This window comes from Saccopteryx bilineata, chromosome 12 (genome assembly GCF_036850765.1).
Source record: "Saccopteryx bilineata isolate mSacBil1 chromosome 12, mSacBil1_pri_phased_curated, whole genome shotgun sequence".
NCBI classification, from domain to species: Eukaryota; Metazoa; Chordata; class Mammalia; order Chiroptera; family Emballonuridae; genus Saccopteryx; species Saccopteryx bilineata.
This window is the reverse complement of record NC_089501.1, coordinates 26,417,462-26,561,640: the sequence shown is the minus strand read 5'-3', so window position 1 is coordinate 26,561,640 and position 144,179 is coordinate 26,417,462. Positions and strand designations below refer to the sequence as shown.

Sequence of the window (144,179 nt, the reverse complement as noted above, 5' to 3'; positions counted from 1 at the left end):
GGTACCCTTTTCATTACTTAATGGTAACCACCCTTGAAAAAAACCACCACAGAAGAACATGACTTAAAAAAGATAGCAACAGAGGAAAGATGTATGGAATACAACCAAACAAAAACAAATGATAGAAAAACAAAAGAGAAGAATCAAACAATATACAAAACTAACAGAAAGCAGTTTATAAAATGGCAATAGGGAACCCATAAGTGTCAATAATTACACTAAATGTAAATGGATTAAACTCACCAATAAAAAGACACAGAGTAGCAGAATGGATTAAAAAAGAAAATTCAACTGTATGCTGCCTACAAGAAACACATCTAAGCAACAAGAAGAAAAACAAATTCAAAGTGAAAGGCTGGAAAACAATACTCCAAGCAAATAACATCCAACAAAATGCAGGTGTAGCAATACTCATATCTGATAATGCTGACTACAAGACAGCAAAAGTACTCAGAGACAAAAATGGTCATTTCATAATGATTAAGGGGACACTGAATCAAGAAGACATAACAATTCTTAATATATATGCACCAAACCAAGGAGCACCAAAATATATAAGACAGCTACTTATTGACCTTAAAACAAAAACTGACAAAAATACAATCATACTAGGAGACCTCAATACACTGCTGACTGCTCTAGATCATTCATCTAAACAGAAGATCAATAAAGATATATTGGCCTTAAAGAAAACACTAGAGCACCTGGATATGATAGACATCTACAGGACATTTTATCCCAAAACGACTGAGTATACATTTTTCCCTAGTGTACATGGAACATTCTCAAGAATTGGCCATATGTTGGGCCACAAAAATAACATCAGCAAATTCAGAAAAATCAAAATTGTATCAAGCATATTTTCTGATCATAAAGCCTTGAAACTAGAATTCAGCTACAAAAAAAGAGAAAAGAAAACCCATAAAAATGTGGAAACTAAACAATATACTTTTAAAAAATGAATGGGTCAAAGAAAAAATAAGCGCAGAGATCAAAAGATATATACAGACAAATGAAAATGACAACACGACATATCAGAATCTATGGAAGGCAACAAAAGCAGTAATAAGAGGGAAGTTTATATCACTTCAGGCCTATATGAACAAACAAGAGAGAGCCCAAGTAAACCACTTAACTTCACACCTTAAGGAACTGGAAAAAGAACAAAGACAACCCAAAGCCAGCTAAAGAAAGATAATAAAAATCAGAGCAGAAATAAATAAAATAGAGAACAAACTATAGAAAAAATTAATAAAACAAAAAGCTGGTTCTTTGAAAAGATCAACAAAATTGACAAACCCTTGGCAAGACTCACGAAGGAAAAAAGAGAAAGGGTTCATATAAACAAAATCCAAAATGAAAGAGGAGAAATCACCACAGATATCATAGATATACAAAGAATTATTGTAGAATACTACAAAAAAACTATATGCCACTAAATTCAACAATCTAGAAGAAATGGATAAATTCCTAGAACAATACAACCTTCCTAGACTGAATCAAGATGAAGCAGAAAGCCTAAACAGACCAATTAGCAGGGAAGAACTAGAAAAAAATATTAAAAACCTCTCCCCCCAAAAAAGTCCAGACCCAGACGGTTATACTAGTGAGTTCTATCAAACATTCAAAGAAGACTTGGTTCCTATTCTACTGAAAGTCTTCCAAAAAATTGAAGAAAAAGCAATATTTCCAAACACATTTTATGAGGCCAATATAACCCTCATACCAAAACCAGGCAAGGATGGCACAGAAAAAGAAAACTACAGACCAATATCTCTAATGAATACAGATGCTAAAATACTAAACAAAATACTAGCAAATCGAATACAGCAACATATTAAAACAATAATACATCATGATCAAGTGGGATTCATCCCAGAATCTCAAGGATGGTTCAACATATGTAAAACAGTTAACATAATACACTATATCAACAAAACAAAGAACAAAAATCACATGATCTTATCAATAGATGCAGAAAGGCATTTGATAAAATACAACACAAATTTATGTTTAAGACACTTAACAAAATGGGTGTAGAAGGAAAATATCTCAACATGATAAAGACCATTTATGATAAACCATCAGCTAACATCATATTAAATGGCATGAAACTGAAGGCTTTCCCCCTTAAATCAGGAACAAGACAGGGTTGTCCACTCTTATTTAATGTGGTGCTAGAAGTTCTAGCCAGAGCAATCAGACAAGATAAAGAAATAAAAGGCATCTATATTGGAAAAGAAGAAGTAACAGCATCACTTTTTGCAGATGACATGATCCTATACATCAAAAACCCCAAAAACTCCACAAAATGATTACTAGAAAAAAATAAGCCAATACAGTAAGGTCACAGGATACAAAATTAATATACAAAAATCCATAGTCTTTCTATATGCCAACAATGAAACATTAGAAAACGAACTCAAAAAATAATTCCCTTCATGATTGCAAGAAAAAATAAATAAAATACCTAGGAATAAACATAACAAAGAATGTAAAGGACCTATATAACAAAAACTACAAAGCATTGTTAAGGGAAATCAAAAAAGATACAATGAGATGGAAAAATATTCCTTGTTCTTGGATAGGAAGAATAAATATAATCAAAATGGCCATATTACCCAAACCAATATATAAATACAAATTTAATGCAATTCCCATCAAAATTCCAATGACATTTTTTGAAGAAATGGAACAAAAAATCGTCAGATTTATATGGAACTATAAAAAAACCCAAATAGCCAAAACAATCCTAAAGAAAACAAATGAACCCTGGCTGGTTGGCTCAGTGGTAGAGTTTCGGCCTGGCGTGCAGAAGTCCCGGGTTCGATTTCTGGCCAGGGCACACAGGAGAAGCGCCCATCTGCTTCTCCACCCCTCCCCCTCTCCTTCCTCTCTGTCTCTCTCTTCCCCTCCCGAAGCAAGACTCCATTGGAGCAAGAGATGGCCCGGGCACTGGGGATGGCTCCTTGGCCTCTGCCCCAGGCGCTGAAGTGGCTCTGGTCGCGACAGAGCGACGCCCCGGAGGGGCAGAGCATCGCCCCCTGGTGGGCACAGCGTTGCCCCCTGGTGGGCGTGCCGGGTGGATCCCGGTCGGGCGCATGCGGGAGTCTGCCTGACTGTCTCTCCCGGTTTCCAGCTTCAGAAAAATACAAAAAAAAAGAAAATGAATGAAGCTGGGGGCATTACAATACCTGACTTCAAACTATATTAAAGAGCCACGACAATCAAAACAGCATGGTATTGGCAGAAAAATAGACACTCAGACTAATGGAACAGAATAGAAAGTTCGGAAATAAAACCACATATATATGGTCAAATAATTTTTGATAAAGGGGCCAACAACACTCAATGGAGAAAAGAAAGCCTCTTCAACAAATGGTGCTGGGAAAACTGGAAAGCCACATACAAAAGAATGAAACTCGACTACAGTTTTTCCCCTTGTACTAAGATTAATTCAAAATGGATCAAAGATCTAAATATAAGACCTGAAACAATAAAGTACATAGAAGAAGACATAGGTTCTAAACTCATGGACCTGGGTTTTAAAGAGCATTTTATGAATTTGACTTCAAAGGCAAGGGAAGTGAAGGTAAAAATAAATGAATGGGACTACATCAAACTAAGAAGTTTTTGCTCAGCAAGAGAAACTGACAACAAAATAAACAGACAGCCAACTAAATGGGAGATGATATTTTCAAGCAACAGCTCAGATAAGGGCCTAATATCCAAAATTTACAAAGAACTCATAAAACTCAACATCAAACAAACAAACAATCCAATAAAAAAATGGGAAGAGGACATGAACAGACACTTCTCCCAGAAAGAAATACAAATGGCCAACAGATATATCTTCATTAGCTATTAGAGAAATGCAAATCAAAACTGCAATGAGATACCACCTCACACCTGTTAGATTAGCTATTATCAACAAGACAGGTAATAGCAAATGTTGCAGAGGCTGTGAAGAAAAAGGAACCCTCATTCACTGTTGGTGGGAATGTAAAGTAGTACAACCATTATGGAAGAAAGTATGGTGGTTCCTCAAAAACCTAAAAATAGAACTACCTTATGACCCAGCAATCCCTCTACTGGGTATATACCCCAAAACCTCAGAAACATTGATACGTAAAGATACATGTAGCCCCATGTTCACTGCAGCATTGTTCACAGTGGCCAAGACATGGAAACAACCAAAAAGCCCTTCAATAGAAGACTGGATAAAGAAGATGTAGCACATATACACTATGGAATACTGCTCAGCCATAAAATGATGACATCGGATCATTTACAACAAAATGGTTGGATCTTGATAACATTATATAGAGTGAAATAAGTAAATCAGAAAAAACTAAGAACTGCATGATTCCATACACAGGTGGGACATAAAAATGAGATTAAGAGACATGGACAAGAGTGTGGTAGTTACGGAGCAGGGGAGGAGCGGGGAAGGGGGTGGGATGGAGAGGGGAGCGGGTAGGGGAAGGGACACAAAGAAAACTATATAGAAGGTGAAGGAGGACAATCTGACTTTGGGTGATGGGCATGCAACATAATTGATTGACAAGATAACCTGGACATGTTCTCTTTGAACATAAGTACCCTGATTTATTGATGTCACCCCATTAAAATTAAAAAAAATTTGAAAAAGAAGAATAAATGAGCAGTCACATCTTGCTCACACTGTAAAAGAACATCTTGAGATGAGTGTTTATTTTTAAATAAAAAATTAAAGATGATAATATCTTCAGTGAACCACAAAATTAACACCATTTTATTTTTTTTTAATTTTTTTTATTTATTCATTTTTAGAGAGGAGAGAGAGAGGGCGAGAGAGAGACAGAGAGTGAGAGAGAGAGAGAGAGAGAGAGAGAGAGAGAAGGGGGGAGGAGCTGGAAGCACCAACTCCCATATGTGACCAGGCAAGCCCAGGGTTTCGAACTGGCGACCTCAGCATTTCCAGGTCGACACTTTATCCACTGCACCACCACAGGTCAGGCCAACACCATTTTACTGAGTAATGTTGGCATAGTAAGTTTGGATTCAGGTTCTCATATGCTTGGATTTTTTTTCTAATAACTTTTATTGTTGACTTTTTAAAAGAAAGTGAAATTTAACACCTGTATGACATACCATCCATCTAGCTTCCTGTCAGATATTAAACAAATAATCATGACAGTTATATATTTTCTAAAATAATGCTCCAAGCAGTGTCAAAGTACTAATGACTGCTTTGACACATTTTTTCTAAGCAAGCTGATTTGAAAGTTCGTAATTTAAAATACGGTTATAATCATTGTTTAAAAAAAATAGTGAAACTATAGAAGTCAGTAAGACAAGTCCTAGTTTTGTGTCTGCCAGTATGGCTATATGACCTCAGTGATGGTGTGACATCAGTTTCCTTGTCTATAAATGAGATTGGTGGACTAGATTACCTCACAGCCATGTGATGCTCAGAGTCAATGCTCCAAAGAGAATATCTGACTTGCATTGTTTCCTTGGTCCTGACCACTGTTCTCACTGAATCAATCCAGAAAGCCAAATCCCTAAGAGTTACGAGACAATTGATTGCTTTCAGGAATTTGACCTTGCACAAGTGTGGGGAAGGAGAGGGAGGGCACAGGACAATTGATGGTCTCCTAAGGCTGTCGGAGGGACACTGGAGTGGCTGGCCCCTCGATGTGAGAAGTCAAAGCCATGCAGCCACAAAAGAAGCAAGCAAAGGGGGAACTCATGGAGAAGTCTACAGGAGAAGCCTGTGGGTCCATGCCAAGTGTCTAGAGATAGACTGAGGGACACTATTGGACAACAGGCTCCAAAGTCAGGAGATAGAGTTGAAAGAAGCAGAGGAGAGTCAGTTGAAATGGGAACCTCCTGCCATCTCTGACCACAGCCTTCCCAGAGGGAGGCTGCTGCTTCACTCTGCTTCCCAAATCTTGTGTAAGGTTCTTTTTTGGCCAAGTCTAACCTGGAACATAAAGGCAACTTAATTAAGTTGATAATAAAGTAATTCAGTGCAAACCCAACCCAACAACATAGTGAGATAATTGTTTTGATTCCTTCTATATTTTGAATCCTTCTACATTCTATGAATCTTCATACTCTCAAATCCAGAAAATTAGGGAAGAAACACTTTTAAATGTGTATGAAAACATCTGAGGATTTAGGGACTATGCAGACAATCTTAAGGTGAAGCTTAACCTGACTGCCTGCTCGCACCAGCTCCTCCTCCTCACAGATGCCTGGGCCATGGGAGGAAGAGTAGGAGGTTTCGCAGAAATGAGCCAGAAGGGCAGGGCAGGAAGTGGGCAGAAGTGGCAGGTGGAGAGACAATATCAAGAAAGACAAAGAGAAAGGAGTTGGGAGAAGGGAATAAGAGTAACAAAGGAATGGGGTTTGGAAGCAAGAACAATGAAAGTGGAGAGAAAACCCTAAATGTACATCTGGCAGATCATAAGAATTATCTTGGAAACTTTTGTTTTTCATTACAATGATATATTTTCTATATCCTAAGGAATACAGGTAATACATATTTAAAAGTTGCTGTATTATAGTCATATCAAGTACCCACCATACTCGGCTTATGGAAAAGAGTGTTGCCCACTGTCGATGCTCCTTGGATCTAGTCTCCAACTGCCTCTCTTGTTCTAGGAAGATAACCTCTATCCTGAACTTAAAGCCCAGAAATGTGAGGTTCTTTTTTATAATAAATGCACAGGAGAGTAAGCGGTGTGGATGAACGAAGAAACATCAGGAGTTTCCTGTGTACTCTGACCATAACCAAGCTTCTCAGTGCTGCTGAGGCCACCTGGGTGGTCTCTGGGCATATAGATAAGGTCTTTGTGGGCGGGCAGGGGCAATTGTTCTTACTCAGACTCTAGAATGGTGCACTTTAATGTCTTTTGAATATTTCCCTCCAGGCAAATTCTAGTCCTATGATTATCATGCTTAAACTAGAACAGTAACCATATCTGCAAATAGGTGCTTACTACAAATAAGAGACATTAACTGAGATAGTTTTTGTATACAGAAATTCAATATCTAATAGGCCTACTGAAAGCTGTTACTTTGTAAATGATAAATTAGCAGAACCTTCCAATAAAGAAGCATATTGTTCTGTTGATTTTTCCAGGATTTCTAGATTGGTCTCTTTGGTCCTTTTAGCTTCGTAGGTTATAAGCAGCCAATAAAAAGAAGTAAATCATAAGGAAGATTTTTTTTTAAAGCAGGCAGGGAAGAAGTACACTGCAGAGAGAAGGGTGAAGGGGGCAGAGGCTGTGACTGAGGAAGAAATGGTCTTATTCGAGTTTGAAACCTTCCCTGTGTATTGTACTTTGCCTGACATGGAACCATTTGTTGACTTGTTGAGTTGAAAAGCGACCATTATCATTGTCAGCAAAGCCTCCACAGCTTCTCGTTTAATCATCGTTTCTATCATCGACTTGGACTCCAACAACAGTTTTTCAGAACTCCGAGCTGAATTGAAATCCACAGAGAAATCTCGCCAGCGTCAGTGCGTCTGCCAAATGTGGTGGTGACTCAGGAGTGGCTACCTACCGGCCAATCATCGTCCTTCAAGCCTGGGAGTGTAAATGCCCTCTAAGAGTCAGATTTAGGTGGGCATTTTCATTCCTTTATCTCTGCACTTAGGTTGTCAAAATGCTCTAGTAAACTTCTGAAACTGAGCCCATGAGGATTGGAGAGAGTGGTAAGCAGGCACCATGGACAGGCTTGAGTCAAGGGGAAACTATAAACTAAAGTCCATGTTCTGAGTTTTGGACTCAGGTCTGACTAGGTCTGTGGCAATGGGGCAGGTTAGCTCAACCTTCGCACCATGGTCCTTTTGAACCAAATCCGCCTTTGTCATTGAGGGCAGTCCATGCATTGTAGCACGTCTACCAACATCTTTGACTTCTACCCCTCCCAAACTGTGACAGTTCAAACACCTTCAGGCGTTGACAAATGCTTCCTGGAGGCAAATTTACTCCCCCTCCCAATGGAGAACCGCAGTAATAGAGAATGCATGCAAAGAAGTTTTTCTCAAAACATCATTCTTATATCAGAAATGCCCTATGTGCTCATTAAAATACAGTATCCTAGAGGCCACTCCAGAATCACTGGGATGTAGCATTTGTGTGTTTGATGAGCAGCCTAAGAAATTCTTACACATAAGAAGTTCGCAACCCGTGGCTTTTGCTGGGTGCTGTGTGCCTGGTTAATTCTTGGAAGGGGCTTGTTATCAGAGTCCTGGATGTGGTAGTTATAGGGAATGTAGTGCCCAGACATTCCTCTGGGCATTGGAAGATTGAACCTTTTCAATAAGATGTGTAAGAATAGAGACGAAAGGTTAACAGAACCTGCCTTAAAATTTTTCTTAAGGCTGATTCTACCAATAACAACAGATATTTGTAATGCACTTTCTGCATGTCTAATGGGCCTTACCTCATGTCATCTCCTCAACAGCGCTAGGAGGAAGGCACTCTATTGGAGAGGGGAAAACTCAAGTGTACAGGCAGAACTATGACTTGAACGCAGGACTCCCTTCCCTAACCCATGCTCTTACTGTTACACAATGAGCTGCCTAAATTCCAAAAAATTCAACTTGAAAATAGTCATTCAGGGGACAAAGATTCCCAGGCCTAGCAGCTAATCTATAGCAATTTGGGCTTCTATTGTATCAGCGTCATACCCTTCTGCCATTTTGGAAGGCTGTTTGATGAAGAAGCAGAGCAGTCCTAAGGCAGGGATCAGAGGGACATGGATGGAGGAGCTGGGCCATCCCCAGCAACCCCGCAGGAGAGGAAGAGCCCCCTTGCTCCAGGGAACCAGAATAGCAGTTCTCCCGGGTGGGGCAAATGTATACTGGGGCACTTTAAACAGTTCAGCGTCATTGATTTCTTTTTCAATACTCTGTCCTTCTGCTGCATACTCCCATTCATGCCTTTTTTTTCCTCCAAGATATTCTCTTTCATCTGAATTCATTCACTTAAAAATAAAAGGGAGGTGAGAAGGATGAGTCCAAGTGATTTTTCCAGCTCTGCATCCCTGTGGGGAAGATTGAGGTGCCAGAACTCTGCAGAGACCAGGAGGAGTCTGTCACCATGAGGGAGAGAGAGGGTCGGGTTGGAAGAAAGGTAGTTTCAGAGCTGAGAATCTGAGGAAAAGAGTCAGCAAGCTGGCTTTATTTAAATCAGAGAAGAGAGAGGTATAGCATTCTGATGTGATCTTAATGTCCAATCTTCTCGTCATTAAGACTAATATAATCTTAATGTCCAATCACGTGTGTTAGTATCAGAATTTCTTTGGATTAGCCTACTCTGTGTTTCCATGATTCTACCATCGTTGACATCTTTCCTTTTTTATTTCCTCCCTTCTCACTTGGTCTGGAAAGCACGGTGCCTCTGGAGGCAGAATCGAAGGCTGTGATGATGTGATTTTTAACAGCTGTTTGCACATTTTATTTGCTTATGTGTTTCCCCTAAATTCACGTTTCCAAGTCACACAGAAACTGCTGATTAAAACATAAAATTGAGCTATAGTTTGTCTTCAAACCCTATCATGCCCCTGCAGCAGGACATGCCCCCTGGGGGGAGCTAGCACTTGTCCTCAGGCCGGGCCTCAGACAAAGTGACCAGGGAATGGGGCCCCCGGTTCTCCTTCTTTCCCTTCTCTCTGCTCAAGGTCATCCTGGAAGCTGTCTGCAAATCTAAGATGCTGTGACTGAGGGCTGTTTTTGGCCTTACATCAAGCTGGTGCACTTAAATTCATCCTTGGGGATGAATAGGCTCTAAGTGAACCATTTAACACCTGTTTTGGCTGCACAGGGGCAGGTCAGTGGAGAGAGTGAAGCTTTCCATCCAAGATCATTGAGTTCTGTGTGTTGTAAGCTCTCTACTCCAACAACTGTTGTGTCTTTGTGCTCCTGTGTTTGGGACAGAGAAGTACTCATTGCACAACAAGAAAAATGCTCAAAGTTGAAGAAAAATAAAGGAAGCAGACGTCCTTTTGTTTCCACCCCCAAAAGACTCATTTTACAGACACACAGACCAAACTGGACCAGTGATGTCAAGAAAGCCAAATTTCCATTCACCAGTAGAGAGTGGCTACCACTAGCCACCCAGACTCTGTAGCTGGCTTTCATAAATTTGTATGGTTTTAAAGAGTCATGCCAATCATGTCTATTTTAAAGGCTTCCCCAGAGGAATGTCCACTCTCAGAATAGCCACCTCAAAGGTAAAGGGTTCTCTGTAAGAGAATTGAGGTAATTATATTCATGTCTAATTCAAGTGATTCCTTTCATCATGATGACAGTGGGCTTTGAAATCAGTCTGAGATACTTTGGGGATTTTCCTCAATATGAACCTAAAAACAGAACAGAGAAGGAGTCCTAATTACCATGTCTCAATGTTGGCAGGTTTTTTTGTTAATTCCCATCATACTCTCCCCCCCCAACCTTATATTAAAAACATTAAAAGAAGTAAATTAAACAACTTAACTATTCAGATTTTGGAAAAAGTAACAGGGACTCAAGTGGAATTCATTCTGTTTGGTCCCACTTTTATATCTGGAGATAGCCACTCTCTCTCTACATTTAAGGAATATAGTAGAAAACGTTCAGAAGATTGGATGTATGCAACCTAAGAAAGTACTGTTTGAAACTGTGCCTTTAGGCTGGCAATAAGGCTTTTCCTACCCGGGTTTTGCAGTGTATGCCCTGAGCAGACAGGGTATAAAGATGTCTCCTAGGTGCTCAGCTTCCTGAACCTGTCTCTTCTGCACCCACCAGGCAACAGGTAGGAATCCTTCTGAACTGAGCGGGCAGCTATCATCATAGGACAAGGTAAGATTTGGTGTCCACAGCTGTGTGACCCTACTGGGTGGCCAGTCAGAGATTAGGGACTTCAGTCTGTCCATGCACTTCCTCCTCTCTGTCCCCACCACACCTTTTCTTGCCTTCTTTCCCAGTGATGATAAGAACCAGTTTCTAGGAGGGCAATGTACCATTCTGCAGTACCATTCTACTTCCCGCAAAGGAGAAAGACCAGGCCAGTTTTGTGCACAGGCAGGATGAAAGATGCCTCTATGGTATGATTTTTTTTAAGCCTATGAGAGCTAACATGTTAAAGTTTATTAGTCTGCTGTGTTCATTGGATATTTTAAAAGACCCGCAGGATGAAAAGCACTTAAAGGAATGCAACAGGGGTACAAATGCTGTTAATTCAAGGCTGCCAAGAACCTATCATTTTCCCATAGGCTATCTTTCAAAAAGGCTTTCTTCCACCTTTGAATCCACCTAGCTGTAAGACAGTCTGCCCCCTTCCATTATTCCTGGGACTCTCTCTAGGAAAATCTTGGTTTCTGGTACAATATTTATTACTTCTGATGAAGACAGAAAAGATCAGAGATATTTCCTCATTTACTATTCACTCTAGGACTTTATTAATTTTAATGAAATTCAGGTGCTTTAACTTGATGTCAGTTCAACTTGATTAATATCTCTGTTTTGAAGACTATGTAAGGTTATACTTAATAATTATTTTCGTTTTCCTTGAGGGAGTTATACTTAGACTTCCTCAGTCTATTTCCAGGTAGATGTGACTGTGATGCATTATGTATACTTGACATTATTATAAATGTTTGATGTAACCAGGAGCTTTTTCAGTCGGCAAAAACTATTTGGATCTTAAAGCCTGGTGACCTGGAACCAAGAAACAGGTTGGGTAAGAACACCTTTGTGTTCAATTGTCTGGATGCAGATTAATAGTTGAAAGTGATGAGTTGGTATTCTAACATCAGCAATGAGAAATTTATGACTGAAGCTTATCATTTCTGGATTACCCTACCATGGGAGACCAGCCAGTGTCGTAGTGCAAAAATAAATATTACAGTTGCCATGGAAACTGAGATCACCTTGGAGATGATTAATACCAGTAGGGCTAACAGTGGAGGTTGAAATCACATCATCTGGACAAATTAATCCTGATCAAACAAAGAGCAGCAAACATTTTTATAATGACACATGAGCCAAAATCCTCTGCTTCAAACCATTTAAGAATTGTCCTCACATTTTTTTTTTTGTACAAGTAGTCTCTCTTTTTTCTTCTTCTTCTTCTTCTTTTTTTCCACAGAGACAGAGAGAGAGTCAGAGAGAGGGATAGATAGGCTCAGACAGACAGGAACGGAGAGAGATGAGAAGCATCAACCATCAGTTTTTCGTTGTGATACCTTAATTGTTCATTGATTGCTTTCTCACATACGCCTTGGCTGTAGGCCTTCAGCAGACCGAGCAACCCCTTGCTCGAGCCAGTGACCTTGGGTCCAATCTGGTGAGCTTTGCTCAAACCAGATGAGCCCGCGCTCAAGCTGACGACCTCGGGGTCTCGAACCTGGGTCCTCCGCATCCCAGTCCAACGCTCTATCCACTGCACCACTGCCTGGTCAGGCTAGTCTCTTATTAAATAGTTACATTTTCATTTACTGAACAACATTTTACTAGCTAAGTTGTAAGGGGCATTGAATGACTCTTTCAGAGAGAAGAAAGAAAGGTTGAATGATAAAATACCTCATAAAGAAAAACACAAGCAATTTTTAAATTATTTTTTATTTTTTAAATTTCTTTATCTTTTGAGAATGTGATGGCTCTACATTATTATAATCTTTGAGGTTTTAGATGATTGTGGCTTTTATAGGGATTACCTCACTTGAGAACTTTGCCAAACCATCAAATACATGATGTTATCAATAAAGACTATAATTGGACAGGAAGAAATTATTATTACTTAAACAAAAGAGTTCTTAATGGAATGTTGAGTCAATAAAAAAATCTTTGTTACCTGACATTGTTGGTTGGAGATTAAAGCTGTACTGGCTTTAAAAGACAATAAAAGGGCCCTGGCCGGTTGGCTCAGCGGTAGAGCGTCGGCCTAGCATGCGGAGGACCTGGGTTCGATTCCCGGCCAGGGCACACAGGGGAAGCACCCATTTGCTTCTCCACCCCTCTGCCGTGCTTTCCTCTCTGTCTCTCTCTTCCCCTCCCGCAGCCGGGGCTCCATTGGAGCAAAGATGGCCCGGGCGCTGGGGATGGCTCTGTGGCCTCTGCCTCAGGCGCTAGAGTGGCTCTGGTCGCAACATGGCGACGCCCAGGATGGGCAGAGCATCGCCCCCTGGTGGGCAGAGCGTCGCCCCTGGTGGGCGTGCCGGGTGGATCCCGGTCGGGCGCACGCGGGAGTCTGTCTGACTGTCTCTCCCTGTTTCCAGCTTCAGAAAAATGAAAGAAAAGAAAAAAAAAAGACAATAAAAGCATTATCTACAAGACATTTCCAGTCACATATTTCTCTCAGAAATTTTAGAATCAGACAGAGACATAGTAACAGAAATAGTTATGCTTTTTAAGTAAAGAGGGCTACATTATCAAAATATTAAAAGTTGATAATGTATGCCTGAACAGGCGGTGGTGCAGTTGATAGAGCATTGGACTGGGATGCAGGTTCAAAACCCTGAGGTCGCCAGCTTGAGCAAGGGGTCACTCGCTCTGCTGTAGCCCCCGGGTCAAGGCACATATGAGAAAACAATCAATGAACAACTAAGGTGCCGAAATGAAGAATTGATGCTTCTCATCTCCCTTCCTGTCTGTTTGTCCCTATCTGTCCCTCTCTCTGTCTCTCCTTCTGTCTTTGTCACAAAAAAAGAAAAAAAAAGTTGATAATGTCAAAGACAATTGTTTTGATGCCGATCACTTACTTTCTAATACTTCTGGACAAAGTGATGTTACCATAGATGCATTAATAAAGATGAGTAGCATGACTTCTATAACAGAAAATTCCAGAAATCCCAGAGGCTTAATTCTATAAGGATTATATCTCAATTCCAACTCAATCCCTTTTTAAAAATTTTATTTATTCATTTTTATTAGAGAAAGAGGAGAGAGAGAGAGAAAGAGAGAGAGAGAACAGAAGGAGGAGCTGGAAGCATCAACTCCCATATGTGCCGTGACTAGGCAAGCCTGGGGTTTCAAACCCGCAACCTCAGCATTCCAGGTTGATGCTTTATTCACTTTATTCACCACAGGTCAGGCTCCAACTCAATTCCATCTTATGGCCCACTAAACAATTTTCACATCACAAAAGGAAACCACAGATTTACAGTTTTTAATTTATTTTTTATGTGTACTTTATTGGTTTTAGAGAGAGGAGTGGAGAGAGAGGGAGAGACTGGAACATCAATCTGTTCTTGTATGTGCTCTGACTAGGGATCGAACCAGCAACCTCTGCACTTTGAAAGGAGCTGTCCAACCAGGGACAGACTCCAGGTTTCATGTGCCTCCTCAGATCCGGTGAGAAGCACACAATATGATCTACTAAATTCTCTGGCCAAAAAAATCTCACTGACCCGACAAACCAAACACAGGACATATGAGGAAGAGGAACATGTCAAATAACACCAGAGCAATGCTACCATTAAACTAGAATGTGGATAATGATAGCATTCTGGGTTTCTCAATAAAGTACTTTCAAGGAAAAAAAAAAGGAAGAGGAACATAAATACTAAAAGAGATGTAAGAGGCATGTTAACCAACTGTAATGTGTAAACCTTATTTATATTCTGATATGAATAAACCAACAGAAAAAATTATAAAACAATTGGAGAAATTTTAATATAAGTATTTAATAATATTAAAAAGTTAATATTACAAATGGTGACAGAAGGAGATCTGATTTAGGGTGGTGAACACACAGTACAATATACAAATGATATATTATGAAATTGTATACCTGAAACATATACTTTTATTAACCAATGTCACTCCAATAAATTCAATTAAAAATAATATATTTTTGGTATGATAATGGTGTTTTGATTAAATTAATATGAAGAAAGATTTTTTTAGGAATAATTGTTGAAACATTTATAGATGAAATGGTGTATCTAGTATCTATCTGCTCCAATAGAATTCAATGGGTGGTGGTAGTTAAGGTGAGACCTTTACTTTTTTGATTTTTTAAATCATTCAGCAACAAACAAGACTTGACCAATTAGTATAATGCTATGAGAAATGACTGCGTTGCTAAAATTTGTGGCTTTCTAACAACAAAACAGTTGTGAGAGATAGAGGCTTCCACTGTAAAATCTGTGGTATTCAAGCGACAATAAGATTGGCTAAAATGCTTTGGCGGTATCCCTACAGTTACATGAACAGATTTAAAAACTCTGGGATTGCTTTGAATTTATTATTTTTCATTTGTAGAATTGGTGCCTGAGGTTTTATCTCTAAATTGCTCTACATCCATATTGGTTCAGAGGATTCTACTTGCATCTGCTAATTTTTGAATAACTGAATCCTGATTCTAGATCAGTGAATCTGAAAGTAAGTTTCTGGGATCTCCAGGGGCCCCCAAAGACTTTACAGAGGTTCATGAGGTTAACATTGTTTTTCTAGTACGGAGGCTATGTTTGCTTTGCTCACTCTCATTCTCCCAGGAGTGCACAGTGAAGCTGTCCAGAGGCTACAGGCTGCCCAAAAAACATCATTGCACTGGCGGCTAGTGTATTTAGGGGTGCGTGTTTATTTTGTAAGTTTATTTTCCAATATAACAAATAGCCATGGATATAAAACATAACAAAACCTTTTTTGGAGTCTAATAAAATTTAAGAGCAAAAGATTCCTGAGCCCAAAAATGTTAGAGTACCACTACTTTTTAGATTGTTATGTTTACCTGAAATGAAATTGTCATTCAAGGAGTTGGTGGGGCTCAGAACATGCTACCTCCAAATATGGCAGCTTGGCATATTGAATATCTTAAGCTGAAAAAGTGTGAGAAAACAACAGAAGCAGGAAAATCACTCTGATTTTCCCCACACTCGCCCTTTTCTCCTGAGAGCAGGAGATAAATTTGCCATGTGAAAGGTACCATCTCTGTAAAAGGAGGAAGAGAGGCATCCTTATCACTAGAGGAAACTTTGGGTCAAGAAGGCTGTATAAACAAACCTTGTTACTTTCTCATCATTTACTGTTCTGAGCCCAAATCTTTTTGTCTTATCAATTCTTCACAAATTTATTGAGTTCTTTCTTTCTTTCTTTCTTTCTTTCTTTCTTTCTTTCTTTCTTTCTTTCTTTCTTTCTTTCTCTCTCTCTCTCTCTCTCTCTCTCTTTCTTTCTTTCTTTCTTTCTTTCTTTCTTTCTTTCTTTCTTTCTTTCTTTCTTTCTTTCTTTCTTTTTGTCTAAAAGGTATAAATCCTTCCTGTTCTGATCACTTCTTCGGGTCTTTACTCTCTGTGAAGACTTCCATGTACATAAAAAATTCAATAAAATGTGTATGCTTTTCTCCTGTTAATCTGTCTTCATCATTTTCATTTTTAGACACAGCCAGGGACTCCCAGAGGTTCAAGGAAAATTGTTTTCTCCTACAGTGTAATAGGAACTTACAAATTTTTGGAGAATTATGATTTTATCAAGCTTATAGAACAGTTCTTCTCCTACTTGCTAATAAATGTCTTTATTTCACAGAATTTGGTTGGAGACTTGTCTTCATTATAACCTAGTAACAAAGTGGCACTGATCTGTAATTACTTGTGAGTATTATAATTAATAAAAAAAAAAACAACCAAAAGCTTAATGGTTATTTGTGCCCACGTTGGCTTAGATCACTTTGTACCAGTAATTAAAACTATACAGGACCCTGGCCGGTTGGCTCAGTGGTAGAGCGTCGGCCTGGCGTGCAGAAGTCCCAGGTTCGATTCCCCGCCAGGGCACACAGGAGAGGCGCCCATCTGCTTCTCCACCCCTCCCCCTCTCCTTCCTCTCTGTCTCTCTCTTTCCCTCCCACAGCCGAGGCTCCATTGGAGCAAAAGATGGCCTGGGTGCTGGGGATGGCTCCTTGGCCTCTGCCCCAGGTGCTAGAGTGGCTCTGGTCGCGACAGAGCGACGCCCCGGATGAGCAGAGCATTGCCCCCTGGTGGGCGTGCCGGGTGGATCCCAGTCGGGCGCATGCGGGAATCTGTCTGACTGCCTCCCCGTTTCCAGCTTCAGAAAAATAAAAAATAAAAAAAATAAAACTATACAGAATATATGCCCAGGGGACTTGAAATAGAAAGTTAGAAAGTTGGAAGAGGAATAAATTCAGGCAGAGAAGAGAGCAGGCAGCATTAGGGGAAAGGCTGGTGTGGAGAGAATGGAAAAGACCCAGGTGGAGAGGTTCGAGGTCCTAGAAGAAGCCGGAGAGATGGGCTTAGACTCCTCCATTCCCCGCAGGTCCTGAGAGTCCTCTGGAGCTAAGCCAGACCTGGTTTTTCCTTCTTGAGAAGGGAGTTTTCAGAAGAGTAGAACTTACAGAAATATAAATTCCCCATGACCCACCTGCTTGCAAAGAGAACAAAGATATTTATGCCACAGTTAGAGATAAAAGGCTTTAAATTCAAAGTAATTAATTAACAAGCCCAAATGATTAGTTTAGATCCTTTCCTCGTGGGAGCTCAGAGGATGGAAGAAGTCGACCCCAAAGAGCCACGTGAAGATAGGAAAGGTTGAGTAGTGAAGGCTGAAATGTAAGCAGGCACATAGTCAACATTTCCTTAGGGTCTCCCCTGGCGGGGTCAAGTATTCCTTGCCTGGCTGCTTTCTCAAGTGTGGTTAAGAATATGTGCCACTCTGTTTCCCAAGTTTTGAAAGACTTTTTCTTTTTTTTTAAATAATGATTTTAGTTCTGAGAAGATCTATCACTGAAAAAGCAAGAAGCTTAGAATCTACTTAAATTCAATCAATTATAGGTGACATGACTTAATATGTTTTGAGTTTCTGGATCATCTCAGAAACAGTCTGTTCAAAAGTATTTGCCTTTGGCCTTCCTGGCCTCATCCAGCCTCTTCATTGTGAATCCATTGTTTCCACCTCTTCATCCCTCATACTGTCAGCAGGGAGTTCTGTGCATCCACAGAGCTAGAGAAGGCTGGAGAGCAGGAGGACCAGTCCAGAATTAATGGTCTGTGTCTAGAGCGAGGTGTGAGAGAAAGGTCATAGCACAGTGACTATGTCCATGCAGGAAAAGGAGATTCAGTTATTTGACTTTTATAAGCTGCTTAAAATACATGCTATGTCTCACTTGGCTTTGTTTTGTAGCACCCAACTCAGTGCCTAGTACACAGTGGCTCTCAAAAAGTTATTGTTTCAGTGGCTCAAAAAGTATACGTTACAGGGTGGAAATGTGAGAGACAATTCACTTTGTAAGTTATACAGGTCCATTTTGTTGGGATGTGTTTGTTTTTTATAGTGACCACAAATTTCTGTAACCAGTAATGTTATGCAAATAATTTTATACATATGAATAATAGCTGAAGAAAGTCCTGAAAGCAAAGGTGAAGTAATAGCTTAGAAGGTCAAATCGAAAGGGAAATCCTAGACCTGGCTAAGAGACTAAATAGACATGGTCTAATTAATGGCAGGAAGAGCAAAGGAGGGATTTGTGAAAGACATAGGTCTGGTAAGAAGCAGTGTCATGGTCCAAATGAGGCAGGACCTACATTCAGGGTTCAGGCTCTGCCTTGGGGAACTGGAAGAGGGAGAAGAAACTAGAAATGCTATCACAGTCTCAAAAATGAGGAAGGTATATCACTTGATCTAGGGCAGGGGAAGCTATCTGGAGGAATAATAATCTAGGTAAAAAAAAAAAGGCACACATGGTAGAAAGCTTTAAGGCAGGAGAATGTGTGTTTTGTTCAATGAACAGCATAAATATTGAATGGTTAGAGCTAAATAAAGGGGAAGTAATAGATGAATTTAGAGGCATAACAGGGGACAAATTATGGCAAGTCCTTCCAGGGATGAGAAGCCATTAGAAGGCTTGAGAAGATAAGAAGTACAGTTGATCGGGTTGCCATGTTGAGAACAGACTACACGGAAGCAAGGAAGGAAGGAAGGAGACTAGTTAGGTGGGTATTTCAGAATTCCAAGTGAGATAAGATGAAGGGCAGAATCAGTGGAAATGGTAAGAGATGTGAAGCTTGTGGATATATTTTGAAAGCAGAGCCAATGGAATTTGCTGAAAGACTGGATGGATATGGGATGTAAAAGAAAAGTCAGAGTCAATGATGATGCTACAGTTGTGGGCTGAGCAATTGGAATGTTGAAATTGCCATCAGCTGAGAAGGGGAACAAGCTCGTAGGGATAGAGAACAGATTGGTAATTGCCAGAGGTGGGTGTGATGGATGGGACAAATAAAATTATTTTTAAATCAAAGATTGCAATGAGTAATGAAAGACTGCCTAATCAAGTTGCTACTTCTGACTTGTCATGGAGAAATACAAAACCTTTTTCTCTTCTGTCCTTCTTCTATCTTCTTGTTTCTCTTAGGTCAAATTGGTGGAGGATGCATAGTAAGTAACTTAAATTTAAAAAGAAAAAAAAAAACCATAAGAGGCTGCTTATTCCAGTAAGTCACAGAGCAATATTTGGTTAAGTTATTAGATAGGTAGACATATAAACAGAGATAAATAAATAAATTTTTATATTAATATATGAGAGTTTCAGTTACTCCACATCTTCATCACCATGTTTTATTTTGTGTCTTTTTGATTACTGACATTCTAATGGGTGTGAAGTGTTATCTCCTGTGGTTTTGATATGCAGTTCCTTGATGACCAGTGCTGTTGAGCATTTTTTTCAGATGATTATTGGCTATTTCCATAGCTTCTTCTGTGAAGTGTTTATTCACATTTTTTCAAATCTTTATTAGGTTGCTTTTCTTCTTATTGAGTTGTAGGAGCACTTTATAAGTAAAATGTAAAATTAAATAAAAGCCATGAGATCTCCGAGTGAATGAGAGTAGATATGAAAGAAAGGAGAAGCAAGGACTGAGCCCTAGAACTCTCCAACATGAAGTCAGCCATGTTGGCTGAGAAGACAGGGCTAGTAAAGTAAAATAAAAAATATCCAGGAGAATGTGGTGTCTTGAAAACCAAGATAACAGGGAAAAAAACAGATAAGCTAAGTTGATAAATTAAGATGACAACTGGAGCCTGACTAGGCAATGGCACAGTGGATAGAGCATCAACCTGAGATGCTGAGGACCCAAGTTTGAAACTCCAAGGTTGCGAGCTTGAGCTCAGACTCACCAACTTGAGCACAAGGTTGCCAGCTTAAACATAGGATCATAGACATAACCCCATGGTTTCTAGCTTGAACCCAAAGGTCACTGGCTCAAAGCCCAGGGTCGCTGACTTGAGCCCAAGTGTGCTGACTTGAGCAAGGGGTCACTGGCTCAGCTGGAGGACCCTGGTAAAGGCACATATAAAAAAGTAATCAATGAACAACTAAGGTCCTACAAGTACGAGTTGATGTTTCTCATCTCTCTCCCTTCCTGTCTGTCAGTCCCTGTCTGTTCCTCTCTCTCTCTCTAAAAAAAAAAAAATAACTGGGAATCAAAGATCTTTCTATTTTCCTTGCTACTACCTTAATCCAGGTCCCAACTAATTTTTTTTCTCCTTTCTTCCAATATTCCCTAACCACTCTACAGATCACCATCAAGATTAGATTCCTAGAAAATCTCTCCCATTGTATCTCTCTTCTGCTTAAGAAGTCTTACCAAAAGTACCACTGTATTATTTCTTCCTTTGCCTTTTACAATTGGTTTATAAGCCAGTCCATGCCTTATAGTCCAGTAAAACTTAAAATTTTATAAGCAGGCACATACGTTCTTTCTATATTATCATAGAATAATTTGCAAACTAATGCATAAGTGTAAGACAATAAAATATAGACCGTATTTTTCTGGGTTTTTTTTTTTTCATTTTTCTGAAGCTGGAAACGGGGAGGCAGTCAGACAGACTCCCGCATGCGCCCGACCGGGATCCACCCGGCACGCCCACCAGGGGGCGATGTTCTGCCCCTCTGGGGTGTAGCTCTGTTGCATCCAGAGCCATTCTAGCACCTGAGGCAGAGGCCACAGAGCCATCCCCAGCGCCCAGGCCATCTTTTGCTCCAATGGAGCCTCGCTGCGGGAGGGGAAGAGAGAGACAGAGAGGAAGGAGAGGGGGAGGGGTGGAGAAGCAGATGGGCGCTTCTCCTGTGTGCCCTGGCTGGGAATCGAACCCGGGACCCTTGCACACCAGACTGACGCTCTACCGCTGAGCCAACCAGCCAGGGCCCGTATTTTTCATCATGAGATAAAAAGTAAACAATGTGTACCAGTACTGTGCAATACTCTAAGGCAGGGGTAGTCAACCTTTTTATACCTACCGCCCACTTTTGTATCTGTTAGTAGTAAAATTTTCTAACGGCCCACCGGTTCTACAGTAATGGTGAGTTATAAAGTAGGGAAGTAACTTTACTTTATAAAATTTATAAAGCAGAGTTATAGCAAGTTAAAGCATATAAGAATAATTACTTACCAAGTACTTTAGGTCAGATTTTCACTAAGTTTGGCAGAATAAATCTTTATAAAACTACTTACTATAGTTAAATCTATCTATTTATACTTTGGTTGCTCTGCTACAGCCCACCATGAAAGCTGGAACACCCACTAGTGGGCGGTAGGGACCAGGTTGACAACCACTGCTCTAAGGCATCTTGATGAATAAATTCTGAGGATTAGAACAATAGAGATATTGAGAAGGGAGTTTACAAAAAATATGCTAAAATCAATTCCAGAACTTCCCAGATTTTCCAATATACAAGTAATTCATTGACATTCTTGAATTACCAATAACCTTTATTAAGACCAAGGATCAACTCTTGGTTTACTATGGCAACAGGAATGAGAGAACAGAGCTAACATATGTAAAGTATACATAGAAGTATCCCACATCACACCTTCTTAGATATTCTTTTTTTCCATTATCAGCCCATGGCAATGTTACCATTATGTTGCAGAATGGTCAGTACTTAATTTTACCTCACCTTTAGCTTATTAATCAGAGAACATAACCATAAAACTGTGAGAACAAAAGTAAATAAGTATATATTCAATACTTGTCATCCTTTGGCTTTTTAATATCTAACTCCCTCTTCCTAAGAGCACCTCCAGGAGCATTTGGGCAAACTCCCAGGCACAGTGGCAGTTAATGCCCAGAAGCATGTGACATAGGCTTAGCAATTGGGTGCTATCTCCAGAAACTGATCTTTACAAAAGGGCCTAGAAATGGTCGGTTGACTGGTTGGTTGGTTGGTTACCGTCTTTCCCAGGAGCAGTGGTGGTGCTGTGTGAACCAGACAGCCTGTTGCCCAGTCTGTGCTGTGACCACAGTAACCCTGCCCCCAGGACCTTTGCTGCCCTTCCTGTTTCCCAGGCCTTGTCTTCCTGCCTCCCATCCAATCTGTGACACCATATATTTCAAACAATTTCTCTTTTTTTTTTTTGTTTAAGATGTCCAGAGTTAGTTTCTTTAACTTATTTATAAAAATTTTGGCTGAAAACAATTATAATACAGTGTGTCTGTAAAGTCACGGTGCACTTTTGGCCAGTCACAGGAAAGCAACAAAAGACAATAGAAATGTGAAATCTGCACCAAATAAAGGAAAACCCTCCCAGTTTCTGTAGGATGATGTGGCAGCATGTGCACATGCACAGATGATGATGTAACACCGTGTATACAGCGGAGCAGCCCACGGCCATGCCAGTCGAGATGTGGCCGGTACAGAGGAAAGTTCAGTGTGTTCTGTGGCTCGCTAAATTCGAATCCGTGACCAAAGTGCAATGTGAATATCGGCACATTTATAACGACACGCCACCACATAGGAATAACATTACTCGGTGGGATAAGCAGTTGAAGGAAACCGGCAGTTTGGTGGAGAAACCCCGTTCTGGTAGGGCATCATCAGTCAGTGATGAGTCTGCAGAGGTTATACGGGATAGCTACCTAAGGAGCCCTAAAAAATCTGTGTGTGAGCCCACATCGAACTGTACTGAATAGGTATGAAACTGGGAGAGTTTTCCTTTTATTTGGTGCAGATTTCACATTTCTATCGTCTTTTGCTGCTTTCCTATGACTGGTCAAAAGTGCACCATGACTTTACAGACACACTGTAGTAACAATAATCACTATCATTTTTGTAACCAAAAACTAACAATAATTGAGAACATTCAATATCTATGAAGTTGAAAGAGAAGAGCCTGAACGATCTACAGATCAAATACCAAATGTTTAAATATTTGAGAACAGATTATACTTTTAGGAATAAACTCTTTTGGTGTGATTTTATAAACAGAATAATTTTGTATCAGAATTTCTTTGTGCCTGTCATTGCTAGAACCCTAGAGTAAGAAAAGAGTGGCTTCTATTGAATTTACTTTGTAAGATCCTAAAATTCTGCTGACCAGTATTAAACACAATGTAGTGTTCACATGCCAAAGAGAATATATTTTATTTAGATCATTCATAAGAAAATGTTTGTCTTGTCTGCTAAATGGTAATAAGCATGGTGCACTATATGGAATAATTAATTATAGCCCGTATTGAACATGACAAAGTTTCTAAATGTTCTTTGTATTTTTTGCTCGTATGCATTTTATTTGACCCTTTTAAGGCTCTGAAACAGTAATAAAATATCATAACAAACTCATAAAACCCAAGAGCCTTTGAAACATATTTCCTGAATTCTTCAACTAACTAGCTGAAAAGTTTTTTAGACTTCTAAGGTTATGAACATTGTAAATAATAACACAAGGTAATACATTTAGAATTTGGAAATGCTTTAGGTAAAATATATATAAATGAACACAGAAAACATCTGAGTACAAAAAAAGTAACTTCATTTTTTAAAAAGCAACCTCTGAATAGCTTGGAGCTATCTATGACTCATTAGTTGACAACCTCAAATTAATGATTAATTCACTAACCCTTAGGGTGACTGACCCAGATAAGCTGGATAATAAACACTGTTAATGTATTTTAAAATCAACTAAAACTATTTCTTTCACTGCTTCAGGGATTAATAATTATGAGCTTGGTTTTATTCCAAAATAATATATAAATGGAATGCCTTTTGCTGTACATGGTTTTTCAATAAGTGAGAAAAACATATGTCATTCTTTTCTTTATTCCCCAAACACACACTTCTTCCTTCCCTCCTCCTCGTCTTCCTGCCTTCCTACTAGTACATGTGGTTTATTGAATATGGATGTAAGTGACTCATTTTAGCTCCATAGATCATGTTCAAATATAACATAATGGCTCAGAAGGGCATAATGGCATAATTTTCACAGCAGTTACATAGGTAATATATTAAAACACAGGAGACCAATGTATAAAATAAATACTAATAACTCCCATTTCAAATTTTGTGCCATCTCTAATGTCAGTCTATTGTATACCATGCCTTCCCCCCCAGTCATCCCCCGCACACCTCCAAGATGTGATAAAAATCTCAACACTATATTTTCCACCTGTAATTTTAGATTTTCTCTTTAACAGTCTCAATAGAGTCAAATTTATTCATCAGATTTTAAATATATATATATTTATTATTATTTTTTTTTTGTGTGTATTTTTCTGAAGCTGGAAACGGGAAGGCAGTCAGACAGACTCCCGCATGCGCCCGACCGGGATCCACCCGGCATGCCCACCAGGGGGCGTCGCTCTGTCACGACCAGAGCCACTCTAGCGCCTGTGGCAGACGCCAAGGAGCCATCCCCAGCGCCCGGGCCATCTTTTGCTCCAATGGAGCCTCGGCTGCAGGAGGGGAAGAGAGAGACAGAGAGGAAGGAGAGGGGGAGGGATGGAGAAGCAGATGGGCGCCTCTCCTGTGTGCCCTGGCTGGGAATCGAACCCGGGACTTCTGCACGCCAGGCCAACGCTCTATCACTGAGCCAACCGGCCAGGGCTTAAATATATTTTTTAAAACTCTTTTTTAAAAACCTGGTTTGGCTTTAATTGATATAAATACTGAGAATCAGCTGTCCCGGATTCAAATGCTAATTCTTCCACTAACTTGTATGTTCCACTGGGTGTCAATTCTAATGGCCTTATAGCTTCTAAATTCCGGATTTTTATGTTTCTTTTAGCAAGTATTCAATTTTTTGTACCACACATACTGTGGCCTTCTCTAGATTATAAACAATTGTACTGAAAAATAAGATTGCTAAATTTAATGTGTAGAGTACATTAAAGTTCCTGAGACACAATCTATACTATTTGGTGCTGAGAAAGAATTAGAGCATTATTAGCATTATTATCAATGTGTTAATAGAGGAGGTGAATTAATAGGGGAGGAGACAACAGTAAGTCATTTTCTTAATCATCTCTATAATAAAACAACTACTGAACCAACTAGTAGTAAAGAAAGCACTAAGAAAATAATACATGAAGTCTAAGATTACACAGTATAGTAAAAACCAACTTGATGTTGTGAGAATGACTAAATCCTATGTATAGAGATTTCCTGTATCCTCTTTACTACTTATTTCTCTCACACTGTCAGCAAGAGAAGACATACAAACATTAATAAGTCTACCAAGGGTGTGTTTCAACAACAGGAATTGACCTGCTGACATATAAAGGTTGAATGACTTCATTCATTCACTTTAATGAGCCCTGTTGTTGAGCAGGCTTGAATTTTAAATTACTATCTCAAGATAGTATCAATGAGTAAAGGGCACCTCAGGGAAGGTTTTTGCCTTGTGATTCCATCCTGAGAGAAACAGAATACAGAGAGAAACGAACTGGATTACTTCAGCTTGAATTCCAATCACCAAGGACTTTGATCAGTAAATAAGGATCTGATCCCAAGGTTATATATCCTGTTATTAATATCAATTCTAAAATTGAATTGCATATAGGGTGGGAAAAGGGTCAAGTCACTGAAAGTTAGAGACAGAATAATCCATGTATGGCTACTTCCTACTTAATGAACAAGTGATTAAGATCTTTGACCAATTTGAACCATAGCAACTGAATAATATCACCGGGAAGGCTACAGCTTTAGTATTTAGAACACTATAGTTAAAGTTTGGGTAAAACTGGTGCATTTTTAAATGTTTATTTTGCTTCATTTAGTCATTCATGGTATGTTTCTGTAAGGATTGAAATGGGTTAAATTTGAACTGCTAAAGCAAGTACTAAAATTTATCTTTATCTAGCAAATTGTTAAATGGTTGTATAATATCCATTTTCATACAAAGTTGTGCTAAAAGCGGTTTTTCTTTTTACTTATACTACCACTATGGATTCTAAAATTATATAAACAGAAATACTCATTTGAGCCTGAAAGCTTTTACAACTGATGGCTACTCTTAAACCAACTGTGGGCTTTTATAGTTTTTATTATCCATCAAAATCAGTATTTCCTGCTTCAAAGAAGCCTTACTTCCTTTGTTTAAATGGTCATATTTACTTTAAGATTATCAGTGCTAAAGTTAATGTAAAGCGAATCATACAACCTGCTCTGGGCCACATGCTGTCTGTCACCTGGTTTGGATGCCTTTCACCTTGCTTACAGTTGTGTTGACAACTGGCTCACTGCTCTAAAAAAGCTCCTTGGGTTTGGAAAAATGTATTAGTTCCTTATGGCTGCTATTATAAATTACAAAAACTTAGTGGGTTAAAATGGCACATATTTATTCTCCTGCAGTTCTGGAGGCCAGGAGTCCAAAATTAGTTTCACTGGGCTAAGGTCAAGGTGTCAGCAGGTCTGGTTCTTGTAGAGGCTCTGACCGGAGAATCCTCTTTCTTGCAATAAGAACGTTGTTGTTTACATTTCTTGGCTCATGGCTCCTCCCCCATCATCAGAGCCAGGATCATAGCATCATCCATTCTTTTGCTGCTTTGGTCGCATCATCTCTTCTGTAGTCAAGTCTTCCTCTGCTTCCTAATAGTAAGGACTCGTGTTTTAATTTTTATCTATTTATGTATTTATTTGAGAAACATTGATTTGCTGTTCCACTTATTTATGCATTCAATGTTTGATTCTTGTATGTGCCCTGACCGGGGATCAAACCTATACATAACCTTGGCATAATGGTATGACAATCTAACCAACTGAGCTATCCAGCCAGGGCTAATTAGGATGCTTATAATTTCATTGGGCCCACCTGAATAATTCAGGATAATCTCCCTCATCTCAAGATTCTTAATTTAGAGTTATAAGTCTATTTTCTGTATAAGGTAGCATTCACAGGTTCCAGAGATTATGGACATGGGTAGATATTTTTAGGGGTCTTTATTCATCCTCCCACAGGTACAATACTTGGGGTTGGGTAGGAGATAAGGTGAGGGTTGGAAAGCTCTTGGTGACACTTTCAGGTAGTAATAACATATATATGTAGAACGCTCACTATATACCAACCCAGGTACCCTCTTGGACCTTCTATGAACACCAACTCATTTGATCTATGTCAGCCAAAGAGTAGGGCTAGCACTCAGTTGTGACACACTAAGGGTCCTGTCTCCATAGTTCTCAGCACCTCTGATGGGTCAGTGCCCAAGGCCACATGACCAGAAAGTGGAAGAGCCAGGTTTAAATCTTTGTCCAATGGCTCCAACATCCATGAGTTTAACCAGTCTGCCCTACTGCAGCTCCTGTCCCTCATTTGAAAAGTAAACTGCTGCAGAGACAGTGACAGGCTACAGAGATCTTCATCCCAGGACATCAAGAACTGTGAACCTTTAGAGGTAGGACTTTACAGTTTATGTTCTTACTAATCTCATTTCACAGTTGAGGAAGCGAAAGGCCTGAAATTAAAATAGTAATTGAAATGGAATCAGTTTAAAATTGAGAGAGTAAGTGATTTGCTCAAGGCTACAGTGAGGGTGGTAAAACCACAGGGGCGTCTTGTGGTCTTCTCAACTGCTGTACGCTAAGAACACACCCAGCTCTCCCACTTCTCAATAGCACACCTCATGTTTGGGGCTTCACTGTATCTTTCCGAATGTCTGCGTTGAAGCCCTAACCCCCTGTACCACATAATGCAACTATATTTGGAAACAAGAAAGGCCTTTAAAAATGGTGATTAAGGTAAAAATAAGACTACAGATGGGGCACTAACCCAGTATGACTGGTGTCCTTATAAGAAGGAGATACCAGAAATATTCATGCACAAAAGGAAGGCCACATGAGGATACAGAGAAGAAAGCCACCCACAAGCCAAAGAGAGAGGCCTCAGGAGAAACCAACCACCTGGATTTTGGACTTGTAGCTCCCATATTTCTGAAAAAAAACCCAAATTTTAGGATTTAAGCCACTTACTGTGTGGCATTTTGTTATGACAGTCCCAGCAAACCAATATACCCCAAGAGAGGCCTTAGGAATCCAACATGGTAGCAGCCAGCCCATGATCTCAAATCTTGAAGTTTCCCACAAGAAGAAATAGACTTTGAATAATTTTCAAATATTTACAAAAGCCTAAGGGAAATGTACAAAATAGTCTAATTAAAATTCCAATACAGTAACATCAATTATCTTGTATTCATCTGAAGCTTTAATTACAGCATGTGTGTTTGATTAATTTAAAATGAGAAAATTGTTTATCATTTAATAAATTTGATTTGTTTAGTAAATGAAAAAACTCCATTTTTTTGATGGAGAGAGGTTGAACAAGAATCACAACTTTAAGCCCTAATTTCTTTGACTTAGACCCTCTAAGGCCCATGCAGTTTAATCCTCTTCAAATTGATAGAGCTCTTTCAGGAGTAAACGGAGCAAATTACATGGTTTTAGTGATTTGTCACATCAGGGGTATTGAGAGACATTGTTTTTAAATCTGTATCAATGACTTTTGCTAGATACTATATATCTGGTTATTTTTCTGAAAGTCCAAGAAGTTTTACATGAAAATGATCCAAAGTGTATTAAGGTTCTCCATAGGAACTGAGCCAATAGGGTACATCTAGATATATACAGGAGATTATTATAAGAGATTGGCTCATGTGATTGTAGAGGTCAAGAAGTACCATGATCTTCCATCTGCAAGCTAGAGATCCAGGAACGAAGATGGTATAATTCCATTTCAAACCTGAATATTGAGAATCCGGGAGCCAATGGTGCATTCTCTAGTCCAAGGGCAAGAGACAATGGATGCTCCAGCTTACATTTGCTCTTTCTCTGCCTTTTTATTCTATTTGGTCCCTTAATACCTTGGATGATGTTCATTCAAAATGGTGAAGACAATCTTCTTTACTCAGTCATGAATTAAAATGCTCATCTTTTCTGGAAACACCCTCACAAACACACTTAGAAATATAGGCATCCCTTAGCTCAGTCAAGATGACACGTGAAATTAACCATCACATCGAGGGAACAAAATATGGAAATAGCCTAATTAAATAGGTGAATGGACCTACCTCTCTAATCTAACAGAGGCAAAATAGAAAAGCCACAGCACCCAATACATGTAGTAGGGTATTAACCACCTTCTATAGAATGTCTGAAAATTTGAAAACAATATTTTAAACAGAAATCTATATGCATTTTGTTTTTAAAAAATTATAGCAAATGTTTGAAGAACACAAATTTCTATTAAGAACAGAAGTTTAATAAATGCTTTATAGTAAAATATTGAGCCCACTCTATTACAATACACAGGCTTGATGTTCTAACAAGTAACACTGTGCCTCAGGTTCATGATGCCAACACAAGATGAAATTGTGCAAACCTACAAATAGAAATACATCTTCCTCCTCTTCTTCCACAACTGCAATACTGATGATCAGAAATCTTTAGGCATTGGGCAAAACCTGTAAAGTTTCCTGAGTATTCCATTAAACAATTTTTATATATTACCTTAATGGAAAACATGAAAAAATCCCAATGGAAACTCCATTTTAATATTTATTATTTTCAATAACTGAGAACCACAATCCCCCAAAATGTATTATACCATAAGAAAGTCTTTGGAGTATAAGACTCTCCAGCACAAGGTAAATTTCAAGGCAATTTATCGAAGACTGAATTTTCTTAAATCACCAAACTAGGGATATGCAGAGATCAAAAGAAATGTCAAAGTAAACTGACAATTTTCCAAATGACAAAATCTAAAAATATATTGGGAAAAATAAGAATGTGAAAATGACTGGCTATTGAATGATAATAGAGATGGCTAGCAAAAGGTACTGAGACTAGTTAGCATTAACTAGCATATAATGTATTCCCATTCATTCGTCAACATTTTCCTCATTACATTATAATTTAAGGTAGCATTTCTAAAAACTTAATAGGTCTATTTATTTTTCAAGTCATTTGCAAGGAAATTTCGATTTTGGATTACCTAAAGTTATAGCTGATAGCGTTTTTATTATCTACCTCTAAGAATATCTCGCATTCTCAGCCATGGCTCTTGATGAAACATTGCTAAACTAGAAATGATGTTGAAAAATAATACCTAACTACCGGTTTAACAAGTTCATATCAATTAGCTCATATAGAAAGAACTAAACCAATTCCTATTATTTAGCTTGCACAGAAGTTAGATCTTTTTTTCCTTCTAAATAATCTAACCAATCCCATATAAAAAGTAATTATTCAGAACAGCACACCTAAGATTTTCACTCCTACTCATTTATAAATATATACTGAGGCTTGGGCCTGAATTTGGTACTTCTAGTCCATACTTTGGCTCCCCACCTTTTCCAAACTGGACACTTCATTTCATGAATACAAAATGAGAGAACTTAAAAATAAAGAAAATCAGCTTTAATTCAGATAGATGTATTTTGTATTCATATTAATAAAAGAGATCATGCTTTCAAAGGAATGGGGGAAAAAAACTATATGTGATAATACAGAGTACTGCAATCTTAGAAACCCAAACACACAACTATCTCCATTACAGAATTAAGCAGCCAGGTCTAACACACTACGAACCATTTGATTAAAATGCTTATAACCAATGCTTTAACAAGGAAACACTGCTGAAAATAGTTTTAAAATATATAGCCTTTAAAATATGTTTGTTTGTTTTTACATTAAAACCTTGTTTCAGAAGTTCCCCGCTTTAGGTTGTTACTCAAAAACTCATCATGTTCAAAACTCAAATTATTGTGAGATCTTGAAATCATAAGCAGCTTCTCCTTATTGGTAAAGTCTTTTCTGATGGCAGCCTGGGGCACAAGCAACCTCTCCATCGGGTCCTCCTTGTTCTCTAGTTTCACGTACCCTTTGCTGTTGCTTCGATCCAACCGAGGCCAGCTTGGATGTTTCCGTTGTTCCGCCTGAACAACAGTGAGGGTGGAGGGACGTCGGTCTAAGTCTAAAGATTTTGAATGGGATGAAAGCAAATGCAAGGATGTGTTGGACCCAAACTGTCTTCTAGCCGCCCCAGGAGACAAGAGCTGTCCAGCCCCAGGTCCCAGGGCCACGGAGGACTTGTACTGACTGGACAGCGCCTCCCCAATGGAATTATTCCTCGGGAGCGCCATGCTGACCATGCTGACTGGCTGGAAGGACGCACCGGCGCTGGGCAGAGGGACCGCCAGGGAATCCATGGACAAATTCCGCGACCTGCTTTTGAGGTTGTCCGCGTCCTCGGTGATGTTATCTATACTGGGCTCATCGATGACACAGTTATTAAGTTTGATCACAGGCAGCGTGAAAGCGCTGACGGATGACGATACGATGGACTTGGTTTCACATTTTTTAGAGCCGCCGGTCTTATTCTCATCGGTTGTCTTGGAAGGAGGTGGACAGAGGCCAAAGACGGAGACGGAGCTGTCGGAGAGCAAAGGGGGCCTAAGGGGGCCCAGGCTCTCGTTTTCATTCAGCCCAAGCTCATCCTCTTCCACAGAGCTGTCCATCCGGAAACTGCCCCTGAAGCCCGAGAAGGAGGTGACGGTGTTGGCCGCCAGCCGGGAGGCACAGGGGCTCCCGTTCTGCCTCGCGTCCGCGTCCCCCAGCACGCCGGTGTAGACGCCGGTGTAGACGCCGTTCACGAGCTTCTGCTCCTTGACTCGCAGCGTGTGGATGTCGATGACGGTGGAGTAGATGTCGCGCATGTGTATGATCTTGGTTTCTTTGTCACGGTTCTCGTGAAGAATGGCGTTCGCGCAGATGAAGATGAAAATGCCGATCCCCATGGTGAAGGGACCGAGCATTTTCATCTTGTCGGAGTGTAAATGCTGCTCGAAGAAGCGGACCACCACGCCGCTTTGGTTCTGGAGGGCCCGCGTCGCGTTGGTCGTCAGCGTCGTCTCGGCGTCAATGAAATGTTCTTTTTGGGGCCAATAACCAAGGACTGCCATGGCAATGCCTACAATGGAAATAAGCACTCCTAAAATGAGGAAAAAACCAGAGGGGGAATAAAGGCGGATTTTGCCTCGGACAACCACGACGTCAGCCCGCGGCCGGCGCCGGACCGGTTTCTGCTCCTGGGCAGCGGGCGAAGGGCTGAGGCTGACGTGCTGCTGCGATCGGGCGGAGTCTTGCCTTTTCAAGGCGGCCAGGCCGGTGATCACTCCCCCGGTCGCTATCATGGCTCGTCTTTTATTCTGAAAAGAAGGGGAAAAGATGATCATTTAAACATATTTTAAGGTGTGCTCATCAATTCAACAATTGTTTATATATTTTTGTTGCTATTTCATATAATAAAATGTAGCAGAAGAATAGCTTTTTAACTGAGATAGTTTAGGTAGAAGTCTTATTTATTGACTTCTATAAAATCCTGGAGGTTTCCTTTTTTGGCTCAGTTAGTGTTTCTATTATTAATAAAATGTAAGCTCAAGATATATTCTTCTTAAAAAATTATTATTTATTATATAAAATAGTTCCCTGGTCAAAATCATAAAAAAACCTCTCTCTTTCTCTCTCTCTCTCACACACACAATATCTTCATTATCTGTGTTATTTGAAAAAAATGGAAAAATCCAGAACACTTAATAGGCCCAATGCAAACAAGCACTAGACTTAAAAGGAGAATATATTCCAGCAGCTCATGGTCCTAAGATCACTTTTGTGAAAGTCACCTATGTACTTTTTTTTTTTTTTTTTTTTTGTATTTTTCTGAAGCTGGAAACGGGGAGAGACAGTCAGAGGACTCCCCGCATGCGCCCGACCGGGATCCACCCAGCACGCCCACCAGGGGCGATGCTCTGCCCACCAGGGGGCGATGCTCTGCCCCTCCGGGGCGTCGCTCTTCCGCGACCAGAGCCACTCTAGCGCCTGGGGCAGAGGCCAAGGAGCCATCCCCAGCACCTGGGCCATCTTTGCTCCAATGGAGCCTTGGCTGCGGGAGGGGAAGAGAGAGACAGAGAGGAAGGAGGGGAGGGGGGTGGAGAAGCAAATGGGCGCTTCTCTTATGTGCCCTGGCCGGAAATCGAAACCGGGACTTCCGCACGCCAGGCCGACGCTCTACCGCTAAGCCAACCGGCCAGGGCCACCTATGTACTCTTAAACTCCCACATTTAATTTTTTAATTCTCATCTTCCTTACTTCTCTGTTTCCATGGATATTACTGACTCCTCCTTTCTTGAACCTTTTGTCCAGGCCTTCAGGGTCCTGTCTTCTGGCCCTGCTCTGACCACACTAATTCCATTTTGACTCATCTTTCCTCATCTAAAAGTAGACCACCATCCCCTGAGGGCTTTGTCCTTGGCCATCTCCTCTATACACTCTCCCTTGGCATTCATATCCACTCCTACACCTTCCACCACCATACTAATGATTCCCAAGTCTGTATTTCAAATTATAGCCTGAGTTTCAATTTCACATTTCCAGCTCTCCGGTGGGGAACATTCATGTACCACTAGCAAAGCTGAACTCGCCTTCTACCAGCACTACTTATCTTTTTCAATGGTGTCAGTTATCAGGCTTGATTCTTCATTGTTATTTTAACTCCTTCCTTTCTTCTTCCTCCCATCTTCTAATCAAGTTCTAAATCTTGACATTTTTACTATATGATCTCTCTTAATTCTACCCTCCACCCCATTCCAACCTACTCTTCCCAGCCCAAAGCAGCTCTTACTAACTCTTACTAGATCATTGTAATAACCTCTCAACTGGTCTTCCAAACTCTAGCTTCTCTTCCTCCACAGTCAAGCTTGCACACTGAAGGCAGATTAATTACCCTAAAACACAGGTCTGAAGTTGTTTAAAGAGTAGGATAATGGATAAAATATTCTCTACCACCTACCAAAGTTTAATCTGGGATCTGGGATTTCAAACCCCTGGAATTTAGCTTTAACTGTAACTGCTCCTTTTCATTTACATAAAACTAAAATCCAACTATTTTTACTATTTTTATTATACTATTTCTTAATCCTTTTTTATTTAATTTATTCATTTTAAAGAGGAGACAGAGAGAGAGAGAGAAAGGGGGGAGGAGCAGGAAGCATCAACTCCCAAATGTGCCTTGACCAGACAAGTACAGGGTTTTGAACCAGCAAGCTCAGCATTCTAGGTCAATGCTTTATCCACTGCGCCACCACAGGTCAGGCCTTATACTATTTCCTGGACTTTGTTAATAATGTTTCATCCCCTTACCACTCCCCCACAATTTCCCATATTGACATCTAGCTAGTCATCAAAGCTCTTATTCCACTCCTTTTGTAAAACCTTTTCTGACTGACTCAGCAAACCTCACATGAGCTCTCATTCCTCAGAGCTTTTTAGCGAGTTTTCTACAGCACTAACTATATTAGAAAGTCTTAGTTCTTCCATGTTTTTTAGTCAAACATCAAGTTTCATTCACAATTTTATCACCAGAAAAAAATTACTACAGTACCTTGCACATAGCCACTGTTCAAGACATAGTTGCTAACATGCTCAATAAGGAAGTAATTCTTCTGAGATCTGCTGAATGATCATCATATTAGGATACTAAATTCCCTAGTTAAAAACATCAACAAAATTAATACCAAAACAAAAAGTAGCATTTTTTGAGCTCTTAAAATATTTGTCATTATTTGTCTTGAAGAATTCTCAAACTGCCAAATCTGGCTGGTAGGAAACAGAGGATATTTTAAGACCCACAAGGTCTCTGGCAAATTTCTGAGAGGGTTTCTTCATGGCATCAAATGTTGTCTTGCAAAATCAAGCTCTCCTTCTGAATTTCTATTTATGATTTCTGACTTGTGTTTAAATGACAGCATTGTGGATGGTATCTATAAAGTTTTAGCTAGCTGACCAAGCTGGTGACTAAATCCAGCCTTCATTAGAGCTGTCTGTAACCAGGATAAAAACAGTTTAATATTCAAAGAACAAATTGTATTGCAACCCACAGCTCTAGTCTATAAAATTTATCAAAGTATATGTATTCCAGTTTAAAACTTTTCTTAGACCTTGGCTGAAACAAAACGTACTGTCAGCTCATGATTTCTTAAATCAAAACCGTTTTAAATGTTTGAATGAAATGCTTAGATTAAATAGCGGCCATCTCACTCAGCTATTCCCATATGGCAGGATAAGGATTTACTCCAAAATCCTTCTGAATAGAATGAAAACAAGGGCAACAGGCTTTCATCTGGTTTAATAACAACAACCCCCATAAATTATCATTCCACACCCATCCTTAGTCCTCTCCCACTTGTTAAAGCATTTTCTTTAGGCTGTGCCATTTTCCATTCCTGAGGCTGATAGAGGAAAGGGCTGAAAATGATATATATATATATATTTTTTTTTTTTTTTTTTTTAATTTTTGAAAGATAATGGAACTGGGAGGTAGAAAAGAGTGACGAGAGACTGAGCTCCTTTGTGAACAAGCAAAGCAGGTTAGACCAGGCATAAAGAAAAAGCAAGGGTGGTTTAAGAGTATGAAAACTTATAAAAAATAAAATGAGAAAAGACTCCTGGAGGAGTTTAGAAATAAAAAAAAATCAAATTGAGAGAAATCAAAGCATCTCACAGCTTCTTCAACCAGTATACCCTGGCTAGTCTTGGCAGGGGCGCCCAGACACGCAAGATTAGCGAAATTGCGTGGGGAGCTCTTGTCCTCTTTTGATTCCATCGGGAGGCAATTCAACACTGTGAACCTCTATTGTGACTCAAGGACCCAGCTAGGAGGGGAAAGCCGAGGGGTGCAAACTCAAGTCACTGCTTCAAAGAGCTTAGAACCAAGGGAAGGAGCTATTATATCTACTTAAAACACAATGAGAGAACTCCTAATATGAAATTTTCAATTAGGGAGGACCTTTGCAACAGGCTTCAAGGCAGGCAATAGCATTCTAACTCTTAAAAATGAAGTGAATAGGGTTTCAGGTAAGAAAGGCAGGATAAGAGAGCTCTGGCCTGCCTTGAGCACATAGCTCAGCATTGGGGGAGGCAACCAGATAAGGCTAGAAAGGAAAAGAGGGACAGGTTTGGAAGTTGAGAAGTGTCACATGGCAAGACTTGAAATGTACACTCATATGCGATGGAGTTGGAGTAAGACACAAATTAATCTCAATTTGTAGATGAAAGCAGTCATGCAGGACTGATCCTAGGAACCAGCACAAGGACACTAAGGGCAGTTAGTTATGAAATATGAAACCTAGTGAAATCTTATAGCCTAGAGGAAGTGAATGCACAGGCCTCTGCATCTTCAAACTGTAACTAACGTCCACTTGGTCCAAACTGTTCACAATAAGCAAAAACAGCCTAAACCTACTTTTTAGTTTATACTGCAAGGCATATCCTATACATTTACCACCTTTTTTTTAGGAGAAGGGGAGGAACATAGGGACCCAGTTAACTACAGTCTCCTATTGTAATATGTGGTCAAATTTTTAGTTCAGAACTCAGACGAAATGCTAAGAAAACTTAGCATTCTTCTAAGTTTTAATAATAACTAACAGTAATGACACTGACACAGAGACACACATTGCTTATGGTCAGGCACGGCTCTAAGTGCTTTAGGTATCAGAACATACATATTCTCACAATGCTGGCGGTTGCTATAATCATTGTGATCTCCACTTTGCAGATGAGAGAGCTGAAGCTGAATGAGGTTAGATCACACCCCTCAGGTCACACAGCTCAGGGTTGACCTCCATGTTGGCTTTCACCGATGCTTTCCTTTCCCAGTCAGTTCTATTTATTTTGATTCCTGTTTCCATCAGAACACTGGATATTTATTTATTTATTTTACAGAGACAGAGAGAGAGTCAGAGAGAGGGATAGATAGGGACAAACAGACAGGAACAGAGAGAGATGAGAAGCATCAATCATCAGTTTTTCTTTGCAACACCTTAGTTGTTCATTGATTGATTTCTCATATGTGCCTTGATCATGGGGCTCAGCAGACCAAGTAACCCCTTGCTCAAGCCAGCGACCTTGGGTCCAAGCTGGTGAGCTTTGCTCAAACCAGATGAGCCCACACTGAAGCTGGCGACCTCGAGGTCTTGAACCTGGATCCTCCGCATCCCAGTTCGACGCTCTATCCACTGTGCCACCGCCTGGTCAGGCAGAACACTGGATCTTAAGGAATGTTCTTCACCTTTAAAACTTTGACTATGGACCAATGAACTGCTATTTCTCAAATCACACCAAACACGTGGGAAAAACCACTGGAGGAAGATTAGGTTAAAGGCTGTCCCTGGGAGAGCAGCGGGCCCCTCCCACATGCTGTAGGCTCATAGCAGATGCCCCACCCCCACATTCCCCCTCTTCACTCTCCACCATTCCTGACAGGGCCTGGCCAAGACTTATTTCGTCCCAGTTCTGAATGAAAAATTTGACCACACCGACTTTCATTTTGTTAACTCAAGCAGAATTTTTGCTGCTCAATCTCTGGATTCAAAGCTTCACCCAAACTTTTGGGACTTAAGGAAAGCTCTGTGGCATTCCACTTAAAGATATTCTCCCAGGTGGACATTATCAATTTGTGTAGATATTCATTCATATAAAGGTAAAAACTGATGTCTGCTGGTGCAATAGATAGAGGGCTCCAAATGTGTTTCCTGGCCCAAAGAATATAATGATCAGCAACTATCTTTCTGAGGAGGTAATTTGACTAGTTATAAATAAACCTAACTAAGTGGTCAGCCACACTCTGTTTCCACATTCTCATGATTCTTATGATTTTATCAAAAGCCAAATGAGAAGACAGATATGCATATATTCTTATGTCAACAACCAAAAAATAAAATAATTTAGGTTAAGTCTTGGCTACTTATTAATCATCCTATTTCCCATTCCTAGCGTCCATAAAACAGCCACAGTTTTGCTAGCAACAGCCATCAAGACTGGCAGCTTAAACTTTGCACGACACTCCTTTTTCACTGTGCAAAGCAGGGTCCTTCAGGACTATCCCGGGGCCTTTGCCATCGAACCCGTTTATCACAGGGCTCAGAAATCATCACTAGGAATTCACCCTCATTTGTTGCCTTTCTCGGGGCAGTGGTGAACCCTTGCAGTCATTCAAGTGCTCTATAACAATCTACTCTCCTACCTCGGGCTCACCTTTCCTCTGGACCATGTTTCTCTTACTCCTTTCAGCCAAAAGCTCTTTCTTTGAGAAACCTTCTGCCTGTGTGTCAGGTGTTAACTACACCATCCCACCTAATTGTCAGGCTTAGTCTCTCCTATTCCTGCTCTAATAACAAGTTTTAAAGCCTTATTGTTGTTGTCCTTTACCCTTTTTACAAGCGTACGCACAGTCTGGAATTTGCTTTTCATGGCATTAATCCATACCAGTTGTTAGAATTCACGCTCATGGAACTTTATTCCTGTACACTTAGGTCCTCTGCTGACCACACTGTAAGTCTACTATACATCAGGCATGGTTCCAGATTCATTCACACACTTATATCTGAGTTGATGCGAAGTCAATGTGTTCATAGAGTTAAGAGACTTTAAGGAGGTTTTGAATTGGACACTTCTGTTATCCAAGTTAAGGACCAGGAATGTTGTCTAAGTTTCAAGTTTTCAGGGTTCTGGCACAATTTTCATTTTTGGTTAAATTGTCCTCTTTCTATTCTTTTTATGCAATCCCAATGCCTTGCGGAGTGCCTAAATGTAATAAATGCTAGGGCCCTGGCCGGTTGGCTCAGTGGTAGAACGTCAGCCTGGCGTGCAGGAGTCCCAGGTTCGATTCCCGGCCAGGGCACACAGGAGAGGCGCCCATCTGCTTCTTCACCCCTCCCCCTCTCCTTCCTCTCTGTCTCTCTCTTCCTCTCCTGCAGCCAAGGCTCCATTGGAGCAAAGTTGGCCCGGGCACTGAGGATAGCTCTGTGGCCTCTGCCTCAGGCACTAGAATGGCTCTGGTTGCAACACAGCGACGCCCCAGATGGGCAGAGCATCGCCCCCTGGTGGGCATGCCGGGTGGATCCCGGCCGGGCGCATGCGGGAGTCTGTCTGACTGCCTCCTCGTTTCCAACTTCAGAAAAATACAAAAAACAAAACAAAACAAAACAAAACAAAACAAAAAAACTAACCTCTGAAAAAAAATATAAATGCTCAGTAAGTTTATCTGTTGACTGTGAATTGACTTAAATATCACTGATTTGTGCTAGAAATGAGGGACACTGATTTCATGGGGTCTAGAGTCCAATGGGAAAGCAAAGTGCACATGTAAAGAAACTGTTTTCTATGATGGAGTTATGGAAACACTGAAGAGTGTTCTTCCACACAGTCGGGAGGTATCAAGGGAGGCTTCCAAGAAGCAGCAATAATTCTTGAAGGCTGGGTGCCATCAGTGAGGGTCTGCTATGCAGACAGATTTTAATTAATCCTTATCCCTGAGTCTTTCTTCAGAGTCCTTGCCCTATGCTTTATGTTTTCAGTTAAAATGTGCCAATTATTTTTAATATATATGACATTGTATTACTTATGTTTAAATTTTTATTCTTATCTCAAAGTTTTAAAAATTGCCAGAATGTAAGGCTTTCTGCCAAATGGAAGAGGAAATTAATCTATGCCTTCAGGACCAAACAAAAACATTATATAAAAATTTCCATGTAGTACTCACAAATGTTACACATGGAACGATTTTCTGTTCAAGCTAGAACAGTTTTAAGAATTTCTCCCCGATAGACATATTTTCAACTTTCAGAATAGGACTTCTAGTCTATGTCCTTTTTAAAAATTTTTTATTGCTTGATTTTAAAGAGAGAGAGGAAGGAAGAGGGAGATAGAGACAAAGAAAGAAACACTGCTTTGTTGTTCCACTCATTTACACATTCACTGGTTAATTCTTTATGTCCCCTGACTTCCCCCTGCCCCCCGATCAGATCCATAAACGTGGGGTATCAGGACAACACTCTAACCAACTGACCTACCTAGCCATAGCTTCTAGTCTAGATCTTTGCCAGGGTTCAAAGAGAAAATGCCTATGGTGACCACCAGTTGAATCATATTGAAGTTGAAAAGATAAGTTAGAATAGAAATTATTTTTCCATATGTAGTATATGGTTTTACACATGGCCATTGAAATCAGAGAAACAGGGTCACATCTTTGCCTCATCATTTGATAGCCACGCAACCTTGGCCAAGTTGTTTGAAACTCTTCTTGTCTCAGTTCTTCCACCTGTAAGATGTCAAAACTCTCTTTAATATGCAGGATATAGTACGCCCCACTTAATAACCACACTTGAACAAATGACTCCACCTCTTAGAGCCTCCATTTCCTCATCTATAAAATGAGGACAGTAACATAAGATTGTTGTAAAGCAAAGGAAATAATGAATGCAAATCACAGCTCAGTTTCTGGGAACTAAGGTCTACATTAGTGACATCAGCTATTTTTGATTTTAGGTCTGTTTAAGGACAAAACATTATATATATATATATATATATATATATATATATATATATATATATATATATAATGTTTATAGTGTTGATTACAGTAAGGTCTCAATAACCAAGCTGCTATTATTAACTCTTTATTGCTCAGTATTAACTCTTTCATTGCTCAGCTAGACAAACCAAAAATATGTTAAGTAAAAAAATTAATGATGGCTCACTGTATTTGGAAAGGAAGTTATGACTGCAAGTTTGTACTGGGATTTAGAGTCAAAAACTATTTGCGTGGAATGTTTATTTTAGTGGCAGAGCATGAATAATTTGGCAGTTGCAAAAAGGACTTGAGTTTACACAAGAGAGGAGACAGGTGGGGAATATATTATAGAAAGAATAAAGCGTGCCTTTCTTTTTAATTCATTTAACCTGATCAATTCTGCAAAGACCATCCTGTTTCCATTGGGACACCTGAGCATAAAACGGGCTGAAAACAAAGAGGATTACGGGGACTGGGGATATGGGGAGAACAGAAGGTGCCATAAGTGTGATATAAAGTAAAAATATACAAAATAGTAAAATTTTGTGAAAGAAAGTTTAAGCTATGATTTTATGTACATTCTGAAGGCCTTTGCTGGTCTGTTTTGGAGAGAATGGTTTCTTGATATTCAGTAGTTCTACATTTACATGAATGCTAGAATTCAATGGAGGTATAGAATTTTTTGATAATTAGCACAATGGTAGTTAAGTCATTAAATATAAAATACTGTATCATTTATGGTCAAGTGCCTCCTAAGCATACAGAAAATGCTAGGAGTAGAGCATTCACCTGGAAATCTACACTGTACCTGTTCTTTGTTACTCATGCCTTTCAAACCTGCCACCTTGACAAACTATAAAACAGGGGCCCAAACCAGTAATGAGCCAGGTAACAATGACGTGGAGCAATTGCTTTTCAAGGACTAAAACCCCTAACGTCCACAGAACAAAGAAGTCTTCAGGAGGGAAAAGAACAGATCCATACTGAGCTATCAGACAGAACCCTGCTGAGACCCAGTGAGAGACATTTTCCACAGGAGTAGATAGAAGAAGTTAGAAGGCTATTACCCCCAAAGTGGAAATATACTTCCCGCCTCATGTCCTAATTCTTCAAATCTGGACAAGCTCTTAAAATGACTGTCACTCTCTCTTTTCACTGCATTTCCAGGAATATATCAACTTGAAATTGGTATCGAGAAGCTACTCCTAAAAAAGTTACATATTTACTAAATGCAGGAAAATAACTGAAATATCCCTGAATAAAGAGCTGAAGCATTTAAAATCACAAATTAAAATTTTTATACAGATCCTTCCTCTGCAGAACACATATAGGAAATTCACTTAGAAGTATGATGACCATGTTTGTGGAGACAATATTGGAAAGAGAGACATTAGAAATAGTGATATTCATTCTAGTAATTTCAAATGCCTGGAATATTGAAACACACAGTTGACATTCTTAAAGGACAAAGGAAAAAGATGGTGGGCAGTAGTTAGTAATTTTCAATTCCAGTTCCTCCATTTTTCTATCAAACACCTTGGATAAGTCTTATCAGTTTTGCAATCACCCAGCTGTGCCAATACTGTTAAAGATGCAACAGATCTTTCTTCTTTATCACAAATAAGGAATCATCTTTAAACAGAGCAGAAACACCATCAAAATGATCAACGAGCTATGTCATTTTTAATCCATAGTAACATACATCAAATTTATTTTTAACTTTTCCACCCAATAGCAGCTCAAGGCTACCACCAGCATGTTTAGAACCCTAGAAAAATATTAGGAAATAGTTCAAGCTACATCATTTCCACTGGAGAATTTTACTTTATTTTTCCATATGTAAAATCTGAGCAAGATTGACCTTAAAGCAAGGTAGAAAGAAAGTGTAAGGGAGAGGCTCATGAGGAATGGCAAGACCAAATTCCTCATCCCTCATAAAATAGAATGAGTCTATTAAGCCTAAAAATACAAAAGTCTACTAGCATTTAAGGGACGTATTCTACAGGTTCTTTAGAGAAAGCCTAACAAGGAGGCTGTGGGATGCATGTGACTATTTCTAGTTTCATCTTCTTTCTTCTCTTCTCCTACTTGTATATGTCAGTAGCAGCAAGGAAAACTCAGGAAAACAAATTGTTAGACTTCCAATTTTAAAACATGTATTTGTTGGTCAGTTTGTCTGCCTCTCTTCTCTCTCTTTTTATATGAAAAACTCCTCGTGCTCATGGTAAAATCCCATGTCTCTTCACCCATGGCTTTCCTAGTGCCCTTCCCAGAGGTAAACACAGCTTAGAGTTTCCTATATCTATTTCCAGAGAAGATGGAAATGCTTTCTCAGTTGGTTTTAAAATTGATTTATAAAAGCACTTTACATATTGAATAAATATGCTCTCTAGGGGTAATATGTCTGCCAAACATACATATATATATATATATATATATATATATATATATTTTTTTTTTTTTTTTTTTTTTTTTTTTTTTTTTTCTGAAGCTAGAAACGGGGAGAGACAGTCAAACAGACTCCCGCATGCGCCCGAGGGATCCACCCGGCACGCCCACCAGGGGTGACGCTCTGCCCACCAGGGGCGAAGCTCTGCCCCTCCGGGGGGTCGCTCTGCCACGACCAGAGCCACTCTAGCACCTGGGGCAGAGGCCAAGGAGCCATCCCCAGCGCCCGGGCCATCTTTGCTCCAATGGAGCCTTGGCTGCGGGAGGGGAAGAGAGAGACAGAGAGGAAGGAGGGGGTGGGGGTGGAGAAGCAAATGGGCGCTTCTCCTATGTGCCCTGGCCGGGAATCAAACCCGGGTCCCCTGCACGCCAGGCCGACACTCTACCGCTGAGCCAACCGGCCAGGGCTGCTAAACATATTTAATTTATATTTTTACCTTTTTTGATTGTATTTTTTTATGAAACAGAAAAATTCAATTGTATGTGTTTAACCTTATCAGTATATTGGTTAATAACTTCATATAACCATTAAAAAAATCTTTTACAATCTTGTATTTTTAAAAATTCCATGTGTTCTTCCAATAAATTTTATGGTCTAACTGCTTACATTCTAATTTTTTTGATGTCTCTGGAATTTCTTTTTGCATAAGAATCAAGGCTGGTATCTAACAAGTTTATGGGTAGTCAATCTCTCCTCCCTTGGTATGGATGCTACTTTCACTACGTATCAATTTCATATATTTGTACTATATACCAAATCTCATATACATTTGGATAAATATTAAGACCATTTTTTATTTTTTTAATTATTATTTTTTAAATGTATTGGGGCAACATCGGTTAAAAATAGAAACAAACTCATAGATTCAGAGAAAAGACTGACAGCTGTCAGAGAGGAGGGGGGGTTGTGATGCTGAGTGAAAAAGGTGAAGGGATTTAAGCCAAAAAAACCCAACACCTCATCTCATAGACACAGACAACAGTATGCTGATTACCAGAGGAAAGGGGGGGGTAGAAGAGGGTGAAGGGGAGATAAATGGTGATGGAAGAACACTGAACTCTGGGGGGTGAACACACAACACAGCATACAGATGATGTACTATAGAAGTCTCACCACTTTGTTCTATTAATCTACTAATTTTCCAGAACCAAACTGATTCATAATATGACTATTCATATTGTAGTACATATCTGAATATCTAATAAGATTAGACTATTCTTATTTTCCTTTGTCATAAGTTTCTTATTTATTCTTACACATTTTATGTTGCTTATAAACTTCAGAATTGATTTTCTAAGTCTTGCTAGTATTTTTATTGGGATCATGCCAACTCTCTACATAAACATAAGGAGAACTGACATTGTTATACCAGTGCAGCATTCTTTTATGTCAGTTTTTTAAAACAAGGTCTTTCACATTTTTTGTTTCTTTTTGTTTCCTGGTTTTTTTTTCTCACTGGGTTTCCACTGTCTGTTGGTATGTTTTCTTTCACTATCATTTCTGTCTTCAAGTGGTTGTTGTTTGGATGTAGGAAGGCTACTGATTTTTGTGCATTAATTTTGTACTAAGCGACTTTCTTAAACTTGACCGATGTTTTTGTAAAAAAACAAGTTTTCAGTTCTTTCTCTTATATGTTCTAGAAATAAAATTATGTCATCCAAGTATAATAATATTCCATTCCCTAATTTTAAATCTACTATTGGTTTTTGTCCAGCTGTTCTCACATATTACCCAGAGAGCAAAGGTAAACAAGTAAACAGGAATGACGAGGACGTCCTTGCCTCTCTCCTAAATATAATGGGAGCGCCAACTGATTCACCACTGAAGAAGTAGCAATCAATGTCTACTTCACTGTGTTTCGCCATGTATAAGATGCACCTGTTTTGAAAAATTTGGGGTCTAAAAACTGAATGCATCTTATACAGTGATTGTAGATTTTTTTTTTTACCTGCATTTCCTGCTTCTTTGCTCGAATAAGGAGTTATATGAACTTTTTGATGGATAAAACTTGAGTTCAATAACTTTATGTAATACTTTTTTTTTTTCAAATTTCGGGCTCCAAGATTAAAGTGCGTCTTATACAGGGAAGCGTCTTATACATGGAGAAATATGGTATTTAGAGGTTTTACCTAGAATTCCAGGAGATGAAATTGATTGATTCAGAGTTGCTCCTGGAGAGGAGGACAAAGGAAGTGAAGGGAAGAGCAGAAGGGCAAGAGCAGAAAGGGAGAAAGAGGGAAAAGCGAGGGACAAAGCAGAGGGAGAGAAGAAGGACCATGCATTGGGGGGGAGAAATTATAGATTATCATCGCAAACATTAACTATATGAAATGGTGAATAACTTCTATACATTTTCTATAAAGTCTTTATTTCATTGCTTCCTCTTCTTCTTCTTTTCTTTTACAGGGACAGAGAGAGAGAGTCAGAGAGAGGGATAGATAGGGACACACAGACAGGAATGAAGAGAGATGAGAAGCATCAATCATCAGTTTTTTTCATTGTGACACCTTAGTTGTTCATTGACTGCTTTCTCATATGTGCCTTGACCGCGGGCCTTCAGCAGATGGAGCAACCCCTTGCTCGAGCCAGCAACCTTGGGTCCAAGCTGGTGAGCTTTTTGCTTAAACCAGATGAGCCCGCACTCAAGCTGGCGACCTTGGGGTCTCGAACCTGGTCCCCTCCGCATCCTAGTCCAATGCTCTATTCACTGCGCCACCACCTGATTAGGCCCTCTCTTCTTTTCAAAAACATTTATATAAGGACAGAAATAGTCTCCTGGGATGACAAACTCATCTACCAAATCCTGACTCTAACTATGTTAGCTGAAATAGAATCATTGAGAAGAGGGATAAACTGCATGAGATAGCAGGAAAATAATACAGACAGGAAAGAATGCTCAGCAGTAAAAACAGTTTCAAGGGAGGCCCAACCTAACAATGCAGAGGATAAAACCATGTCTCCAGAAGACCTTATGCAGGACACCACTTTCTTCTAGGGGTCAGTATTTTGGGGTCATGCCTGAGATATTTTTAGTTTCAAATACCTCTTAGACTTTATAATGGTTTGCTTCACTGGTCATGTCCTATGAGAGAGAGCTATCCAGAGAAAAACAGAGCAAGACGTTAATAGCCAATTCAGAGAAGGAAAATATACAACTGTCCAGCTAATAAATGAAAAACTAACTCAATACTAAGCAAAGAAATGCAAAGGAAAGTAATTTCAAAAGTGAAAATACAGCTTCAAGCCCTGGCCGGTTGGCTCAGCAGTAGAGCGTCGGCATGTGAAAGTCCCGGGTTCAATTCCCGGCCAGGGCACACAGGAGAAGCACCCATCTGCTTCTCCACCCTTCCACCTCCCTTTCTCTGTGTCTCTCTCTTCCCCTCCTGCAGCAAAGGCTCCATTGGAGCAAGGTTGGCCTGGGCACTGAAAATGGCTCCATGGCCTCTGCCTCAGGCGCTAGAATGGCTTCATTGCAATGGAGCAATGCCCAGAGGGGCCGAGCATTGTCCTCTGGTGGGCATGCCGGGTGGATCCCGGTCGGGCGCATGTGGGAGTCTGTCTGTCTGCCTCCCACCACTCCTGTTCTCATTTTGGAAAAATACAAAAAAAAAAAAAAAAAAAAAAAAAAAAAAATATATATATATATATATATATATATATATATATATATATATAGCTTCACCTACTAATTGACAAATATGAATAAAAGAGGGATTAATTATGCTTATTACTGGTGAGGTGTAAGGAAATAAACTCTAATAAGCTGTCAATAAGAGGACAAATTGGTACTTTTTTAAAGTTAATTTGGGAATGACTTGTAAAAGTTGAAATGCTCACTCCCTCTCCCCCATTTCACGTCTATGAATGCAGCCTGTAAAGAGACTGATAGACATGTACATAAAATTATGCACTTCACGCTGTAGTATGGCAACAACTTGGAAACAACCTAAATGCACATCAATGGAAGGCTGGCTAAATCAGTTATGCTGCATCTATATAATGGAAGATGATATAGATATTTAAAGGAATTAGGCCTGGCCTGTGGTGGTGCTGTGGATCGCTGAGGTCGCCAGTTCAAAACCCTGGCCTTGCCTGGTCAAGGCACATATGGGAGTTGATGCTTCCTGCTCCTCCCTTCTTCTCTCTTTCTCTTTTTCTCTCCTCTCTCTAAAAATGAATAAAAATATTTAAAAAATGTTTTATATATGATAAGAAAAAATTTTCACATCATATTTCATAGCCTTTAGAACAGAATAAAAAGAAAAGTTGTGTTTATGTCAAGCATGCAGAACACGTGTTTGGATATGTACTGAAGTGATGTGGAAGGCAATATCACTCTCTTAACAGTGCTTATGCTTAAAGAGTGACATTGTGGGCGATTGGTAACGCAACACTCACTTTATATATAACTGCACTATTCACCTTTTTGAAGGAGAATGCCCTGCTTTATTCATTTCCACTTTGAAACTCTAATTAAATACAGAGCAAAAAGGAGGCTGAAGTTGGGAAAATCAGAACAAAAGGCAGACCAACCTGACGCACATTTGGGTAATTAGGTGGGCTGGTTCATTTAAAAACGTGAGAAAAGAGCAAATGGCTAAAATCATTAGACTAAATCAGAAATTCAGGAAGGAGAGACTTACTACCTAAGATACATCATAATCTTAAACACAGAGAACAATTCTGCCTACCTGGGCAACAGCTGCATTTACTGGACACGGGGTAACACAGGATGAATAAAGAATTGGTATCTGCCTTTAAGTAATTTGTATCTAGAATGTGCTCAAGGATAATGCTGTGCATTGCGAAGCAAACCCTTTGTCAGGATTGATAAACTTAATCTGTCCGGGTTGCCTGACTTACACAGAGCCCTCCTGGCCTTCAGAGGGGCGTGGCTTTCTTTCCTTAGAGCTCAGTCCTCACTGATGACCTTCAGTTACTCTCGTGTTACAACTTAGGTTCACTTATGGACAAGCTCTTCCTGTAGAGAATATCCCGCAACTTTAAAATTATTATTCTCACAAAGCATGCAGCCACAGAGGCTGCACGGAGACCTTCAGCTTCACTGTGAGAGAGAAACTGGGCTGGGGCTCAGGAAAGGGAGCTTCCTTGTAACCTGACGCACATCGATGACCTCATCAGGATGACAAAGCAAGACTACATTTTATTTGATTTTCGTGTCCTGAAATTTAAGGTGACCAATCGTCCTCCTTTACGGAGGACAGTCCTTCTTTTGTAAGTTTTGTCCTCCCTCGAAAAGTGTCCTCCTTTTTAATATTGGAAGACTGATCTGTAAATGTCCGTATTCGATTGAAGCTGAGTCAATCCATTGCGTGTGATGTGACATATTTGTATCTAAATAAGTACTTTTTTCTTACAATTATTAAAAATTAATAGGCATGTAATCATAATTATAATATAAAATATTACAAATGTTTTTATTATGCATTTATATTATAGTATATTATGGTTGTAATGAATAAAATGTTTCTTTTATTTACAATATTGTTTTCTTCAATTTAGTTTTGTCCTCCTTTTCATTGTAAAAAGTTGGTCACCTTATGAAATTAAATCTCCCCCCTCCATTGACCTTGTTTCATCCGCTGTGTGCAGCACCACTGGCTGGTGTCCACGGGGACCCAAGAGCCACCCCAGTGGTGAGGGTCTGTTGGGCAGGGCCTATGGCAGGAGCAGATGGAGCCATGGGAGGGAGAGGTCCCTGCACTCAAGGGTTACCCATGCATGCCATTTCCAGGCTTAATCTGAACCTAAAGAAGGTATACTTACAATGCACTTTTGTTCAAGGCATTAACATCCCTGGGGCCTATTTAAGAGTTTAAGTTAAGATTGAGCTGTCTTCTAAATTCACTTGACTTCAACCTGATTTTTGAATGCCTTCAATCTTGATTTTTTTTTCCCATCAAAATCAAAACCTATTAGGCTTATAATGAGTTTTGATATATGTATGCTTTATAAAAAAACTACTTAGCATTCTTTTATATTCTTGTGTCTCAGTGGTATCAGATCCACAGACAAACATTACTAAAATTTTCTAAGCATTTTTTAGGTTTGCTATAGTTACATGCTAAACCATAGATTTAATTTGTAGGCTTTTGGAGGTTAAGCAGACATTTGTTGGCTTGTTCACATATTGGCTCATTAAATCCTCAGAACTCTGAGAATTACTTATCAACATCCCCCACATACTGTTGAACTAAGAGTCCAAGAAGATATGTAATTTGTATGCAAGTAACTGTTTTACAGGCCTTCTGACTCAAGTTCTGATTATGCAACTTCTGTAGCCATTATGCTATTCTGAACTGGCAGTATTTTCAAAATGGAAGTGATGTGAAGAATTGAAACTGCTCAGCTTGTTCAGGCTTCAGTACCTTTTGCTTTAAACCATGTATTTTTAGGGTGTCTGGATTTTTGTATTACTTTTTAAATGATGACAAGCGCTCTTCTTTTTCCTCAAATCTCCATTAGATCATAAAATCAAGTAATTAAATAAACCAAACCACATTCTTAATTCTTCCAGAAGGATGTTGATAATTGATTCAAATTTCTAGTTTACTTCGAAAAGCAGAGAATTTCTCTCATCTCCTTTTAGCTCCACTTGGGCTGTTTTTAATCTGGATCATCATTTATAATCATTTTAACCTTCTACGCTCCGTTGTCTGAGCAATCCCTGCCTGTGATGTTTAACATCTACTTCTGCATTCAACAGATATTTGTTGAACACCGAGTAGGTGCCAGAGCTCCAAAAGTAAAGCCAAACCCCTGTCATCTTAGCAGGCTGAGAGCCTGGAAGCAAGGAGACAGGCCAGTACCAACAATGATGGAAGTATTCACGGGACGAGAAGGTCAAAAGGCGACAGTGATGTTAGGGGCTGGGGGTAGGGGGAGGAATAAGCAGGAGAGATTTCATAAAGAAGGTGATCCTAGAGCTGTCTTCAAAGAAGGGAAGAAGAAAAGAGAGAGGCAGAGGGGAATTTCCAGCAAACAGAGGTTACATGAACCACCAGTGTAGCATAAACAGACTCACATGAATTCAGACTGGTTGGGGGTTTAGAGCTAAGAAGCGGAACTTTCTATCCACAATCCCCAAGAAGAGACTGAATTCAGTAGTGAAATCTCTAAGTCTTAATTGCTGGCCATACCCGTCACTATCCTAGCTTCCCGCACCCAGCGCTGCCTGCTCAATCCATAATCTTGGGTAGTAATTCCTCCCATAAAATAATTGAAGACTATGTTCCTCTCAAAAGGTCATTTTAGGATCTGTTTAAATTTCAGTGGAATCAGTTGGCTAAACTAAAGTGTACAGCTTTACTGAGATCAAAGTAAATATTAGTTAAATAGTGACTTTTTAATAATGACGAATTCCAGAAAGAAAGAAAAAAGTTTTTTCTTGAATCTTTTCTAAGAGAACTGCCAAGGGGTTCAAATTATTTATCTAGAAACTTTAGAGAAAAGAATGAAAATTGAGAAGAAAGAATAAAAAGATCAAAAAGGAGAAAGGAACTAGTGTTTACTGAATTCTCATATTTTTTTGTGTGTGACAGAGACAGAGAGGGACAGACAGACAGGAAGGGAGAGAGATGAGAAGCATAAATTCTTTGTTGCAGCACCTTAGTTGTTCATTGATTGCTTTCTAATATGTGCCTTGACGGGGGGGGGGGGCTACAGCAGAGCGAGTGACCCCTTGCTCAAGCTAGCGACCATGGGGTCACGTCTATGATCCCACGCTCAAGCCAGTGACCCCGTGCTCAAACTGATGAGCCAGTGCTCAAGCAGATGAGCCCGGGCTCAAGCTGGCAACCTTGGGGTTTCAAACCTGAATCCTCTGCATCCCAGTCTGATGCTCTATCCACTGCACCACCACCTGGTCAGGCTGAATTTTTATATTTTTAAGGAACATATATAATCATGTTTAATCTCCAGTAAAATTCTGTAAAGGAGAAAAAACATTGCCATTTCATTAAGTTTCAGAAAGGGTAAGTAATTTACTCAATGCCACACAGCTAAGAAAAAGAAGAATGTTTCAAATTAAAGAATATGTGATTTCTCCTTTAGTCACACTGCACATGAACAGAAATAGGAATAAAGGCAGAAGGCATAATTGGAAATGTTGAGAGAAAACAAACAGATGAGGGTGAGAAAAAAAAGAGTTTATGATTATGAATTTAGAATGCAGTGAGAAAAAATGTTATTTAAATAAGGACAAAGTATGTCATCTCTGAACTGCATAGCATAGTGCCACACCCTCAGTAACTTGCAGTTGTTGGTTATGACAAAATGAGTTAAAGAAGGTGACAAAAAGAAGGAAAATGCCAAAACCAATCAATGTAAGAGTAACCACAATGGATGCTGAGCTAGAATTTGCCATCCAGCCCAATACAACGGGCAAACAACTTTTTGACCAGGTGGTGAAAACAGTAGGTTTGCGTGAGGTCTGGTTTTTTGGGCTGCAGTACATGGACAGCAAAGGTTATTCTACATGGCTTAAACTAAATAAAAAGGTGACACAGCAAGATGTTAAAAAAGAGAATCCTTTACAGTTCAAATTTAGAGCTAAGTTCTTTCCTGAAAATGTTCCTGAGGAATTAATTCAAGAAATAACCCAGAGACTTTTCTTCTTGCAAGTTAAAGAAGCTATCTTAAATGATGAGATATATTGCCCACCAGAAACTGCAGTCCTTTTGGCTTCCTATGCTGTCCAAGCCAAGTATGGAGATTATAACAAAGAGATTCACAAACCGGGCTACCTGGCTAATGATAGACTCCTACCCCAGCGTGTTTTGGAACAACACAAATTGACAAAAGAGCAGTGGGAAGAAAGAATACAGAGCTGGCATGAAGAGCATAGCGGAATGCTAAGGGAAGATTCAATGATGGAATACCTGAAGATTGCACAAGATCTAGAAATGTATGGAGTCAACTTTTTTTTTTTTTTTTTTTTTTTTTTGCATTTTTCTGAAGCTGGAAACAGGGAGAGACAGTCAGACAGACTCCCGCATGCGCCCGACCGGGATCCACCCGCATGCCCACCATGGGGCCATGCTCTGCCCATCCTGGGCGTCGCCATGTTGCGACCAGAGCCACTCTAGCGCCTGAGGCAGAGGCCACAGAGCCATCCCCAGCGCCCAGGCCATCTTTGCTCCAAAGGAGCCTTGACTGCGGGAGGGGAAGAGAGAGACAGAGAGGAAGGTGCGGCGGAGGGGTGGAGAAGCAAATGGGCGCTTCTCATGTGTGCCCTGGCCGGGAATCGAACCCGGGTCCTCCGCACGCTAGGCCGACGCTCTACCGCTGAGCCAACCGACCAGGGCTGGAGTCAACTATTTTGAAATAAAAAATAAAAAAGTAACTAAATCGTGGCTAGGTGTTGATGCTTTGGGCCTTAATATTTATGAACATGATGACAAGTTAACACCTAAAATTGGTTTTCCCTGGAGTGAAATCAGAAATATTTCATTTAATGATAAAAAATTTGTTATAAAGCCGATTGACAAAAAGGCACCTGATTTTGTATTTTATGCACCTCGCCTGAGAATCAGTAAGCACTGATTTTGGCTTTGCGTATGGGAAACCATGAACTGTACATGCGAAGAAAGAAGCCTGATACTACTGAAGTACAGCAGATGAAGGCTCAGGCCAGAGAGCAGAAGCATCAGAAGCGGTTGGAAAGGGCACAGTTAGAGAATGAAAAGAAGAAAAGAGAAATAGCAGAAAAGGAAAGGAAAGAATAGAACGCGAAAAGGAAGAGCTAATGGAACTAATATAGGACATACTTCTTTAAAAATTATCAAATCTGTATGTGAGAAATAATTAAGTTCCTAAAAAAAAAGTACACCAAACCATCACCCAATGCATAGCTAAAATAAAGATCAAATACTCCCAAAAGCAGGTAACACTGGCAATACTTGAAATCTATTTTGTTTCCTAAGTACCTTATTATTAGGCGGCATCATTTTTGGTATTTTATTTTTTATTGATACAGATTTGACCATCTGTCTCCCAAATTAAGAGAAGGCTATTTTTTTAAAAGGCTATTAAAAATGATTTTAAAACCCAATCAGGGAACTTTCCAGAACGCTCAGTGAGGGGAGGGGCGGCTTTCGGAGCTGGGCGCAGTAACGCGCTCTTTCCCGCTTCTCGACACCTGCCTCAGCCTGCTAGCCGCCTGTCAAAAATGGTCGAAGAAACCACTTACTATGATGTTTTGGGGGTCAAACCCAATGCCACCCAGGAAGAATTGAAAAAAAGCTTACAGGAAGCTCGCCTTGAAGTACCACCCTGATAAGAATATAAAAGAAGGAGAGAAGTTTAAGCAGATTTCTCAAGCTTACGAAGTGCTCTGTGATGCAAAGAAAAGGGAATTATATGACAAAGGAGGAGAACAAGCAATAAAAGAAGGTGGGTACGTGGCGGTTTTGGCTCCCCCATGCACATCTTTGATACGTTTTTCGGAGGAGGAGGAAGGATGCAGAGAGAAAGGAGAGGTAAAAATGTTATGCTTCAGCTCTCAGTAACCTTAGGAGATTTACATAATGGTGCAACAAGAAAACTAGCTCTACAAAAGAATGTGATTTGTGAAAAAGGTGAAGGCCGAGGTGGTAAGAAAGGAGCAGTAGAGTGCTGTCCCAATTGCGGAATGTAAGGCCAGTAGCCACAGCCACCATCACAGCCGCCTGGCCTGTGCAGGCTTGCATTTGATTTGGACAGATGGTAATGAAACAATGGAGCCAAGAACTGGTGGGCCATCAGCTTTAATCCTAGCTTGCAACCGGCGGGCAAGAAATATACACAGTGGGAAAACACTTCCCTTTCTATTCAGGGCTCCCAAAGCCACTGACTTATCTGAGTTTCTTAGAATCAAAGGTTTTTACCTTACCAGCCTTATTCACCTCTATTCCCCATCTCCTTCTCTCTGTACAAACTCTGCACAAACTGGCTTCTCCTTCAGCACTCCACCATCTTGGCTGCTTCTCCTCTCCTCCATGTGGCCTTTCTCTGCTCTCCTCCAGCATGGGCTCCTCTGCCCCATTTTATAGTGTAGAAATCAAAACCTTTAATCCAATATACAAACAAGGTAGTCTCTGATACAAGGTCACTTATCTGAGGCATGATGGGATTCCTCATGAGAGTGCACCACCCCCTATCATGCAATCAGTCAAGGTGTGGGGAAAAGCTTAGTCTTAAAACTGAGCCCTAGGCTATAACAACCCTGCCTGCTTACAGCCTGTCCCCCACACCCAATACAAACTATAAGCAAGCAAACATATATATCATATTCAATATTTACAAACTTATTTGACCAACACCGAGGTACTGGGATGCAAATAAGAATTCATCAGATAGGCCTGGAATTGTTCAGCAAATTCAGTCTGTGTGCATGGAGCGCCAGGGCCGTGGGGAATGGATCAGTCCTAAAGAGAGATGTAAAAGCTGCAATGGAAGAAAGATAGTTCGAGAGAAGAAGATTCTAGAAGTTCATATTGACAAAGGCATGAAAGATGGCCAGAGGCTAACATTCCATGGTGAAGGAGACCAAGAACCAGGACTGGAACCAGGAAATACTATCATTGTTGCTGTTTTCACTCGACGAGGGGAAGACCTCTTCATGTGTATGGATATACAGCGGTTGAAGCACTGTGTGGCTTCCAAAAGCCAGTATCAGCTCTTGACAACCGAACCATAGTCATTACCATTCACCCAGGTCAGATTGTCAAGCAAGGAGATATCAAGTGTGTGCTAAATGAAGGCATGCCAGTTTATCGTAGACCATATGAAAGGGTCGCTTAATCATCGAATTTAAGGTAAACTTTCCTGAGAATGGCTCTCTCTCTCCTGATAAACTTTCTTTGCTAGAAAAACTCCTACCTCCAAGGAAGGAAGGTAGAAGAGACTGATGATGAAATGGACCAGGTAGAACTGGTGGACTTGGATCCAAATCAGGAAAGACAGTGCCATTACAAGAGAGAAGCATACGAAGATGATGAGCGTCATCCTAGGGGTGGTGTTCAGTGTCAGACATCTTAATGGGGCCAGTGAATAACACTCACTGCTGGCCTAGTGAATGAGTGGAGCACTATAATCATAATATGCTCACTACTTGCTATTGTTTTTGTTTTAATATTCAACTATAGTAGCGTTTTAAAAGTAAAATGAAGAATAAACTCAAAAAAACCCAATCAGTTGAGGATTACATTTTCATCTATAAGCATCCTATGAGAAGTATAACTAAGAAAACAACAGCAAAGCTTTTTTTGTTTGTTAACAATGTTTATATAAAAGTTTCCTCGGTATTTCCAAAGAGCAATTTGGAAACATGTATATTTTTCTTTAAGTTTTCACACAATGATTTGACTAGTTAAGATATATTCAAATATAGAAACACTACGTAGTCATTTTAAATGTAGGAAATCATTTATTGACAGGAAGAAATGGTCAATAAATAAGTTAATTGAATATAAAAACATACAATAGAGTAAGCAATTTCATTTGGAGACTATTTTTCCACACAAACACAGAACTGGAGAACACACACCAAAATGTATACAGCTTTCTATAGTCTACTACTCACTGACCTACATAAATAGTCTTGTTGTAACTAAAGGCCCACAGAAAAATATACATAAAGAAAATAATCCTGTTAAGCCACTTGGAAAAAAGCTCTGTCTATAGTTCAGCTAAATATAATTTTTCTTTGTTCATCAGCTAAAAAAAATTCAAATAGATTACTTAAAATGTGGACTTTTATTTCTTTCAGCTAATGTGTGCCTTTATTTTCAAAAGTTAAATTACTTTGTTGTTACATCAAGAGCAATTTAAGAGCTACACCAATGACTCTATATCTCAAATAAGTCAGCTAAGTGATAAAATTCCTTGTGAAAAATTGCAGGCACCCTAACTGGCTTTATCTCCCACCAATATAGCTGAAGTAACTCTTTTTTAATGATTTCAAAAAGGCCAACTGGCTAGCTAGCTAGATACTAGGATACCGAGTACAATAAAAACACTAATAGATTTCTCGAATAGTTGGTTAAAAGGTCCAAATGTCTCTGCTACAGAGAAGCGACCCCTTTACCCTTGTAAGGTACCCAGCATTGTGCTTAGTGGGCACAAGACCAATACACTAAGACCAAATTCAGCCTTCATAAGTTCTGGGCAGGCAATGCCTTTGGCTTTCTCTCTCTAGAAGGTCTTCTGGGACAAGATAGTTCCAATGTGCAGGAATTCATAATCCGTAACAATCAAAACATTCGGGAGATATATAAAAGGGAGCACGCGTATTATGATGTCATAAAGGGAGAGAAATAAGATCATGCCAACAGTTCAAAGGCAGCATGAGGAACTAAGCAAAACCAGTACCTGAAAATAGCATCAGAAGTCTTCGAGCAAGGGGAGCAAGGGGCACGGAAGAGTTCATTCTGACAGTACGCTGCTCAAAATGTGGCAACGCAGGTGTGACCTGTGGCCTTGTTAAAGAAAAATATCACATGACCTCACTCATTTGAGGAAGCCAATGAACAATGTAAACTGAGGAATGGAATAGAGACAGAGGAGGGATCAAAGGGCCCAGAGGAAAAGAGGGCAGAGGGAAAGGGGATGATGGGATGGGATAAACCTGAAGGGAAGGGGGAGGGCGCTGTGGGGAGGAGGGCTAGGGAGATGTTGAGGGGAATACGGGGGAGGGGGGATGCATTCGGGCAACACTAGAATCTATGTAAACACAGTAAACTAAAATCAATAAAAAATGCAAATACATGGGCCCACTGCCACCTGAGTCACAAATCAGGGGGATGGGCCCGCCCTTGTGTTTTAAGAGCCCTCCAGGTATTCTGATCTGATGCTGGCAGGGGTTTGTGGGCCACAGACCTGGAGCAATTTCCTCAACAGACCCAACAGTCTACTCAGATGACACAGGGGGAGGGAACTGTGACTGCCTTTCTTCTAAAACAGAACTCTTTTTCAGGAGTTGAGGGAGTTGGGGGAGGGAACGCTATTCTTAGAGAATATGGCTGGAGACACGTTTCCAGCAATGCAAGCAGGATTAGGGAGACTCTTTCTTGCTTCCGCAGGGGTCAGCATCTGACACTGAAGGATAGAAGAAAAGACTAGCAAGGAAGAGACAGTTAGCATAGGCTTTCAGAGGCTCCTGCACTGAGAAAATGTATGTATCCCTGCGCTGTCCCTCTTCCTGGAACTCCTTAAAACAGGACAATAACTTTGCTGCACATTCACTCTGTTCTTCATTCACAGTCAGTGAAGACTCATTAAGTTCCAGATGCTGCTGGGCACTGGGGACCCAGGAATAAAAGACCTTTTCTCTAGAGGGGCTCCCAGGCCAGAATAACACAGTAAAGATGAACGTACCCCATGACATAACACTGTGGTTACATGTATCCATCAAACATCAATCACAGTGGCTGAGAGTTCCTCCTTAGAAGGAAAGAATAAAGAAATAAGGCATAAGAATGGTCTCCTACCAAGGAAAGAAAGATACAAGAGGACTCTAAAAAAACAAACAAACAAAAAAACCAACAGACCTATTTTTGCCTAAAATGCTCTGACTACAATCTGACCTGGTTCCCATCATCCTGGAACAATCCGTAAATGATAAACAGTGCTGTGGGTTCTGCAGCTTAACATCGTACAAAGGCACATGCAGAAATAAGGTCAGACACTGAAAAATAATGAACCTGGCTCCATAAAATGAAAGGTAGAATTCTAATCCTCTTTGTTCTTTAGCAGTTTATAAATCACCAGTTCCCCATCTGGATAGAAAAGAATAGCTGATCACTGTTACCCATAAGTCATCTGAGTCATTATGCTATGTCTGCGTACTACCCTGAGATATTTCTGTCATGCAAGGGTATGGTTATGCAGCCCTACATTTTCTAGACAGACTTTGTTTTAGAGCAGTGGTCCCCAATCCCCGGGCTGCGGACCAGTAACGGTCCGTGGGCCATTTGGTACCGGTCCGCAGAGAAAGACAATAACTTACATTATTTCCGTTTTATTTAAATTTAAGTCTGAATGATGCTTTATTTTTAAAAAATGACCAGATTCCCTCTGTTATATTCATCTAAGACTCACTCTTGACACTTGTCTTGTAAGTTTGACAATTATATTTAAAAATACCAGTTTTTATGCCGGTCGCATAATTTTATTTTGTGCATTTATCCATCCCACCCTAAAGGCCGGTCCGTGAAAATATTTTCTGACATTAAACCGGTCCATGGCCCAGAAAAGGTTGGGGACCACTGTTTTAGAGGTTTCAAATGGACACTAGATGCAACAGGCTGAAATAAGTTTCTAACAACCATTATTAATAAAGTTGATAACCAATGGAGTCATAACTATTCCTACTATTTACTTAGTTCTTATAAGGTGCCAGATATGGTGCTTTGTGGTTCTTTTTTTGTTGCTGTTTTTGTATTTTGTGTGTGTGTGTGTGACAGAGATGGAAAGAGAGGGACAGACAGACAGGAAGGAGATGAGAAGCATCAATTCTTCATTGCAGCTCCTTAGTCATTCATTGATTGCTTTCTCATCTGTGCCTCGACCAGGGGATGGGGAGCTACAGCAAAGCGAGTGACCCCTTGCTCAAGCGAGCAACCTTGGTCTCAAGTCAGCAACCTTTAGGCTCAAGCCAGCAACCCTGTGCTCAAATTAGTTAGCCCGCATTCAAGCTGGATGAGCCTGCACTCAAGCTGGCAACCTCAGGGTTATGAATCTGTCCTCTGTGTCCCAGACTGATGTTCTATTCACTGTGCCATCATCTGGTTAGGTTTTAATTCACTAACTTAACTCTCCTGACAACCGTAATAGGACCAAGTGTTGGTCATTAGGGCTGTTTACCAATATTCCAGTTCTTCCAGGCCATAGGCCCATTGTTGGGTTGCAATTTCTTGACCCCATGAAGTTAGGCAAGAGAGGTGGATTGCTTTGGTCAGTGAGATGTGAGTGAAGAGATGTGTGTTTCTTTTCTGCAAAAATCTTTAAGAGGCTGTGTGTGATTTGCTATGATCCCTTCCCCTTGCCATGGTGACCAATATCCTTCCAGATAGTAAACTCAGTCATCCTAGGTTCTCATAGAAAGATGCAATAGAAGAGCCACTGGTCAACCCACGATGGACATACATGAATGAGAAATACATTTTGTTATTTTAATTCACTGAGATTTAAGGGTTGTTTGTTTTGGCACATAACCTATTTTGACTGATGTAGTTTGGTACTATTATTATTCCAATGTTATATATAAAGAAACTGAGAGTCAGAGAGGCTAAAAATAACTTAGTAAAACACAGAGAAGGAGTGTCACCAGGTAAATGCATTTTTGTTGAATGCCTGATCTTTTAGTTTCAGGAACCAAGGGGAATGAGTTAACTGATTTCTCAAAGATTCGTTTCTCATGATTTCAGCTTATACTTTGCCAAACTGATATGTGATAATATCACATGACCAAACATTTCTCAGAGACTGCCTTCATGTAAAGAGATTGAGCACGTTGCCCACTGTGAATCAGCTGGTACGCAGACAAAGGAAGGGTCCAAACCTAGATCTTTCTGACCCTAGAGCTTGGGATTTTATTACAAAGCTACATTGCTTTTATAGCTAAATCTATCCAAAAAGACTAAAACTTCTGGTCTTTATTGGCTGTAATCTTGAGGTTATAAGAGAAGTTATGGCTTCAGGTTTTATTTCTAGAGTGAGAATACTTATCCTCTTTTCCTTGTAGGTTGCTATGAGCTAAATTCAGTTTAAAGGGTTCGCAACCTACACAGCAACAGAATTAGAACTAGTAAATAGTAAAACTTCAGTTCTAGGACATTCCTTGGTTTATGAGTGGCTCTAAAAATTAGGAGTAGTGCTTTGTAGTCACCTCTTTTAGAAGAAAAGCTTTCCCTGGTTGGCTGGCGTATGGACATCCTGGATTTGATTCCCGGTCAGGGCACAATAAGAAACAGCCATCTGTTTCTCTTCTTCTCCCTCTCCCTCTTCTCTCCCTCTTTCCCTCTCACAGCCAGTGGCTCAGTTGGTTTGAGCATGGGCCCCAGACACTGAGAGTAACTCAGCTGGTCCAAGTGTCGGCTTCAGGCACCGAGGACAGTTCAGTTGATTCGAGCACCTTCCCCAGACAGGGGTTGTCAGGTAAATCCCAGTTAGGGTGCATGCAGGAGTCTGTCTCTCTATCTCCCATCATTTCACTTAAAAAAAAAAGAAGAAGAAAAGCTTTTTACTTTCATTATTAGGGATGAATATATTTCATTACGGATTCCTCAAACAATATTAAACATAATTTAATTTTGTCTTGATGACTCAGAGTTGTTTTGATTTGAATATCAACTAGGAGTCATGGTTTTGTGCGATACTCTGAAAACCTTGTGAAAGCCAAGGTCTTTAGAAGCTTAAGATCAAGAATGGGAAATGACTTTTTCTTTTTTTTTTTTTTTTTTTTTTCTTTTTTCTGAAGCTGGAAACGGGGAGAGACAGTCAGACAGACTCCCGCATGCGCCCGACCGGGATCCACCCGGCACGCCCACCAGGGGCGACGCTCTGCCCATACTGGGCGTCGCCATGTTGCGACCAGAGCCACTCTAGCGCCTGAGGTAGAGGCCACAGAGCCATCCCCAGCGCCCGGGCCATCTTTGCTCCAATGGAGCTTTGGCTGCGGGAGGGGAAGAGAGAGACAGAGAGGAAAGCGCGGCGGAGGGGTGGAGAAGCAAATGGGCGCTTCTCCTGTGTGCCCTGGCCGGGAATCGAACCCGGGTCCTCCGCACGCTAGGCCGACGCTCTACCGCTGAGCCAACCAGCCAGGGCGGGAAATGACTTTTTCAAAGCATAATCATACCACTAGGCAAATGTGATCAGTGCTGTCATACAAGTAAAGGTCCACACAAGTCTGGGGGAGGGCAAGACAACTCTGCTGACAACTGATGCAGCCGTTGGGAACAGTGGGTCACTGCAACAACTTCCCCTGTCCAGCTTGTCCTGTCTGGGGGCCTTAGAAATGAGAGAAACAAGTGAATAGGTTTATCGATATTAGGTGACAATTAAGAGCAGGGAAAGTTGAAGTGAAGACTTTGGGTATGACATCTATTTAACTTTTTTTTTTCACTTTTTCAGTATGTGTGTATTTCTTGGTTTTGCTGCATTCTTAGTAGGTCTGCAAATTTCCAGTGAGTATAAAGTTATATATGTTTGATTAGCCTTTAGGTTAAAGAGTTGTTTAGATATGTTGTAGCATAAATACAAGAAAGTAATATCTTCTACATTTTACATTCTTTTACATTTTCATAAAGAATCTTTTTCACTAGTTCAGGACTTACCAATATATTTAAATTGCTTCACTTGAAAGACTCTATATGTAGCTATGCATTGCAAAATCCACTGAACCTAAGTAGACAAGACTGCTTAATGATGATATTTTCATACAAATTTTTAAAAATTACACTCATTTGTGCTCAAGTTTTCATTACCTGGGGTTTTTTTTTTAGCTCCATTGTCATAATAACTCAATGCCAAAAGCAAGTATCAGTTTATTTATTTATTATAATCCATCCAACAAATATTGACTGAGCATTTGCTATGTCTAAAGTGCCTTGCTGGGGACCAGGGATAAAATGATAAACAATTCAGACTTGATTTTTATGTCACTGAATCTTTTTTTTTCCTTATTTTTTCCATTGATTTGAGAGAGAGAGGAACAGAGAAACCGAGAGAAACATTAACTTATTCTACTTAGTTGTTCCATTTAGTTGTACACTCATTGATTGCTTCTTGCACATGCCTTGACCAGGGATTAAACCTACAACCTTGGTAAGCCAGGTGGATGCTTAATCTACTGAGGCACCCAGCCAGGGCACGTCCTTGAATCTTTACACATTAGATGGCAGTTAGTCTTTTTGTTTTGTTTTGTTTTGTTTTGTCTTTACTTAATAGCACAACTTCAGATACCCTTCAAGAATCATCTTGTGAGCAGCAGGAAAGGAGGCATCTACTGACAATTAAGTAGAGAAAAGGTGATATCATAGACAGAGGAAGGGTGGGCAGATTCATCATAATTTAAGCTATGAGTGTGGTCCTCAAAAAAGTCTCATTTTCTTCTCAAAATTTAAAGATCTGTGGTGTTATGGAAACTTCAATTATCTTTTTTCTAATTACTGACATGTAGTTCTCTTTAAATTTGTTTTTTTTTTTTTTTTTAATAAATTTTTATTAATGGTAATGGGATGACATTAATAAATCAGGGTACATATATTCAAAGAAAACATGTCTAGGTTATTTTGTCATCAAATTATGTTGCAAACCCCTCGCCCAAAGTCAGATTGTCCTCCGTCACCCTCTATCTAGTTCTCTGTGCCCCTCCCCCTCCCCCTAACTCTCTTCCTCCCTCCCTCCCATGTCCTCCCTCCCCCCCCATCCTTGGTAATCACCACACTCTTGTCCATGTCTCTTAGTCTCATTTTTATGTTCCACCAATGTATGGAATCATGTAGTTCTTGTTTTTTTCTGATTTGCTTATTTCACTCCTTATAATGTTATCAAGATCCCACCATTTTGCTGTAAATGATCTGATGTCATCATTTCTTAAGGCTGAGTAGTATTCCATGGTGTATATGTGCCACATCTTCTTTATCCAGTCTTCTATTGAAGGGCTTTTTGGTTGTTTCCATGTCTTGGCCACTGTGAACAGTGCTGCAATGAACATGGGGCTACATGTGTCTTCACGTATCAATGTTTCTGAGGTTTTGGGGTATATACCCAGTAGAGGGATTGCTGGGTCATAAGGTAGTTCTATTTGCAGTTTTTTGAGGAACCACCATACTTTCCTCCATAATGGTTGTACTACTTTACAGTCCCACCAACAGTGAATGAGGGTTCCTTTTTCTCCACAGCCTCTCCAACATTTGCTATTACCCGTCTTGTTGATAATAGCTAATCTAACAGGAGTGAGGTGGTATCTCATTGTAGTTTTGATTTGCATTTCTCTAATAACTAATGAAGCTGAGCATCTTTTCATATATCTGTTGGCCATTTGTATCTCTTCCTGGGAGAAGTGTCTGTTCATGTCCTCTTCCCATTTTTTTATTGGATTGTTTTTTTGTTTGTTGTTGAGTTTTGTGAGTTCTTTGTAAATTTTGGATATTAGGCCCTTATCTGAGCTGTCGTTTGAAAATATCAGTTCCCATATAGTTGGCTGTCTGTTTATTTTGATATCAGTTTCTCTTGCTGAGCAAAAACTTTTAATTCTGATGTAGTCCCATTCATTTATCTTTGCCTTCACTTCTCTTGCCATTGGAGTCAAGTTCATAAAATGTTCTTTAAAACCCAGGTCCATGATTTTAGTACCTATGTCTTCTTCTATGTACTTTATTGTTTCAGGTCTTATATTTAGGTCCTTGATCCATTTTGAATTAATTTTAGTACACGGGGACAGGCTGTAGTCGAGTTTCATTCTTTTGCATGTGGCTTTCCAGTTTTCCCAACACCATTTGTTGAAGAGGCTTTCTTTTCTCCATTGTGTGTTGTTGGCCCCTTTATCAAAGATTATTTGACCATATATATGTGGTTTTATTTCTGGGCTTTCTATTCTGTTCCATTGGTCTGAGTGTCTATTTTTTTGCCAATACCATGCTGTTTTGATTATCGTGGCCCTATAATATAGTTTAAAGTCAGGTATTGTAATGCCCCCAGCTTCATTCTTTTTCCTTAGGATTGTTTTGGCTATTCGGGGCTTTTTATAGTTCCATATAAATCTGATGATTTTTTGTTCCATTTCTTTAAAAAATCTCATAGGGATTTTGATGGGAATTGCATTAAATTTGTATATTGCTTTGGGTAATATGGCCATTTTGATTATATTTATTCTTCCTATCCAAGAACAAGGAATATTTTTCCATCTCATTGTATCTTTTTCAATTTCCCTTAACAATGCTTTGTAATTTTCATTATATAGGTCCTTTACGTTCTTTGTTATGTTTATTCCTAGGTATTTTATTTTTTTTTGTTGCAATCGTGAAGGGGATTATTTTTTTGAGTTCGTTTTCTAATATTTCATTGTTGGCATATAGAAAGGCTATGGACTTTTGTATGTTAATTTTGTATCCTGCGACCTTACTGTATTGGTTTATTGTTTCTAATAATCTTTTTGTGGAGTCCTTCGGGTTTTCGATGTATAGGATCATATCATCAGCAAAAAGTGATAGCTTTACTTCTTCTTTTCCGATATGGATGCCTTTTATTTCTTTGTCTTGTCTGATTGCTCTGGCCAGAACTTCTAGCACCACGTTGAATAAGAGTGGAGAGAGTGGACAACCCTGTCTTCTTCCTGATTTAAGGTAGAAAGTCCTCAGTTTTATGCCGTTTAATAGGATGTTGGCTGATGGTTTATCATATATGGCCTTTATCATGTTGAGATATTTTCCTTCTATACCCATTTTTTTGAGAGTCTTAAACATAAAATTGTGTTGTATTTTATCAAAAGCCTTTTCTGCATCTATTGATAAGATCATGTGGTTTTTGTTCTTTGTTTTGTTGATATGGTGTATTACGTTAACCGTTTTGCGTATGTTGAACCATCCTTGAGATTCTGGGATGAATCCCACTTGATCATGATGTATTATTTTTTTAATATGTTGTTGTATTCGGTTTGCCAGTATTTTGTTTAGTATTTTAGCATCTGTATTCATTAGAGATATTGGTCTGTAGTTTTCTTTCTTTGTGCCATCCTTGCCAGGTTTTGGTATGAGGGTTATGTTGGCCTCATTGAATGTGTTTGGAAGTATTGCTTCTTCTTCAATTTTTTGGAAGACTTTGAGTAGAATAGGAACCAAGTCTTCTTTGAATGTTTGATAGAATTCACTAGTATAACCGTCTGGGCCTGGACTTTTATTTTTGGGGAGATTTTTAATAGTTTTTTCTATTTCCTCCCTGCTGATTGGTCTGTTTAGGCTTTCTACTTCTTCATGACTCAGTCTAGGAAGGTTGTATTGTTCTAGGAATTTATCCATTTCTTCTAGATTGTTGTATTTGGTGGCATATAATTTTTCATAGTATTCTACAATAATTCTTTGTATTTCTATGATGTCTGTGGTGATCTCTCCTCTTTCATTTTGGATTTTATTTATTTGAGTCCTGTGTCTTTTTTCCTTGGTGAGTCTTGCCAAGGGTTTGTCAATTTTGTTGATCTTTTCAAAGAACCAGCTCCTTGTTTTATTGATTTTTTTCTATAGTTTTTCTGTTCTCTATTTCATTTATTTCTGCTCTGATTTTTATTATCTCCTTTCTTCGGCTGGTTTTGGGTTGTCTTTGTTCTTCTTTTTCTAGTTCCTTAAGGTGTGAAGTTAAGTGGTTTACTTCGGCTCTCTCTTGTTTGTTCATATAGGCCTGAAGTGATATGAACTTTCCTCTTATTACTGCTTTTGCTGCATCCCAGAGATTCTGATATGTCGTATTGTCATTTTCATTTGTCTGTATATATCTTTTGATTTCTGCGCTTATTTCTTCTTTGACCCATTCATTTTTTAGAAGTATGTTGTTTAGTTTCCACATTTTTGTGGGTTTTTCCCCCTCTTTTTTGCAGTTGAATTCTAGTTTCAAGGCTTTATGATCAGAAAATATGCTTGGTACAATTTCAATTTTTCTAAATTTGCTGATATTGTCTTTGTGGCCCAACATATGGTCAATTCTTGAGAATGTTCCATGTACACTAGAGAAAAATGTATACTCTGTCGCTTTGGGATGAAGTGTCCTGTAGATGTCTATCATATCCAGGTGTTCTAGTATTTCGTTTAAGGCCACTATATCTTTATTGATTCTCTGTTTGGATGACCGATCTAGAGCCGTCAGCGGTGTATTGAGGTCTCCAAGTATGATTGTATTTTTGTTAGTTTTTGTTTTAAGGTCAATAAGTAGCTGTCTTATATATTTTGGTGCTCCTTGGTTTGGTGCATATATATTAAGGATTGTTATGTCTTCTTGATTCAACTTCCCCTTAATCATTATGAAATGACCATTTTTGTCTCTGAGTACTTTTTCTGTCTTGTAGTCAGCATTATTAGATATGAGTATTGCTACGCCTGCTTTTTTTTGGGTGTTGTTTGCTTGGAGTATTGTTTTCCAGCCTTTCACTTTGAATTTGTTTTTATCCTTGTTGCTTAGATGTGTTTCTTGTAGGCAGCATATAGTTGGATTTTCTTTTTTAATCCATTCTGCTACTCTGTGTCTTTTTATTGGTAAGTTTAATCCATTTACATTTAGTGTAATTATTGACACTTGTGGGTTCCCTACTGCCATTTTATAAATTGCTTTCTGTTAGTTTTGTATCTAGTTTGATTCTTCTCTTTTGTTTTTCTATCATTTGTTTATGTTTGTTTGTGTTCCATACTTCTTTCCTCTGTTGCTACCTTTTTTAAGTCAAGTGTTTTTGTGGTGGTTTTTTTAAGGGTGGTTACCATTAAGTAATGAAAAGGGTACCTACCATATTCATTGTAGTACCCTATCTTATAAGTATTTCTGCACTTCATCATCCTTTGCTACTGTTAATCTCCATCCTCTCCCCCCTTTTATTCCTTTGTTGTCACAGTTTAAGTTTGGTTTTATTGTGTTCTTGGTGGAGCTGTTACTTGTGGTGTTGTTTTCTTTTGTTCTTTGAATCTGGTTGGAAAACCCCCCTTAGTATTTCCTGGAGTGGGGGCTTTCTGTTGATAAATTCTCTCATCTTTTCTGTATTTGTGAATGTTTTTATATCTCCTTCATACTTGAAGGATAGCTTTGATGGGTATAGTATTCTTGGCTGAAAGTTCCTCTCTTTCAGGGCTTTAAATATTGGGGTCCACTCTCTTCTAGCTTGTAGAGTTTCTGCTGAGAAATCTGATGATAATCTAATAGGCCTTCCTTTATATGTTGTACTCTTCTTTTCCCTGGCTGCCTTGAGAATTTTTTCTTTGTCATTGGTTTGTGTCAACTTTATTATGATGTGCCTTGGAGTGGGTTTGTTGGGGTTAAGAAAACTTGGTGTTCTGTTTGCTTCTTGAATTTGAGGCTTTAGTTCCTTCCACAGGCTTGGGAAGTTCTCGTCTATTATTTGTTTGAGTATATTCTCCATTCCATTTTCTTTCTCTTCTCCCTCTGATATACCTATTATTCTTATGTTATTCTTTCTGATGGAGTCAGACAATTCCTGTAGGGCTTTCTCATTTTTTATTATTTTTGAGTCTCTTTCTTCTTCTCTCTGTTGTGCCTCAAGTTGTTTGTCTTCTATTTCACTAATCCTATCTTCAATCTGGGCTGTTCTGTTAGCTAAGCTTGTTACCTCGTTTTTTAGCTCGTGAATTGAGTTTTTCATTTCTGTTTGATTTGTTTTTATAGTTTCAATTTCCTTGGTAATATATTCTTTGTGTTCATTGAGTTGTTTTCTGATCTCCCTATATTGCCTTTCTGTGTTTTCTTGTATATCTCTGAGTATTTTTAAGATTTCTAGTTTAAATTCTCTGTCATTTAGCTCCAAGGCTTCCAATATGTTAAGTCTTTTCTCCATAGATTTTTCCACATCTATTTGTGTTACCTCTCTTTCTTTTGTATCCATAATATTCGATTTCCTCTTTCTTATCGGCATCTGAGGGTGGTCTTATTGATAGCACGCAGGCGCACTCCCTGGCGGCTTGAATGAGCGTCGCTGCGGTAGCTTCCTCCACACCCTCGTCTCTCAGATTCAAGTGATAACAGTCCTTTTGCTTTCAGTTTGTGTGGAACTCCGGAATGCTCCGAGGATAAATTTTTCTGTTTCTAGTTGATAAATTTGTTGTGATTTAGGGGAGAGCTGTCGGACGCACTTCTCACGGCGCCATTTCCGTGACGTCACTCCTCCTAGTTCTCTTTAAATTATAAAAAACTGATTTCTTCACCAAGAAATGATACACTGCATTAATAATAAAGCTAGCTGTTGGCAAGTCATGCCCATACTAAACAATTCATCTCTTCAGGTTCCAACTTGTTTTTACTGTTTATAGGGTGCATGGGGAATTGTGGTGAGGAGGGGTTCTCTTACTCTCTTCGGCTCATCCTTCCACCTTAGCACCTTATCATGAACTTAGTAGGAAGAAAATAGACCTTCCCCCTTAAACCAAACCTCAGTTCTTTCCATCCACCATGGTCCTTAACTCCCAGCTTGCTTCCCGACTTCCTCCTGCTTCCTGAAAGGCTAAATTTCCAAGTCCTTAATGCTAAGGAATTCTCTTCTAGATAGGGTGATTGATAGTGGACAGATGATCTACAAAACAATAAAATCTTTTATACTGCCCCAAATAATTTATATCTTATGAGTTAATATGCCAAGAGTCTCTGACTCTCCCTTTCCTTTGTATTTCATTTCCAAAGGTTGGTCAGGAAGTTTGGTATGTTCCTGGCTCCAGAAAAACTGTGTATGAGCAAGAAAACATATCCCTCCAACCCCATATTTGTATTTGCTGGCTTACTTGTTTGTTACATGTCTTTTCCATTAGATCAGGAACTCTAAGTGAACATTTTTGTTCCCAAAATTCCTAGCATAGTGCTTGATGCATAGTATATTCCCAACACTTATTAAATGAAGGTAGAATCTTAGTCAAGAGGTGCCACACAAGTCATTTCTCTGTGCCCATAAGGTTGGCAATTCAAGAGAGACAATGCATGCACACATTCTTGTACAATGAACCAATATGTACATAGGAGGAATTATTATAGTATTTACAAACACCATTAATAAAAATATATCATCTTTACTGAAGCAAATGTGAATATTAAACTAGTAATAATTTTATAAAAATAATACTTTGAATTTCATTTTCTTTCAGGTTTCAAAGTAATTCATATACTGAATATTATATAAATACCATGGCCTCTTTTCCTTTTTATATTTTAAATGTTATAATTACATTAATTTTTACTAAGGCATTTATTTTAGAAGCAGTCGGAAGCAAGCTCTTCCTTGTTGTTTTCTTAATAATAAATTAAGTTTAACAACTATTTCACACTAATTGCCATTGAAATTCTCCTTCAAGTACAAAATAAATAATATTGTAAGAGAACAGGAATTAGTCCCCAAATCATACTCTTCAGTAAGCATTAGGCTCTAGTGTGAAGATTAAAAGTTCTTTTTGGAATAGAAAAGTTTGTCATATTTTAGGTGGATGATCTTCAAAAGCTCTAAGATGGCAAAACGTTGATATGTTCCAGAAACAGAGAAAAATGGCCAAGTGCTTGAGGCATAGTGAGGGCTAAATAGCACAAGATGAGACTGCATGAACGGATAGGCTTTGCTCATGTGTCTATACATAAGAACCATGGAATTGATGAAAAGTGTTTAAGCAGGTTAGTGACATGATTCGACATGCAGACACCACTTTGGCAGCTGTGAAGATAATGAAGTTCAAGGTGACAAGAATAAAGGTGATTTCCAGGGGTAGGATGAAGGAGGGTATAGGGGAAATAATAATGGACAAAGACTTAATCTAGTGGAGGGTGAACACACAATAGGGTGTACAGAGATATGTTGTAGAATTGGCACCTGAAACTTGTATAAGTGTCACTCCAATAAATTCGAGGATGAGGAAGAGGAGGAGGAGGAGGAGGAAAAAGAAGAAGAAGAAGAAGAAGAAGAAGAAGAAGAAGAAGAAGAAGAAGAAGCAGAGAAAGAGGAAGAAGAGGAGGAGGAGGAAGAAAAAGAAGAAGGAGATCAGATAAAAGATGTTGGTGGGACAGGAGGTATTGAAAAGAATAGAACAAATCACAGAATGCACAGAGCTATTCTACATAAAGAACCACTGATATATGTAGATCTCTCACTAAGAGAATATTTGTGCCATTCATTGGGATAGAGGAGACTGGGAAGATTATGTGTGTTTAAGAGGGTAATGTTGAAAATCAAGAGTTTGGGTGTGAGTATGCTTAGTTTGAGAAGCCTATGAGACATCAAAACAAAAATATCATAGAGGAACTGGCTATAGGAGCAGTGGGACCCAGGTATTGGCTACTTGGCATGTCTATTTGGATATTTCGCAAACATCTCAATGAGAAGGTTGTGGCACAATTGAGATAAAGAGGCAGTCCAAAGTAGAGGACTTTGAAGGCAATTCCAAAATTAAATTCTAGGCTGGAACTATAAATTCAGAGTCATCAGTATACATCCTCATATATAAAATGGGGAGTACCTTTGTTTAATTTAAAAGACCACAGATGTGATGGAATGTAAAAGAGGACCTTCTGGTACTTAATTCTGAAGTTTTCATCATGGATTTCTCTAGATACAACATGCTCTGCAGATAACTTACTTCTAAGTAATTAGATAGCACATGTCTATTTTGAAGAAGGCATGTTATTAATGTTTGTTTCTCAATGAATGCAGAATCAATTAAATGTCAAAGCTTTGCCTTATTAAAATATGTGCCTTCACATTAAAAAATAAATTGGCATGTGTAGACGTGAGCAATCATTTTTCTGCAATTATATGTTCCACAATCTTGGTGAAAAAATATGACTACAGAACTTTCAAGTTTAGAAAATTGTTAGGTAACTTCTAAAGCAACATTTAAAAATGGAATTGAGCCCCATTCTCCTTCATGAATAATTCATTCCTAAAGCCATTTGGTGGGGCTGAACAAGGAAGAAATCCATGCAAGAGTAAGGGAGCCATGGTGATGGGGAATGGGATGTTAGAACTTGGTTAGCATGAGGAAGATGTTCACTCAGAAGGGTGGCAACCCCAACCAGGGTGTCAAAATCTGAGGATCCCCACCAGGAGGAGGTGGGGAGGCCCAGTGAGAGTCTCAGAAGCCAAGCAAAACAAGAGGTATTTTCATGTGGGGCTGTAGTCTGGCACAAAGTATCAGAGCCTGACCCAGGTGAGATAGGACTCCCATGGGCGGGCACGGCAGCCTGACATGGTTCTGGACACCTCAGCAGCATGAAGAAGGAATGCTACGGTACAGTAGCCCAACACAGAGGATCAGGGCACTAACGCTGAGGATGGAAACCTCATGGGGTGGGATGGGAGCAGTTTGATGAAAGGCTGTTTATCTACCGAGCAGCAGCAATACCCTGAGAACAGGGAGCACATATACCTTCCAGGTCTTGGTTTCGAAATACCATTCTCCACTAAAAGGAATCAGGGCATCTGGGAGAAATGGGCATTTCAGAGCAAGGGCAGGAAAAGTATAAGATGATCTCAGAACATGTACCCTGCCCCACACACACACACACACAAAAAGGCAAGAAAATGCTCAAAGAGTAACAGGAGTATATAAAAAAAGACATAAAATCCAGCTTGAATTATCTGCCACTGGACAAATACGGGATAACAGATCATCAAAATAAATGATAGTAACAAATTATGACCTATTAAACCACAAGACCATAATAATGTAAATTAACAAATGAATAAAATGAAAGTTTAAGAAGGAACAAGATACTTGGATAAATTCAAAGTACCCCTTCACAGAATACTTAATTAAAAATGGAAAACAATGTGAAAATTTGCAGTAGCAGACCACCCTTAATTAAATGATCAAAGTGATCATCCTTATCATGGGATGAAGTGACATCATGCACTAACTGACACAGTGAGAATACAGCACTATGAAAGCATCCAGAATAAGCCACTGTAGCATAAAAAAGTGTTTTAAGCTAAAATCATTTGCATTCTTGAAACCCCTTATTTGCTTAAAAGCAGGACTTCCCAAAACAACTCAAAAAAATTTAATTTTCATAAGTCCCACCCTTGGGACCAACTCTTCTCTTTCAGAGAGAGAAATTGGTACGCATCCAAATAGATACTGTCACAAGACTATCATATTTCCCATCTATTCTCCTCAGGGCCCATTCATCTTTCCAAAAAATCATTTGTTCTCCCAGAAGTGCCCCTCTGGCCCTCCCCATTCCCTATTCAGGTGGTAATATAAACCCCAAATTTTAGGTGCCTCTTTGAATCACTTTTTTTGTGTGAACTCCTATGCATACACAATTAAATGTTTTTCTTTCCTCTTGCTAATCTGTCTTTCATCAGTTTAATTTGCAGGCCTTCAAACACTAAACCAAAGAAGAGAGAGAAAAAGTTATTTTATTTCCCAACAACCTCTTCTGGGAAACTCCTGCTAAACCAGAATCTAACAACAAGAAAGCATCAGAGAAAGCCACATTGAGAGACATCCTATAATAACTGACCTTTCAAGATCATGAAAATCTAAGAAGGACTAAGGAAACATTTTAGACTGAAAGAGACTGAAGAAATATGACCACTGGATCCAACATGTGATTCTGAACTAGATCCTTTTATTATAGAAACCATTATTGAGATAACTGAAAACACTTGCGTGGTGTCTGCATAGTAGATGGTAGCGATATACCAATATTGTTTTGAATTTTTTTTTTTTTTTTCTGAAGCTGGAAACAGGGAGAGACAGTCAGACAGACTCCCGCATGCGCCCGACCGGGATCCACCCGGCACGCCCACCATGGGGCGACGCTCTGCCCACCAGGGGGCGATGCTCTGCCCATCCTGGGCATCGCCATGTTGCGACCAGAGCCACTCTAGCGCCTGGGGCCGAGGCCAAGGAGCCAACCCCAGCGCCCGGGCCATCTTTGCTCCAATGGAGCCTTGGCTGCGGGAGGAGAAGAGAGAGACAGAGAGGAAGGGGGGGGGGTGGAGAAGCAAATGGGCGCTTCTCCTGTGTGCCCTGGCCGGGAATCGAACCTGGATCCTCCGCACGCTAGGCCGACGCTCTACCGCTGAGCCAACCGGCCAGGGTCTATTGTTTTGAATTTGATGGTTATATTGTAGAGAGTGTCTGTGCATGTAAGAAATACACACTGGAAGTTTAGAGTATTGTGCCAACAAGTTATTTTCAAATGGTTTAGAAAAAAAATTTTGTACTATCTTTGCAAAATTACTATAAGCATGAGTTTAAAAAAAGAAACACTTGACAAAAGGGCACTGATTTGCTTTAGCACCATATCCACTCACCCCAGCATACTCAATTAACTACTTGTTTGAAACAAATCTCCAATACAAACTGAGATGCCACACTGATTTTCTAAAACTTCTGTTTAACGTAGGTAGCCTCCCTGTTGTAGCCAAGCGTACATCCGCTGTGGTTTTCCCAGCACTGCGACAACACCAACAACGCGTTCGTAATGAAATAAGAAGGTTATGCCCCCAAAATTCAACCTTATAAGAATTAAGACATTAGTTCTTCAATATTTCACTTGGGCTTTTAAATTAATCATTTTTGTCATGTACACTGATTATCATTTAGCTTTATTCAAACAAGAGATATGCCACACTGAACAGGAGCAACATCTCATTTGTACCCGCCTTCTAAAAACTGTAAAATTATAAAATCATATGAATTTCATATGAAATAGACTTCTTAGCACTATTAGATAATTTCACAGAATTAAGAGGTTTTTCTTTACCTGGTTCTTTTCACATTTAAGCAACTACTATGTATTCTCTTTTAATGAAAACCTACTAGAAAATGCTCACAATCACAATTATGTCATTTGGATTTAAAAAAAAAATTTAATGGAAGAGTTAATATTACAGGCAGCTAACATTTTACCACTCCACCGATTTTGAATCCCCTTGAATTTTGGTCAGAGTTTTAATTGTCTGAGCAGATAATAATGTGCAAGATGAAAGCAAAGCAATGCAGCCAAACTGAGGTTGGTCCTCAGTTTCTCCTTAAATCCTGGAGCAAACAGAGGGAATTCCCACTCACAGAGAACTCAGGAAGGAGCTCTGATCACAGGGACACCGAGAATTCCACCCAGGAGAGTCGATAAGGCTCAATTCAATTCCGCAACTCAACTCAAACACATTCATTTTAGTTCCAAAAAACATGATGCTCAACCTAGCATTTTATTTTAAATAAATGTAGTATAAAATTTTGCTATTAGCCAGGTTCTATAAACTGCAATAAATATGACAGACCTTCTAAAAACTAAAAATTAACTCCCATAATTTTCTGATGTTTGAAGATTATAACCTACGTCAGAAACACAACTCACTGTTTTTACTTAAAAAGTGAATTTTTATTAAAAAGAGAGAGAACGAGTCTTACTGTATAAGGCACAATATTCCATAGAGAAAAACTGCCTTAAAAATTACAAGGTGACTGAATATAATTAATTCTGTCCTCTCAAATGCTAAACCACAGGCTTTTAAGACGTGGAATTATCTTTTTTTAAAAAAAAAAAATCTAACCACCTGCTAGTCATGAGATATCAAAATACTTTATAAGAGTGACAGGGGGAAAATCCTATCCATCTGAAGCATTTTCTGTCCATCAACTCTTTGAACTTGAGCCAGCTGTGCCACGAGGAGAAGTGAGAATTGCATTGCTTAAGTAGAGCTAAGCAAGGCTGGCAGCCCTGCACTCGGCCTCCAGAACCCTGCCGGATTCCAGGTAAACATGTGAGAAGAAGCTTGGAATCACTCAATCTGTCCTGTGTTAATTTACTTAAGATTACCACTGACTTCATAAAACAGTTTACTTCATATAAAGGCAAACATGTAAGTTCACAGGGTAAAGCATAACCACTTAAAAATATACACTAAAATTTAAAAATAAACTTTGAGGTACCAGGTGAGTTTATGTCCTGTGGGAAGCAGATGTCAAGACCACATTAGAAATATAAGAGATTATTGGTGGAAATGCCTGTGATAAATAAAGGGAGTAGGGTGCAGAAATAGGCAGAGAAAGCCTCAGCTCACCACAAACTCGTGGCAGCTGTGAACGGAAAGGGAGAAAGAGGGTCAAGTAGGAGGAGCGTCAGATGTGTGAGGGTCTAATGAAGTCTCTGCCAGCCCAAACTCAAGCAAAGACTTCCCACTAGCAGACTCCTGCATTGGTCAGAACTGGTGCCTTAATGGTACCCTGCCACACTCAGTCATTGCTGGGAGCAGCCCAGAGGAAGTGTGCGCCTGTGGTAATGCCGTGGTAGGTAAGAAGGCGTGGCACTTGCTGGCTGTTGGCCAACTACTGCATCTGGTTCCCTCACAAAGAGAGATGGGATGGCACACCTCATCAATGGCTTTAATGTAGAAATGATAAAACTAGCTAAACAGTGTGCATTTACTTCACAGTCTCTTCATGTCACTCTGCTACTTGAAAACTTTTCAGGATCACCCCCTCCCATTATCCACATAATATGCAAACTCAACAAAGCACGTGTCTGACTTTTCTGGTCAACCCATCTCCTACCTCTTCCCCATAAGCATCCCGCCTATGCTCAGCCACACACATTTACTCCTTCATCCACATGCCTCATGCCTTGTTGGCCTCCCTGGCTGTTCTCATGCTTCTTTCTTTGCCTGTGTCTGATTCCCCCACTCATTCTGAGCTACAACACCTGTCCAATTCATTCTGGGCTCTGGGTCCATGCAGAGCCTGGAGACAGAGATCACGGAAGGTAGAAGATGATGGAAGGCAAAGATTCATCATAGACTTTCTCCAGCTCCAAGTGTGGAAGAAAAATCCTCCAAAGGTGGCCACCTGGGCGGTAAAGCTAGAATGTTCTCCTGTGTCCTAAAGGCTGTGCAATCTGCTCTACCTGATCAGGGTTCATACCAATCTCTTTTGGGCCATTAGAGTCCTATGCACAATGGGGCAATAGTTGTACTATACTGAGCATACAGTTTCCACATCTCCCTTTTTACACTCTGCATTTCTCAAGTATGTCTTTCCACCTTTGTATGCCCACAATTTGCAGAGGAGCATAATAAGTACTCAATGCAGGTCTGATGAATGCACTGCATTTACTACAAATATCAGGATACTTGTGGTACGTAATTAACATCAATACAGTCATTTATAAAAATAAAAAAAGATAGAGGATAAAAAAAAATTCATGGATCGGGTTAAAAACATAGTCTCTTAAGCCTGTTTCAAAAGAGAATAAATTTCACATTTTTGAGAATTGCATTCCCTTTTCATATGGACCTTTTTATGCCTTTTCTGTCTCTTCAATGCCCTTTATCATCTGAGTTGCAAATATAAATATTTTTGTCTACTATGTTTTTTTCTCTGCTAGAGTGGAAATAATTTGAGGGCTGTATCTCCCATTCATCTCTTAGTTTCTTGTAGCACCAATCAGTGTTTCAAACATAGTAGACATTTATGATATGGACCAAGTCAAGTATCTTCATGTACATAAGTGTAAAGCAACAGGGGTAATCAGTGCTAGATTACTTGGATAATCCTTTAAATAGAGATAATTGAGGCAACAAAGTTCTGGTTTTGAATTACCTAGATAGCCAACTAAATGGGAAATGATATTTTCAAGCGACAGCTCAGATAAGGGCCTAATATCCAAAATTTACAAAGAACTCATAAAACTCAACAACAAATAAACAAACAATCCAATAAAAAAATGGGAAGAGGACATGAACAGACACTTCTCCCAGGAAGAAATACAAATGGCCAACAGATATATGAAAAGATGCTCATCTTCATTAGTTATTAGAGAAATGCAAATCAAAACTACAATGAGATACCACCTCACACCTGTTAGATTAGCTATTATCAACAAGACAGGTAATAGCAAATGCTGGAGAGGCTGTGGAGAAAAAGGAACCCTCATTCATTGTTGGTGGGACTGTAAAGTAGTACAACCATTATGGAAGAAAGTATGGTGGTTCTTCAGAAAACTGAAAATAGAACTACATTATGACCCAGCAATCCCTCTACTGGGTATATACCCCCAAAACTCAGAAATATTGATACGTAAAGACACATGTAGCCCCATGTTCATTGCAACATTGTTCACAGTGACCAAGACATGGAAACAACCAAAAAGCCCTTCAATAGAAGACTGGATAAAGATGTGGCACATATACACTATGAAATACTACTCAGCCATAAGAAATGATGACATCGGATCATTTACAACAAAATGGTGGGATCTTAATAACATTATAGAAAGTGAAATAAGTAAATCAGAAAAAACCAAGAACTACATGATTCCATACATTGGTGGGACATAAAAACGAGACTAAGAAACATGGACAAGAGTGTGGTGGTTACCGGGGGGAGAAGGGAGGGGGGGTGCAGGAGGGAAGGAGAGAGAGGGGGAGGAGGAGGGGGAGGGGCACAAAGAAAACTAGATAGAGGGTGATGGAGGACAATTTGACTTTGGGTGATGGGTATGTAACATAATTGAATGACAAAAAAACCTGGACGTGTTTTCTTTGAATATATGTACCCTGATTTATTGATGTCACCCCATTAACATTAATAAAAATTTATATTAAAAAAAAAGAATTACCTAGATCCTTATTTCAATTCTCTTTGCTAAACTTTGCAAATACAGACAAAATATATCTGCTGAACATCACCAATCCTACTACAGGAAAAGCCTTTCCCAGATGAGAAAAAGCTATTGATCCTGCTGCCAAGCAAGTGTGATTATTTCACAACCTTGACGCCTGAATCACATCTAAAGTGAACTGAATCCCTGAATAAAAGGAAACATTATGTTAGATGTTTTTCCAATTAATTTTGCTTCTATCACTGTTCTTCAGAAGGAACTTAAAATACATTCAAGCATTCTCAGATGCAAGATCAAGTCTCTCCGCCTTCTCCCACCCCCTAATCCACACAGGCTTGACGCAGCCTCGTGAGACTGACAGAACACAATTAGAATTCCAGGAGGCTTTCACAGTATGTAAGGAAGTCTTCACTCTATCCACATGAATATAAAAGGAATGTTACCTTGAAATCAGGTACAATGTGCTCAAAACCTAGAAAACCAGATTATAAACCTTTAGAGGCTTATGTTTAATAATGAGATAGGGAAAAGAGCCTGTCAGAAGCTTTGTCAAGAAAGTCAACAAAGAAAGTTTAAAAAAAATGGAGAAGTCGAGGCCCTGGCCAGTTGGCTCAGTGGTAGAGCGTCAGCCCAGCATGTGGAAGTCCCAGGTTCGATTCCCAGTCAGGGCACACAGGAGAAGCGCCCATCTGCTTCTCCCCCCTCCCCCCTCCTTCCTCTCTGTCTCTCTCTTCCCCTCCCGCAGCCAAGGCTTCATTGGAGCAAAGTTGGCCCGGGCGTTGAGGATGGCTCCTTGGCCTCTGCCTCGGGTGCTAGAATGGCTCTGGCTACAACAGAGCAACGCTTCAGATGAGCAGAGCATTGCCCCTTGGTGGGCATGCCGGGTGGATCCCGGTCAGCACATGTCTGCCTCTCTGCTTCTAACTTCAGAAAAATACAAAAACAAACAAACAGAAAATAAGAAACATGGAAAAGTCGAAGATCAAGAGGGTATATAAAGCATGGACTAGAGACTAAGGCATAGAGAGTCAGTATGAACTAGTCTCTCTAAGATTTCAGTCTTGAGAAAAGGAGGAAGACAGCATTAGTTACAGATGGATACACAAGGAGTGAAAACTCTTTCTGATTAAGACAGAAAAGTTTTGCTTCTGGCAACAAGGCTGCTAAAGTGAAACAAAATAAGCCCTTTTCAGGGACTAAAAATTGAGAAATTATTTGTTTGGAATTTAGGACACTATGCATCAGGTCACATATAGAGTCTACAACCATGCACCTGGAAAATAGGAATCAGATAAGGAGAAACTGGACCACATGTCACCAGAGATTAATCTTGTAAACATGACTGTGAGTGAAAAAGCTAGTTTCAGAAAACAGCATGTATTATGATGTTAAAGTGGCGACAGAAGGAGACTTGATGTTGGGTGGTGAAAACACAGTACAATATACAGATGATGTACTATAGAATTGTACACCTAAAACCTGTATTTTTTATTAACCAATGTCACCCCAATAAATTACACAAAGAAAAATAAAAGAAAAAAATGCATGAAAATATATGACACTAAAGAAAAGATTTTTAAAGGATACAAATCCATGTGATTAAACTATAACAAGGATGGAAATAATATTATATTCAGGATTTATTTGGGGGAAGGAGGGGAAAATCAGAGCACATAAGACCTGTAAAAATAAAGGGTCTAGTTTCAGCTAGATAGTTCTTATTATACTATTATTCTCTAACCTGCACAAATAATTTAATTTTTCCCTTATTCATGTGGTATGCTGTAGGTAGTTTTCAAAATCAAATATAAAGACAGAAATCACTTGGCTATATGTTAATAAAAAGGAGCCAAGGCAAAAAAGTTAGAAATGAAAGATTTGAAATGACAAGGATCACTGAGGGAGTCGGATCCGGGAAGGGGAAGGTTTATGGGCTCCTGAGGTGGAAGAATTAACTGTGGAGAAGAGGGTCATCTATTCTGAGAATTCAGGGAATAAAGAAGGAGGAAGATAAGCAGGTGTTCACCTGACCAGGCGGTATCACAGTGGATAGGATCGTCAGGCTGGGATGTGGAGGACCCAGGTTTGAAACCCCAAGGTCTCCAGTTTGAGCGTGGGCTGATCTGGTTTGAGCAAGGCTCACCAGCTTGAGCCCAAGGTCACTGGCTTGAGCAAGGGGTCACTCGGTCTGCTGTTACTCCCTACCCCAGCCGTCAAGGCACATATGAGAAAGCAATCAATGAAAAACTAAGGTGCCGCAACAAAGAATTGACACTTCTCATCTCTCTTCCTTCCTGTCTGTCTGTCCCTCTCTCTGTCTCTCTCTTTCTCTTTCTCTCTTTCACAAAAAGTAAAAATAAAAATAAAGTAAAAACAAAAAGGATAAGCATGCATTCTGTTGAAGCAGATGCAATTGCTGGTTTTGCGAGTTGGAACCAGCCAAACATGGGTCTGTCCCATCTGTGGAGAGGCAACAGTGCAGTGAGCTGTTAACCAGTGTGGGTCTGTCTTCTGGATCCAGACACAGTAGGTAAGGAGACCTGAGCAGCACAGGGAGGGGACAGCTGAGTAGCACTGAAAGAACACCGGAAACCACACTGCGTAATGGCCAGTCCACGAAGCTGCACTTTTCCTCAGAAGCACTGAGCCATTCACTTGTCAGAGGTGAGTGACCGTTCACCTGGATATAAGTGCACATCATTTCTCATTTTCAGTTAGAATGACGCATCTACCTGACACAAAGTCAACTAATGGAGAGGGAACCATAAGAAGGAATCAAAATCAACGGGGCCAGTAGATTTCTTTGGTAAGAGCAATTTTCTTAAAAGTTTCTCATATAAAGATTCACTCAAAAATGATAGAATGATCCATGCTTTTTCTCTTAGAAACCCAAGCTATACAGATTATACATTTCTCATTCAAAATTCTGGAATTTTAAACATGTAATTTGTTTCTTTTAATACTTCTCTAACTATATAAATGATCACCAATGTAAAGGAGCATGAAAACATTTTCTTGAAGTTAAAAAGAGAGCAAGAACTATTTCTGGAGATCATTAATGAAAATAATAACAGTAACAGAGAAGAATTTCATTGTTGCAGGATCTAGAATTTACTTTGGCAATGAAAATGATATCCTCTTTGGTCCGACATTCTTTGAACAACTGAAAAAGAAATAAAAAATGAATTATAAAACATTCTTGGGAATGTTTTGGTACATTTGTCAATGGAGTTCAAATTAGTAATCAGTGATCACTAATGCAGTCACAGGTCAGATACCTCTCAGTGGAGGGGACCGTTTGTATGAGGAATCAAAGACAGAACTTTCCATACATGTGTTTTTCCCAGCAGTTTTTACTTGGTGGGGCTGCACCTAATGATAGAGGGAGAGGAGCAGGTCTACCAGTGACAGAAATAATATAAAATTAAGCCACTGCATATTCAGAAGACAGAAGATGGTCGACAGGACCAAGAAGTAAAAATTATAATAAAAGTGGCATGGGAAGATAAAGAGGTAAGAACGTTTTTTGTATATAAGTAGAAAATTCACATGGGCAATGTTTTTACAATAACTTAAGAAGGTTCATATAAATAACATTTCTAATAGGTGGGGTATTTAACTTCATCTAATATGTACATTTAATAAACTTTGGCCTGACCTGTGGTGGCGCAGTGGATAAAGCATCGACCTGGAACACTAAGGTCGCCAGTTCAAAACCCTGGGTTTATCTGGTCAAGGCACATATGGGAGTTGAAGCTTTCTGCTCCCCCCCTCCCCACCATCTCACTAAAAATGAATGTAAAAAAATCTAAAAAAGTTTAATAGACTTTGTATCAAGTTTTTGTAAACTTAAATAAATTGTAAATCAAAGATTTATAGAAACTCCTTGAGTTCATCAACTGCACACAGGTACATTTCTCTTTTGTTAATGCAATATATTTCACAATAAATTATATATTTTTGAAAAATCTTAGCTATGTTATATATGTTGAAGGATGGGAGCCAAAGGGACAAGGAAATATCAAAGATACAGAAAGGTATGGATAATTGATGGAGTCAAATTCTGAAAAGAAAGGAAATTATAGAATCTTGAGGTAGATAAATGAACCTTACAGGGCCCCTCCCTTCTCGCAGCTGGAGGTGGAGGAGAAAGGAGGCCAGAGGAGAGAAGGATGGGGCTAAGATAGCATTAGGCGGGACCAGGTGAAACTGCTGACTTTGCAGGGGGAAAAAGGTCAAACGTCAGCAATTTCATATGGATCAACCTAATAAGCCACAGATTATTTTTCTGGAACATAGCAGGTAATCAATACGGGTTTACTAAATAATAAACACTAAAATTAAGTTTCTTTAAAATTGAATAGATGCCCAAATAACTCTCATAACAAAAAGTTCCACTGTATATCCGATTCAGTTAATAAAGTCCTAATAACATATAAAAAGAAAAGTCAACTGTGGGATTTATGCTCAGTTAATCAAATCTACTGAGTTTCTTAACTGTTTTACCATTTTTTAATCAGCCTATTCCTATTTTCCATGAAGAGTGGTATAGTGCACAGTGTCTTAATTTTTATGCCTTAAATTTTTTTTGGTATTTCATTGTCAAGTATTATTATTTTAATTATTTAAATATGTTTCTCCCCTGTTTATTTTGGGAAACATTATTTTACATAATATTCCATTTTTCTTATTATTCCAATTACTCTAATGGCAAGTTAAAAAACTTTTTTCTGAAAACAGTACTTCATAAATTCCTTATTTCGAGTATTTTAGTCATAGTAACAAAGCCAAAAGTCACCAAGTTAAAAAAAAGAAAGGAAGCAGAATACTATATAAAATTTAAAACTTGTAAGGCAAAGCCACTGTCAAATTTAGAAGAGAATCTGCAAACAAAAAATTGCAACACATATGACAGGCAAAGAAATACTGTCCTTTCTATAATATATAAAGAGTTCTTAAAAAATCAATGGCTTAGAAAATAAACAACACCCAAATGGGGAAATAAGACATAAATAGGCAATTTACAAAAAAATGAAAGAATATTAACACAAAAAAATGCTCAACCATATTAATGAAGAAATGCAGCCTGACCAGGCAGTGGCGCAGTGGATAGAGTGTCGGACTGGGATGTGGAGGACTCAGGTTTGAGACCCTGAGGTCGCCAGCTTGAGCACAGGCTCATCTGGTTTGAGCAAAGCTCACCAGCTTGGACCCAAGGTTGCTGGCTCGAGCAAGGGGTTACTTGGTCTGCTGTAGCCCCACAGTCAAGGCACATATGAGAAAGCAATCAATGAACAACTAAAGTGCCACAACGAAAAACTGATGATTGATGCTTCTCATCTCTCTTCATTCCCATCTGTCTGTCCCTATCTATCCCTCTCTCTGACTCTTTCTCTGTCTCTGTAAAAAAAAAAAAAAAAAGGAAATGCTAAGTATAAAATTTACACAAAGTAATTAAAAAGACCTAGTGAAGGCAAAGTGTGGAGTAATCATGCACTGGGAGTATAACTGGTATAACCTTTCAGGATAACAGGCTTGCAGTACCTATTTAATTCTTTAAAATGTGCATACCTTTAGGCCCTGGCTGGTTGGCTCAATGGTAGAGTGTCAGCTCAGCTTGTGGAAGTCCTGGATTCGATTCCCGAGTAGGGCACACAGGAGAAGTGCCCATCTGCTTCTCCACCCCTCCCCCTCTCCTTCCTCTCTGTCTCTCTCTTCCCTCCCGCAGCCAAGGCTCCACTGGAGCAAAGTTGGCCTGGGCATTGAAGATGGCTCCATGGCCTCTGCCTCAGGCACTAGTATGGCTCCGGTTGCAACAGAGCGATGCCCCAGATGAGCAGAGCATTGCCCCCTTAGTGGGCTTGCCAGGTGGACCCAGGTTGGGTGTATGCGGGACCTCCCTGCTTCTCACTTCAGAAAAATATAAAAACAAATAAATAAGTAAATGTGCATACTCTTAGACACAGTGATTCCTTTCCAGGAATTTATTCTACAAAATTGAGTATGTGGGATAGAAAAACATTTATGTAAATTTTAAAATACAGAAGACAATGCTCTAAATAATTAGAGATACAAACATATGTAGAAAAGTGAAAAAAAGAGAGGTTTTTATACATCTGCACAAAACTATGAGGCACTAGTTGCCGCTGAGTAGGGAGAGTGAAGCAAGGATGTGCACTAGGGGAGTTTCTAACAGGACTTGAAGCAGTTTACTTCCTAAAAGTATTTTTAAAGACAAATGTTAAAATAAATTTAGTCTGGGTGGTGAGTACATATGTGCCTCCTAGTCTCTGTATACATTTGTATATTTGAAGTTTCTCACAATTAAATAAAATGTCTGCACATTAAAAAATAGATATAAATTGATTCTATTTTTGTTAAAAGCATTAAGTATATAAATGTATGTGTATGTCTAATATATGTATATTTATATATCTTTTTAAAATCAGGGAGGCTATGAACAAAATATGGATCATCAGTTTCTCTGGAGTGAGAATTTACTGCTGACTTTTATTTACCTCTTTATACTCTGATAAATTATATGACTTGTTTTTTTTTTTAAAAAAGGTAAATATTTTTATAAAACCAACAACAATCACAAAAACCAACGCCTTCAGTTCCTGAGAAATTTGATTCTTTACAATTTTTACCTCACCAATTTGGAATATTCTTCACTTAACAAAGAAACATTTTGGGGGGGAGGTAGATATATTAGGAAATGTGTTATTCTTGCAGCTTTGATATTCAATGTGGAGTGTAAAATATAATTTTTTGTGAGATTTCAAAGATTAAGATAATTTTGATAACAATATTTACAGATTTAAAAGATATGGTTATCACAAGTCTTAAAGGGAAAATTACTACATAAAATAACTCACTTGAAATAAATATTTTGCATCAGTAAAAAATAAGAGTCAAAATCCGAAGTACATCTGAGGAGCCTGACCAGGCAGTGGCACAGTGGACAGGGCATCAGCCTGGAATGCTGAGGAACCAGGTTCAAAACCCCGAGGTCACCAACTTGAGCACAGGCTGCTCCAGCTTGAAGCCCAAAGTCGCTGGCTTGAGCAAGGGGTCACTCGCTCTGCTGTAGCCCCCTGATCCAGGCACATATAAGAAAGCAGTCAATGAACAACTAAGGAGCTGCAATGAAGAACTGATGCTGCTTCTCATCTCTCTCCCTTTCTATCTGTCAGTCCCTGTCTCTCACTCTCCCTTTCTCTAGAATGTGTGTCAGGGGGAGGGAACTCTGAGAAATTTCTCAAAATTCCAGTAAAAATTATGCAAACCTAAATAAAAAATGTCAGTTTTTAAATTTTTTCATCTCCTATATCATCACCTGCTAACAATTGCAGAGCATCCACTACGTGCAAGACACTGCTGGCCCTATGTCTAGAAATGTCCGAAACACCAACTCATTAATAAAAATCTGACAGGAGAAATTTTTTTTAATTTTAGTATTTTTAAGCCAAAAAAAAAAAATCAAACTACACTGATTTTGCACACCAGCTCACAACTAAAGTATTCCTGACAATTTTCTTTGAAAATGAATCCAACACCAAATATCCTTTCTCGCTATTTTCATATTTACTCCAGGAAGATAGAGATGTTAAGTGGTAGCCACTGAGGATACCATCACAACTTGATATCCCGCCAGGTTTAGAACAGCTGTCAAAAAACCATTATTATCTTAAATGACCACACTATTATGGTCTCCATATTTCAACAGCTATTATCTGTAGCTTTTGCTATAAATCCAATCAGACTTTGATCCAGCCTGAGTTAATTTCTTGGCTACATAACACAGTTCAGTCAAGGAAGTGTGTGGTGAGCCTGCTCTGTCATCATTACCAAAACCCCCATCTGACCAGTGAATTTAAAAGCAATTGTTACGACAAAACAGACACAAACTGCTAAATACAGAAAATGAACTGAGGGTTGCCAGATGAGAGGGGGGTTGGGAGCTGGGAGAAAAAGATGAAGAATTAAAAAGTACAAATTGACCGTTACAAAATAGTCATGAAGATGTAAAGTACAGCCTGGGGAATATAGTCAGTAATATTGTAATAACTACGTATGGCACTAGCTGGGTACTGGGCTTATCAGGAGAATCACTCCGTTAGTTCTACCAATGTCTAACCACTATGCTGTCCACCTGACATTGATATAATACTGAATGTCAACTGTAACTGAAAAATTTTAAAGTAAAAGCAATTTTTATAAACAGAAACTTAAATCATTAACCTTTTTTTTTTTTAAAAAAAAAAATGCCTTCCTGCCTGACCAGGGAGTGGTGCAGTGGATACAGTGTTGGCCTGGAACATTGAGGACCCAGGTTTAAAACCCCAATGTCACTGGCTTGAGCAAGGGGTCACTGGCTCATCTGAAGCCCCCTGTCAAGGTCTGTCACAAAAATAAAAATTAATTGCGTCTTCACCCATCACTATTTATTCCCCCTATAGCTTCCTCCTCTTCCCTCCACCACAACAATCACCACACTGTTGTTCATGTGCATGAGTTTTTCTTCTTTGTCCTTTTTTGCTCAATCCTTCTATTCCACTCATCCAGCCCCTTCCAGCTGTCAGCCTGCTCTCTAGGCTTCTGTCTCTACTTTGCTTATGGGGGGGGGGAGGTGAACACACAATATGATGTACAGAGACAGGTTGTAGAATTGGGCACCTAAAACCTGTATAACTGTGTTAACTGGTGTTACCCCAATACAGTCAACTGAAAAATTAATTGAGCACTTAAGGTAACCATAACCTGAAAGATTTTCTGAGCTACTTTCACGCCAACAGTTGTTTATACATCATCCCCTCTGAAGAAATAACTTGTGAAATCTGTTCTTCCTGAGTGTGTCTTCACAAATCAGCTATTAACATTTCAGATCGAATACTAGAACAGACAGTCCAAGGCAGGTGATTGGAACTGCTTTTCCACCGCCTCCAAAATTACAGATTGACTTTGACATGTTTCAGCTAGCTGGCATTTCAACTAAAGGTTCCAAACACTTGAGAGGGAAGACTATTGAAGTGGCCCCTTTTTTTCCAGGCAATTCAATCTAGCTGCAAGAATTAGAGTCAATCCATCCAGCATGGCTATGTAGCTATCAAGCTTTTTTTGAAGGGGAAAAAGGAGAGGTAGTTTCTTTTTTCCATACTGTGTTCAGAAAGAACTATGAAGACAGATATTCGATATACCTAATACAATTTACTGAATGCCTACTGCTTTCAAAACATTGTAATATAGAAAAAGTAATACAGGACAAAGAGAGGCCAGAATTCTGGCACAGGCTCTAGCATTGGCCAGCCGAGTAGCCTTGGACAAGTCACGTAAGTGTTCCGGGCCTCAATTTCCTCAGCTGGAAAATGAAGGCAATAGATCACCCGAACTTTCAAATCCCTACCCTCTTCCAAGTTGGAGATTCTGTGATTCACTGTTCACTAGACGGTCTTGAGACTTTTGCAAGAAGGCAAGTAAATCACACCCACTATGCTCTTGGTGCCCAGGACTGTAACCTCTGCTCCAAAGAAATGCTTCTAATATCTCAGGCCTACTAGAAGCCCCAGAATGTAAATTCAGCCTTCACTCCAATGCTTTGTACATACCATTGACATCTTAACAAATGCATATGGAATGCCAAAAAATAAATTAGCAAGGGTGCTGTCAGCCAGACATGAAGGGAAGAATGTAAACTGTGCCAAAAAATGTCCTCCCACATGTGAGGAAACTGGTAATTGGAAGTCAGAGGAATCCCCCACCTCCCCGAGCAGACGGTGCAGAGGCGGGGCGCCCCTGCCAATCCCCGAAACTTTGCCAGAAGCAGAAGCAGCAGGGGAAGAGAAGAAAGCTCCTGCACCCCTGCTACTCCGCATATCTGCAGGGAGTCATTCCAGTTCCCCGCAGGCACCTGCTGGCAGAATTCCCTTCCGTAGGAATGGAAGGGAATTTCAATATGACAGGTGTCAAACAGCAGCATCATACCAAGCCTTGATCAAAGCTCTTTCTTGCTCATCAGTTCAGCATTTTCCTTTTAGCAGCCTCAGGCTTACAGACTCCAGCCTGGGTTTAGCCGAAGGGTGCTGAATCCGTGGATATAGAACAGTCAAAAGCCACATCTTCTGGGGCTGGCATCAAGTTTTTGAGAAATGGACACATAACGATTTGAACCCTAACAACTGGCTCACAAGTACGGTTTATTGAATCACTAAGTACAATCCGGGATGTGATTCACTGCTATTTCGCCTCAACAGCAAAGCAGTGTACAAATAATGGGAACGGAAACTCATTTATTATTCCAGTTGAAGGGCAATGTGCATTACTCAATTTGTAAGATCAAGAAAGAAAGTCCTTTCTCAGAAGCAGAGATGAGATTCCAAAAGATAAAATGCAGTTAGAGATTTTTTCAAATGTAATTTATAAAAGCACATATTAAGATAATGTAGAAACATGTTCCTTTCAAAAAATAACAGATTAAAATGGTTAGGGTTGGCACTAAGCGACGTTTCGGTCATCTCCTCAGTGCTGAGAAAGTGGATGCTGTGTTTTCCTGCCTTATATGAAACTCCTGAAAAATAATCTTCCTGAAAAAAGGACACTGGAGACTATTGCTTTTAGCAGCAAACTAATCTAAAAACACTTAAACGGAAAATGACAAACGGTGGCACCTTTCATGGTTGAAGCCATGTGATCCCAAGACAGTCTGATCTGTTGAACGTGATATTTGATCAAGCCCTTTATGCGAAGCTATTATAGACACTGGAGGCTTGAAACTGATGTAAAACATATGCTCACTGCACATCTGCCTTTGATGTCTGAGCTGATCATTTCTGGCCCCCAGGCAAGGACGCGACTCCACTTGTTGAAAAATTACTTTGTCTCTAATGCCATGACACTAGGTTCCTACCTTTTTAAATAGTCCTCTATTGTAAGAATTGATTTATTTTCCCTTTGGTGTTTCTCTCTTGAATTCTTTGAAGTCAAATTCCTTAAAGTCAGGAGCAATAAAAGGAGGGAAAGTGCCTTAACACCCAGACCTTTCTGTATTCTGTCAACTTATTCTGACTCAGTTTTGTTCCTACAATTTGTTAGTTTATGCTGCCAAACTCAATCTTATGAAAGCTTAAGCTTAATTCAACAGTGAAGAGTTATTAAACATCTACTATGTACTAAGAAATTAGCTACTCACTACAGAAACTACAATGAATTCAATGTAAAGAAAATATCACAAGTTAGTGGGAGACACAATCAAGAAGCCAAAGTTATGCACAGTAAGTGCTCAAAGATACGTACAAACAGAATGTTGGCATGGTAAAGCACAGCCTGACCAGGTGGTGGTGCAGTAGATAGAGCATAGAACTGGGATGCGGAGGACCCTGGTTTGAAACCCCAAGGTCACCAGCTTGAGCGTGGGCTCATCTGGTTTGAGCAAGGCCCACCAGCTTGAGCCCAAGGTTGCTGGCTTAAGCAAGGGGTCACTCGGTCTGCTGTAGCCCCCTGGTCAAGGCACATATGAGAAAGTCATCAATGAACAACTAAGGTGCCACAATGAAGAACTGATGTTTCTCATTTCTCTACCTTCTTGTCTATCCCTATTTGTCCCTTTCTTTGTCTCTCTCTGTCTCTGTCACACACATACACAAAAAAGGACAAACACAGTAGAGTAATGGCCAAGAACTGCTTCTAAGATGAAGAGATAATGGAATGTTGTCTTAAAGATGGACAGATGTTCACCCAACAAAAAAAAGGGAAGGAAAACAAGGAAGAGGGACAGCAGGTGCAAAGGCATGGAAGTGTGGGATCTGACTGCTAAAGCATGTCGATGGTGAGACTGAAAGGTAGGCAGGAGGCAGGTCGCAAAGGGCCATCTATATCTCGTTTGAGAGGCTAACTGCCACTATAAAGGCAATGGCAGACCCTGAGGATATCTCTGTCCAGGCAGCAAGACAATGGACTGATAGGCGGAAGATGAAACTTCAGAACGCTTCTTGGTTAAAACTAGAGGATGGAGAAGGATAATAAGACCCTGTTTCTCCAGGATTCAAACAACAGAGATAAAATAAACAAAACTGTATGATTTATAATCATGTCTATCAGCCTGTAAGATTTTGTAATTGAAGAAAAATTGAATTATAGTTGAAAGTAGTTTGGGGGCTGTTGGAAATTCCATTTTTTCATAGTTTTTTGGAAATTGATAAAGCATTTATAGTAATTCTTAGTTAACCAGAACATCCAAGACAACAAAACATTCATTTCTGGCCATTCTTCACGAGTGCTTAATACACCTGGAAGCAGAATAACTTTTCCTAGTAACTATTAAGTGTCCATATGAACAGTTTTCACATGGCTAACCTTTCTTAAACAAAGCATATTAACAAAGAAGTGGGTGGAGGACTCCATAGCTTTACTATAACATTGAGAGACCACTTAATGAAATGAGACTATGAAACTTTGAATGTACATCCCTTTCTTAGTACAACTGACGTGGAAATTTTATTGAGAAATTTGGAAGTTCCTGAGAAAATCTGAAATTCAGTGAATCATCAGAATCAACTGATAGCGTTACAAACGCATGTGATCTTCTGTATCTAAAATGAATGGTTTTCAAAATTAAAAAAAAATGTATCATTGCTTTCCTCCTATCATATGAATTATTTTGAGGGGTGGAGGGCCCTGGGAGCCATATAAGTTACAAGTTTATAACATCTATAATTTAAAAAAATCAAGTATACACTTACAAATATACAAATTAATAGTCATCATTTCTGGTGTCAAGATGAAGAAAGCAGGATTACCTAATTATGTCACTCACTAAAAAAAACCAACCACCTTATCAGAAATTTAAAAAGCAGGGATATATAAATTTAAATTATGAAATATTATTCATGTACAGATGCTAAAATACTAAACAAAATACTGGCAAACCGAATACAACAACATATTAAAAAAATAATACATCATGATCAAGTGGGATTCATCCCAGAATCTCAAGGATGGTTCAACATACGCAAAACGGTTAACGTAATACACCATATCAACAAAACAAAGAACAAAAACCACATGATCTTATCAATAGATGCAGAAAAGGCTTTTGATAAAATACAACACAATTTTATGTTTAAGACTCTCAACAAAATGGGTATAGAAGGAAAATATCTCAACATGATAATGGCCATATATGATAAACCATCAGCCAACATCCTATTAAACGGCATAAAACTGAGGACTTTCTACCTTAAATCAGGAACAAGACAGGGTTGTCCACTCTCTCCACTCTTATTCAACGTGGTGCTAGAAGTTCTGGCCAGAGCAATCAGACAAGACAAAGAAATAAAAGGCATCCATATCGGAAAAGAAGAAGTAAAGCTATCACTTTTTGCTGATGATATGATCCTATACATCGAAAACCCGAAGGACTCCACAAAAAGATTATTAGAAACAATAAACCAATACAGTAAGGTCGCAGGATACAAAATTAACATACAAAAGTCCATAGCCTTTCTATATGCCAACAATGAAATATTAGAAAATGAACTCAAAAAAATAATCCCCTTCACGATTGCAACAAAAAAAATAAAATACCTAGGAATAAACATAACAAAGAACGTAAAGGACCTATATAATGAAAATTACAAAGCATTGTTAAGGGAAATCGAAAAAGATACAATGAGATGGAAAAATATTCCTTGTTCTTGGATAGGAAGAATAAATATAATCAAAATGGCCATATTACCCAAAGCAATATACAAATTTAATGCAATTCCCATCAAAATCCCTATGAGATTTCTTAAAGAAATGTAACAAAAAATCATCAGATTTATATGGAACTATAAAAAACCCCGAATAGCCAAAACAATCCTAAGGAAAAAGAATGAAGCTGGGGGCATTACAATACCTGACTTTAAACTATATTATAGGGCCACGATAATCAAAACAGCATGGTATTGGCAGAAAAATAGACACTCAGACCAATGGAACAGAATAGAAAGCCCAGAAATAAAACCACATATATATGGTCAAATAATCTTTGATAAAGGGGCCAACAACACACAATGGAGAAAAGAAAGCCTCTTCAACAAATGGTGTTGGGAAAACTGGAAAGCCACATGCAAAAGAATGAAACTCGACTACAGCCTGTCCCCGTGTACTAAAATTAATTCAAAATGGATCAAAGACCTAAATATAAGACCTGAAACAATAAAGTACATAGAAGAAGACATAGGTACTAAAATCATGGACCTGGGTTTTAAAGAACATTTTATGAACTTGACTCCAATGGCAAGAGAAGTGAAGGCAAAGATAAATGAATGGGACTACATCAGAATTAAAAGTTTTTGCTCAGCAAGAGAAACTGATATCAAAATAAACAGACAGCCAACTATATGGGAACTGATATTTTCAAGCGACAGCTCAGATAAGGGCCTAATATCCAAAATTTACAAAGAACTCATAAAACTCAACAACAAACAAACAAACAATCCAATAAAAAAATGGGAAGAGGACATGAACAGACACTTCTCCCAGGAAGAGATACAAATGGCCAACAGATATATGAAAAGATGCTCAGCTTCATTAGTTATTAGAGAAATGCAAATCAAAACTACAATGAGATACCACCTCACTCCTGTTAGATTAGCTATTATCAACAAGACTGGTAATAGCAAATGTTGGAGAGGCTGTGGAGAAAAAGGAACCCTCATTCACTGTTGGTGGGACTGTAAAGTAGTACAACCATTATGGAGGAAAGTATGGTGGTTCCTCAAAAAACTGCAAATAGAACTACCTTATGACCCAGCAATCCCTCTACTGGGTATATACCCCAAAACCTCAGAAACATTGATACGTGAAGACACATGTAGCCCCATGTTCATTGCAGCACTGTTCACAGTGGCCAAGACATGGAAACAACCAAAAAGCCCTTCAATAGAAGACTGGATAAAGAAGATGTGGCACATATACACTATGGAATACTACTCAGCCATAAGAAATGATGACATCAGATCATTTACAGCAAAATGGTGGGATCCTGATAACATTTTAAAGAGTGAAATAAGTAAATCAGAAAAAAACAAGAACTACATGATTCCATACATTGGTGGAACATAAAAATGAGACTAAGAGACATGGACAAGAGTGTGGTGGTTACCAAGGGTGGGGGGGGAGGGAGGACATGGGAGGGAGGGAGGGAGGGAGAGAGTTAGGGGGAGGGGGAGGGGCACAGAGAACTAGATAGAGGGTGGCGGAGGACAATCTGACTTTGGGCGAGGGGTTTGCAACATAATTTGATGACAAAGTAACCTATACATGTTTTCTTTGAATATATGTACCCTGATTTATTAATGTCATCCCATTACCATTAATAAAAATTTATTAAAAAAAATAATAATAAAAAAAATAAATAAAAAAATAGAAATATTATTCATGAATGAAAACATACATAAGCATATAACATCAACAGAAACAGAACTTACTTAAGCAATGAATTGTCATAAGAGGGGAGAGGCCCCATTTTCTCTAAGGACAAATATAATACCTCTCTTGAGAATTCATTCTGGGAGTTATCAACTTAGTTTGGAAGTATCTATATATAGCTAATTCCCTAATGTTGTAGTTTAAGCACATTTTCTTTTAAACTTGCTTTTCCCTAAAGAGGGAGATAGGATTCCAACATCTGAAAACCATTAATACAAGCCTTCTCATTTCCAGAATAGCCCTAGCTCCTTTCACATGTTCCACTTCTTAATCAAGCCTTTTTGTTCACTTAAATCAACTCCTTCACTTCCTTCTTGATATGGAAATTACTGAAGTGGATGTGATAACCCCCAAGGGGCCTTGGCTAGCGTATATTGTATAATGAAGTTAATGAATTTTAAAATTTTGCTTTTCTTTTTCTTGAGTGGTACTTGCCACCCTCCCTCCTACTCTCATACTACTCACTGTGAAAACTTCCACCTGCGAAAAGAAAATTACTTTAAAAAGCAGAAACTCACTGTAAATTTCCAATTCTCCAAATCATTAAATATCTACTCTCGTATTTTTATGCTATTTCCTCCCTTCAGAACAAGCCAACAGGACTTGAAGAGCTTCCAAAGAGAAAACCCCAGAAATTGGACAGGGCTCTAAACCACTTTAGACAGAAAGCTTAAACTTATTTATTCCCAAGTCCAGTTGCCCAAGAGCCTCATGTATGACTGTTCCAGGGAGATACACTTATGGGTGAGGAAACTGCCATGTTCTTGGTCTAGAAGTCCCTCTACAGGTTTGAGTCCCCCTGGTTCACACAACTGTAAACAAACTTGAGAAATCAGATGGTCAAGTCCACAGGATCCAGGGCTGCCTTCCTTTTAAAAACTCAACCCAAACGAAAACATTTGTCCTGATACAAAGGAATTATGGGAGTTTTTACAAGGGTCTTTGATGTTGTTTATACTATTTTTATGAGAAACGCTAGAGGGCCACGGGACAGTTACAGACAGGTGGTCCCTCATCCTTTCTTTCCAAGCATTGCATCGTCTCTCACTGGCACCTTGTATAAGACACACTGTCACCAAATAAAAGAGCTAGAAGGAGTCTTAAAGGTCAGCTCCTCTTAGAATTGATAATTTAAAAAAGGGCCTTCTTCTATTCACTCACTTTAATAGCGTTAAAGGATGATTGATGAAGGGAAAAGTTTAGAAACAGGTATGGGAATTCTACAGGGTCTTGTATAAAAGGACCTGGCTTTCAAATGCTGCTGATAAAAAAAAATTTTTTTAATTAAAAAAAAAAGGATTGTTGTCTTTCAACAGTTTTAAAATAATGGTATTATAATAGTATTGTAACGCAAAGAAAATGTGTTATATAAGAAAATGTTTCACGGTCATATCTGTTGAGATTATATTTTTATTAGTTTCTTCTTTTTTTTGTGTGTGTGTGTGTGTGTGAAAAAGTATATCAATGTTGCCCTGGCAGGTTGGCTCAGCGGTAGAGCGTCGGCCTGGCGTGCAGGAGTCCTGGGTTCAATTCCCGGCCAGGGCACACAGGAGAGGCGCCCATTTGCTTCTCCGCCCCTCCCCCTCTCCTTCCTCTCTGTCTCTCTCATCCCCTCCCGCAGCCGAGGCTCCATTGGAGTAAAGATGGCCCGGGCACTGGGGATGGCTCTGTGGCCTCTGCCTCAGGCGCTAGAATGGCTCTGGATGCAACAGAGTGACCCCCCAGAGGGGCAAAGCATCGCCCCCTGGTGGGCATGCCGGGTGGATCCCGGTCGGGCGCATGCGGGAGTCTGTCTGACTGCCTCCCCGTTTCCAGCTTCAGAAAAATGAAAAAAAAAAAAAAAGTATATCAATGTTAATCACTGGAGTAACTTTTAAACACTGATGGTTTCCTTAATGTTTGAAAGAGAGATGGATCAATGTTAAATCCTTTGAGGGTTGGTATGAGGGAGGTTGAAATAATATCTAAGATGAAGTAGAAACCTCTCAACTTCCCAAATTCTCTCTATTGGTCTGAAAAGATCTTCGATTCCCATGTTCCAGTCTTTATGGCTGACAATAACATGGTTTCTTTTAGTACTCTACAAGCAGAGAGTAAAAAGTACACCATCAGGGCAACCCTCACGAGCTCTGACGGGCAGAAAGTCAGGCCAGAGCAGCTGCCAGCTCTGCCCAGAGCAAACGCAGCTGCAACCCTTTCAGCAGAGACTTCCAAACACTCAAGCGTTGCCACGTAGATATGGCTTACCCTTCCTCTGAGTTCAGAGAACGGGACTGGCCCCTGTGTAAGCTCCTGTTTTGCTTTGTGAGAGGTCATTTACCTCTTCAGAATACGGCTGGAATGACCTCCGACAATGAAAACCAGAAAGCTCTTTTAATCTTCAGATGTTATTAGCAACGACTGTGTTTCCATTGTTGTATAAACCCAGATATATACACAGAAGTAAAATAAAGACTAATTTTACTAATAAAGACTAATAAAAAAGTTCTAGGTAATTCAAGTTTAAGAACCCTACCCTCACAAATATATAAAAAATTTCCCCCAGAAATCAATATGGTTTCATAAAAAGGGGTGATTCTTCCTCAACTGGAAGATAATTGTTCATTTGCATTTCAAAGCATGGCCAAAGGACAAAAGGTCACCCCTAAAAACTCATCTGAAAGTTCTTCCAGGGGTTTATTTATAATAATGTGAGATTACACAGCATTACAAGTCGGTTGATGCTCAGATTCTTTGAAAAGGTTTTCAAAATGGCAAATGGTATGAGTGATGACTGGTTACAAAGTTTATTCCAAGCAGAACATGAAGTAATTAAAAATTATAGAACTGCAAAGAATTAAATTTTTCTTTAGACAATGACTTCTCAATATGGGCATTTTCTTTGGGGTATTTGAGTGGAAATGAAAGAACTGGAGGGATGAGGAACAATCTTGTTAAATAACCTCCTCTACAGAATGATCTATAAACTTACACAGTACGTATTTAACCAGGGTAGTGGCTTAATCTTTCTCGTGCATTAAAAGTATTTATTGTAAAAACTGATTTGGCAAAATAAGACTATTGTCTTAGGTGATAAGGGTAGCAAGAAGAGTAACTGGGCAAATCCAAAATAATCAAATCTTTAGAATTTAAAGGAACTTAGATCACTGGAAGAACAAACAGATTAAGAAAATGATCATAAAAAGCCTTCTTCCAGGTGACAATCAGTCCCCTAGAACCTTGATATCATCCCTCCTTGTCACTCACTCACCTCCAGGCACAGGATCTCAGTCAGGAGCCCTGGTCCCCTCCATCCTTGCAGTCCATGCCATAAGAAATGTAAAGTTTTATTATGTAATCTCCATCATTATTAATGCCCCAAAGTGCATGCATAACATAATGCTAAACAAATTATTCCCCTTTCTAGATAAACACTGTGGGTTTTTTTCTGACTACTTTCTTCCGTATTTTTATCCAAAAGATTGTAAGGAGGGATCAGCAAAACACACACACACACACAAAAGAGAGAGAGAAAAGCTCATGAACACAAGGACAACAGTGTAGTGATTGTCAGGAAGGAGACGGGAGAGGAGAAGACGGAGGAGGGTAGGATTATATATGGCCACGGACACAGACATGACTTGGGGTGGCGAACACACAATACGGTGTACAGACGATGTGATGCAGAACTATGCACCTAAAACCTTTATAATCTTGTTAAACCATGTCACCCCAATAAATTCAATTAGAAAAGTGAATGGTCTTCCTGTGTTTCCCTCTACCACTTATGCTAGAGATAAACCTTTTTTCAAAGAGATAATAAATAAATGTACTCCAAATGTAAATTTTTCTAATATTTAAAGAAAAAAAACAATAATCCTAAACTGTCTGATACTGTGAAGCTTCTAAAAAAAAAGAACAAAATCTGTCAGAAAAGGTGACAGAAGAGTTATCTGCCCATTGATAACTTCACTTCAGTGTAATTTGATCATCACTTCAAATTGATAGAAGGTGCCAAACTTTCCAACAATACATTTGGGAAACATGTTTTTCTTTCCTTAATCAAGGAATTTGCAAAGGAAAGTCCTAAATGTCACAAGAATTAATATTAGCATTTTTATTAATTAAAATGAACAAGAATGTGATGGCAACAGAGGTGGGGGGTGGGGGGAGGGGGGATGGGGCGAAGAAGGAGAGAGAGGTTGGGGGAGGGGAGGGGCACAAGAAAACCAGATAGAAGGTGACAGAAGACAATTTAACTTTGGGGGAGGGGTATACAGCACAATCAAATGTCAAAATAATCTAGAGGTGTTTTCTCTCAACATATGTACCCTGATTTATCAATGTCACTGCATTAAATTTAATAAAAAAACCCTGTAATTTAAAAACATAGGTAACAGAATATCATGTGTCCTTTAGAAAGGTGACATTACAAGAAATTTCAGAATAATGACAAATGTTTATAATAAAGTAAAAAACACATTCATAAATTTACTTTATATGAAATACTGATAAAACCAACTTATAATATTGAGAAAATACTTACAAAGTGATATATATATATATATTATGAAAATAAATTATTCCTAGAGACTTCTTTGGATTGATTGGCCCTCAAAGTTTTAATGTCAGAATTAATCAAAAAAACTTTTAAAGGGAAAAACTGTCCTTTGTACTCATTCTGAGGACAATATTCACCACTCTTTGATATTTATTTTTATCCCTATACCAACCAAATGTGATTTATTAAAACATTAAACATTAAAAGAAAACCGAGAACTCTTACTGGGTTTTGAGTGTGACAGCTCATAATTTATTGATCAGTATTTCCAGGGAGACTTGGAAAGCAATATCTAGAGACGTGGCTGAGTTATGAGTTATGGGAACCAGAGTATTTGTCACCGCCAGGCATTCAAGGGTTCAATATTAAATTGCATTGGAATAGCTTCAAGGATGTTTCAAAACATCAAAATGAGTAAGACCAAGAAAAGAAGTGGATTATCTATTTTCATTTAATACTCCTCACCTGGGTATGTTTTGGAATGCCAGCATGCCCCAATCTGGTTGCCTCATTCTGTTCAGGATGGCTCTTCCTCTGAACTACTTAATATCCTTTCCTGGTAAGACCAAAACCTCAATCAAGGTGACAGTACCATACCCAATGATACATCAATGAACCCTGCAGAGCTGCTGTCCTAATTCAGTTTAATTCAACAATTCAATAACCGCTGAGAGGAGTCATAAACACACGAAAACACCACACCTAAGTGGAAGGAGCTGACACAATTCATCAGGGGGAGAGTGTTTGCTTCTGGTCTGGAGTCACCAGGGGGCCAGAGCAGGTGCCTTAAAGAGCTGGGTCTCAGAAGAACGACTCAATGGAAGAAACTCAGTAAGAGACACTTGGCAGACTTATTTGCAGAAGGTTCCTGCTTAGTGTAGCTGCCTTGCCCCTTCCCTAAGAAGATGGAGAGAAAATTTCCCTGGGGGCAGAGAGAAGTTACTTCTTGGAGGGCTGCAGCCTTTCTTCAGAACCCGGTCCACTGGTCTCCAAATGGCAACTGCCCAAGTCCGCATCCACAGAGCTGAAGTGGGCTCTGTTTCTGTAACACTCAGTGGTAACACCACTAACGGAAAACAACAGCCCCAACAGCAAAAAAAAACTCTCCTTCCTGTCTTCATCCAACTCTTCTGGTTGTCCTGAGGAATATGTTAGTACATTTTTACTACTTATATCTCTGGGTATCAGATAGAAGCAGAAGTTAGACAGGTCACTTAGGTCACCAGGCTTAACTGCTGGCATGAGCAGAGCACCTCGAAAGTGCTAAGAGTACAGTCCACTCTCCCAGGAGAGGCAGGGGAAGACTAGACAAAAGAGGTGCAATCAAGGTGGATCTAGGAAAATGAAAAGCGATTCCCCTAGCAAGGATTCCAGCTTAGATCACAGGCAGTGGTGACAGCTGGTTCACACTGAGCGCATGTGCTGAGGGCATCCTGGTGGAAGTGACCGGGAGAAGGGAGTGGGGGTGAAGGGAACGCACCAGGCAGTGTTCCCTCAGTGCCACACTCATGCCAGATCCTTTACTTGCAGGACCTTTCATAATTCTCCGCAACCTTTCTAAGGAGGTCATGTTGTACCATGAGTGACATAGAGCCCAGCAAAAAAAAACAAATAAAACAAGGTCACATAGCTCTTCAGTGGTAACGCTCACATTCTCCAGAGATTTTCAAATTACCACTGGTAATGGGACTCTTTTTTCAAACCAAATCTCAGTTAAATCATAAATAGCCCAAAGAATCAAAAGTTGACTATATAGTTTTAAAAATATCTTTGAAGGAGAGCGACTTCAGCTAGACAGCCAGATGGCAGCGGATTCTGGTGAGCATGGTGCTAACTCCCAAAGGACTCCAAGTCCAGGGAGCTTTTCCTCTATACTTTTCAAACATAACTTTAAAAAGGACTATGGACAGAATAAGCACTATTAAATACTCTTATAACTTCATTTGATAAATAAGGTGACTTCTGAATTTTAATGTTTTAATGTAGTGAAAACTATAAAAAATGAAAATGCTATTACCCTAAGACTAGAGAAAATGTAAAGTAAATTTAGTTAATCACCTCTAATTTGACAATGCTTCACACAAGGATGACTGTCGTTTTTGCACATTAGTTGTGTGTGCTCTGCAACATGTCTTTCTCTGTAAGGAAAACAAGATCAAGGATGTCATTCTCCCTCCGGGTCCACCATCACATACAGCCTTCAATAACAGGGTTTTTTTTTTCTCTTTGAGTTTAATGAGCTAAAATGCATTTATAATAAAAGCCAGGGTAATCCTCTGAGTCTTCTGATAGCTGTTCAACCACTTCCCTTTTAAATTATACACTCTCCTTGCAGTGTCCTGGAAAGGGAAATAGCTTAATCCTCTATTTGAGGTTTTAGAAACATCTGTCGCAGAGATGATATATGACCTAGTAATGCTTTAAAATAAGTTTATGAGACAAATAAGTCCTGGGGATGTAGTGTACAGCACGGTGACTGCAGTTAAGAATACTGTATTGTATATTTAAAAGTTGATAAGAAAGTAGAGCTTAAGAGTTCTCATTACAAAAAAAAAAATATTAACTCAGTGTGGTGATGGATGTTAATTAGACTTACTGTGGTAATCATTTTGCAATATATACATGGTACAGAAAATCATTATGTTGTACACCTAAACTAATACAGTGTTATATGTCAATTATGTCCCATTTTTTAAAAAAAAATATTTAAATGCTGTAAAATATAAAAGACCCACTAAACTAGAAGGTAGCAATAAAGTTGATAGTAATAAAAAATAGATTAGTAATCAGCATGATGAAATTGACCTGCAGATGTGCTATTCTTTCATTATTTTATAGTGAAAGTGACTTGTGCTTCTATTCTACTCTAATGCATCACGAGCAACTGTGATACGAAATTTAAAACAAACTTTTCAGTAGTTTCTAATTTCATTTCACCCAGAAGTTTGAAGGCTACACTATATCAGAGTTTCACTGTTTTGTTAAATTAAAGAAAGAAACTGAACCCAAATCTTCAATTGATGAGGGCCCATCAAGGAGCATGTGCAAAGCTTTACTGCTAATGCCATGTACAACTTTAATGAATGACATCACACCACTGGCTCTTCTCTCCCCTGTCGGGCTGCTACATCTCCATAGGCTTTTCTAACCACTGATAAATGTGGACATCTCCCAAGTATGCTCCTAAGTCACCATCTTGCTTAGTCTCCACTCTCTCCCCAGCTTTATTACCACCTACATGCTAATGACTCTCAAATTTATGTCTCCATTTCAAATTTCTCATCTGAGCTCCCAATCCATCCATCCAAATGTCTACTTGCTCTTTCCCCTGGGATGTCTCACAGGCACCCCAAATGTAACATACCCAAAACTGGACTCACCATCTGAACTTAGGTAGAGCCTTCCTCGCCTATGCAAATGCTGCCGCAGCATCCACCTACTTGCTCATGCTAAAATCTTGGTTGGCATGTCCTGGACCACAGTTTCCCGTATGCTGTCAGTGACCCTTGCCTGCTGATGTTGTCTTAAAAACCTCTTTGCCTTGTCCTTTCTCTCCATTATCATTGTTGCCTCCCAAGTTAAAGCTCTGTTTTCTCTTCCTTCATGCATTCTCGCCACCTCCAACGCTTACACCACAAAACTGCCAGAGTGGTGTGTAAATGTAGATAAGTTCACGTCATTCCTGATTTTTGCAAAACCTGCTCTTTGGGTCAAGTTTCAAGCCCTTATCATTTCCTTTACATCACCACACGGTGAGCCCTGCCCAGCTTGTCACCTTTCCTTCTAACCTCCCTCCCTGCTCACTGAGATCCAATAACAGGGCTTCCTCTCTGTCCCTCAAAAAAAACCAAAAAAACTCTTCAACCTTCCTGCATGGATTTTCCTCTCTGGCGCACATCTTCTGCAGACAAGCTCCTCTGGTTTCTGGTCTCATCTTACAAGACATTGCCCGGGAAAGTCGTCACTAACCCTCTGACTCACAACCCTCCTTCTTAGCAACCTGTAAGTCTCAGTGGCACTAATTACACTTATTACTTATGATGTCATTGTTTTGCCCCCACTACCAAAGTCCAAGCTCCCTCTCCACCCCATTTATAGCTCTTCCCCAGCATCACATAGTCAGTGCCCATCGTAGGTGCTCCATGAGTATCTGTTGACCAAAAGAATGCTGATATGTAAGGAGGTTTTCTGGAAATGCTCCGAGTCACTGACCCTGGCAGCCCTGGTTCTTATTAGGTGCCTAATTTCAGTCCAAATTTCACAGCTTTCCTTTTCCTTAACAGATGTGTGTCACCTCCATTACGCAAGGGCTAAGATGAGGAGGTGAAAAGCCTAATTTTAATCCTGCATCTGCACCTAGTACTCAGTAAATGGACTTGAAAAAAAGTGAACTGCCTCTCCGGGCCTCATACTTCTCACTGTTTTGTGCAAAAGTCTCCTCTCGGCTTTCATACTCTGAATCCAAGAACGCACACTTTTCAAACTCACAACAAAATTTTGTGTGTGCCCAAAGTAAAATACTTCCTGTTGGCTTTGGAATTCTCTGGGCTATACTTGCTTCAAGGTATTTATCAATGTCACTTTTGTTTGACCACATGGCTTCCGAGAACATTGAATTAAGAGTTCAGGCCCAGCAGGCAGGGCCTACAGGTGGTTAATGCAGACAAATGGGACTCTGCTCACTGCATATTTCCTTCTGTGACTAGTAATGACCTTGAGGATGGGGCCCTACCAAGCTTTCACTGTAGGTTAGAAGCCACCAGATGCTTCCCATGGTACTCCGGATAAAGTTCAAATTTCCCTGCGGCCCCAGAGCTCTCTATAAGCTCCTGCACCTGCAGCCTTGCCTAGGCCTCTGCACATCCTGTTCCTACTGCCTGGTACTCCCCTCCCCAGGCAGTCCAATGAGGCCTTCCCTCCCCTCATTCGAACTCTGCTCAATGTCAGCCTTTATCAGAGGGTCTTCTTTGACTATTCCTCACTAGTCCCCATCCCATTTGCTCTCTGTCCCAGAGTCCTGCTTCATTTTTTTATTATTTATCACAACAAATTATATATGTATTGTCCATCTCCTCCAACTGAAACACAAAGATCATAAGGAGAGGAATTCTGTTTTGTTTCCTGTTACATATCCAGTGCCAAAAATAGTATGTGGTAGGTTCTCAGAAAATATTTACTGAATGAATAAAGGAATAAATGAGTGATGCTCTACAAGAGGGGTCAGAACCTATGGCTCGTGAGCCAGATGTGGCTCTTTTGATGGCTGCATCTGGCTTGCAGACAAATCTTTAATAAAAAAATAATAACGTTAAAAATATAATGCATTCTCATGTATTATAATCCATTCATTTCCTACCGCTCATTCATGGTTGCGGGTGGCTGGAGCCAATCACAGCTGTCCTTCGGGACAACACCAAATTTTTATTGGATAATGCCTAACATAGACAGGTCATTGTTAGGGCTCTCATGGAATCACATTTTTTTTTTCTCACAGAATTACATTTTAAAATATGTGGCGTTCATGGCTCTCTCAGCCAAAAAGTTTCCTGACCCCTGCTCTACAAGAAATCAAGAAGAAAGCAGGACTGAGAGTCTTCCAACCTGAAGCTGTAGGAGTACGTGAAGGCCAGGGAGAGTGGTGCTGATGCAGGCTGGGAAGAAGAGCTCAGGTCCCTGGACCACAGGCAGGAGAGTCAAGATGCAGTGTCTCCATCTCCCATCCCTTCCAGGAGGCTGGAGAAAAGAGGGTTGGGGATATGGTGTGCCAGGCGGAGTTGGGTCTCCCAGGGCCTGCTAGTCAGTGGGTCTCCTGCCAAATGAGCACTGAGCCTCTAGCAGTTGGGGCAGGAAAACAGAGAATTCTTAGGGTAGCGTCTGTAGAAACGAGAATCAGGATGCAGGTGGCCTTGTTACCTGGAGATGGATGGCGTGTGCTGCCTTTTTCATCTTTGTCTTCCTTCTGTATCATTTCTTAAAAACTACTTAACCAAATTCTGAGTGTAAGGCCCCTGTGAATTGATCCACAATTTTACCAACTACCATTTCCTTTCCCCAAACACAGACTCAGGGGACCTATATATCATCTTATTTCAAAACTCACAGCCTCGCGCTAACCATGCGTGTGTTGGCAGAAGAGCTCTGATTAGAGGTTAGTGCAAGGAGTGGGAGACTCACAAAATAAGAAAGGTACTTCCACATGCATGAAAATAAGGGGTGAGAAAACTAACCGAAGGTAATAAAACCTTTTTCTAACAGGTGGATTTTCCAGTTCTATCTATACTTGAAAATAGAGGGGTGTGTGTGAAATAGAATATACTATAAATAGAATAGAATATACAAGGGGGTAAGGGGTGAAAAAATATGTAAATGTAATTAAAGCTGTATATTACATTTTCAATATTTCAATGTTTAACATTTTGAATATAATTTAAAAATATTATTAATATTCAGAGTACAGTTAATGTTTTATCTAAATGTTTTCAAATAAAAAGTTTTTTAATACAAACATTGCATCCTAAATGTGATTTTATATACTAGAGTGACTTTTTCCTGACATTATAGAAATTCCAATACAATTAATTCAGCAAACATTTACTGAATACACATGATATGCAAGTTAAAAAAAAATAAGCTTCACATAACAAAAAACTTTGCAGTGAACTGCAAATGTAGACTAAGCTGTCTACATTCTCCTGAGAGGACAATACTTACATTAATATTTATATGTATATTAAAAACCCTTTGAAGGTAGATATACTCTATATGGAATGTCTTCAGCCACATAGTGATGTACGCCACATCGTGAGCATAACGACACAGGGAGTTTCTCACGCAAATATTGTATTTGCTCCCAACCCCAACACTATCTTAACAGTGAGGAGTGCACTACTCTGCCTTCTTAACCTCAATTCCTATTTTAAATAAATGACCTCAACCATCATGCTCCAAAAAAAAAGAACTCCTAATAGCTTCCCACTGTACTGAGAATAAAGCTGACTTCCCTCTTCCACCCAAATATGCAAGACTGGCTCCTTACTATTTTAAAGGTCTCAGCTCAAACGCCTCAAACACAGAGGCTTCCCGAGCATGTGACTACAGAGGCCCCAGCAACTCCGTTACATCCGACTCCTTTACTTTCCTCCTAGCTCTTCCCCCCATCTGAAACTAACCGGCTCATTTATCTCTCCTCTTCCCCAACGAGAATATATGCTAGAATATACTACCTCATTCGGTTTGTTCCCTACTGTATTTCCAGCTGCACAAGATTTATTAAATCAATTATTAATTAGTAAACTTCCTATAATGCTTGAGTTCTCTATTTTATGCAGGTTATGAGAACTTTTACATGTCTAATCAGAAAGCAAATAATACATGTATAGGCCTATACTTTCCTACACGGTTTTCTATATTATCATTGTGTACAGTGTGCCTCACATTTGACAAAACAGCTAATTAGTATAATTTAATAGCAACTACTGAAAAGACTCTCACTGAATAATGATTTGGTGAACAAATGAATGAAAACAAATTTGTTCAGAATTATTGGCTGAGACCCATAAAAGAAAATGGAGTTATAATGATATAATATTCTCCTTCAACATTTAAAAGGAAGCCAACATTATTTTTATTTTGTGAATTATTTTTGTAGAAAAAGAGCAGTTGTGGAAAAATTGAAACTGGCACTCAAAATCCACCTCAGATTGACTGCTAAAGAAAGTTTAATAGTTCCCTTGTCATCTCAAGCAATGTTTTGAGAAAACAACAACAAAAAACCTCCCAAGGTTTAAATGAGCTCCAAGTCCCTTCTTCTTGTGGAATGAAGCAAAGTTCACCAGTATGAAATCTAGAAACTATGATGTAGTAGCTTTTCTTTGGAAAGGGGAGTACAGTCAGAAGGTTCAAAGTTCAAGTTTGGTGGTGTGTGTAGGGGAATCAGGGATTAACAGGAGAGAGGTCCTCAGGGTGGGGTGATCTCTAGGGTTTTACATTCTCCATTAGAGCACGTCTTGCCTTACAATCTTCCTACCGGCGCCCCCTGGTCCTGGCTGACCTGCTGCGGATACACCCGGGAATAAAACAGACTCAGGCCTGCCTTTCCTTAGGTTAGAGGCCCTTCAGAACCTAGAGACCAGGAGCACAGCAACATTCCGCGACTCGAGGACCTCCCGGCCAAGCCAAAGAGGTGGGCTGAGCAGAGCTTCCGCTCCACAAAGGGCGGCGTATGCCGCACATCATTTCTTCTTCATGATTAGCAATATTTAATTCAAATGTGAAAGTTCACTACCAGCCTCCCACAGGTTCTCGGCACGATGATCTGAAAAGTGCCCTCACAGGATGTGCATATTACTGGCTTTACCACTCATTCTACTATTCTCTCTGTCACGGATCCCTATCTGCTTGTCAGGAGCACTCGGAAATACACTTTTAAAACCAAAGTCGTTCATTCCAAGATTTCAGCAGTCCATATTCAAAAGGAGGGGTTTTTTTTGTTTTTGTTTTTTTTCCTGTATTTTTCTAAAGCCTGAAACGGGGAGAGACAGTCAGACTCCCACATGCGCCCGACCGGGATCCACCCCGCACGCTCTGCCCCTCCGGGGCGTCGCTCTGTTGCGACCAGAGCCACTCTAGTGCCTGGGGCAGAGGCCAAGGAGCCATCCCCGGCGCCTGGGCCATCTTTGCTCCAATGGAGCCTCCGCTGCGGGAGGGGAAGAGAGAGACAGAGAGGAAGGAGAGGGGGAGGGGTGGAGAAGCAGATGGGCGCTTCTCCTGTGTGCCCTGGCCAGGAATCGAACCCGGGACTTCTGCACGCCAGGCCAACGCTCTACCACTGAGCCAACCGGCCAGGGCCCAAAAAGAGTTTTTGGTAACAAAGAAACAAAATCGGCAGTGAACATAAACTGTTTCTTGTTTTGAAATGGTGGTTTTTAAAATATATATAAGTAAACCCTTAGTGCATAGTGAATGGGCATGTCTGTGCACTGTCGATCACAAATTCACCCACTCTGGAAAACCAGTTTTGCATTAAAGCATCAAGTGTCTTAAGACATTCATTACCTTTGACTCAAGAATTACTTTTCCATGGATCTTCCTTAAAAAAGTAATCTGAAATTTGAACAAAGATTTCATCTAAGTGCCATTTATAATACCAGATATTTGGAAACGTCTGGTATTATAGGTCCGATTTTAAAGAAATGGCTAATAAATTATGGTGTACTCATACAATAAAACATTATACAGACATTAATAAAGCTTGCCTGGAAGTTGGAAAATATTTAGGACATAAAGTTAAGCAAACAGAGCAGGTTTTAATATGTTATTACTCAGGAGAAATTCATTAAAAATAAGAGGGAAGGAAATGTCAAAATGTTATGGGTGCCTTTGGTTCATGTGATTATAGGCACATATTCCTATAGGCCCTGATTTTTTACACTTAATATAGTTTCCAAAGTGTTTATTGGGAGTATGTATTTTTTTCACGATTAGGAGTAATAACATCTCTTCAGAAATGCTAACTCTACTGCATTACAAATACTTGCGCATGTATGTCGACTAAGTTGATCTGATATGTGGTTCACTAAAATGAGTGCAAAGTTGTGTCTCTCCTATGCAAAAATTAGTATTGAGATTTTTTTGGATTCACCCTGCATTTCAGCCCAAAGATTCTGATTCTCAAAAAGGAAACTATTCCTTAGCAGCTGCCAACCTATCAGCACCGCTGTGATTAGCTCACTATTTCCAGAAGAGCCTGTTCCTGCTCAACTTTACTTTATCCCAAGGAACTTGAACATTCTTTGCCTATTCTCATATCTCTACCACCTTTATTTCAATGTATTGTGGTCACTGGTTTACATCAGGCTCCTCCATTTAGATGATGAGATTCCTGAGATCGCCGTCATCCCGACATCCCCAGAATCTAACACAGTACCTGGTAATCAGTGGCCATTTAATAAATGTTGTTAAATAAATTATTAAAGTATAAGGGGGAAAATCATCTCACTAAACCCCAAGAGAAACATTCATTAAGAGGACCCTATTGGAATGGAAGTCTTGGTTGGTGCATGGGATAAAATATGCTCTGGAGAAACGTTTCCAGTTTAGAACAGAGCAGGGCAGCCCTGACACCACAGAGCTGGCCTGTCGCTCACGGCTACGTCCTGGTGTGCTCCTGGCAGATGGAAATGACATCCCAGAACATCAGCACCAGACAGGGACAGTTCGTGACCATGGTGGATCAGGACAGAAACAAGACCACTATGTAGTCATATCTGAACACAGACAAAAACATGAACATGGTCCAATGTCCCATAATCTGGCTAATGAGAGCCTGCTGCTTCATTGCCAATTATAGTGTTAGATTCTCTAGTCTTGCTTCCTTCTAGGTAAGATTTATAAAGACACAAAATCATAGAATTATCCCTGCTCCGATCCATAGCAAAGCCCTGTTTCTTTAAACTCTCTCCCAAAGCACTGAGTACAAACCCAAATCCCATAACAACTAATTCCTAACACCCTCTTACTGAGATGCCCTTCTTTCCTCTATGGAATGGGTGCCCATTGCGGCACTCACCACAATGATTAGCACACCCTGCTTGACTACATGTAATTTCCCTGCTGGTTTCTGGCTGGAGGGCACTGATAAGTTCTTAGTTCTACCTGGAATGCCCTCCTTACATGCCTCTGCCCATACATATTCAGTAGAACATACCTCCTCCTGCAAGCCTTCCCTGTTGGCCTTCCAGGTTTAACATGCCTCTATTTCTTTTAGATTCCATAACACTTACATTCCGCTGCTATTATTAAGTTTGTGTTTCATTATACTAGGTAGCACTATAATCTTGATTACTCTCTAAAAGGTCCTCCCAACTCTAAAAATCATATTATTCCATTGTGTTGTTTTAAAAGTTTTATGCATGGCTGGTCACCTCCCCAGATAAGCTATGAGTTCTCACAAATATGTCTCAAATATATTTTTTCACATATCTCCTCATTCCCCTTCCTCTTATCATATAAAAACACAATCCATTGCACATGATGAAGACCTACATCCAGTCATACATCTAAGCAGATACAAATTTGACCTTGCATTTGTTAGGGAGAGATATGATGTTCCATTAGCAAATAGTCTTATTTAGGGCAGCTTCAAGAACAGACCTTTACAGCTGGAATGGGTTCCATATACCTATTACACTGAATATGTGTTAGTGCTTTAGCCCTCCCACCGACCTCCACCCCCATCTCTCTGTCTCTCTTTCTTTCTCTCTCCATAACTGTTTCTTATTTATCATATTTCAGAGCAAAGTACCATTCATACAAAGGTAAATCCAGGCCATGGCAACTGGCAGAGGTCCCTGCTCTTCAACTAAAATCACTGACTAAAGTTAAGCCTTCCAAACATCTGACTTGCTGACGTATGTGTCCTGCATAATGATAGAGATCTTGTACTGAGGGGGGAAAAAACCTACCAGATTATTAGGTTTCCTGCCAACACTGGATATAATCCTGCCGGACAACTGTCTTCAGATGACCTGCTCTCACCTCGTATCCAGATGTCTAAAAGTTAACTCTCGGTCTCCCTTCATAGATATATGCTCCTGCTGACTTTCCCATTTCTGTGGCCCAGATTTGAAACTGGCCTTGCCCTGCCAGGGCCAGGATGAGACCCTGAAGACCCAGGATGAGGTCTAGATAAATCTGGGTTTCCATGACTGCTCCCACCTTCTGTTCCAGCTTCAGAAGCTCAGGCAAGTAACTTAACCTCTCTAAGCCCTCATTTCCTGGCAAAAAAATAAGCTCTAATATTTACCCTCCCAGGACTCTAATAAAGATTGGTGAGATTACGCATCTGGAGCATGGCAGACACTCTACAAATGTTAGCTCTCTTCCTTAATAGTGCCTGGGAACTAACAGGACCCAGTTTCCCTCCTGAGGAGTTAGTCGCCCATTCCACCAGGAAGAATATTGGAAGCCAGAGCAAATGGTAGAGTTCCTGTTCTCAGATCAACAGCCAAGCACTGGTTGTTCTATTGAACTGCCCACCTGTTTCTGTTCCACTCCCACCCACTCTCCTTGCTACATCCCAAACCCCAAACCAGATGTCTGTTCTTACCTGGCATTCCTGTCCAGTTTGCCTCCAAGCAGGTGCTCTGCACCTTCACGCTGACAACCTCTATTCCATCCTCTCTGGCTACCCTGAACTTCTGGCATTCTCGTTGCCTACTAGAAGGCACAGCACTGCACCTGTCCCTCATTTGGCCTGCGATCCTGGAGTCTGATCTTGAGCTGGAGAGGGAGTGCTGCACGGTGTCTCAGAGCACAGGCTTTTGTTTCAGACTGCCAGAGTTGGAATCCCAGCTCTACCACTTAATGACCATATAACCTTAAGCAAACTACTTCCCTTCCTAATTTTCCATTTTCTCACCTTAGAGGACTATTAGGAGATTTAATACAATGTAACGTGTAACATTACACATGTAACTTAAAACGTAATGTGGAGCTTGGCGTATTAGGTAGGTCTTCAATAAATGTCAATGTTGCACATATAAAGGCTTTTGTCCTTAGGACTCCTGGTGGCCACAGGCCTCCTTTATACACACTCCAGTGCCATGAACCTACCTACAGCACGCAGCCATTTCACCTACTGGCCCAGCCTATCTACTTGGTCTTGTCATTCCCGATCTGTTTCATCCCACAAATGCTTCTGTCAACACAGATCCTCCTTCATCCTGACATACAAGTGCACCAGGCTTTCATAATGTTGTCCACATGTGGCAGTATTCTATATAATTCGGGACCTACTGCCTATGCCTTCTAAGTTATAACCCTAACCTGAGCCTGCTGCCTCCCCTCTGCCATCTCCCAAAAACCCCATGAACTTGGATAAACAATTATTTCTGTCTTCGTCACTTCCCTGTTCAAACTTTCACTAATCTCTAATGTCCAAAGCAGGAGTCTCTAATTTCATGATCTCTAGATGACCAGGGCTTCTAGAAATGAAATCCTTAGGCTGGAAATAAGGCACAGGGATATTTGCCAAAAGTACACAGATATAAATAAATGGTGGGTTGCTCCTCATTCAGCAGGAATTCTGATCCACAGTCCTCTTAGCAAAGTCTAGACATGATAGGCATTATTTCTTCACCAAGCTTTGCCTTGGTTGGGACGAGGGTCCCACTTCTGCAGTTTGCATAGCATCTGAGTTGTCTCCAAGTGCAAATTTGACATCATAGTGCAGGGGACTTTCCCAAAAACAGAAGGGCCAATTTTCCTTAACAGCAGACAGTTGTTTTGACTGGCAGCATTGTTAGCTTGGGAGAACCACACCTCTATGTGACTAGACAGAACTGTCCATCATGGTGTCCCTAACAGCCTCCTCCACTCTACCCCACCACTAGCAGCACACACACATAGCGTTGGGCACATGATCCAGTCTAAGATTGTCATGATATATACCTTCATTTGGCAAATAGTCCTATGTCCACGTTACAGTGGATACATATTCTGGATTTATAGTAACCTCTGCCAGAACAGGAGAGGCTGCTAAGCATGTTATAGCTCATTGTCTGTATGCATTGTTCTATTATTGAATTTCCTAAACTGGTTAAACTGACAATGCTCCTGCATATGGAGCAAAAGCATTTACTGTATTTTGTCAAACCTTTTGAATTATGTGTTTTTCTTACAATCTTTAAAGTCAAGATATTATTAAAGTTTTGTCTTTTTCCAAATAACTCCAGATATATGGAAAAGATTTATATAGGTGGATGGGGATCCTCAAACCCCTCAGCAAGATCTTCTGAGCATGGCTTTTAAGATACAAAGAGGCAGAAAAAGCCCAATAGAGATCAGGGGAACTACCAGCTTTTAGGATATGTCCTTAAAGGCTCCAACGCCCCAAAGGGGTCTCATAGGATGCCATCTGGGTCCTGCTTCAATAGTGGAAAGGAAGGTCATTGAGCTGAAGCCTGCCAGACTTACATGCCTCTGCTGGGAGGAAACAGGGACACTGGAAGGTAGGCTTCCCCCTCACTCCTCTAAGGGAGGGTTCAGTCTCTTCCAGCCCTGCTCCAGCCACCTATGTCCTAACCTTGCCCAGAATGCTGGAGTTTGCCACTGAAGGCTGACGGTGCCCAGGGCCGTTGGCCCCATCTACGACACTGTGGACAAGCCTAGGGTATTTCTTCCAAGAAGCAGGTAAACTGATCTCATTTGCACAAGGGCCACTTAACTATGTCTTGTCTGAATAGTCAGGTTTTTTATTCTTCCCTTGAAGATTTCTGTTGTGGGTGTTGATAGTCCTATTTTCTGCTGCTTTGTTTAATATATAGTGTTTCCTTTATTCCTCCTACCTCAATGCCCCACTCATATTTCAGGCTGGGACCTACTCCTAATTTAGAGCTCTCTTTCCCCCTTTTGTCAACTTCTATTATGAATCTACCTTTGCCACCCAGCTTAGTGTATCCCAAGGTTCTCTTTACCAAGCCACAGTCACAGAGTTCCAGAGAAAAGCAACCTGGTCTCAACTCTCCAGGCAGAGGAGAACAGAAGCTCCATCTCCACACATGCTGCAGATGGCTTTTCCAGTCTACCTGAATCATTACCAGCTAGAAGCAGCGGTCATTGGGACTTGGACATGAGCTGCAAAATATAGAATTGTGACAACAATTCCAGTGCCATGCAGACTTTTCCTGGATGTGGACTTTTCCTGGATTCCTGCTCCTTGTGACAGCTCCTAACAGACTGAACTGGGGCTGGGTTGCATTTTTCAGGGATTTGGCATGGTGATGGGGCCAACTTGGATTTGGTGAACATGTTAAGGACACTACTCTTTTATGGATTCTTGCTGTATTGGCCAACAGTCTGCTTAAAGGCTTTAATCACTGTAATAAAAATAGAAGACTGTATAAAGAAGATGTGGCACATATACACCATGGTATACTATTCAGCCATAAGAAATGATGACATCGGATCACTTACAGCAAAATGGTGGGATCTTGATAACATTATATGGAGTGAAATAAGTAAATCAGAAAAAAAACAAGAACTGCAGGATTCCATACATTGGTGGGACATAAAAACGAGACTAAGAGTCATGGACAAGAGTGTGGTGGTTATGGGAGGCAGGGGGAGGGAAGAAGGGAGGGGGGGGGAGGGGGAGAGGCACAAAGAAAACTAGATAGAAGGTGACAGAGGACAATCTGACTTTGGGTGATGGGTATGTAACAGAACTAAATGACAAGATAACCTGGACATGTTTTCTTTGAATATATGTACCCTGATTTATTGATGTCACCTCATTAAATTTAATAAAAATTATTTATTAAAAAAAAAGATTGTCATGATATTCTTCTCTCCTGGATGCAGACACTGATTCAATGACCCCCGAAGTAGAGCCAATCCAAGCCCTTCCAGGAGATTTGTATAAATGGAACCTAGAAGAGTCAAGAACTCTATTTCTTATGCATCAAAAGCCCAGAGATGCCAGCTTGGAACTATTGACAATCATCTTTCTCAGAATGTGGAAAAGGGTCTCAGAAGGAAGCTCACTCGGAGAGAGGAGGAGCTGAGAAACGGGGAGAGCAGGAATCCAGACAAATTGTACATTTCTGGCATCCAGTTAGGACCGAAGCAAAGTCCACCTTTGGACTTTTCAGTCACATATGCCAATAAATCTTCCTGTCTGTTTAACCTGATTAAATGCAGGTTCCTTGCATGTATAACCAGGTGAATTCTGACCAACACCCATAAGAACATAAGGTGGGTGGGTTGAGGGGACTTGTCCCCCTTGCTACATTTAATGCTTTGAGAGGATCATGAGGACCCTACAGGAAGGAAGGTAAGGATCTACATCTCACTTTCTATGTAATTCACATGACTGCTGTGTAATTTCACCTCTGGTGACGAGGTTTCCAAAGCACAACCTGCTATGAAAACATATTCCATTAATTCATAGCACAATGGCCCAAGAATCCACACTTTTTTATGAGCATTTCCTCTTACCAGCTACGCCGAAAGCTCTTGGAAGTCTTATCAATGACTCTGTAATAATCAAATCCCCAGAATTCCTGCTGGGGAAGAAGAGGGGGGTGAGCTGAGAGGAAGCACAGACAGGAGTCATCAGACTAAACATCAACAATTGGCTCAAGATATTTCAGGAGACCTCTATGTCTATAATTCGAGATTCTTCTCTTCTAGAATGTAACCTAACTTTTTACTCAGAAATTTGAGCCTTTGTGAAAATCTGACACCAACACTATTTCTCTCTCTCATTTCAGTGGGGTTTCTATCTATCTTATCTCTACAAATCCTGCAGAAAGGCATGGAGGTTACTGATGTAAACTTAAGTCTGTTTACAGTGTTGTCTTAGTTTCATCACCTTTTCTCTCTAATTATTTCTAGGGTTGTTATGAAAGTCAATTGCTATTATTTGTGCAAATCACTGAAAACCATCAAGTACTAAGCAAACGGGTTGGTATTTATTTCATTAGTTTGTGAACAAAGGCAATCAATGACAGGCGCGTCGCCCCAGGTGAGATGTCCTTACCACCTACTATCATGATATTACCTTTTCCCCAGGTCAGCCCTCAACCCAAACTCTACTAATGGCACCAACACTATGCACTACATTCTGATTTCTCCTACTCCTTCATTCTCCTAACACTCATCATGCAGCACTTTAAAATGAGAATGGGAAGGTCACAGTCTAAAGGCTTTGATCTGTCAATGATGGCAGAGAAGTCCAGAAAGGTCAAGCAATGCATTCAGAGCCTGCTAATCAGTGGCTTGGTCAGGATGACAACTTGGTTTTCTGATTTTCCCATCCAATGCCTTTCTCAACCAATGATGCCCAAGGACCTCCCCAGGCCCTCAGTGATCGTGGCGCATTTTCCAATCCCCTCCCCACCAGCCTACAAGTGCCCATAAGAGAAGTTACGGTGCCGTCCAGAGCATAGTACACCTTAGCGCAGTGGTCCCCAACCCCCGGGCCACGGACCAGCACCGGTCCACAGAGAAAGAATAAATAACTTACATTATTTCCGTTTTATTTATATTTAAGTCTGAACAATATTTTATTTTTTAAAAATGACCAGATTCTTTCTGTTACATCCGTCTAAGACTCACTCTTGACGCTTGTCTCGGTCACGTGATACATTTATCCGTCCCACCTAAAGGCCGTCCATGAAAATATTTCCTGACATTAAACCGGTCCGTGGCCCAAAAAAGGTTGGGGACCACTGGCTGAGCGGACAAAACAGATATAAGTCTTAAATGGATACACTTGACAAAACTGCAATTCACTTATTGTTTAATAAAATACAAGATCCATCTCACTGCAGATTTGTTTGTTTCATCTCTACACAAGTTCTTCAAATGTCTTTTACTTGATGAAGACTGCCCATGCTGTTTCCTATTTAGGGAGAGTAGCATTAAATAAAGGTTATTTTTAAATTGCTTCCTCTTTTAACTTCTACATTCTATTTGGTAAGTAATATGCACTGCCAGGAGGACTTATTTTACCTTCTATTTTGCTTAAGAAATATAAAAGTGACATTTGCTTTTATCTTTGTTCTTATCTAATTCCCTAAGCTAAAGCTTAAGTTTTTTTTCCTTTAAGCTTAGATTTTGCTGTGAGAATGAGAGAATTTAAACAAACAATTCAGAGTCACTCCCCTGTAAACCAGTAGTTATGCCCAATGAGCTGTTGTCAAAATTCTGAAACTACACACATTCAACTATCACAATCTTGGAGCATTCAAAAGCTGCATTAAAAATTTCTCCGAGTTAAAATAACAAGTAAAGCTACCCTCCTTTACAATGACCTTTCTTGCAGAACCCTTTCTGATTACGGGATTCTTTAGGATACTACATGCATTTACCTGGACCTGACAAGGAAGCAACAGGTAAATCCTTCCTGTGCCAACCACGGGGAAGCTGTACACAAAGACTTCCCATGTAGCAACCCTCTCACTGAAGGTATCCTCCGGCCTAGGATACAAAGCTATATATAAACAGGGTTGCAAATTATAGCTAAATCATCTAACAGTTATGAGCTCTCTATTACAATTTCTTAGAGAAATCATTCCTAACACCTCAGAATGTATTTTAAAGAGTAAAAAAAAAAATCTCATAAAGTTAAATTGCTAAAGCATTTAACTATAGTTTCCACTTAGTGGAAATATTTTTTTAAAAGGACCCTTACTCTTCACCTAAGCTGTTTGAAAAGCATGAGACTATGAGCAGACGGTTTTGTATGGGTAAAGAGTACAAGAAAAATACGGTAAGGTTCAAGTTTCAAAATATAGCCTACTTTTCATATATATTCTAGTATCATTAGTCAAATGACCAATTGAAAATCCTTTTATATAATAAGTGTCACCATAATGCAAGATGTGACAAACCATCAAAGTGAATAGCTTTTACCGGAGCTGGTAATGATTGTGCACAAAACACTACAGAAAGTGTACCACTGAACTTGCTTTGACTGCAAAATCAGAAAAGTTTAATATTCTCACAATTAAGAACAGTTGTGGCCTCTTGAAATGTTTTCAATATATACAGTTGTCTACTATGACTTCTGAAGGTCTTCTGAAGAAATAACAAGGTACGAGACACTAGTTCAACACAATTTAGTTCTTAGATACACCAGACCCAGGTGTACCAGGATTGACTACAATTAGTAGATTACATAGATGTGAAGCATATGACTTTCTGGCATTACCAGTGCCTTCAACTGAATAATGAATTGTTTTTATCACAGATTCTCTCTCTCTCTCTCTCTCTCTCTCTCTCTCTCTCTCACACACACACACACACACACACACACACACACACACCTCAATCTAAATCTAAAGGCAGGAAATACAGAGAGCTTACAACTACAATATGAAATGCTGGCTTGGACAATTAATTACAGCAGAAAAATGATCAATGAAGCAAATCTTGCAGACCGACTACATAGGAAGAATACTGCTGAATTTGGCGAATAATTGCTTCGCCTCTCCATTTTGCCTATGTAGATGCTACCCCATGCAGATACTGCTTTAGGAATCCCTAAGCACAGTTTGCTCCTGCCAAGGACTACCATAAATGAACGCTGTGAACATCTTTACAGAGAATGCTGACTCTCTGGAACGGAAACAAAGGAGGGTGTAGCTTGGAGAAACCCAGCCAGGCGCGCCCAGGCTCCGGGATCTCAGAGGCTGCTCAGCATCGCAAGTCTTGCGCTCCACTGGGGAGTCCGGAACTGAGGGCTGACTTGGTTTATTTCCCAAACTTCAGAGGACAGTGTTTACCCTAACTCCGGAGGCTGAAGCAGGGGAGGTGCGAGCGGTGAAAAGAACCCCGTTTCGGCTGCAACGGTTGCCCACCCGCGTCCCTCCCCCCATAGCACCCTTTCCTCCCTCCTCACCTGTCCTGAGCGCAGGGACTCGGAGGTCCAGTTGCCGCTCCCGGCTCTCACTCCAGGCGCTGTTGGGACGTCTGGAGTCCCCGGAGACAAGCGAAGGAGGCGGCGGCGGCGGCGGGGTCGGGGGCGTCAGCGGGAATCTCGGTAGCCGCGGGCAGCCGCTGTCTCCTTCCCCATCCCGGCGGGGCTCGGGCCACGCGGCGCGGCCACCGAGGACGGATGAGTCAGGCGAGGGGGCGGGCGGCAAGTGCTGCGGGACAGTGGAGGGGGCGAGGACACCCCTACTCCCGCACGGGCAGGGCAGAGGCGGCGCCTTGGGGGCGCGCGCGCCGCTGCCTGTGCCCCCCACGAGGCGCGGGGCCGCCGGCCGCCGCCATAGGGCGCACGGAATCCCAGCGCTCCTGCCCTCGGTGGTCACCAGGCGCGGCGCGCTGGGCCGGGGCCGGGGACTCGCAGCTCAGGCGTCGCCGCGGCCAAGAAAGACAAAAGGAACCTGGAATCGGGAAGGGAAAAGTTTTCTGCTCGGCTCCAGATGGATCCAAACGAAACCTCACGCCCTAAGCGCGTACAAGGTGGGTCGGGGCTAGGGCGCGGGCGCGGGCGCGGGAAGGCTTTCCGGAGCAGCGCCGCACAACCGCCGCCCGGGCGTGAGCCAATCTCGCCGCCTCCCACGGCCCGTGGGCTCTCCCCCAGCCCTGCCCCTTCCACTCTCCCCTCCCGCCTCCTCTTGGAGGATGCGGAGAAGATCTGCTCCTCCCCCTCCTGGGCCCCCAACCTTCAGACCCGCATCCCAGCCTCAAAGTTGCACTTCTAGAGCCGGGATCACGACAGACAAAATCTATCTTTGGGAACAAAATACCCGCTTGCAGGAGTTCCTCTTTGGGCTGGAAGGCCAGAGGGTGGAAACGGACACACCCACCTCAGGGCGCGCCCTTTCGGCCGTGGAACCCCGGGTCCCAGAACCGGGGATCCGGCCCCGCCAGTCCCCAAAGCAGTAGCGGAGCCCAGGCCGATTCCGGTTTTCCTGGAGCAGGCGCTTCGGCTCCACGCCCCTCGGCGTGTTTCTTATCAAACGTTGCCTGGGCGGGTCGGGGTCCCCCTGGCGGGCTGTGCGGGCCCTGCGCGAGCGGAGCCAAACTGGCTGCTAACACCTGCTCTGTCTACACTGGTCTGGAATGCCCGACGGATAAACCGCCTGTCTGGCCCGGAACGAGCGGCGGGTATGAAGTGCTTCCATGAACGGCGCTGAGGTTCAACTTCAAACATCAAAGCCAACGAGAGATACAGGTTCCTCCTTGACCCCAAACATCAAATTCGTGGAGACTACGCTATTCACAGAGTAAAAATCAATATGATAGTGACCTCCAATTGGACAGAGACAGAGTGATTATTGTATATATGCAGGCCAATTCAGCCAATAAAGTTTCATGTAAAACTGGAATACCACCTGTCAGACAGAACACGTCAACTCCCAGCTCTCGGTGCTTAGGCACGAGGTGTGCCCATGTGTCTCTGAATGTATTTTAGGTGGACTAGAAGAGCGATCTTCAGCCGGTGTATGGCATCAATATTTAAAACATGCAATAATACCTCATTATTTAGGCAGGGGCACTAACCTCTTTTCCCTTAGATTGCCAAATTTTTAAAAAATGGCAATAGCCAACACCAATAGCCATCTGGTGTAAATGAATCAAAACTATACCTATTTTTTTTCTCTGTCAGATTGGCAAAAAAATATGTATCTTTTTGGTGTGCCACAGAATTTTAGTAATTAGTTTATGTGTGCCATGGGATGAAGAAGATTGAAAATCGCTGTCTAGAAGGCAAGTATAGCATTCTAGTGCAGTGTATTGTGTATTTCAATGTGTGATGTACTGAGTTCATTTCCAAGAGGAGTTTGTTTCTGGAGGTGGAAAACATATGAGAAGGAGGAAGAGAAGGTGAGAGAGAGAGAGAGAGAGAGAATTCCAAGAAAAACTTTCCAATTAAAAAAAATCTTAAAAATCAGGTAAGAGACCGTAGAAATGGACTGCTCATCATACAATCTTCCTGTCTCGACTAGAGAAATTTGGATATTTGGCACTTTTAGTAAACATTTCACAATCAAAATGTTTAAAAAAAAAACCAAACTAAAGGGGTTGGGATGGAGGTGGAGAAATGAGTCACTCCTGTAAACCATCTGCACATAGTTTTATTTTTACCCCACCTGCTTCTAGTACTTTTTAGCCCACATCCACCTGCTCAACTCTCTTAGATTTTCTTGCACGTTTGTCCAGGCACCCCATCAAAGGGTGCTTCTAGGTGTAGCCTGTACATTTTATAAAGAAATACTCTGAAGCCCCTGTCCTTATAAAGCCCCTGAGAGTGGCCACCTCCTGGTTACGATCACTAACTTCCCAAGGAATGAGGAAATGGCTTATAGTGTCCTTAGATATAATTAAACAAGGCATCTTCCTAAGACAAGCAATGAAATATTCAAAATGCACATGTAACCATTTTAGACATTGAATGACTGAACCTTCCTCAAAGAGGGACTGATGAAAGAGTTGATACATTTTTATGGTCACAGATATTGATGATTCCTCACTTCTGAACTTAAATTTCAGTGATTCAGCCATGAAAGAAACAGCAGAAAGGTTGATGTAAGACCACCATAGGAAATTATTTACATTTCTTTTAACCCTTGAGTGGTACAAACATTCATATATGTCCTTGTGCCTCCTGACCATTCAGAGTATGATTGATTTATTTTTAATTTCATTTATTTATTTATATATTTTTTACAGAGACAGAGAGTGAGTCAGAGAGAGGGATAGACAGGGACAGACAGACAGGAACAGAGAGAGATGAGAAGCATCAATCATTAGTTTTTCATTGTGCATTGCAACAGCTTAGTTGTTCATTGATTGCTTTCTCATATGTGCCTTGACCATGGGCCTTCAGCAGACCAGGTAATCCCCTTGCTCGAGCCACTGACCTTGGGTTCAAGCTGGTAGGCTTTTGCTCAAACCAGATGAGCCCGCACTCAAGCTGGCGACCTCGGAGTCTCGAACCTGGGTCCTCTGCATCCCAGTCCGACGCTCTATCCACTGTGCCACCGCCTGGTCAGGCTGATTGATTTATTTTTAAAATGTGTAAGGCAATATTTAAAAATGCAAATGTATGTTCTTTTTGTTTCCATAAATTGGTTATCAAACAAACATGATTTTAAGTTAATAAAACTAGAACTGGAACTAATTTCATTTTTTGAAGGAAAAAAAAACTCACTCCTGGGGGTCAGCGATCATGAAAAAACTCACTACTCAAGGGGTTAAAAGAATTATTATTAGTCTCAGAAAAGACTAGGGTAGCATGTCCTCTAAATAAAGGATTATCTACAATTCAGTAGATCAAGCAACTCCCGAGATATTAGTTATAAATTCTTCCCTGGTATTGAGTGCTCAAGGCAAGTTTAGGTAAATTATTTAATCTCTGCTAATGGCCAGGTCTGAAAAAAATCCCAGTGAATATACTATGCCAGTAATAGATATAGAATTTAGCTTTCAAAGTAATGGATGGGACCTCTCACCATCAAGTTGTATTGCACTTCACACAGTTTTTGCTGTATTCTTCTGAGATGTGTAAATTTCCACTAGAACAAGCCCATCTTATGAGAGTGCATAGTGGAAAGAGAGCCCTCCTCCTTATGATTCAAGCTCAACTACCTAGTAAGAGAGGCTTTGAAGCCTGTTTCTCTTATCCCTTAAGTAGAAACAAAGTACCCATTTCAAAGTGTTTTTGTGCAAACTGAATGAAATAATACATTCAAGACTCTTTTCTGGTGATAGATCCTCAACACATAGTTACACACACAACTTGTTTTCATCCTATTAACATAGCAGAAAGAAAGACTATTCCTCTGGAATCAAGAGTTGATTTGAGAAAAATGTTGAAATATGAAGAGTAACATTTTCACTGTGCCATCACCAAATTAAATGTACTAAAAAAGTAGCACTGAGGCTGCACCTCCAGAGGAGACTGATATGAGGTGATATAAACAGAGCACTAGGAAAGTCACAAGGCAACATGAACCGCGTCCTAGTATAGTACTTCTCAAATTTTAACAAGCACCTGAATCATACAAAGATGTTGTCAATTGCAGAGTATGATACAGTAGCTTTGGGCTGGGGCCTGAGATCCTGCTATTCTAACAACTCTCCAGTGATGGCAATATTGCCAACCCTGAATCCACACTTCTAGCAGTCGAAAGCTAATGTCCAGTGACTAATTCAGCACCACAGACAGCGAAACAGGTGCCATACCACCATCACCTCCTCTGCCATTTCATTCAAATCTCTTAATATAAATATCTTCTGTGGTTAGATTATGGTAACAAAACAGGCAGTTTGATTTTTTTTTAATTTCTTCTTGGATTTCTACTAACTATGTGGTGATTCTTCCCTTCATATAGGTACAAATCTGTGCAGAGAAGAGAACTGGGGTTTAGAGAGGGCGAAGGGTGCTTCTTTTGCATTTTTAAAAGGTATGCTGCCAGTGCTCCTCGGGTAAGAAGAATTTAATCAAGTTTATTACCAAATAACGTTAATACAGATTCATAAAATATTTAAGTAATATTACCAACCTAAATATTATAAAATATCTACTTGAGAGGGGTAGCACTCTAACTTGCACATTTGATGAACAGAAATTAGCAACATTTTTATGCTGCTAAATCTACTAAATTACTAGTCAGTTGTACATAATCAAAGAAAAAATATGTCAAAGTGATAGTCAAAATCTGAGTGGAATAAAAATGACATTAAAACTTAGTTTTAAATGTTTCTGCTCCCTTTCTTTTTCTCCTGTATTCCTTCCACCAAATTTCGTATTTTAAGCATAAAATCAAGCAGATCATTTCCTTTGATTAACACTGTTATTCTTTACCCCTACTTTGAAACAGCACTTTTGCTGCCAGCAGAGATACCTCCTGGGCTTTAAGACTATCAATCTATTTCACAGCTGGAGCACAGTAATTCAGATAAAAGTCTGGCAAACAATTCAACTTGTTTTCCTTTGAAGATATTTTTATTTTCTGGTTGAGGACCCCCTTCTCAAGTCTGGAGATGCTATGGGCAATGCTATGGCAAAAAAAAGGGGTCTATCCCTACATAATTTTTTTGTATTTTCTTCATTTCTAAGTGAAAAGAGGGGAAAGAGAGAGAGACAGACTCCCTCATGTGCTCCAACTGGGATCCACCTGGCAGTCTCCATCTGGGGCCAATGCTTTGCCCACCTAGAGCCATGATCACAATCAAGCTATTTTCAGCACCCGAAGCAGAAGCTCCATGGAGCCATCCTCAGCATCCAGGGCCAAAGCACTTGAACCAGTCAAGCTATGGCTGGAGGAGGGGAAGAGAGAGAGAGAGAGAGAGAGAGAGAGAAGGGGAAGGGGGAGAGGTGTAGAAGCAGATGATTGCTCCTCCTGTGCGCTCTGACCAAGAACTTCCACACACCAGGCCAATGCTCTAACACTGAGCCAATGGCTAGGGTCCCCATAAATTTTCTAATAGGTTTTCCCTTAGTCTTGTTACATGATCCACTTAAAAATAACTACTGTTGCCTGACCAAATCATAGCACAGTGGAGAAAGTATCATTCTGGGACACAGAGGACCCAGGTTTGAAACCCTAAGGTCAACAGTTTGAGCACAGGTTCATTTGGCCCATGTGAGAGTTAGTTTCTGCCTCCCTACCTCTCATTTAATAATTATAAGAGAGAGAGAGAGAGAGAGAGAGAGAGAGAAGAAGAAGAAGAAGAAGGAGGAGGAGGAGGAGGAGGAGGAGGAGGAGGAAGAGGAGGAGAAGGAGGAGGATAACTTGGCTCATCAGTTTAAGTGTGGGGTCACTGTCTTGAACATGGGATGTAGACATAATGCCATGGCTGCTGGCTAAAGCCCAAATGCTGCTGGCATGAAGCCCAAGGTTGCAGGTTTGAATTCAAGATTGCTGGCTTGAACAAGGGGTCACTGGCTGGGCTACAGCCTTCTGGTCAAGGCACATATGAAAAAACAAACAATGAACAACTAAGGTTCCACGATAAAGAATTGATGCTTCTCATCTCTCTCCTTTCCTGTCTGTCTGTCTGTCTCTCTCTCTCTCCAGAAAGTAAATAAATAAATACTATTTATTATTCCAATGTGTATTTTCAAAATTAATTAATTAAAAATTTATTGCAGCCCTGGCCAATGGCTCAATGGATAGAGCATCAGCCTGACATCTGGACATCCCAGGTTCGATTCTGGGTCAAGGCACACAGGGTAAGCGACCATTTGCTTCTTTCCCTCTTCCTCTCCCCCTCTTTCCCTCTTCCCCTCCTGCAGCTAGTGGCTTGATTGGTTTGAGCTTGACTTTGGGTACTGAGAATAACTCTGTTGGAGCACATCAGCCTCAGGTATTAAAAACAGCTCAGTACTCAAGCATTTTCCCCAAATAGGGTTGCCGGGTGAACTCTGGTTGGGGCACATGCGGGAGTCTGACTCACTATCTCCCCTCCTCTCACCTAAAAAAAAAATATTATCATTCACTGACACTAGGATCATTGCCTATTGCTCTATTGCTGATCTGGAAACACTTGTTTCTATAAGGGAATGAGCTATAATAAAACTTGAGTAAATCAATTTTAAGTACTATGTTCAGTTTTTAAAGTTTGTAGAAAATAATCTTTAAAATATCTTAGATATCATTTCTTTAAACTAGAGCTAAAACAAGAGGCTAGAGCATTATCCTGGGGTTGGGTCTGAATCAAAGGGGTATCAGTTAAGTCCTGTGCAGCAGCGGATGTTTGAGCAGATAATTCAATATAATAAGACAGGGAGGTGCCTTGCAAATATCTACAGTGGGGGCATACCAGAGTGAGGGAATGGTAACTGTATAAGTGCAGAAAGACTCTGAGCTAGAATGGTCTTGCAGTATGGCAACGCAGATGGGAGATAGTGCGCCTAGTAAAAGATGACCAAGGAAGAGGAGGCGGGTCCCAGCCCTCCAGAACCTATCAGATTCAAAATTTCATTCTAGTGTGACAGAAAACCAGTGAAGAGTTTAAAACAGTAAAGTGATCGCTATTTTACACAGTCTGGTTTTGCATCACAAAGATTCTGAGAATTTAGGAAGATTTTCAAAAAATGACAGCAAAAAAAAAAAAGAAAGAAAGAAAGAAACAAAAAAAGGAATGAAAATAGACTGAATCTCTGGGAGCCTCTGGCAAGAAAACTGGAATGGATGGGAGAGAGTCTCGAAGTAAACAAGACACAGCAGAAACTTAAATTGGCGTAAATCTTTTGTGGTTTCTTCAGGTATTTGTCACCCCATGTGGCTCCACACCTTGTGTGGGATGCTTTTCTGAGAGCCACCAGGCTGAAGTTATCCTCCTCCTCCTCCTTCTTCTCTCTCTCTCTTATAATTATTAAATGAGAGGTAGGGAGGCAGAAACTAACTCTCACATTGGCCCTGACCAGGATCCACCTGGCAAGCCCCCTATCAGGCAATGCTCTGCCCTTCTCTACTGCAAGCTATTTTAGTGCCTGATGTGAAGCCATGGAGCCATCCTCAGAACCTGGGGCTAACTTTGCTTGAACCATTTGAGCCATAGCTGCAGGAGGAAAAGAGAGAGAGAGATGGGCTTGGGAGGAGAAGCAGATGGTCACTTCTCCTGTGTGCCCTGACCGGGAACAAAACCCAGAATTACCACATGCCCGGCTGATGCTCTACCACTGAGCCAAACGGCCAGGGCTCTTTTTCTTTTTTTTCTCGTGGCCTTTCTGCTAATGTCCCTCTGGATTCTGACCCTTCTGGCTCATGCTACTTCTTTTCTCATATCAGTTACATCATCTGTACCACTAGGGATGGATGCCTGAGCTGTCCCACTAAAACACAGTATCCTTCCACTGCCTGGTGGGCTCAGCACTTTCCTTTTCAAAAATGGAATTCTTCGACACTTACAATTCAAGTGACCTCAAGCGTTCTCCACTAGAGAAGAGGATATGTCCTTTCACAGCTTTTCAGAGTCTTTGAAAACACCTGGACAAAGAAAAACTTGAAGGAGTCATGCCCATCAGCCAAGTTTAGAAGCAAAGGTTACACCAACCTAGGTTGCATTTCCTTTGGAGACATGCCCGCCAGTGGCTGATGGCATCTAGGGTACAAAGTCCTGCAATACAGTTTATCTGGGAAATCTACACCTGACTGATTGTTGAGGTCAGAGTTTTTAAAGGTAGGCTTCAGGGTTTTTAATAAGCCGTTTAATCCCCAATTGCCTAGAGAGGGGTAGTTCTAGAATACTGTTACTTTAAAGGGAAACTGATATCTGAAAGACCACTGACAGCCTAGGAACTCGTAGGCGTCAGTCAATTGTATGTTACTGTATGAATCTCAGGTTTTTCAGGAAGGTTATTCTGAGCTCTTTTCTGGCCTCATCACCTTCTCATTTTTTTTTTACCCCTTTGTTATCTAAAACAGTGTGTGAGATGACTGACCTAAGTAGTAAAAGGTCACTTTGGGTAACTGATTTTATTTTGTAATAAATGTGAAGATTCTAAAATCTGGACTAAAGAGAAGATAGGAAATCACACAGTTGACACCCTAATTTGCTGCTGGAAGGTGATTGTAAATCATGTCACTGTAAGTTGTACTCTGAAAAGACAGAAATTGGGGTTTTATTTCTGGAAGCCCATATCAGTCTATAGTGCCTTTCTGTTGTCTTCAGGCTTATCCATCACACACAACACACACACATACACACACACACACACACACACACACACACACACGGAAAAGAAAGGAAGAAAAGAGAAAGAAAAAAACAAAATTCAAATCAATCCAGCACTCATTTATTAAGTGCTTATCAACTGCTGGGCCACTTGATCATTGCATTACCTTAAGAAGTTTAGAGCAAACGGACTGAATAATTTGAGCGTAATGAAGCATCCCTTTCTCCTCTATTTGTGCACTATTTTGTGTTTCTGGCATAAACAAGTTGTGCAGAAATTTTGATAGAGAAGGTGGAGGGGCTGAGTGGGCATAGTGGTGGCCCCTGTCCTCAAATGGCAGACAGCAAATTTCCTAGGGTCCAGAAAAATCCTCCCCCCCTCTCTCTAGCTCTCTCCCCACCTCCTTCCTTCAGAATCTGTACATATGGGGAGGCGGTGATGACGAGAGGGAGAGACTGCCCATCAGGGCCAGGAAAGTCAGAAGTCGGCATCTCTAGAAAAACCTGTAAGCGTAAAACATTAAGAGATTAAAGTCGGATTACTAGTTAGGGTTCGAGATTTTGTCAGAGTGCAATTATATACAGATATACACATAAGAAAAACATTTGGAGGGAAAATAACAGCTTCAGTCATTGTTCTTACTAGTTGGGTTGGTTCAATTTGAGCTTCTTTTTATGTTATTACCAAATTTTCTACAATAAACATTTGTTTTCCTATAATAAGAAAAATAAATTGTTAGTAAGACAAAAAAGTACCAGAAACAAAATCAGAAATACTTTTCTCCCTGAGCGTAGCTGGTTGCTTTGGGGGGCCCAGCAAGTCCCTCTCTCAAGGGACCTGCTCTCTCTCAGGGTGGAAGGGCTGCCCTTATCCCTTTGTCAGTGGTTTCCTGTTGGACATGCCTTCCTGTCCTGCCATTCTCTCTGGACTGCCAGCCTCTGTCCCACAGAGCTCTCACTGTGACCCTCGTCCTTCGCCCTGAGAGCTGTGTGCTCCCCACAGCGACCCAGCACTCATCCACCAGCCCTGAGGAGAGGAGCGTGTGGACAATGTGTAAATCAGAGCAATACCAGGGAACTGGGACTAGAGAATGCATTTAGTTTTGCTGCAACACTATAGAGATATGACTTTTATTAATTAATTAATTTATTTATTTAAATATCTTATTGGCTTTATTAGGGTTGTGACATTGGTTAATAAAATTTTATATATATAGGTTTCAGGTGTGCATTCTATAATATGTCATTTGTATATTGTATTGTGTGTCCACCACCCCAAGTCAAGTCTCCTTCCGTTACCATTCCCCCCTTTACTGTCTTCTGCCTCCCTCCACACTGCTTGCCCTCTGGTAATCACCACACTGTTGTTTCTCTATGAAGGTTTTGTTTTGGGGTTTTTTTCTTCTTCCTTTTTTTTATTTTTTTATTTTTTGCTTAATCCTTTCACCTTTTTTTACCCAGCTTCCCAGCCCTTCCCTCTGATGTGCCTTTTGTTATTTGGTCATTTCTCCACCCATGCATCGGTATGTTATTTTTGTGCTGGCCAGAAGTTTCTGACAAAGTCCTGTGTGAGTGGAAAGCATCCTTTTCATTCTCCTGGTCATGACGCATGAAAGAGGCTCTTCACTCAAGACCCCAAAGTGTACAGATTTGGGGCTGACGAGAGGGCAGGGAACATGTCTGAGCTTTCCGTGAAATAAAGTCTTTGCTAAGTTAAAACATTATTTTAAAAGACTCTGAGAGCATCCCTGAAATTGTCATTTATACTGGAGTCAACAAAAGTACATGAAAATCAGTAAAAATAATCCTCAAAGTAATTAAATTTCATTGTCATTTCTAAAAAGTTAAATCTTCTTTCAGAAGTTTTCTAAAATTACTTAGTTGACTACTTTCTAGAAAAGTCAAATTTTGTTTCTAGTAGTTTTGAATCAAGGCCTCTCAACATGGTTTAAATTTTAGGTTCACCAGCTGTGCTGTTTATCAAAGCATGTAATATTTTCTTTTATTTATAATGAAACCATTTGATAATTTTATAAAATTTTAATAATATTTGTTACCGCTAGCTTTCAAGGAATCTTCTTACTGTAGGTGAAGAACAGTTAAAATCACTTAAAATATTGAGTTACATATAAAACGTATTGTATAATGCAGTATTAGGTAAAGTAATTAATTGGGTAAAATTATTTTTAACAGAGTTTCACATTTTCAAGCTATTGTTAAAGAAAATGATGTGTATATTTGCAATATTATGAAATTCTGTCAAGATGAGATGGTTTTTTTATATTTTTAAAGGAGAGAAATCCTTGAAAAAACAAAATCACATTATGGTTTTTAAGCTCCTAAAGTAAGTTTTTTAAAGTAATTAACATTAAATAATTGAAAATGTGATTGTAATTTAATAAAATTAATAGCCTAATTCTTAGCTAAGATGAATTGAAAGTGATGCCTAACTCACAGGTTGCTTCGCAATTACATTTTTATGTTTTTATATTAAATTTCCAAAGCTGCTTCTTTATGCATGATAGCCAAAACCAGCTCATTATGATTCTAAACAATTTTTTTTCCTGAGGTTTATAAGCAGCATCTTGCTTTTTTTTTTAAAAAAAAAAAACAACCCTCTAAATCTCTGGTCCTGAACCATTTTGTTGGTGGTGGTGGTGCTTATTTATTAGATACACGGTTGTTTGAGAATCTGATGAAAGCTATGGCTCCTCATTGCAGAAAAGGACAGTTGCACTCATATCCGCAATTTTTCCTGTGCTTGCAGAGAATTCACTGTTGGCCTGACATCCTTTCGGATCACCCAATTATCTCGAAACCCGAAGTTAAGAACCGCCATTGAAAAGCCCAGTCAACATTGTATAGTATGGTCAAGAGACCTATCTATTGATATGTTTTAGCTTTGTAGTGACTCTTATTTTCCTGCCAAGTTTAATTAATTGATAGATTAACAAACATGAATACTTTATGAATATTTGAAATTTTTTTAAGCTGAATTTACAAAAGTGTTTGGGTGTGAAAAGCACATGATTACACATTTTAAAAAGTTATCCAATCAGCAGGGTCGGAGAAAGGAAAAGAAGACACAGTGAATTGACATCCTTTCATCAATTGTTTCCTGAAAGGATCCCAAAGTGAGTGTTCAAATGTGTTTAACAACTTGCTATGATAACCACAAACTTCCCACTCAGAAGTGCTTACATCCATACTGCTCTTAGGGCACCAATTCCAAGATGTTGTTCCCTGTCTTCACTCATTGACAAATAAAGTCATTCCTCACCAGCATAAAGTTCTCACTACAAATGCACCCCTATCGCATGTGCCACAGAATCTACTGTTCCAGAATATCTTCATTTGCCTATCTATAATGGAAATGTTATTGGAATTTTTAAGCCACAGTGGGCTTCAGCTGCTAGAGTGAACCTCATTAATTATGAGAAAAGTGAAACCTGATTTAATTTTTTTCTTTTTTTTTTTTGTATTTTTCTGAAGCTGGAAATGGGGAGAGACAGTCAGACAGACTCCCGCATGCGCCCGACCAGGATCCACCCAGCTCGCCCACCAGGGGACAACGCTCTGCCCACCAGGGGGGGATGCTCTGCCCCTCCAGGGTGTCACTCTGCCGCGACCAGAGCCACTCTAGCACCTGGGGCAGAGGCCAAGGAGCCATCCACAGCGCCCGGGCCATCTTTTGCTCCAATGGAGCCTTGGCTGCGGGAGGGGAAGAGAGAGACAGAGAGGAAGGAGGGGGGTTGGAGAAGCAAATGGGCGCTTCTCCTATGTGCCCTGGCCGGGAATTGAACCCGGGTCCCCCTCAAGCCAGGCCGACGCTCTACCACTGAGCCAACCGGCCAGGGCCTAATTTTATTTCTCATTCAACAAATCTTAGTAGGTTATTTTTTTTTTTTGGTTTTTTTTTTTTTTGACAGAGACACAGAGAGTCAGAAAGAGGGATAAACAGGAACAGACAGACAGGAACGGAGAGATGAGAAGTATCAATCATTAGTTTTCCATTGCGTGCTGCGACCTTAGTTGTTCATTGATTGCTTTCTCAAAAGTGCCTTGACCACGAGTCTTCAGCAGACCGAGTAACCCCTTGCTCGAGCCACTGACCTTGGGTCCAAGCTGGTGAGCTTTTGCTCAAACCAGATGAGCCCGTGCTCAAGCTGGCGACCTCAGGATCTCGAACCTGGGTCCTCGGCATCCCAGTCCGACGCTTTATCCACTGCACCACCGCCTGGTCAGGCCTTAGTAGGTTCTTAAGGGAGAGAAAACAACAAGCAAAACTAAAACCTGAATTAAAAACAAAATATAAGAGCAAGCATTTCTATTGTACCTTTATCTTAAAAGTCATTAATGTTTGACTATTTTACATTGTTCATAGAATAATCTAAGTTGTCAATTATTAATAGCTGAAGAATTCCGGTGTCATATGATGTGTTAAAGCATGGTAGAACTACAGACAATATTAGTTAAAATAACTTCCTTTCTTTCTTCTTTCCTTCCCTCTTTTCTCCCTTCCTTCCTTCCTTCCTCCCTCCCTCCCTCCCTCCCTCCCTCCCTCCCTCCCTCCCTCCCTCCCTCTTTCCCTCCCTCCTTTCTTCCTTCCTCCCTTCCTCATTTGTCTTTCTTTCTTTCTTTCTTTCTTTCTTTCTTTCTTTCTTTCTTTCTTTCTTTCTTGTGTTGTTTAAAATAAGTGTTTGGTAATTTGTTATAACAGCAATAGAAAACAAGTACATACAAGGTAGGGCAAAAGTAGGCTAACAGTTTGTGTGGAAAATAATACAATAATTAATTAATAATACAAGAATAAACTCAATTACAGTTTTGTGTCCTCACAACTGTAAACTTAATTTTGCCTCATCTTGTATTATTGAACACATATGTGTGACCACCTCTGCATTACAGACTGGGTACACTTTGTGGTATAAATCACGGTCCTTACCCTCAATAAGTTAGTGAAGAATAAGATTATGTTTTCAAAATATCCATTCTGTATTTAATGTAGTGAGCCCTATGAGGGAACTTCTATGGTATTGAGTCCTCTGATGTTTTTTTTCAGTTACAGTTTATATTCAATATTATTTTGTATGAGCCCCCTAACTTTTGAGAGTCCTCATTAAGAGGGTAAACTTAATGATATAAAAGGAAAGAAATAGACTTAGAAATTTATGTAGAGAAGAGTGACATCAGAGAAATGGCACCATAAGGAGTGATACCGATAAATCTCCACCAAAACTCAACAAGATCTTAAACCAGAGACAGAAAAATCTATCCTTAGGGCCTCCAGCAGTTCCACACTAAACTCAAAGGCAGAGGCAGCAGCAACCCCATAGCTGGATCATCAAGCTGCTAATTCAGGAAGGAAAGACTAGGAGAGACGCTCCGGGAAAATGGACTCTCTCATTGTCGGAGCCTGCAAATGCTAATGAGCCTCGACTGCCAATGAGACTGAAGCCCAATATATGACATCGCCATAGAGACTTATCAACTGCAAACCTCTACCTAAACGTGCCACAGGGCAGAACCCAGGGTACAGAGTCACCGACCAGGAAGAGGGAGAGAAAAGAAAGAGCAAGGAGATAACCTCTCAAAATCAAGAATAATCCACAGACTTTATAACCTATCCCATTTTATTATATTTGTTTGTTTCTCTTATCTTCTTGTCTTGATTATTTTCTTCCTTTTCCAATTTGGTCATTTAATTCTCTGCCGGTCTTACTCTCTCCTCTCCTTGAACTACATTACCCATAACTGTTACATCTCTCATTATCTTTCCTTTCCTCTTCTTTTCTCTCTATGAGGGTTGCACTCCAAAACCCTTAACTCTCTCTCTCTCTCTCTCTCTCTCTCTCTCTCCTTTTGTTCTTTTTTCTTCTTTTTGTGTTTTCCTCTTTCTTTTTTTCTCCCTCTATATTAGTTTCTTCTTTTCTCCTTTACTTTTCCTCTCATTCAATCTTCAATCACAAACTATTTTATTTGGGACTCAAATTTTTCTTTGTGGTGCTTTGGGGGTTTTTTACTTCACTTTTTAACACACTAGCACTGCTCCCAACCCTGGCTCTCCATTTTATCTAGTTTTTGCTCCACTAAATACAATAGAAAATTTTTAACTTTTTTCCATTCTTCCTGTTTCCCTCTTATTCCTCTCATTACATCTCTTAGTCAACCATCACCTAAAAGCAAATCATTTTATTCTTGACCCAAATTTTTTACTTTTTTGCATTTTGTGGATCCATACCCTCTTTTTCTGCCCCCTTATCACTTCTCCCCAACTCAGGCCCTCCATTATGGGTAGTTTTTGTTCTATTTAGCACAATATAATTCACAGTTCACCACAAGCTTTTCTCAAGAAGGAGGGGAGAGGAGAGGAGTGAAAGAAAAGGAAAATAATAATTTTTTTATTTTTTTAACTTTTTATTCTTTTTTTTTTTTTTAAACATTTTTTTTTTTCTTTCTGAAGCTGGAAACGGGGAGAGACAGTCAGACAGACTCCCGCATGCGCCCGACCGGGATCCACCTGGAACGCCCACCAGGGGCGAGGCTCTGCCCACCAGGGGGCGATGCTCTGCCCCTCCGGGGCCTCGCTCTGCTGAGACCAGAGCCACTCTAGCGCCTGGGGCAGAGGCCAAGGAGCCATCCCCAGCGCCCGGGTCATCTTTGCTCCGATGGAGCCTTGGCTGCGGGAGGGGAAGAGAGAGACAGAGAGGAAGGAGGGGGGGTGCGGGGGTGGAGAAGCAAATGGGCGCTTCTCCTATGTGCCCTGGCCGGGAATCGAACCCGGGTCCCCCGCACGCCAGGTCGACGCTCTACCGCTGAGCCAACCGGCCAGGGCCTAACTTTTTATTCTTTATTAATTCTCATTAGTACTATTAACAAAACCACCCTCAGATGCCATTAAGAAAAAAGAAATCAAATATCATGGATACAAAAGAGAGAGGTAGCACAGATAGATGAGGAAAAATCTATGGAGAATAAATTTAATATATTGGAAACCTTGGAGCTAAATGACAGAGAATTTAAAATGAAAATCCTAAAAATACTCAGAGATATACAAGAAAACACAAAAAGGCAGTTTAGGGAGCTCAGAAAACAACTCAATGAACACAAAGAATATATTACCAAGGAAATTGAAACTATAAAAACAAATCAAAGAGATGAAAAACTCAATTCATGAACTGAAAAACAAGGTAACAAGCTTAGCTAATAGAACAAACCAGATAAAAGGTAGGATTAGTGACATAGAAGACAAGCAACTTGAGGCACAACAGAGAGAAGAAGAAAGAGACTCAAAAATTTAAAAAATGAGAAAGCCCTACATGAATTGTCTGACTCCATCAAAAAGAATAACATAAGAATAATAGGTATATCAGAGGAAGAAGAGAGAGAAAATGGAATGGAGAACATATTCAAACAAATAATAGATGAGAACTTCCCAAGCCTGTGGAAAGAACTAAGGCCTCAAATTCAAGAAGCAAACAGAACTCTGAGTTTTCTTAACCCCAACAGATCTATTCCAAGGCACATCATAATGAAATTGGCACAAACCAAAGACAAAAAATTCTCAAGGCAGCCAGGGAAAAGAAGAATACAACATATAAAGAAAGGCCCATTAGATTATCATCGGATTTCTTAACAGATACTCTATAAGCTAGAAGAGAGTGGACCCCAATATTTAAAGTCCTGAAAGACAGAAACTTTCAGCCAAGAATACTATACCCATCAAAGCTATCCTTCAAATACAAAGGAGAAATAAAAACATTCACAGATACAGAAAAGATGAGGGAATTTATCATCAGAAAACCCCGACTCCAGGAATTACTAAAGGGGGTTTTCCAACCAGATACAAAAAACAAAAAAAAACCACAAGTAAAAGCTCCACCAAGAAAACAATAAAACCAAATTTAAACTGTGACAACAAAAACAAAAAAAAGCGGGGGAGAGGACAGAAATTAACAGTAGCAAAAAACGATGGAGTGCAGAAGTACTCACAAGATAGTGCATTATAATAAACAGGGTAGGAACCCTTTTCATTACTTAATGGTAACCACCCTTGAAAAAACTACCACAGAAGCACATGATTTAAAAAAGATAGCAACAGAGGAAAGAAGTATGGAATACAACCAAACAAAAACAAAGGATAGAAAAACAAAAGAGAGAATCAAACAAGACACAAAACTGACAGAAAGCAATGTATAAAATGGCAATAGGAAACCCACAAGTGTCAATAATTACACTAAATGTAAACAGATTAAACTCACCAATAAAAAGGCACAGACTAGCAGAATGGATTAAAAAAGAAAATCCAACTGTATGCAGCCTACAAGAAACTCATCTAAGCAACAAGGATAAAAACAAAATCAAAGTGAAAGGCTGGAAAACAATACTCCAAGCAAATAAAATCCAAAAAAAGCTGGCTTAGCAATACTCATATCGGATAATGCTGACTACAAGACAGCAAAAGTACTCAGAGACAAAAATTATCATTTCATAATGATTAAGGGGATGCTGAATCAAGAAGACATAACAATTCTTAATATATATGCACCAAACCAAGGAGCACCAAAATATATAAGACAGCTACTTATTGACCTTAAAACAAAAACTGACAAAAATACAATCATACTGGGAGACCTCAATACACCGCTGATGGCTCTAGATTGGTCATCCAAACAGAGAATCAATAAAGATATATTGGCCTTAAACAAAACACTAGAGCACCTGGATATGATAGACATCTACAGGACACTTCATCCCAAAGCGACATAGTATACATTTTTCTCCAGTGTACATGGATCATTCTCAAGAATTGACTATATGTTGGGCCACAAAAATAACATCAGCAAATTCAGAAAAATCAAAGTTGTACCAAGCATATTTTCTGATCATAAAGCTTTGAAACTAGAATTCAACTGCAAAAAAGAGGGAAAAAACCCACAAAAATGTGGAAACTAACCAACATACTTTTAAAAAATGAATGGATCAAAGAAGAAATAAGCACAGAGATCAAAAGATATATACAGACAAATGAAAATGACAATATGAGATATCAGAATCTATGGGATGCAGCAAAAGCAGTGATAAGAGGGAAGTTCATATCACTTCAGGCATATATGAACAAACAAGAGAGAGCCCAAGTGAACCACTTAACTTCACACTTTAATGAACTGGAAAAAGAAGAACAAAGACAACCCAAAACCAGCCTAAGAAAGGAGATAATAAAAATCAGAGCAGAAATAAATGAAATGGAGAACAGAAAAACTATAGAAAAAAATTAATAGAACAAGGAGCTGGTTCTTTGAAAAGATCAACAAAATTGACAAACCCTTGGCAAGACTTACCAAGGAAAAAAGAGAAAGAACTCATATAAAAAAAATCCAAAATGAAAGAGGAGAAATCAACACGGATATCATAGATATACAAAGAATTATTGTAGAATATTATGAAAAACTTTATGCCACTGAATTCAACAATCTAGAAATGGATAAATTTCTAGAATAATACAACCTTCCTAGACTGAGTCAAGAAGAAGCAGAAAGCCTAAACAGACCAATTAGTAGGGAAGAAATATAAAAAACTATTAAAAACCTCCCCAAAAATAAAAGTCCAGACCCAGACAGTTATACTAGTGAGTTCTATCAAACATTCAAAGAAGACTTGGTTCTCATTCTACTCAAAGTCTTCCAAAAAATTGAAGAAGAAGCAATACTTCCAAACACATTTTATGAAGCCAACATAACCCTCATACCGAAACCGGGCAAGGAGAGCACAAAAAAAGAAAACTACAGACCAATATCTCCAATGAAAACAAATGCTAAAATACTAAACAAAATACTAACAAATTGAATATAACAACATATTAAAAAAATAATACATCATGATCAAGTGGGATTCATCCCAGAATCTCAAGGATGGTTCAACATATGTAAAACGGTTAACGTAATACACCATATCAACAAAACAAAGAACAAAAACCACATGATCTTATCAATAGATGCAGAAAAGGCATTCGATAAAATACAACACAATTTTATGTTTAAGACTCTCAAGAAAATGGGTATAGAAGGAAAATATTTCAACATGATAAAGGCCATATATGATAAACCATCAGCTAACATCATATTAAATGGCACAGAACTGAAGGCTTTCCCCCTTAAATCAGGAACAAGACAGGGTTGTCCACTCTCTCCACTCTTATTTAATGTGGTGCTAGAGGTTCTAGCCAAAGCAATCAGACAAGACAAAGAAATAAAAGGCATCCATATCGGAAAAGAAGAAGTAAAGGTATCACTTTTTGCAGATAACATGATCCTATACATCGAAAACCCCAAAGAATCTACTAAAAGACTACTAGAAACAATAAGCCAATATAGTAAGGTCACAGGATACAAAATTAACATACAAAAGTCCATAGCCTTTCTATATGCCAACAATGAAACATTTGAGAATGAACTCAAAAAAATAATCCCTTCACGACTGCAACAAAAAAAATAAAACACCTAGGAATAAACATAACAAAGAATGTAAAGGACCTATATAATGAAAACTACAAAGCATTGTTAAGGGAAATCAAAAAAGGTACAATAAGATGGAAGAATATTCCTTATTCTTGGATAGGAAGAATAAATATAATCAAGATGGCCATATTACCCAAAGCAATATACAAATTTAATGCAATTCCCATCAAAATTTTAATTACATTTTTTAAAGAAATGGAACAAAAAATCATCAGATTTATATGGAACTATAATAAACCCCAAATAGCCAAAGCAATCCTAAAGAAAAAGAATGAAGCTGGAGGCATTACAATACCTGACTTCAAACTATATTATAGAGCCACAACAATCAAAACAGCATGATCAAGCGTCGACTTGGAATGCTGAGGTTGCCGGTTCAAAACCCTGGGTATGCCCGGTCAAGGCACATATGGGAGTTGATGCTTCCTGCTCTTTGCCCCTTCTCTCTCTCTCTCTCTCTCTCTCTCTGTCTCTCTTCTCTAAAATGAATAAATAAATAAAATAATTTTAAAAAAACAGCATGGTATTGGCAGAAAAATAGACACTCAGACCATGGAACAGAATAGAAAGTCCAGAAATAAAATCACATATATATGGTCAAATAATTTTCGATAAAGGGGCCAACAACACACAATGGAGAAAAGAAAGCCTCTTCAACAAATGGTGCTGGGAAAACTGGAAAGCTACATGCAAAAGAATGAAACTTGACTACAGTTTGTCTCCTTCTACTAAAATTAATTCAAAATGGTTCAAAGACCTAAATATAAGACCTGAAACAATAAAGTACATAGAAGAAGACATAGGTTCTAAACTCATGGACCTTGGTTTTAAAGAGCATTTTATGAATTTGACTCCAAAGGCAAGAGAAGTGAAGACAAAAATAAATGAATGGGACTACATCAGACTAAGAAGTTTTTGCTCAGCAAGAGAAACTGACAACAAAATAGACAGACAGCAACAGACAGCCTACTAAATGGAAAATGATATTTTCAAACAACAGCTCAGATAAGGGCCTAATATCCAAAGTATACAAAGAACTCATAAAACTCAACAACAAACAAACAAACAATCCAATAAAGAAAAATGGGAAGAGGACATGAACAGACACTTCTCCCAGGAAGAAATACAAATGGCCAACAAATATATGAAAAGATGCTCATCTTCATTAGTTATTAGAGAAATGCAAATCAAAACTGCAATGATATACCACCTCACACCTGTTAGATTAGCTATTATTAACAAGACTGGTAATAGCAAATGTTGGATAGGCTGTGAATAAAAAGGAACCCTGATCCACTGTTGGTGGGAATGTAAAGTAGTACAACCATTATGAAAGAAAGTATGATGGTTCCTCAAAAAACTGAAAATAGTACTACCTTATGACCCAGCAATCCCTCTACTGGGTATACACTCCCAAAACTCAGAAACATTGCTACTTAAAGACACATGCAGCCCCATGTTCATTGCAGCATTGTTCACAGTGGCCAAGACATGGAAAGAACCACAAAGCCCTTCAATAGATGACTGGATAAAGAAGATGTGGCACATATACACTATGGAATACTACTCAACCATAAGAAATGATGACATCGGATCATTTACAACAAAATGGTGGGATCTTGATAATATTATATGGAGTGAAATAAGTAAATCAGAAAAAAACAAGAACTGTATTATTCCATACGTAGGTGGGACATAAAAATGAGACTAAGAGACATTGAGAAGATTGTGGTGGTTACGAGGGGGAGGAGGGAGAGGAAAAGGGGGATGGGGAGGGGCACAAAGAAAACTAGATAGAAGGTGACGGAGGACAATCTGACTTTGGGTGATGGGTATGCAACATAATTGATCAACAAGATAACCTGGACATGTTTCTTTGAACATATGTACCCTGATTTATTAATGTCACCCTAGTAAAATTAATTTTTAAAAAAAGAAAGAAATTTATGTAGAATATTTGAGTTGGAAAGGCCAGCATCTTACATTATCTTGGGATTGGAACCTGAAACACAGACTATTGATGTTCTTTCTTCCATGACCAACCACTCGCTAAGGAGGATAACAGAGGTAGTTAAGTTTTAGAAGTCCTATTTTGTGAAAGAAGGCTGTGAAAAGGAGAAAGTGTAATTGTGGATTTAGTTGCCCAAGTGTCCTCAGTGCAAGTGGCAGATGGTGAATGCTTGTGGCACTGAGAGTCCGCATTCCCCAACCTACGGTTTGCTCCGGGCTGGTTTTACAGCCTTTGCTGGTGATGTGAAGAATTGGTGGTCTGGTTAAGATTTGATTATGACTTACATTCAGGACTTTATAGCTGAGGCATAACACTTTTCATAAACCTTCCATGAGTATAAACATTTTCTCACACATGGGGTTGCCGAAAACCAGTCCGGTGGAAATTCCTTGTCCAGCAAGTTTCAAATTCCACATCGTGTATGGAGGGGTTGAGATTTGAAGAAGAGTGCATTGCACATTTAGATTCTGACATAAGTTAGAGGAAACATTACCTTCCCTTTAAAGGGTCACAGTTTAGAGTGACTACCTTTCCCTTCTGGCATAGAGACCCCAGGAATCCTCAAAGAGCTTTCTATCAGGTATCTGGGCACAATAAATGGACATGAGGAACAGTGGGGGCAAGTGTTCACCCATTATTAATGCAAGCAGCTGAATTTTTAGGTGCTACTCTAACTTGAAAATTACCAGCATTTTAGATAATGAGTTTTCCAATTTAAGAGGGAATATACCCACATTTTCAAGCACTTATAGAGTACTACCTACTATAGTGAGATCAATTACTCCAGCTTCCGATAGAAAATGACTATCTTATAATATGTGCTCCCACAAGACTACTAATTTGCAGCATGTAGGAAAATAGGATAAATTTTTTCCTCTAAGTATTTCAGAATAGAAATCACTGTGAGATGCCATTTTACTTATGGGAAATGCGCAAACACAAAATCAGTTATCAAAAATGTTACTTCCTATCACCCAGTATTTCCTCTAGAATAATAATGAATATTTTTCTTTTCTGTCTTTGAATGTAAATTTCCTACAGATAATCCTATACACTAGATTGGAGCCCTTGAAGGTAGCATTACACAAACATTAAACACAGAGAAATCAGAATTCAAATCCCACGAACTAATCCCACTAACACTGTTTGAACCCTTAGCAGTCTGAACCTCATTTTCTTCATCTGTAAAACAGGGATACTAGAAAATACCTCACAGGTATTTTTTTTATAATGAAAGTGATAATTTATATAATGTGCTTAGTATATACATTGTATTAATATTAGCTTTTATTTTAATAGCTGAAGCCTAGAAATCTACTAACACAGGGGATATGTTTGATAATGTTTGTTTATAAAACCCCAGCTTTAGTAATGTTGGTTGAGTAAATAAATGAATTAATGAATGTGTATCTGCTTTGCTTAAGTCTATAACATGTAATAAGAATGAGTACACTTATCTTTACTTATCAGGATATGAGCGGTCCTCCACCAGGAAGCTTAACTAATGGGAATGTCTCCTTGGTAGTGACTGTCTTGGGCTGAGAGCTGTGACATTCTTTGATATATTCGTCCTGGTGATAAGTCATACACACTGCAGAGTTTCTTGCTAAGAATCAGGTCCAGACTCATGAGTTTTGGCACACTAGTCTCCTTTAAGACATATACCTATCCATGAGGAGAGAGAACTCACAATGTTGGCCTCATTTCCATTCACCCTGGAGCATGACAAATGCTGCTTATCAACGCCCGCTGACCACTTGGCTCATTTTTGGGACTAGGAAAGCCACCTTGAGAAAGAAGCAGCTGGGAACCTGGCTCTTTGCTACTGTCTGGCCTTGGCCCATCTCCTGCAGCTCAGAGACCAAGGAGGTCGATGTTACCCAGTGCTTATGCAAATATTGTAAACCTTTTAAATGAAAAGGGTTATTGATCAGTGATATGTTGCCCTTTTCACACTGAGCATGCATACCTCCTGTCCTGTCTGCGGGTAACAGATTTGTCTATTGTTAATAGGACCTGACAGCCCATATTTTATCTCCTTTCTTAGATGACCACACTGATTGTACCATATGAAAAAAATGGAAGTAGGGGAGCCCAGGCATTCATTCGCTATCTGCCACACATTGCATATGTGACTTCGAGTAAGGGGGAAGAAAACAGCATGGTTGGGTAAGATCCCATGTCTCTGGGTAAGATATCCTGTATGCATGTAAGCTCTTTAAATCTTTCATCAACCCTGTAAGGTAAGTAGAATGATACCCATTTTATTGATGAAAAGGTTGAATCAAAGATAGACTGTATAACTTGCCCACTCTCACTAAACTGAAAAGTAACAGAATAAGGAAGCTTAGTTTTCTTTTAATTGAAATATATTTAATATGTATAACAATGTATAGATTTAAGGTGTGCCACATGATGATTTGATACACTTATATATAGTAATACGATAGTTGGCACCTCTATCATGTCACATAATTATTATTTCTTTAGTCTCTTAGTAAGTCTGATGATTATAACACAATATCATTGTCTATATTTACTATGCTATGCATTAGATCTCCAGGACATGTCTATTAGTTGTAATTTCATACCCTTAAACAACATCTCTCTTATTTTCACTCCCAGCCCCTAGTAACCACCATTTCATTATGTCTTTATAAGTTTGGCTTTTTTTTAGATTTTACATATAAGTGATGTCATACAGTATTTGTCTGTCTCTGTTTGGCGTATCTCACTTAACATAATGTCCCCAAGTTTCACGCACGTTGTTGCAGATGGCAGGATTTCCTCTTTCTCCCAGCTGAATAAGTCCCTTTTATGGTATGTATATATCACCTCTCCTTTATCCATTGACAGGCATGCCTGTTGTTTCCATATCTTGGCTACTGTGATTATGTTACAACTTAGTCCCGCTAATTGCAAAGCCTTCGCAGTCTGCTATGCCACACTGCTTCTGGAACTCAGTCCTCTCGTCCACGAAAGGAAGGAGCTGAACTAGATGAGACAGCCACACGTTCTCAGCGGGGAACCATACAGGATCCAAATCCAATGCAATGTGCTCCTTTGTTTTTCTATTTCTTTTAAAAACATTTAAAAAAAAATAACATGCCCATGCATTCCATAGAAATGTCCCAGCATTATTCACTAAGACAGGACTCTGTTTAAATCTGTTTTCCCCCTTCCATTGCTAAGTTCTAGCAATGAGTAGGGCTGTGTTCCTTTGACACAAAGAATATTTATGGCAGGATGGAAAACAGAAGCCACTTGAAATCAGAGAATTTTCTTAGTTTTTGTAAAAGATTAAACTCCTTGACATTATTATGGTAAGTACTCCAGAGGAAGAAAAAAAGAAAAAAAAACTCAGTAAGTACCTTTGAAGTCAACAGAGGGGGGTGGGAAGATTTCAGTGGAGAAGGGAAAGAGGGAGTTCTGTGTGCAGGACCTGGAGCACAGCTCTGGGACAGAGACCCAGGGCAGGGCAGCCCCAAGGCGGGCTCTAGCTGTCCTCTGGTGTAAGGGAGGCCAGCCTTACGCATCAGCTTTGCAGTTTCCCTGTGGGATGAAAGCAGACAGTGCAGGGGCTTAAAAGCATGAAAATAGATGGCTCAGATGAACTGGAGAAAACATCTTCCCTCAGTCACTCAGTCCCATATATACTCCTTTGATTGTCACGCAGCCTTAATGACTATAATACTGGATTTCTCACTTGCCTGACAGTATAAAAGCTTAGAGCAGATTTTATGTGGATTTAAAATAATAAATAAACATGATATTTCCTGCCACCAAAATTTATGGATTTAATCACACCTGCTCTACAATATTGGATGTGACTCAGACATGAGCAAAGTAATAGGGAAGCTTTATTCAAACCCATTTTCTGTTTATAATGTCTCATAAGACATACTTTCCATGGTTTTAATTTTAAAAGAATTAAATCTAAGCTACTCAAAATTCTATATTAAATGCTTCTCAGCTTCCATTAGAATTGCTAACTGATCTAAGTTCATTTGTCAATATGTCGCTGGTAGTCAGTCATGAAACAATCGTGCAGGAAGGGGTTAAGATGCACTGGACCACTAGTTCATTCTTAGGCTACAGCACCTACGTCAGAATCTTGGTTACTTCTGGGGAGGAGGCAGAGATACGGGATCAGGGATGGGCACGTAGGGTCGTGAGTGATTACGGTCAAGTTCTAAAGTCTAGACCTTAAGTGGGCAGTAGAAGTATAAGGCTTTCCTTTATTATGTATACTTCTTAACTTACATATGTGTAATGTATACTTTTTTGCATGTATCAAATACACATTATTTTGAATGTTGAAAACTTCTAGCAAGACCCAGGGTATGATTTTAATACACATCTCTAGTAGGTTTGTTTTCCTACTCTACCAGAAGGCTGTTTCACCCCTTTGTATCACTCCACAAACTTGTCACCCTCTTTACACATGCACACACGTGTACACACACACACACACAACTGTGGCGGCCTGGTGCTTCATTGAGGAACTATCATATTTCCCCCATGTATAAGAAATACCTCTTTTCGAAAAATTTGGGGTCTAAAAACTGGGTGCGTTTTATACAGTGGTTGTAGATTTTTTTACTTGCATTTCCCACTTTTTCACGCTTGTTTTTGCACTTATTGTTGAGACATTGATTCGTCATCAGATACAGATAAGGGCAAGCTAATGGTGGGAGAGTTTTGACAGTGATAAGGAATTGTATGAATTTTATGATGAATAAAACTTGAGTTCAATAATTTTTTGTAATACATTTTTTTTTCTTCACATTTCGGGCCCCAAATTTAAGGTGTGTCTTATATATGGGGAAATATGGTAAGCACAATGATTATACTCCAATCACTACATCTACCAAACTGCTTGCTTCTGACCTTTATTTTTTCCCTCTCTTCTGCTGCCATGGATAAAGTATATAGTAAAACCTGTCTCCTCAATCACACCAAACATTTCCCCATATCAGCCTCCAGGAACACGCTAGTATCTCCACCCCACTCAAACAACCGCCCATGACCTCAGGTCCCCCGAAACTATTTCTCTTTTTCTTCTCAGCGGATCTTCTCTCTACAAACCCGTCTATCTTCACAGCCTGCATTTTCTCGTCTCCTAGTTGCTCCTGGCCCGCTTGTGTTCGCACCGCTGAAACCACTCACATCGAGTTTCTTTTCCAACCACCTCGACCAGTGTTTTCTCTCCTGATCGTTTCTCTGGGTAATCTGAAAGGCTGGACTGCCTGTGGAAATCTTCCAAGGGCCCACTTATACTCTGTAATCCTTCCTTAAATGATCATCTCCCATCTCTGGTTTCATAGTACCTGTTTCTGATGACCCCCAATTATATAACTCTACATCTGAGCTCTCATATTTCTCCTGAATCATACATACAGATGCCTTCTTGGCATCTCCACATGAATATGTAATATAGCTCTCAAACTCAACATATCTAAAACCTAACTCCAGCTTCCACTCCAAACTGTTTCATATCTTGTTTTTTCCTTCACAGCAAGTAGCACCACCTCCAACAACCTTAGTCGCTTAACACAGAAGCCAAGGGACCATACTTTATTTTTCTCTTTTTCCCCTTCAATACCCAAATCTTCAAGTTCTGACAAGTTTATCTCCTAAGCACACTCAAAGACTGTCAGCTCTGTTCCGTTTCTCCTTCTACCATTTTAACTCAGTCATCACCATATTTTGGTTTAGCCCCTGCAGTAGGGGTTCAACAGGTCTCTTGCTTTCATTGTTACATCCTCATAATCACCCTCAGCATAGCAATCAGAGATACTGCTCATATCATAAATCAGGTCACATCTCCGTCACCAGCAAGGCCTCCTGATCTGCTCCTGACCATCTCTGCAACTCCATTCCAACCACTCTTCCCTGCTGTGTTTTCAGGTTCCTCATCATGTTAAACTTTTCTTACCTGTAGGTCTTCACTCTTACTGTTTTCTCCATCTGGCATGATTGACTCCTAATCATTGTAGGGCCACTTCACCTTGTCATGTCCTCATCTGGTCACAAATGTCTTCTCCTAAAAGAGGACACACTTTGCCACAGCATGTAACGTGGGGGGAGTTTGGGGTTGAAGTAAAACCCTAGCCAGTGCCTTTAGGAAGGCAA

General features: G+C 39.8%; 3 protein-coding genes and 1 pseudogene across 3 annotated transcripts; 3 read left to right on the top strand and 1 right to left on the bottom strand.

Moving 5' to 3' along the window:
* Positions 1-29,468: 29,468 nt before the first annotated feature.
* On the bottom strand, positions 29,469-116,901 carry TMEM200A (transmembrane protein 200A). Its single transcript, XM_066248437.1, has 2 exons — positions 116,779-116,901; positions 29,469-32,401 (listed from the first exon to the last, which is right to left on the bottom strand). The coding sequence occupies exon 2, from the start codon at positions 32,384-32,386 to the stop codon at positions 30,884-30,886; it is 1,503 nt and encodes a 500-aa protein (XP_066104534.1). The 5' UTR covers positions 32,387-32,401; positions 116,779-116,901; the 3' UTR covers positions 29,469-30,883.
* LOC136316144 (radixin-like) lies at positions 51,358-52,806 on the top strand. The gene is given in 3 exon segments (XM_066247953.1): positions 51,358-51,977; positions 52,375-52,612; positions 52,615-52,806. Coding segments are annotated over 3 exon segments (1,020 nt in total). The 5' UTR covers positions 51,358-51,378; the 3' UTR covers positions 52,798-52,806.
* LOC136316255 (dnaJ homolog subfamily A member 1-like) lies at positions 53,160-55,090 on the top strand (annotated as a pseudogene).
* LOC136316050 (uncharacterized) lies at positions 113,327-139,586 on the top strand. Its single transcript, XM_066247797.1, has 4 exons — positions 113,327-113,455; positions 115,582-115,647; positions 116,649-117,347; positions 139,515-139,586. The coding sequence occupies exons 1-4, from the start codon at positions 113,327-113,329 to the stop codon at positions 139,584-139,586; spliced, it is 966 nt and encodes a 321-aa protein (XP_066103894.1).
* Positions 139,587-144,179: the final 4,593 nt, after the last annotated feature.

What these genes read in the sequence shown, in the direction of transcription:
- TMEM200A (XM_066248437.1), bottom strand. Translation starts at nt 32,386, where the DNA reads ATGATAGCGACCGGGGGAGTGATCACCGGCCTGGCCGCCTTGAAAAGG.
- LOC136316050 (XM_066247797.1), top strand. Translation starts at nt 113,327, where the DNA reads ATGGCCCAAGAATCCACACTTTTTTATGAGCATTTCCTCTTACCAGCT. An exon ending in AAGAGTACAAGAAAAATACG is followed by an intron (nt 115,648 to 116,648) that starts GTAAGGTTCAAG and finishes CCCAAACTTCAG; the next exon opens with AGGACAGTGTTTACCCTAAC. An exon ending in ACGCCCTAAGCGCGTACAAG is followed by an intron (nt 117,348 to 139,514) that starts GTGGGTCGGGGC and finishes TTTACTTATCAG; the next exon opens with GATATGAGCGGTCCTCCACC.